At 39.3% G+C, this 144,179-nt stretch overlaps 1 protein-coding gene across 1 annotated transcript; it reads left to right on the top strand.

Annotated features, from left to right (window-relative positions):
• The first annotated feature begins 52,397 nt into the window (after window positions 1–52,397).
• Window positions 52,398–118,029, top strand: LOC119791037 (heparan sulfate glucosamine 3-O-sulfotransferase 3A1-like). Its single transcript, XM_038296872.1, has 2 exons — window positions 52,398–52,974; window positions 116,911–118,029. The coding sequence occupies exons 1-2, from the start codon at window positions 52,523–52,525 to the stop codon at window positions 117,530–117,532; spliced, it is 1,074 nt and encodes a 357-aa protein (XP_038152800.1). The 5' UTR covers window positions 52,398–52,522; the 3' UTR covers window positions 117,533–118,029.
• Window positions 118,030–144,179: the final 26,150 nt, after the last annotated feature.

Below are 144,179 nucleotides of genomic sequence, written 5' to 3'. Positions count from 1 at the left end.
ATATTTGGAAATGTGAACGGGAATGCAAAACAAATTGGATTTCACAAAAAATCGGAATAGAGCTTTAAGGTGTGCAGTGTGAACGTAGCCACAGATCTGACTTTTTCCGATGCAACCAGACCAATTGGCTCTGTGGTCCTGAATCCAATACGAATCTGATCTTTTCAAATACGACCTTTGTCTGAACGGCCAGGTCGCATTTATCCGATCTGAACGCCATTATTACTCAACAAAGGTCACTTTTCTGCATCTTGCTATCCAGAATTGGCAAAAGAAAAACAAGAACCATGGCGGCTGATGATGCGGAGAGCAGATTTATGTTTAACCATCTTGAAAATATTGAGTTCTTAGGGTTTGAAAGATCGCTAGATGAGCTCCAGCACTACTATTCATGTTTACTTCTGTAAACACAGAGAACGCTTGCTTGTGATGTCCTTGCGTCCTCTACTGCGCATGCGGGACACTTGAGATGTATGAATGCAGGTCACACAGGAGAACACATACAAGTCAAATATATCTAGAAATAGAAACGGCAATGCAAAAAAAAAAAAAAATGGACTTCACAAAAAAATCGGAATTGAGCATCAAGGCCACAAACTAATATGAAGGTGATCAACATTTGCTTCTGCTGAGGTGGTTTGGAAGCCGAGCTCCGATAGCTGCTCATGTTGCTCTGCTGTCTCGCTCGTGTTGCTAATCAACCGGGTACGTCCATGCAAGGGTCACTAAGCAATTTCTTTTAAAGTGAGGACAGGTACCAAGTCCTGCTGGAAAAGGAAATCAGCGCCTTCATCAAACTTGTCAGTGAAGCATGGAGGGCTCTGAACCAGATAAAAATCTGTCCCTCTTGGGTGTTGATTGCAAAATGAAATAGAAAACTAAATTTCATCCAAAAAGATTCAATTGAACACTGAGCAACTTTAGTAACTAAACCCTAATATTTTCCTCAGGTTTCCCTGGTTAGTCCTTTACATGAAACACTGCACCCCAGCTGCAGTTCATCACCCTCCAAGGTCTGTGCACAATACTAGACAGCCTTTAATGCTTCTGCTTCACTGTTACAAAGGAAAACTTTGTTAAAAACAAGCTTTTTTTTATGATATAAAAAAATGTAAACACCCGTCAAACTTTAAGAATAAAGCCAAGGTTAGAAATGTAAGCTATACATGGGTCATTCCATGGAAAGTGTAAAGATTAGACCTCTGAATTTAGAGGTTTTGGATCATAATCTTTTTTTCTTTTTTTTAGTGTCATAGCCTGTAGAACATGTAACACTTGCAATAAAACGTATTTTTCAAGCTCAGGCACCATTTTCTGCGAATATTTTAGCACAATATATCCAGGGAACACCCCCGTCACAGGACAAAGGTTAAGAAATTAAAGGGTAATTTTAGATAAAAGTAAGACAAACAAAATATTATTCACTTCAGAAAGCCAGAAAACCAATAGTCTGTTCAAAGTGTTTTTTTTTTTAATGTTTTTATGCAATGTACAGCATTAATTCAATATGAAGAACGTTGCCACCTATCATAATGATTCCACCCCGTCAATCTAAAGCAATATGGCTCAATTTCTGGATATGTTAAAACCTGATGGTGCAGTTAGCATTAAAGTACAATGAATAATGAATGATTAATACAAATATAATTTCAAAATTTGATTAACAAATTGTTTCCCCCACTTTTTGCGTGTGACGGGGGGGATATGCTACGGTTAACAGAAAGGATTTTAAAGGAAAAATGTCCCAAAAATGTTCTTAAAGAAAAACCAGAACTCATCATTGTTTAGACTTCTCTTCTTCAAACTCTTGAATGATGTCCCTTCATGTTAGTGATGTCACTTCTAGGAAGTGTATTGCATTTTGGCGCAAAACAACATTGGTGTAACGGGGGTGGAATATGAAATTGATGGACATAGAAAAATCATGCTATTTCATGACATTTTAATATAATTAACACATTTCCTATTAAGAGGAAAGTATCTCTAACCATAACAACGAAACATTTTTGAGATTTATTTCATATTTCTTAAGTTTTACATTACACGAATGAGAAAAATGGTCAGAGCGGACATGAGAAAATTATTGCAGTTTAACATAAAAAGTTATAAATGTGCAAAATATATATTTATTATTCAATTTTATTTGACCTCATGCTACCAACTAAACTTGAATCAATGGCTTTAGACACTTAAACTATTACTGACAGTTATAATATGCATCCAATTCCTCTTTGAATGTTATGGACCCAAACCTAACAGTTTTCATGGAATGACCCACATATTAACCAAAAAGTAAAATCTTTCACTCTTCTGCCTGAAGAAGATTAACCATATCCACTATTTCAGAGCACCTTTTTCCTTCTGTGTAGTTTTCCACTTATATGCAGCTACAATATGATAACACTCCGCAAACAGTTGAGTTATTCAAAAATAATACCTTTTGTAACTCTCTCTCCTTCTGGAGGCACTAAATGACATCAGCAATCTGCATAATATAGGTCATAACTTCACATTTTTTCAGTTCAAATTCCATTAATGTGCAATTTTTTAATCTGTCGATTATGTCTGTTTATCTGCTGTGAGCCATTTACATTTACAACCACCCAAAACCTTATAACCAAAATAAAACAAATTTTAAACATGCTTTCAGCAGTGATGTAAGACCTGGAGATATTGTATATAGCCCTCAAAAATCCTGTTATCTGTTAGCTTAAGTTGATTATAGCTCATATCCTCGTACAGCTGCAGCATAGCTAACCTCTTCTAAAGCCAGATCTTCATTAATCGTCTCATTGTCAGCCTCACAGGTGGGATTCTTCTCCACCCAAAGTTTACTTTCTGCTAATTTTCTGCAGCTGCAACTGAAAAAACAAATCAAACAGCAGATAGATGGAGCGCCTCCCTGATGCTTGACAGCAACGGATTAGGAAAGCATACAAAATACCCTTTGACTTGTATATTATGAATAATCAAGAAAGTAAAAGTGTTGCCTGACAGTTTTTGGAGAGTAAACCCACTCTGACAGACGTCCATCCATTAAAATCCATGACCTTTCTTTGACTCCTCGCTTTTTACTGCCGCTGCGTCTCCTTCTCTGCAGACAAAGCTGAACATTGTCGGGATACCTGCGTAATCATCAGCTTCTCTGGCGCCTCTTTCCTTTTGACCTTGATCCTGTCATCCTCTCGGCGGAGGGCGGGCTTGGGAAGGGCCGTTAAGTCTGGGAAACATGGCTTGACGAGCTTCTGAAAGTGATCTTGGTAGGGAATCCTTTTGCTAACATTATGATGCACATGATTTAGTATTTTACGGTACATTTTATCTGCTATAATGAATCTGCAGTAGGCCACACAGGGGTTTTAAGGCTTTGTCCTGCTCTTGTCAGGAAGGAATTGCAGTAGTTGGACTACGATTCATGTATACCTCTGAGTGTAATTCAGGCGTCGCCACTGAGTTAATAAGATCTGGGAGGCTTCAGGTAAAGCAGCTTTGATCAAGAACAATGTATCACCACAGCATAATGCTGCCTTTGTTAAGTAGAGGATGAAATATGGAGCATCGTGGATGTGAAGTTACGGCCGGGGCCAGAGCAGCGTTGGCATTCAACATTCATCACTTAGTGTTTCAGTATCAGCTAGAACAGGCGAAAAAGTTCCACTGGGAGCACTTTAACACGATTTAGATTGGGAGCAGTTGTGTGTTTTCTCTTTGCAGCAGCAGATGGCCCGTTGGAATGAACAGCATCACATTCATTTATTTGGCCGGTGTGAAACCACGATGAAAAATCCCCACTTCAATATAAACTCCTGACAGCTTAAAAACTTTCCACTCAGTGTTTAAAAGCTCTGTTTTACAAAAAAGAGATTGTTTTTGTTTTCAGAACCTCCTATATACAATACATGCTGATATAAAAGCCCCGTTCACTTTCAGATTCCTTCTCTTTTCGCTTTCAACTTTAACATCAGACGCATTTTTTTCTCAAATAATGATTCATTTTATTGGAGGAAAAACTATTCAAACCAACTCTGAAGCCAAACGTGATACAATCTTTCCCATTTGGCGAGAAATTAAAGCTTATCCAGTCTGTTTTAACGTCATGTCAGAGCATCTTAATTCTATTTAAAGCTGAACTGTGAGTCGGCCATTAGAACATTTTTTATTTACTTATTTACTTTATATTAGCCATTAAGACATGGACCAGGTTCCGTGCTCCAGTAGATTTTCCTGCTATCCAAGTGTGTTACTAACCTGACTCCGTTAGATGGATTTGGTCCGCATATCCATCTGGAAACCTTCCGTTGAAGTAATTTTGGGAAGGGGCGAAAATACTGGTTAGCTGATTGGTCTATGTTGGTGATAGACGGGCCAAATAAACCAATCAGGTCAACGAAGCATATGACTTACTAACAGAGCGACGACGAAAACACAACCACAAGCCAGGCTACTCTTGCCGAAACCAGTCGGGAGAAGAGCAAAAACATCTTTTCCTCTGAGAAAAGCCTCCAGAGCAGTGTTTTGCTCTTCTTTCAGTGAAGAAATACTCTGTAATTCCGATAAAACTTGCTTGATAGCCAAGCTAACGGTAGTTTAATTGGCTGAAGCCGCCATGTTCTTTAGACTGAACTGTCGCGCTTCTCGTTGCGTCACACCTCAACCCGCCTCAAAGCCAACGCTGATTGGACGTTCGTTTGGTGAACGGCTCCAAATTTTCTTTAACGCAGAGTCTCCAGACTGATCTGCGAGTGAAACCTTGAAAGCTCGCGAGATTAGGATGGTCTCACGAGGCTAGTGTGTTACAGCCAATTTTGTAAATTTGCAGCTGAATATTTATGTTGTTTTAGAGTAGAAGGGATTCGGTGAAGCAGTAAACCAAGCCCTGATCATTACTATACCACTTCCATGTATGGCTGTTTGTGTGATATAGTTTTTTTTTCTGAATTCTTGATGGAACAGAAACTCTCTTTGGCCAAAAACCAAACTTAAAAAAAAATTAAATATTTACAAAAAACTCACAAGGAATAGTCAGAACTAATTTCTGTACTTCAAATCTGTGACAAGCCTTTGGTTGTTTTGTTTTTTATTATTTTTTTATGGTCCATTTGGACAGACATTTTGAACGGCGGCCATTTCAGCCATTTCAAGAGAGTCGTTGATGTGCTCTTGGAAGCCAGTCACTCTCCAGAACATCCATCACTTTTTTTCTCCATTTGTGGTTAATGGCTCCTAAAGTCTTAGAAATGACCTTTTTTTCCTTTCCATTACTAAATCTCTTTGAATAATAATGTCACGATTTGTATGTAGCTTGGTTGAGGACAAAATGCAGAGACCAGGAGGCAGAGGTGAATCTTGTAGATTTAATTAAAAAACAGAGGCTGACAACGAAAAATCCTAAATACTAAGAACCAAAAATCCAGAAAGCATTAGGAAAAACTCACGTGGGAAGCCAGAGGTGAGAGAGCAACCACATAACAACAAGGAACCAGGACTAAGTGGCTGAAGAGGTGGAGAATATAAGGTAAACAGAACAAAGGATGGACTACTTAGCTGAATGTCGATCAGGTGTGAGTGGAACTAACTAGAAGGAAGCCATGGGGAAAGGAAACAAACACAAGAGGGCAACAAAGAGTAACTAAAGACTGCTTGAACATAATGGAAACAAAAGATCAACAAAGCAGACTAACTAATAACTGAAAAAAAAAAAAAAAAAAAAAAAAGTCCCAAAAAGGGAGAACCATGACAAATAAACTTTTTGGGTAACTTTTTTATATTTGTCTTGCATCAAGGAGATTTCTTGATTTTGGAGGCCAGGTTGTGGATAGTGAAACTTAACTCTGTACTTTGGTGATTCTTATCACATATGTTTCACTTTGTCCTGAGTCCTTGCCATCAAATCTCCTATATAGGTAAAATAAGTTAATAAATGAAATGAAGCACAAACCCAATTGCTATTAACCTGACTCCCTCAGATGGATTTGCTCCGCGTATCCATCTGGAAACCTTCCGTTGCAGTAATTTTAGGAAGGGGCGAAAATACTGGTTAGCTGATTGGTCTATGTTGGTGATAGACGGGCCAAATAAACCACTCAGATCAACGAAGCATATGACGTAACAGAGCGATGAAAAAGAGGAGCCAATTGATAGATCAAACTCTTGCCGAAACCAGTTGGGAGAAGAGCAAAAACATCTTTTCCTCTAAGAAAAGCCTCCAGAGCAGCGTTTTGCTCTTCTTTCAGTGAAGAAATACTCTGTAATTCCGATAAAACTTGCTCGATAGCCACGCTAACGCTAGTTTAATCGGCTGAAGCCGCCATGTTCTTTAGACTGAACTGTCGCACTTCTCGTTGCGTCACACCTCAACCCGCCTCAAAGTTAAAGCTGATTGGACGTTCGTTTGGTGAACGGCTCCAAATTTTCTTCAACGGAGAGTCTCCAGACTGATTAACGAGTGAAATCTTGAAAGCTCGCGAGATCAGGATGGTCTCACGAGGCTAAATTGCTGTGGGATCATCCTAACTTATCAAAGCTTTAACCATGCTCAGGATGTTAAGTGTTACTGTAACCATAGAAGCTGTTGTTATACATTTTTGTGTAGGTGGAGCATAAGTTGGAACCCATTTGAACTACTGATTAAAATACATTTTTATTGAATGTAAGCATTCCAGTACACATCCAAGTCTCTGCAGCCAGTCATTGATAACTCATTAGCACATATTTTGCTCATAAAGCAGACAGCCTGTCGACTTTGCAATGGAAAAATGACACGTACTTTTGATTGATTAGCACGAGCAATTACTGTCCGAGATGCATGAAAAATAGCTCCATCGAGCCTCCCAGCCACCACTTTGTGTGACATTTTAATCTACTCTCAGATTAATGGGTCACTAGTGGAATGGACGACATTCCACCATTGATTTCTCGCCCCTGATTAATCAAATATCTTGAATTTAGAAACAGGTCTAGCATACATCCACTCTTGTCTGTCACTTTCTGTGTTTTTCGAGCTTGAGGACGAGAAAGAAAGAGATTGGCTACAGTGGGAATGAATGATTATCAGCGTGAATGTGTGTGCGGTTGTGTGTGCTGGCAATCCAAACAGAGATAGGACACCCAGAGTGGCGTCTCCCCTCTATAAACACTCCAGAGAGCTCTCAGCTTTATTTCTCTTAAAGCAACCCTGTTCTCATATTAGTTCATGACTCACCAGAAGGTGAGGGCTGAACCTTGTCTTGGGGTGCCCACCGAGTAAAAGAAGGCTAAATCTTCTTCAGACACATCAATTTACAGTTCTACTTTAATTGGGTTGTAAAATCTAATCCAGAGATTTATTTTTTATTTTTCATCCGGAACAACAAAATGTGATTCCTTGACTTGTTTACAGGAGAAGTGCAGCAGTCAAGGACAACGAGAGATAATGAGTGAGAGAAAGTAAGATAGCAATGGAGGAAAGGGGGGGGGGGGGGAGTGATAGCGGGAAGCAGTGAAGATAAAGGGTCTTTTAAAAGAGAGTGAGTGAGCAAAGGAAGGAGATAGATGGAGAAGAACAGAGAGGAGTTGAACAAAGTTTCGCCCATCATTTATAAGGGTCGCCCTGTGCTGCTTTGCTCTGATTAAAAGCACTTGTGATTTACTCTTGCCTCATGGAACAAGCAGTGGATGAAATGTGTGAGTGAGAAACGGGAGGCCCACACAGGCACCAGCGAGCAGCGTGAAGCCACTCAGCGGAGTCCAGGCACATGTAACAAAACAGACGCGCAGCCGGCTACAAGACGCCCTGTTGAACTTGGAATTATCTGCACAGAGAAAGGGTTTACAACCCCCACATTGGGGGCCTTCATCACATCCGCAAACACTAACAGAACGTGTTTTCCTCTTGTGCAGTGAAAATAAATTATAATGTTGAGTCCCAGGTTTTCCAGCGGCACTTACTCAAGTCCAAGGGCTGGACGGAGTGATGGAAGCACAGGGAATTTGAGGATTTTATTGGCGACGGGGGACTAATTTGCAGATGATTAAGAAAACACACAGTGCAAAGTGTGTGAGAGGCACGAGCGATTCAGAGGGGAGTAAAAAGCATGGGAAGGATTGGCAGTGGAAATAGATTGGGCAACCGAGAACAGAGGCAGGCATGGAGAGAGCACTGCTACAGCAGAAGTGTATGATGCAGATTCATTAACTGCAGTTCCAGTTAACATGGAGGGGCAGATTAGGCAAAACATTTATCTTTATCCGATTGTGCAATCATTAAAATATCATTACAACAGCACACTGTGTTGGAAAAAAAATCAATAGGTAAACCATTTCTCATGTGGAATGGCAGTTGCAGCGTAAGCATGCAGACATTTTTATTTTCTAAGGCTCCCGGTGAACTCCTGAACTCCCATTATCCATTTCTACTCAGTCCCAAATATTGTTTTTTTCCCTGTCATCTTTTATATTACGCATCAGACTGTTATTATTTCTGTTATGCTTATGAGAGTCGCTCCAAAGAGCATTTAGGGGTAATTAGGTGTAAAGCCTTGCAGAAATAAAATGCCAGACATGAAGTGGTGCCCAATGGACTTCTCTGTCTCAGACATGGTTTCATCATCTGCTGTCTGGGTTTCTTTTAATGTTGCCATGCTTTTGATAAACTGATTTTACCGCAAAAGGCAAGAAGAACGTACTAAACATTTAGCACTGTATAATGGAGCTGTTTTATTCAGTGTTCTTAGGAACTTAGAGTACCAACGTTCTGGGTAATGTTCCCTAAAGAACAGATTCCTCTTTTGGGAAGGTTATAGATTACTCTTTTTTGATTTTCATTGCCACTTCCTCAGAAAGGGGCTCCACATTAGAACAGTGCTTTTATGCTGCTGCCTTGCAGCAAGAAGGTTCTGGGTTTGATTCTTGGCCCAGGGTCTTGCTGCATGGAGTTTGCATGTTCTCCCTGAGCATGTGTGGGTTCTCTCCGGGTACTCCGGCTTCCTCCCACAGTCCAAAAACATGACTGTTAGGTTAATTGGCTTCTCTAAATTGTCCTTAGGTGTGAGTGTGTGCATGAATGGTTGTTTGTCCTTTGTGGCTCTGTGTTGCCCTGCGATGGACTGGAGACCTGTCCAGGGTGGACCCCGCCTCTCGCACATTGACTGCTGGAGATAGGTACCAGCACCCCTTGTGACCCCAATTGGGACAAGCGCATCAGATAATGGATGTATGGAATAATGAAGTGGTGCCCAATCGACTTCTCTGTCTCAGACATGGTTTCATCATCTGCTGTCTGGGTTTCTTTTAATGTGGCCATGCTTTTGATAAACTGATTTTACCGCAAAAGGCAAGAAGAAGGTGCTAAACATTTAGCACTGTTTAATGGAGCTGTTTCATTCAGTGTTCTTAGGAACTTAGAGTACCAATGTTCTGGGTAATTTTCCTAAAGAACAGATTGCTCTTCGATTCCCGGCCCAGGGTCTTTCTGCATGAAGTTTGCATGTTCTCCCTTTGCATGCGTGTGTTCTCTCCAGGTACTCTGGCTTCCTCCCACAGTCCAAAAACATGAATGTTGGGTTAATTAATTGGTTAATTGGGTTTATTAATTGGTTTCTCTACATTGTCTTTAGGTGTGAGTGTGTGTTTGCATGGTTGTGTGTCTTTGTGTGAGGGTACCCTGTGGAATGCCAGAGATAGGCACCGGCCCCAGAACAGATTCCTCTTTTGGGACCTACAGGTTATAGATTACTCTTTTTGGATTTTCAGGCCAATTGATAGATGAAACTCTTGCCAAAACCAGTTGGGAGAAAAGCAAAAACATCTTTTCCTCTGAGAAAAGCCTCCAGAGCAGTGTTTTGCTCTTCTTTCAGTGAAGAAATACTCTGTAATTCCGATAAAACTTGTTCGATAGCCACGCGAACGCTAGTTTCATCGGCTGAAGCCGCCATGTTCTTTAGACTGAACTGTCGCGCTTCTCATTGCGTCACACCTCAACCCGCCTCAAAGCCAACGCTGATTGGACGTTCGTTTGGTGAACGGCTCCAAATTTTCTTTAACGGAAAGTAGCCAGATTGATCTGCTAGTGAAACCTTGAAAGCTCGCGAGATCAGGATGGTCTCACGAGGCTAGTGTTTACAAAGATTGCAATTAAAACATTAACATCTGGGTGTGTGAATAGAAATGGGTGAAATAATTATTTTTCAATAGATTGGGGCTTTAGAGCTTATTTTTCAAGAATGTAAAAGATAGATGGCACTACAGCACCTTCCTAAAAAAGTTCCTGAAAATTACAAGATATATATTGTAAATCCAGAGTAAAAAGTGTAGCAATTGTGTCATTTAGGTTAATACAAATGTGTTAACTGAACTGAAAATTAGTATTTTTGGTCTAAAAGCGCTTATTTCACTTTACCTGAAATAAAAAATCCTTGCCATATTAGATAATACCAATTACACCAACAAAGACAGTCATCCACAAAATGTTTAGCAAAATGAAAAAAACACACAACAAAAGTGTACAGTGATGAATCGATAATTCAAAAACCACTTTTTGTCAACCAAGATTCTGATCATCATTTTACTAAAACATGTGGAGTCCTGTAAGGTAAGAAAGCTTTCTTTAAATGTCTCCCAGGACGGTTTGCTTTGACACTAATAAACAAAAGTGGATTAAAGTGTCCGAGACCACCTCTGAACCTGGCCTGAGCGAATCAGTCCTCTATCATCCTGAAAGTGTTTATATGTGTGCTTGGTGTGATCCGATCGCCCAGGATTGTTTTAGGTTTTGAATTATGAAACACTTAACAGAAAAAAGAAATCAAAGACAGGAAAATGTTGAAGGCTTTTTTAAAAAGAAGAAAAATAAGTACATTCTTCTTGGAAACAAGGACTCTGTTTAATTGAAATCTTAAGATCAACTAAATCTGCTCTTTTCCAATCAGCCTCTGCAACTAAAGTGAAAACTAAAAAGCTTAATCTAGAGCACTGCACACCACTAATCCTAACGGCGGCCAACTCTGAAGAGGCCTGGAATCTAAAGGACAACGGCGTCTCTTAGCCGTAAACTAGGCCAGCTGTGACAGCTCTGAAGTTAAAACATAAAACCACCAGAGCCTGAGCTGACACTGAAGTTTGGTGATGGGCTACAAAATGGTTTACATTAGAAACATGGTGTTTGATTTAGCCTGAAAAGCTCAGTTCAGAGGTCTTTACGATGGGGCTCAGCCTCCCAGTGCTGTCATTACAAAGATGAGCTCAGAGGAAGACACAGACGAGAAGAGCAGGAGAGAGAAAAACGGCTGCTAATTAGCTATGCTAATCCCACACAGTGCCTGGATTGAGTTCTGAAATTAAACTACTTCCTTGGATCTTCTTAACTTCCTTTTTTGTATCTCTTCCATAGAAATGGGTCAATATTTCGTAGCTTGAATTGGAGAACAAAACAGATGAAAAGGTTTCTTTTTCTTTATGTTGAGCCTCCCTAAAACACACAGATGTCTAGACAAGAATCTGAGCTTTAAAACGGTGGCTTATTTCAGCACAAGCAAAAATATGGCGGACAACAACTAGGACAAATCACATATCAAATATGTACAACTTAAGTAAGTCGTTCACATTTTTACATTTCAAGATATAATGATGGATCCCGGAGCTTGGAGAAATTAAGTTGAGGAACATTGACCCATTTTTCATTTACTTTGAATTAGTCTCTTTTTTTTTGCAAATATTACATTATTATTAGTTCTGTAGGATCTGAGAGAATCTATTTTCAAACATCTCGGACCTTTTTTGACAAAGCTTTAGCTTTTGGATACTTTTCAACCAATTTGACAATGTTGTTTCTAAGTTTAGCCTCTTTCCCACTGAAAACAGCGTGTTTTCAAACATGGGTCGACCCGCTAACAGTCGGCATTTGACTACCATTTCAATTGCATAAAAAGCGGCGTCAAATTCCTTTGCTGGAAGTTGTGCGGCCTCTGCCCTCCCGCTGTTATGTGTCTGGTAACATCTTCTCGCTGGGTTAGCATCGAGGATGTCACCAGTGCAACAGAAATCAGGAAAGTAGACAATGGAGAGCAACATGTAAGGAAGCCAGGGTGTAGTCAGCGAACTTTATTGTTTTGCTCTATTATCTATCTTAATCCCTCTCACCAGAGCTTTAAATGTAAACAGAGTTGTTTCGGCTTGTAAAAGCAGACTCTTGGGTTTAAATCGGTTTTTCGGGGTATAGTCGGAAATGTAAAAATAGGCAACACTAGATGAAATATAGCTAAGAAACTTAGTCTCCTATTTTGGCTATAAACTGGTTAGTTTCACTTCTAATGCTGAATTATCCTTTAGGTGTTGGTTGTTTAATTAATGACATCTATAAGAGTTGAAAGATTTAGTTAAAAATCATAATTGGGATTTTTTTCAACTAATATTGCGATTGTGATTTTACCTACAGTTTTTCATTGCAGTAAGCATTTTAAGCATTTTAATGACTTCGAAAGCTTGCTCGTCCAGAGATGATTGTCGGAAGACTTTGCTCTTACTTTTGTGTGGAAAAGCGCTTAATTCTACTTGCATGTATGGATGCGGGTGCTAGCCTCAATCCTTTCTTCCCTTCTTAGTGGCAACAAACAAGTTTTAAAGGTATTACTGCCAGCTAAAGGGCTGGACTGACAAAGTTAGTGTCTTAATAGTTAGAGTGGCTATAGGTTTAGACTTTTGGAGGACATAGGGACCCCCATTTCATCATTCTGCTTCATTCTCTCTCTATTCTCCTATTTTGCAGAATCTGTATGTTCAATCTCTAACGTTATGCTCTATCTGCATTTCCTCAGAGTAGCTTTGCCTCGTCTGTTTCTGTTTTGCTGTGACGCCATCCTGAAGAGAAAAATCAGCTGTGCTGCTTCCATCAACACCCTTGTTTATAGATGCTGGAGATCGGCCTGTTTTCCAGTGTGGTCCTGTTTCTCTGACTGTGACCGGCTGGATGTGCTCTCTTTGTCCTCTGACATGGGAGTTGGCTCGGAGCTCGTCTGCCTGGCTGTGTGTTTCCTGGATGGGGTCGCCTTTTGCAGCTGCTTTTTTGTGTCTCTGCTTCTGTCTCCTTGAACCCCAGTGGGCCTCAACAGATGGCCGCTTACACTGAGCCTGGTTCTGCTGGAGGTTTCTTCCTGTTAAAAGGGAGTTTTTCCTCTCCACTGTCGCTACAAGCATGCTTAGTGTGAGGGATTGTATTTGAGTCAATGAGTCAATGAGTCAATGCAATCAACTGGTTTTCCTTTTTGTTAAATTTCCCATATTTTGCAAATCCAATTCATCGTCTTGCCCAGCCCAGTAAAAATCTAGAAAAGCGTAAAAAAAATAAAAAGTTTTGATTTGTGTCGGTTTATGATTAAATCCCAATAAAAAGCATTGGGATTCTCTGGATCTGTAAAAGAAAGAAAAACAAGTTTAAGTAAAAATGAATACATTCCATTATAGCTGTATTTGTTTATTTCTTATATATTTGTCAAGTTACAATATGACAATAATCCAAAAGTTTTAAAGATTTGGATGCTTTTTTTCAACTTTTAACGTAGACAATAATGGTTTGATTTGATAACTTTTCTGCCAATCATTCTGTTACAGCATGTTTGAAACCTGAGCAGAGGGCTGTGGTTGTCAGGGGCAGTCCTGATTAGATTGATGTCACTTTTTACCTTGTCTTTTCACTTCCTGTTTTATTTTGGTACTCAATTCCTCTCTCGTTTTAGGCAGCTTCACTTCCTGAGTTCCTTCCTGCAATCAGGATCTGCCACTGCCTAATGCAATTCACCTGGTGTATGTGCTCCTCTTTTGTTTGTTAGAGTATTTAGTTCCCACCCTTGCAGCTTCCCTTTGCCAGTTCGTCTTAGTCTTTTGAGCTTAGCGTTCCAGCCTTTTTGCCTGTTAGATTTAGCTTTCTTGTGTTTTTGACCCCTGCTTGGATTTGGACCTGCCTTGCCTCTGCTTTTTGATACTTCTGTTTCTGCTGGATTTTTTGTTGTTCAACCCTGGACTGAATTAAAAGAACTTTGAGTTTTAATCCACTGTGTCAGGTCTTGCATTTGAGTCCTTCATTTCTAAGCCTTGTGACAGTAAGAACTGGCCAAGAAATGGACTCAGCAGACTCTGATTCAGTGCTAAAAGCCCTGGGTGCCCAGGGGAGACGCATCAACCTACAGGAGGAGCAACTGGCTCACTTACAGCAAGGGATTCAGAAGCTAAGTGAGCAACAAGACCGGTTCATGACCTCAGTTGCTGATCAGCTCAGTTTCCTGGTGGATAAGGTGCAGAGGTCTCAGCGTTCTGACCAGCCCCCCACCATAAAGGATCCAGCACCATCTCAGGTTCAGGAAGGGGTTTTTGCCCAGCCCTTTTCACCTTTAGTACCTTCTGCTCATCTTGCCCGTCCGGAGAGGTTTTCTGGTGACTCTGGTGAGTGTCGTGCATTTTTAACACAATGTGGCCTACATTTTGAGTTGCTCCCCCACTCCTACCCAACGGACAGATCCAAGATTGCCTTTATTATCAGCCACCTTTCTGGCAGAGCAGAGGCTTGGGCTACCAGTGAGTGGGAGAGAGATTCAGCCATTTGTGGGTCACTAGATCTTTTCACCAAGAGTTTCACCCAGATTTTTCAGCACACTAGACCCGGACGGGAAGCAGCCAGGGCTTTGAACCGGCTGCAGCAGAACAAGAGACGTGTCTCAGACTATGCTATTGAGTTCCGCACCTTGGCAGCTGGCAGTGATTGGAATCCTGCAGCTCTTTTTGATGCTTTTTTAGATGGCCTTTCTGGTGAACTCAAGGATCAGTTGGCCCCACTGGATTTACCTGAGGATTTGGATTCTCTTATCGCTTTGGCGATAAAGATTGATAAAAGACTGTATGAACGTCGGAGGGAACGAGCCTCTTCCAACAACTTTTCACTGAGAAATAATGCTGCTACAGGGGCTACTTCCTGGCGACCCCTCGCTCCAGAGCCTGCTCCCTCTTTGTCTTTTGATCCACCAGTTTCGTCTGAGGTTCCCATGGAACTTGGCCGGACCCGTCTTCCTCCTGAGGAGCGCCAACGCCGTTTTCAGGAGGGATTGTGCCTGTATTGTGGTCAGTCAGGCCATCGAGTCTCCTCCTGCCCAAATAATAGGAGAAATCCTAAGAAGAAACCAACCCTGGTGAGTTGTTCATCCTCTTCAGTCAGTCCCAAACGTGTCTGTCCTACTATTTTGCTCACCACTTCTGAGCAGAATATTGAACTAAAAGTTCTTATTGACTCTGGTGCTGATGCTAACCTAATGGATTCTCGCTTTGCAGAACAGTTAAACCTAAGGGTTGTTCCCCTTGAGGAACCTCTGAAGGCCACGGCTCTGGATGGACGTCATTTGTGCTCAGTGTCCCACCACACCCAACCTATCAAGATTACTTTCCCTGACCACCATTCTGAGATGATTTCGTTTCTTCTAGCAGACTTCCCGGAGCATCCTGTAATACTAGGCCATCCCTGGCTAGTTCAGCATAACCCTAACATTGATTGGTCCACAGGTTCTATTCTGTCGTGGAACTGCAATTGTGTCCTGAACCAACTTAGTTCTGAAATTTTTTTTTCCCCTGTATTAACCCAATCTACTTCTAAGGACTTAGACCCTGATATTCCTGAGTTATCCAAGGTTCCCACCTGCTACCACGACCTCAAGGAAGTGTTCAGCAAGTCTCTGGCCACTTCGTTGCCCCCTCATCGGCCCTATGACTGCGCTATTGATTTACTTCCTGAAACTGCACCACCCAAGGGACGTCTTTATTCGTTGTCCCTACCAGAACAGCAGGCTATGAAAGATTATGTGGACTCAGCCCTCAAATCTGGAATCATTCGACCATCCTCTTCCCCTGCGGGTGCTGGTTTCTTCTTCGTCGCCAAAAAGGATAAGTCCCTGCGGCCATGTATCGACTATCGAGGACTCAATGACATCACCATAAAGAACAGGTACCCTCTTCCTCTCATCTCTTCAGCTTTTGAAATTTTGCAAGGTGCAAAAATTTTTACTAAGTTGGACTTAAGGAATGCTTATCACCTGGTGAGGATTAGAGAGGGGGATGAGTGGAAGACTGCTTTTAATACCCCTAGTGGACATTATGAGTACCTTGTGATGCCTTTTGGACTCACTAATGCCCCAGCTGTTTTTCAGGCCCTAATTAATGACGTGCTTCGGGACATGCTCAACAAATTTGTTTTCGTTTACTTGGATGATATTCTGATCTTCTCGCCTGATGAGCAGTCCCACACCGCACATGTTCGAAAGGTTCTCCAGCGTCTTCTTCTACACAAGCTCTAGGTAAAAGCAGAGAAGTGTGACTTCCATGTTCCCAGGGTGTCCTTCCTTGGTTTCATCGTGGGTCAGGGGGAGATGCAGATGGATCCAGCTAAGGTGGAGGCCGTTAGGGACTGGCCCGTCCCAACTTCTAGAAAGGAGGTACAGAGGTTTTTGGGGTTTGCAAATTTCTATAGGAAGTTCATAAGAGACTTTAGCACCATCGCAGCACCCCTGCATGCCTTGACCTCTCCTACCTCTAAGTTTCAGTGGTCTCCTCAGGCGGATTATGCCTTCCAGAAACTGAAGAACAGGTTCACCTCTGCCCCGGTTCTCACCATACCTGATCCTCAACTTCCGTTTTTGGTCGAGGTGGATGCCTCAGACTCTGGAGTGGGGGCAGTTCTCTCTCAGCGCTCAGTAGGGGATAACCGGATTCACCCATGTGCCTTCCTCTCTCGAAAACTATCTGCCAGTGAGAAAAACTATGATATTGGGGATCGGGAATTGTTGGCCATTAAGGTGGCACTAGAGGAGTGGCGTCACTGGCTGGAGGGGGCTGAACTCCCATTCATCGTTTGGACAGATCACAAGAACCTGGAATACCTTCGGAGGGCCAAGAGACTGAACCCCCGTCAAGCCAGGTGGGCCTTGTTTTTTAATCGTTTTAATTTCACTGTGTCATATCGACCAGGTTCCAAGAATGCCAAACCAGATGCTCTGTCTCGCCTGCATGGCCTCACCTCCTCCCCTCCTGAGGCCCCATCTCATATAATTCCATCTTCATGTGTTGTGGGAGCACTGATTTGGAGCATGGAGGAGAGGGTCAAGCAGGCAGCAGCTGGGGTTCAGCCTCCAGATGGATGTCCTCCAAACAGACTTTTTGTTTCTCCAGAGCTTAGGTCCCAGGTCATCCATTGGGCACATGCTTCCAGTTTTTCCTGTCACCCAGGGGTCGAACGTATACTGTTTGTCATACGGCAGCGGTTCTGGTGGTCAACAATGAGGAGAGATGTCGCTGAGTATGTCGCGGCCTGTCCGGTCTGCGCCCAGCACAAGCCTTCCAACACCCGCTCTGCTGGGTTATTGCAGCCACTACGAATCCCCACTCGACCTTGGTCTCACATCTCTCTCGATTTCGTTACTGGACTACCAGATTCTGAAGGTAATACCACCATTCTCACTGTGGTCGACAGGTTTTCTAAGATGGCTCACTTCATCCCTCTTGCTAAGTTGCCTACAGCTAAGGAGACTGCTGAGGTTTTGATGTCTGAAGTGTTCAGGATTCATGGTTTTCCATCTGACATTGTGTCTGATAGGGGTCCGCAGTTTATTTCCCAATTTTGGAAGGCATTTTGTTCCCTGTTAGGAGCATCTACCAGTCTCTCATCAGGTTACCATCCTCAAACCAACGGCCAGTCTGAACGGCTAAATCAGGAATTAGAGACTGGCCTGCACATCCTGGCTTCAAGGTGTCCTTCTTCCTGGAGTAAACAGCTTATGTGGGTAGAGTTTTCCCACAACACCCTACCCTGTTCCTCCACTGGTCTGTCTCCGTTTCACTGCGTGCATGGCTACCAACCTCCTCTGTTTCCTGCCCTAGAGAAAGAGGTCAGTGTGCCTTCTGCCCTTGCTCTTATCCGCCGCTGTCGTAGAACTTGGGCCTTGGCGCGTCGTACTCTCCTGAAACAGACTTTGAACTACAAGAGGGCTGCAGATCGACGCAGAGCTCCAGCACCTGTCTACAGGGCGGGCCAAAAAGTCTGGTTGTCCACTCGGAATCTAGCCCTTCGCACGGACTCACGTAAGCTATCTCCAAGATTTGTCGGACCATTTCCTGTCTCTAAGGTTATTAATCCTGTGGCTGTAAGACTTAAACTCCACAGGACCATGAGATGTCATCCCACGTTTCATGTCAGCCATATCAAACCAGCCAGAGAAAGCAAGTTGGTACCTGTCACCAAAGTTCCCCCTGCTCCTCGGATTATTGATGGTGAACCAGTCTAAACAGTTAAGAAGCTGCTGGCTGTGAGGCATCGGGGTCGTGGACGTCAGTTCCTGGTTGACTGGGAGGGTTTTGGCCCTGAAGAGAGATCACGGGAGCCAGCCGGTAACATTCTGGACAAATCCCTCATTCAAGACTTTTATGATCAGCATCCAGACACTCCAGGTCCGTCTGGAGCCGGACTTAGTGGGAGGGGTAATGTCAGGGGCAGTCCTGATTAGATTGATGTCACTTTTTTACCTTGTCTTTTCACTTCCTGTTTTATTTTGGTACTCATTTCCTCTCTCGTTTTAGGCAGCTTCACTTCCTGAGTTCCTTCCTGCAATCAGGATCTGCCACTGCCTAATGCAATTCACCTGGTGTATGTGCTCCTCTTTTGTTTGTTAGAGTATTTAGTTCCCACCCTTGCAGCTTCCCTTTGCCAGTTCGTCTTAGTCTTTTGAGCTTAGCGTTCCAGCCTTTTTGCCTGTTAGATTTAGCTTTCTTGTGTTTTTGACCCCTGCTTGGATTTGGACCTGCCTTGCCTCTGCTTTTTGATACTTCTGTTTCTGCTGGATTTTTTGTTGTTCAACCCTGGACTGAATTAAAAGAACTTTGAGTTTTAATCCACTGTGTCAGGTCTTGCATTTGAGTCCTTCATTTCTAAGCCTTGTGACAGTGGTGTGTTTTTAGGGCCCACAAGGGCCGGAGGGTTAGAATTAAACCCTGTAACAAGCCAAAATGTGTCTGTACATTAAGAAAAACTGAGCGACTCAATTTTCACTTGTAAAGTCTAATCCCTAATACGTTAGCGTGCTGTCTAAAAAAGAAGTATCACATTGTAATACGAAAAGATTAAGTCCGGGTGGTTCTGAAAGAGCACGTTGTTGCCCTCTCATAAAAGTTTCTGTGTAATTGGACCGGTGTGTGTCCCGACCCCAACAGATCAAAGGTTAGCACAGCAGGTACTCATTTAGCATGTCAGGGATTAGTGGGCTCAATATGCCCGCTTGGCATGGAAAGTGTCTCTGGATCAAAGTTATGCTCTGATATGAGACTTGTAATTAGGTTCTTAAGAGGAAAGAGGAGGCGGTTTGGGATGACATTGATGAGTCCGAGCTGTGGATGACACAAGGCTGAGCCTTCAAGTTTGTTTACGGAGGGCTGCCTTCTCCAAAGTCAGTATTTGGGGTGTTTTAGAGGCATTCCATCTGTCAGCACCACTGCACTCTTGTCGAAGTAATAAAGACTAATTTAACTGTGATATAAACTTTTAGATCAGCAGGGAACAATGAAGAGAAAAAGTCAGAAAGAAAAATATTTAGCTGGTTGTCATGTTCTAAAGAACAACTCTTTAGCAAATCTTATTTTAAAGCTAACTATATGAATGCTATGCCTGTTAAAAGACGTCTTTTTTTTTTTGCTCATCTTCACACTACTTTTGTCAATTTTAACCCCTAGAACCCGACGGACCCACCGGTGGGTCCAGCTGCTACGTGACCTCGTAATTTTAACAAACCCCCAGTATTGATGTAAAAAACACATTTGGCACAGTTTGGTGACATTTTTGGATAAATGTGCCAAAATGGCCCCTCCGCCTAAGAAATTTCTCACTAATACCATTCTAAAATAAATATGATTCATCTGATTGAGTCCAAATTTGGTATATTTTAACACAACATTTAGATTTAAAGGTCTGTACTACTTTTTTGTGCTATAAATAATATTTTGGTAGTGTTTTGCAATGTTTATTTCAAAGAAAACTTTGGCGAGGTTCAAAAACTGCAAAATATTTTGTATTTTGTCCCTAATATTTCAGGCAGGGTCAAAGCTACAATGGTGCTGACACCAGAAAACCATTCTATGACATCTTACCTTCACAGAGGTACCAAAAGTTTCTTCTTAAATCTAATAGCTGTGAGGCTATAAGTGATTTACTTTTGTGTGTTTTTGTCAGGCAGAAATTTATTTATACCCCCTGAGGGTGTAAGAGGTTAAGATAAGTTAAATCAACACAAAATAAGGCTTAGAAATATGAAGGGTAGAAATAAATAATCAAACCATATTAAAGTAATGAGCCCCTAAAGCTATAATTTGCTATAATTTAATGGAACAATTTTTTTTTATCAACTTAAAACACAGTCCTGCCGTGTGTCTGAAGAATATGCTGTTTTCGATTAATTATTTTGTTTTTACAACTCCAGTCTGGAATAATTACAGAAATTTACTGACAGAAATGTAATATAATATACATAAGTATGTTATTTATTATCATCAACGAACTGAAAGTCTCAATCTTTATGTTTGCTTTGCTTTCTAAATATCTTTTTAGAATTACACAGAAGTTGGCCTCCCACACTGCAAAAACGACATAGAAATAAGTCAAAATTTCTTAAATTAAGTGTATTCACCCTTAATTTGAGCAGGTAAATGAGAGTTTGCCAATGGAATGAGTATTTTTACTCTTAAAATAAGATAATTGGATAAAATGCACTTGACATTTCTTATTTTAAGTGTGAACTGTCTTGTTCTATTGGCAAAATGTCTCTTTTACCTCCTCAATTCAAGAACAAATTTACTTATTATAAGAAAAAAATGACTTATCTAGATTTAGATTTTTTGCAGTGCAGTTACTGTATGAAGGTAGACATCATTGAACTACGGCAGCTCAGAGCTGAAAAACTAGCGACTCTAGAGATCACCATTAAGCTTGAATGCGACTGTGGCAGGTAAAGAGTGACAACAACAGTGACTTTATTACATGTAGCGCTCACAGCTATAAATAAAACATAGAATCTGGATTATTTAAAATCTCACAGGCCACTTAGGTAGAGTACACCAAAATCATTTTCTGGATACATACTTCAATTACTTCTCGGCTGCATTTCCATGCTAAGCAGCTAGCTGGAACATGTCGATGATGTGGGACATATAACGAGTATATTAACTATCTTAGGCCTATATAAAATCCAATATAAAATAAAATAGCATTTATAAAAGAATGTATGTAAATAAACCTCATCATCATGTCAAAACTTCGGAACTTTGGACCCAATATTTTCAAAAAAGCGTGCGGCTGCTCATCAGATGTGTGGGATAAACCGGATCCTGTGTAGGGACAGAAATTCAGGTCAGTTACTAGAATAATGGGCTGAACAAGACTAAGAGCAAAAGTTACTGACCTGGTTCAGAGTTCAGTCTGATCCCAGAGGAAGGAGATGAATCCGAGATCTGGAGATTTTCCACTGCTTGCAGCCGGTGCCGCTCACAGAGTTCAGAGTACAGGTGCTGGTCATAAAATTAGAATATCATGAAAAAGTAGATTGATTTCAGTAATTCCATTTAAAAAGTGAAACTTGTATATTATATTCATACATTACATACAAACTCATATATTTCAGATGTTTATTTTGTTTAATTTTGATGATTACAAATGACAACAAATGAAAATCTCAAATTCATCATATCAGAAAATTAGAATATTGTGAAAAGGTTCAAAATTGATGGCCCCTGGTGCCACACTCTAATCAGCTAATTAACTCAAACCACCTGCAAAAGCCTTTAAATGGTCTTTCAGTCTAGTTCTATAGGCTACACAATCATGGGGAAGACTGCTGACTTGACAGTTGTCCAAAAGACGACCATCGACACCTTGCACAAGGAGGGCAAGACACAAAAGGTCATCGGTAAAGAGGCTGGCTGTTCACAGAGCTCAGTGTCCAAGCACATTAATAGAGAGGCGAAGGGAAGGAAAAGATGTGGTCGAAAAAAGTGTACAAGCAAGAGAGATAACCGCACCCTGGAGAGGATTGTGAAACAAAACCCCTTCAAAAATGTGGGGGAGATTCACAAAGAGTGGACTGCAGCTGGAGTGAGTGCTTCAAGAACCACCACACACAGACGTATGAAAGACATGGGTTTCTGCTGTCGCATTCCTTGTGTCAAGCCACTCTTGAACCACAGACAGCGTCAGAAGCGTCTTGCCTGGGCTAAAGAGAAACAGGACTGGACTGCTGGTGAGTGGTCCAAAGTCATGTTCTCTGATGAAAGTAAATTTTGCATTTCCTTTGGAAATCAAGGTCCCAGAGTCTGGAGGAAAAGAAGAGAGGCACTTCATCCACGTTGCTTGAAGTCCAGTGTAAAGTTTCCACAGTCAGTGATGGTTTGGGGTGCCATGTCATCTGCTGGTGTTGGTCCATTGTGTTTTCTGAGGTCCAGGGTCAACGCAGCCACATACCAGGAAGTTTTAGAGCACTTCATGCTTCCTGCAGCTGACCAACTTTTTGGAGATGCAGATTTCATTTTCCAACAGGACTTGGCACCTGCACACAGTGCCAAAGCTACCAGTACCTGGTTGAAGGACCATGGTATCCCTGTTCTTAATTGGCCAGCAAACTCTCCTGACCTTAACCCCATAGAAAATCTATGGGGTATTGTGAAGAAGAAGATGCAATACACCAGACCCAACAATTCAGAAGAGCTAAAAGCCACTATTAGAGCAACCTGGGCTATCATAACACCTGAGCAGTGCCACAGACTGATCGACTCCATGCCACGCCGCATTGCTGCAGTAATACAGGCCAAAGGAGGCCCAACTAAATACTGAGTGCTGTACATGCTCATACTTTTCATGTTCATACTTTTCAGTTGGCCAACATTTCTATAAATCCTTTGTTTTTATTGGTCTTCAGTAATATTCTAATTTTCTGATATGATGAATTTGAGATTTTCATTTGTTGTCATTTGTAATCATCAAAATTAAACAAAATAAACATCTGAAATATATGAGTTTGTATGTAATGTATGAATATAATATACAAGTTTCACTTTTTAAATGGAATTACTGAAATCAATCTACTTTTTCATGATATTCTAATTTTATGACCAGCACCTGTAATTTGCGCAGCTGACGCCAGCCGACATTGAGTATGGGAGAATTATCCTGCCATAATGCAAGAGCACATAATTTCAATTCAATCCTACTTGATATGTGATTGGACTCATCTTTCGGACCAATTGTCCACTCATCCAACATTTTAAAACATCCATAACTCACTGACTGGTTAAAACGTAAAGATTTGCCATTATACTAACAAAGTATTTCAAGATAATAATTTAATATATCGGTTCTTTGCTTTTGTACATAACAAACCACTAATTGTTTAAAATTACTTAATTCAGAATTGTTTGGGTTATCCATAAGTACTGAACTTTGCTGAATCGAGCCACAAAACAACTGTAAATAGCAGTTTCAGCTGACGCTCTTATAAGTGGTGTAGTAGCACAGGCATACTCAGTAGGTTTAAGCAAGCGCACCCTTTCCGAGGCTGTCTTTCTATTGGCTGGAAAGGTTGCTAGGCGACAATCCAACTGCAATCAGAGAGAGAGCAAAAAAAATCCGCAAGCAGAGCCTACAGGTTTGCGAGCGTATCTGAGACTCGAGCAGAGCGCGAAGGAGGCAAGCGAGAGGAGAAAATATCTGTGCAAGAAGCATTAAATCTGAGAGAAGAAACAAGGATTTAAGAGAGACGAGAAAATGTTTGAGAGAGAGCGCATGTTTGGAGTGTGAGCATTATAAGTTTTGAGTCCAAGAAGATTAAATTATTTTATCAAATTTAAATTATGTGCTCTTGCATTATGGCAGGATAATTCTCCCATAGTCGAGGAGCAACAATGTCCGTGAGGGAATATCCAGAGCCGAAGTCGAGGCAGAACCAGGTTTACAGACCAGAGGATCAGAGAGCCAAGGTGGTACCGGATGAGAATCCAAGCTGAGATCAGAAGCACATTCCAAGTTCAGTTAACCAGTAGAATTCAGGAATCCGTCCAGAACAAACAATACTGACAAAGTAGACCAGGGCAAAGCAAAACTCGGCTATCCAGAGGCAGAAACAGGTCAGAATCAGATTTACAGAACAAATACTAAGAAGACGGGCGGGTTATATTCCCAAAGAAGTGTCGCAGGGAGCTTGTCGCAAATACTTTTGATTCATGCCCAATTTTGAAGCGCTGTTCTGCACTATGTTATTCCATGACAAAACGTAAGATGCACAATCACGAACTAGCTGTGGGTGTAGACATGGCCGATGTGGTGAGGAAGTGGGGGCAAGTTTGTGCTACAACAGAGGGACCTCGCTCTTCTAGCTGATCCATATTCACGCGTCATTTTCCACAATGGCGGTTATACAAACAAAACAAGTCGGTAAGTTACCAAACAGGAAACATGCATAGTTCAATTTCAATTCAATTCAGTTTATTTCTATTGCGCCAATTCACAACACAAGTCATCTCAAGGCACTTTACAGTTCACCAGATCATCCAGTCAAATTGATTCAAAGTTTTCTATCTAAGGAAAACCAGTTGATTGCATCGACTCATTGACTCAAATGCAATCCCTCACACTAAGCATGCATGTAGCGACAGTGGAGAGGAAAAACTCAATTTTAACAGGAAGAAACCTCCAGTAGAACCAGGCTCAGTGTGAGCGGCCATCTGCTGAGGCTGACTGGGGTTTAAGGAGACAGAAGCAGAGATACAAAAAGCAGCTGTAAAAGGCGGCCCCGTCCAGGAAACACACAGCCAGGCAGACGAGCTCTGAGCCAGCTCCCATGCCAGAGGATGAAGAGAGCACATCCAGCCAGTCACGGTAAGAGAAACAGGACTACACTGGAAAACAGGCCGATCTCCAGCATCTATAAACAAGGGTGTTGATGGCAGCAGCAGAGCTGATATTTCTCTCCAGGATGGCGTCATAGCCAAACAGAAACAGATGAGGCAAAGCTACTAGGAGAGTAGCTCTACTAGTGTAGAGCAGATGTAGATTTGACCAATCAGAGGCCTCCTATCTGCAGTACTGTCTGCGATAACCAAAAATTTTGGCGAGGTGCACCAAAGTATCTGCGGAAGGGGAGGGGGGGATATCTGGGCTAACTGCGACACACACACACACACACAGACGACCTAGTTTCTGAGTATAAATTAGCCTTAACCCACTGTCTGGGAATGTAAAATGCCAAATGAGTGCAGGTAGCAGGTCAGACCACCATTAGCCTAATTATTCAAAAAGTAGGTGACGTTGTGAGTCTCAATTCAGTACAAAGATCTGCCTCCTCCAGTTGAGTGAATCTACATTAATGCAGATAGCAGAACAGATAATTAACATTTTTTATTTGGTTCTTGCTGCATAATGTCACAGTTGCAATAATTTCATGGCTGATGTGCAGTTTACATTACCTATGAGGGCTGCTGTACTTCTGTGGTTGAATAGTTCTATGCTTCATGAACATGACAGCCTTACTTATCTTGTGATCAAACTGTTTGTGATACAGTATCAAATATTTAGTTAAGATATGCCAGATCATGATTTTTTAGATAGCAACTAATCTTCATATACAATTGACAAAAAATGCCGAGACGCCACAGAGAGAGAAAAGCGTTAAAAGGCCAGAGCGTCTGATAAGTGGCGCCGTTTGAGGACTAAAATATAGTGATAATGCAACCACAACTTCAAGTAAAGTGTTTCATTGCCTTCAACTACATAGAAATGAAGATTACACCCTTATAGAATAAGCATTACATCTTTGAAGAATAACAGAGAATTAAGTAATTGGATGTTACAACATATCATCAGCACAATTAATGGTATTTCTACAGCTGCAGGTGACACTTGACCATCCTAAAATAAAAGCCTTTTCCTTCCTTGATGGCGAATCAGCTGTGAGCACGGTGGCAGCTGAGGATATGTGTGTGGCTACAGGTGTGTATATTTATACTCTGTGTCTACTCTAGTCTGTGTTTGAACTGGGCGTGGCATCTGTGGCCTGCAGATGAGATGGGACTTATCCTGTCTGGTGGCAGCTTTCTTACCAGACTTTCTGTCCCCTGATTTGATCAGCAACCTTGCATTTACAACTGCTGTAGAGCTGCACGATCCAGAGTGGCTGTGGACAGAGCATTGATTATTCAAATGACACAGTTTAGGTTCTGACTGTAGTTTTATCTGCTGAACAATACAGTTTCTGTTATGTATCCTGCTGTCTTTTGCTTAACATTTCACATTTTCATCTCCGCTGCTCGCTGAATAAACAGCTAAGACCTATGAAGTTGTTTTCATTTCACTTCTCTCAGCAGGTACGCTAAAAAGTGACAGTGACAGGCAGTTAACACTCAGCAGATAATCCTCATTAGCCTCTATTCTGCTCGTGTCCGTCACCTGTAAAGAGGATGTCAAGGCCTTGATAGATGTGAGGCAAAAGCCGTTAGGTAAACAGGAGGTCCCCAAAATATTTCTAGGGCGCCGACAACTTTTTTTCTGGTTTAAAATAAAGAATAAATCAGAGCTTTGAACCAGTGGCTTACCCGGTCATCCGAAGCGGCATTCTTTCTAAAGATATGAGCTGCAAAAAGTCCTAAAGAATGAAAACACTTAATCAGCGTGGGAAAAAAATGTGAGCGTGTTTTGGGAGTTAATGTTTTTCTAGCCCATCTGGAGTCATTCTTGTCCTCATTTGTTGTGAAACACATGACTGGTGCCCTTCCTGATATCTACAGGAATGGAAGGTGTGCAAAAAAATATAAAGTGCTGTACTTTGGGTTAATGACAAATACATAATTTATTTATTGGTTTAAACTCAGTTTTTTTTAATGTGGCAAACATTTAAATGCACCTTAAAGGAAAAGTCTGGTCAGCAAGGAATAATCAATGTATCATCATATATACCAAAAAGTAATACATTAGATTTTCTTCTAATGAATTAAGCATTAATCAGTAAAAACTTGAAACAATCATTTTCATTAGGATCAATGAGTCTGGGAGCGGCTACTTTTGCCCAAATATAGTAACCCCTCCCTCCTGCCATCTTCCAGCAGTGACGTCACGGTGCGTTAAGCCTAGCGCCATTCTCCCCACTTTACAAGCTAAATCAATGGGAACTACTAGACACATCTGCAATCAACAACAATTATTGAAGATTTCCAGAGGACTTCACCATTGAAATTCACCACAGCTATAGTGAAACTGACAATGCCCACGTGCATGGCAGCTGGATGTTGCAATACATAAAAGTGAAATTTTTTTTGGTTATTTAGTCTTTCCAATTCCTGATCCTCCACGGACGGGTTGGTCGTTGGATTGCCAACTCTAGCCAGAGAAAAAACACGTAATATGTAGCCAGAATTTGGAAGAAGAATGTTTTCAAGATGACTTGGATAATAGCGCGTTGTGACAAACACCAGATACAGCACTGGGACTTGATCAACAGCCGATACCGCACCGTGACGTCACAAACCAGCAGGTGGCAGTAGTGTTCTTTGACAAACATGGATTCCTCCAGTAAAGCACATTCAAATGAAATTACTCTTAATTAAAAATGCTTATAATTTATTAAACAGTAATGCAATAATTTCATATTTAAAGTACTTTCAGAAGTTTGAATTATGAATATGACCGGACTTTTCCTTTAAAATACCAATAGATTAGTATGCTGGTGAAAATTCTCATTCATCCAGGTATTAGCGCTGAATTCGCTATCCTGACCAGGCTAACAATTCCCTTTAATGACCTCTCTTTCAGATACTTAAACGGGTACGGGGCATTGCAGGCTAAAGGTGTCCCAGAAAACGCAAATATGCCCCCTCCCTTTCCGCAGACTCTCTGGTGAACCTCTCCAAAATTGAAGGTGATCGCAGACAGTGCTGCAGAAGAGCGAGGTGCGCTCTTTTTTCCACCTGGATCCCCGCTATTTTCCGCCCTCATTGTCCCTCTGTTGTCGCACAAACTTTCCCCCACTTTCTCACTGCCTTTGCCATATCTAGTAGAGACTGACATTTTTTCGGGAATCCCACGGGTCACCGTGGGAATCCCACGGGTCACCGTGGGATTCCCGTGGGATGGGAGTCAGTATTAGTAACGATCATGTGATTGGAACGGTACAGGATTAAACATTAACGGGAGCAGACCAATAGCAACTAAAAAAAAAAATAGAATTGATGCCAAAAAATGAAATAAAATAGAAAGAAAAAAAAATCCAGTACTGGCGCCACCATTTTGTAGTTTTTTTTCCTTGAAGACTACCTGTACACTATAATGCGAGTCAAAAAAACTACACGACCCAAAAACCAACAGTGCTTCCGCTCTGAGTTTTTCACCCACGCTCAAAAACAACAATGGAGGGACCAACAGTTAGTGGCGAAGTCGACTTTGAAAAGTTTGAATGTTTTGATTGTTTATTCACCTAAGATAAGCATGGTCTGTTTCCTTGTTTGTTACTTTTATTATGTATTTATAATTATTAATCCTTTTACTTTAACTGACCTTTACTACAGCTAGAAACAGGAACTTAACTGACCCTTCATAGAAATTCAGATTCAATGTATTGGCAGAAATCTTATTGAAGACAACAAGAATGGGAGTTGTGCAGGAGCGGGAGTCAATCTGAATGGGAGTGGGAGTAATTTCACCAGGAGTGGGACGGGACAGGAGTGAAAATCCACTCCTGTGTCAGTCTCTAGTATCTAAACCCAAAGCTAGTTCTCGACTGCCACTCTTGCATTGTGGCGTGGAATAACATAGCGCAGACCACGCTTCAAAATAGGGCATTAAATCAAAAATATCTGCGAAAGGCTCACTGCGACACACTGCTGCGGGGAGTATAACCAGCCCTTAACAAAAGAAGCCAAATGACCCCCATTCCAAAGGGGCAGACCCGTCCGTCCGTTTCAGTTTAAATGTTTTCAAAAGAAAAACTACTGTATAAAACATTTTGAATTGAAAAAGGTTCCTGGCTGGATGGGAAGCGAAATGTCTTCAAACTTGGAAACAAAGTCCAGTGGATTGTTTTTAATTTTCTCTCTTTTTTTGTAACTAATAGATTAAATTTACATTGAAAAAATCTGTAAGGTTAGACCTGTTAGCAAAGTACACTCATATATTTAGTAAAGGAGAGGATGGTTTGTCAAATTAAAAGTACTTTTAAAATAAACTACGAGGCATTTGGCATACTTTTCATTAATCCCACGTGTTTATATAATATAATTGATCAAATGTATATTATTATATCAATCTGATGTAAAATTCTACTCATAAATATGTTTTCATTAGCTGTGAGCAGAAAATGGTCATGGCATAAAATAAATAATATGATTCACTTACTGAACTGAGTTACTAAAATAGATGAACTTTTTAATAATGTTCTTCATTATTAAATACCACTGTTGTATGTTTAGCCTCCTAAATCTTTGCTCCAACATCTTAGGGAAGAAGCTTTATTAAATTTGGTATTTCTCTCAGCACTTGGTTAAACATAAGTATCCGTCAGCTCATTTCGGTGGAAAAAAAAAAATAATGCTGAGCTATTATTTGATGTCTATGTGGTACAGGGTAGATAAATGGTGTCCATACTGTTTATGTCATGATTCTGCCCTTTCTGGTCTTTTTGGTTCTAATTATTTTTTTACTCTGGATTTTCTGTTACAATTTTGATTGATGTCATTTATTAGTTTAATATCCATTTTGTTTCATCCAAGTTATTTTATAGCTATGTTTGATCACTGTAGGTTTTGCTCACTCTCTGTTGCCCCCTGGTGGCAGTCTCCTTCCTCTAGCTCCCTTCTAGCTCCCTCTGTCCACACCTGCTCCCAATTAGTTGATCCATTCATTGTTCTGTTTGTTATATATGCTCCTCCTCTGCAGTTACTGCTTGTTGGATTCTCTTCTATCTGTCATACCGTTGGTTTATTCCTCCCTGCGGTCTCCTAGTTTTTGGTTCCTGAGTTTAAAATTAATCAAATTAAATAAAGGAAAATCATATTAAATCATATTAATCATATTAAAATGAGAATCCATAATTTTTAAGAGTTTGCTTGCCATATGTTTTTCTTGGAAAGGAATGTTATCATTTTAGATCACAAAACCATAAGAGGAGTGAAGGTGTGTCCGTTTAAGAAAGAATAATAGATTTAGCTTTTCTTGTTGCATTTAAAAACTACATTTATTCTGTTTATTAGTAACATAACAGCTTTTCAGTCACCACATTCTGTCTTTGTGTGAAAGAAGCTGTTTATATGTAGCACTCTTTACTTAGAAATTGTAGATAATTTGAAAGAAATATTATTAGAAGAACAGTACTTTGTGTTTGAGCTAACATTGTTCATTACCAGAAGGTTTTTATTTATTGGAAGTAATTGTAACCCTAATGTAAAACGTCATGATTCACATCAAACACTGCTGCTGGTTGGCCATTTTAGTGTCACATTTGAACAGTGTTGGGCATGTTACTTTGAAAAGTGAAAAAGTTACTAGTTACTTCTCCCAAAAAGTAACTGAGTTACTAACTGAGTTACTCCACAATAAAAGTAACTAGTTACTAGTAAAAGTAACTATTGCGTTACTTTTGCGTTTCTCGCCAGCCCCCACCTTCTCGCCGTGTGTTTCCAAAGCCAGCTGAATAGAGCGGACGACAAAGACAAGAACCTGCAGAGAGTTTAGCATTTATTGCAACTCAACGTAAATGACATCGGGGGGGAACAAGATGTGAAGTTTTTTAACAGGGCCTTCAGATCTGGTGAGTGTATGAAATTAATAACTGGGGATGTCTATTCTGAAATCCTGTGTGTTTGGGTTGTTATAGATACTGCAACATCTATCTATCCATCTATCTAGATCTATACTCTGTGTGTGACATAAAATATGGATCTCCATCCCTGCCACAAAGGCCATCAAATAATGATTAAAATAAAAAATACAGTAGGTTGAAAAGGCAGAGTATCCATCCATCCATCCATCCATCCATCCATCCATCCATCCATCCATCCATCCATCCATCCATCCATCCATCCATCCATCCATCCAGATTTCTCCCTTTCTCCATCTAGGCTATCATTTGATTGTTTACGCTCTCCATAGTTCCCCTGTGTTACGAGCACAGGGCGGCTGTTGCGCGCCTTTAGCGAGCATGCATGTTTCCTGTCGCTTGCGCGGTGAATCGTGTCGCCTGCGCTGTGCCGAGATGCAGGGGAAACCGTATCTGATGGGGAAACGCAGCTCGACGTAACACCAGTATTTCCATCAGGAAAACGCTGTTTTGCTGCTGGAGTCCTCCTGACTCTCCATCTCTCTGTGTATGCTGTACGTTAACACCCGCCAGCAGAAACACCCACCTACCCAACTGACAGACGGAATCTCACTATACATCAGCCAATCTCATCCTCCCCTCTCTCATGACAAGGCGCGCACGAGTCCTATCATGAAAAAAGGTTAATTGTGCGACCTGAGTAACACGCAGTAACGGGGTGTCTGCAATGGTAACTGCGTTATAGTTACAGTCAAAGTAATTAGTTAGATTACTCGTTACTAAAACAAGGTAACGGCGTTAGTAACTCCGTTACTTTCAACGCCATTATTCCCATCACTGCATTTGAACCACAGTTGGGGGCCCCTTTTAAATCAGTTTAGGGTGTACATACTGCCCCCAGTCTCTTTGGACACCCCTGCTATAAATGAATTGAAAGGACCATGAATTTCTAAGGTCTAGGCTGGACATTGCAGCATAAGTCTGAAATCTAAAACATATTAAACATTTTTTAGGCCAAACAACCCTTTTTTGTCACCCCCTTGCCCTCTTTCAAGTTCTTGTTCTTTTTAGAATCATATACTTGCACAAAAAACTATTGCAGTCAGGTACAAGAAACACAGTTAGAAACTAAAAAAAAAGATTGCATTAAAGTTTTCAAAGTTCAAACAGTGTTATCAATCATGGATGCCTCAAGTTGGATCATCATCACAATTAATTACGACTGAAAAAAGTGTTCAGCTACCCCAAAGGTACCGGATATGTAAGCCACCCTTGAAAAGCTTGATCCAAACACACTCTGGCGTAAACCTCAGAAATTCCCAGGTGTCTGGGAAACATGACATCACATTGCCTCACCCTCGACACAATGAGGACTTTGAGAGGTGCCGGCGAGGGCGGCCACAGAAACGACTTCAGAGCCATACATCAACACTAAAGGCCCCTTCTAAATAACATGGAAAGTGGAGATGAGGGCCAAAATGGCTCACAGGCAGCTGAATCCAGTTAACGCCTGGAAAAAATTATTGAAACAGTTGAAGGGGGCGAGGTGGGCATCGAAGTCTGACAATTTGGAGGTGTGTGCTGACAGCTCAGGGGGGTATACAGACTCAAAAGAACAAGATTCTTTCTAACAATGTGACTCTGTGCAGATACAGAACCTTAGATTGTCTATTTTTTATCATTCAGGGCGCTGAAAACAACAGGGTGTTTGTGTGTGAGCCATAACCTGTCAGCTTTACCTTATTAAAATGTCATTGACTCCTAAACTGCATATTTATGCAGTGTTAACCAGCGACTGGTGGCACAGCTCACACATAGTTTCATTCTGGCTGGCAGGCTGAGTCAGACAGACTGTGTCACCCAGAGATAAGCTTTATTACACAACGTATGCACCGGGCCAGTTTGATTGATGCTTTCCCATTATTATTGTTTTCTGGTGAGGTAATGTATTCCAGGCTTCCATAAAAGACCAGTTCTAAATTAGTTGTGTCAAATTGTGGCGGCAGAGGTGTTGGCCCTATCTCTACGATCAGGGCTTGGAAATTAGGTGGTGCTGACATTGTTGTGGGGAGCAGGCGTGAGGTGAACTGCAGCTGCAGAGACTTGGGTTTCTTCTCAATCTAATAATAGAGTTTTTCTATCTGTCCTTCATTTCTCACAGTTATAAGGCAATATTTTTTTTTTTCCTGAAAGATGCAAATGAATCATATGAAAAAAGAGTTAATTGGTCCTCGGTTGCTCTTTAGCTTTTTTCTTGTTTTCTCGTCTTGTGGTAGAGTCTATACTGTGAATGTATATAAACACAGTATGAGATAAAATCCAGTGGATCCAATTGACACCTGACAGGTTAACACACTCCATCTTTATGACGGCTGATCTGGTGCTCCGAAGACGTTTGTTTATTGAGCAAAGACCATCGAAGAACAGGGAAAACGGATTAGTATACAAAAAATATGTCATTTCTGAGTTATGAAACAATATCCCAAGCTTTAAACGTTTCACAGAGCAATATTTAATCCATCATCTTAACCTAGAATGAGTAAAAAAAAAAATTGGTCATCCGCCTAAACTGACGGGGAGAACAATAGGAAAGAACCCAAGAGGCCTGTGGTGAGAATGGAGGGGCTGCAGAGGAACACAGCTCTGGTGGGGGAATCTGGTCAAATAAAAACTGTTATTTTAGCATTTTATTGAAAAATAATAAGAAAAATTCCAGCTTATAGTTTGACAAAGACAGCATAAACACTGTATAAAACATGTTTACATTCAGTGTCGTTAGACTGAGAAGTTAAAACTCATGGGTTTGTCAAATTGCTGCTAATTAAAATGTTTTGAGTTGGTTTAACACACTTTGAACTCTTTTGGAATAAAATCAATTATTGGTGTAATTAATTACAGAATTATTTATCCTTAATTTAAAATTAATTAAAGAATAAGTTAGTGTCACACTTTAGTAAGGATGATTTCAGATGCTTAGTAAAAAAAATCTAATTTATACAGATAATGTATATATCAGTTAGTGTCTTGGACTCTACAGTATATTAATCAGTTTTGGTTTTTCAGTATAGCCATATGAAATTAATCAGACTTTGATTTAATCAACATTTATAACACTATCATTAAATCCAGTTTTATTTTAAACAAAAACTTAATTAGTTTGTGCTTAATAGTTTTATTAAATTTACTTAAGGGAATCAATAGTTTTTAGTTTAAGTTGAGGCTCTACTTGATTATATTAAAGTGTCACTTTATAGCCGAGTTCTTTCTTCAAGGAGACTATGTACATTTACATTACCCATCAAAATGCATGAATCTTAATTATGAAAATAAATATGCTAAATGGAAACACTGCAATTTTAAAAAAGTTTTTCACATTTTTTTGCTGTGGTATCAAAATTCTTATATTTCACCAAACTGCTATAGCTACCCTTTTTTTGGTATCAAACAAGCCATAAGATCTGCACCTTACTGCCATTTAAAAAAAGAGGAAGACGACTTTTAGTACTTGGAGGATGATGGCGCCATGTTGATGGCGCCATGTTGTTTTCAGAGTAATGGCATGAACAAGTCTATTTGCAGGTGCATTCACAAGCGTATTCAAATTGTATTTGTTATTAATGGAAATACCAGAATTGTGAAACTTTGCATTTTCAAAATTGAAAATCAACATAGTTTTGCACACATTTATAATGGAGACGCAGCCAGTAATCAAAGTTTTGAATGCAGAAACCATACAATAAGAAGGAAGATGCTCTGGTCAGATGACACAGAAGTTCTCTATTTGTTAGCACCAAGAATCAACAGCTTATTGTGTCTTAAATTAAATTAAATTTACTTGCTTTCTGATTATCCATTGTACATCTTCTTCTGCAGGTTGATCTTTTGTCTTTATATAGATATTATCTCAGTCCTACGGCGTTACTGAACCAAAAAACATAACATGCATTATATTTAGTTTCCCTATCCAAATCATCTAACCAAACATAACATCTTTAATTCTCTAAGCCTGCGTTTTCCATCAGGAATCTATATATTCTCATGTATTCTCAATAAAACTCCCTGATTGTTGCTTCATTTGTCTTCTGTGTGAGTCTTTCCGGTTTGAGTTGATTTTAATGGTGTTTTTCAAAAAATTAATTACTGTTCAAAACAAACAAACTGGCCATTGTTCTTTTGTGTGTCATTTTTTTTTTTTGCGTTTTGCTTTTTAAAAACCAAAAAGCCTTTTTGCTATAATGAAAGAATCTAAATAAACAGAGAAAACTGACAGAGATACAAAGAGACTTTTTTCTATAAGGCTCTAAAAAATGGACCAAATAAAATGTGAACATGTGGTAAAACTATAGCCTGATAAATCAGACTAAATGTGAGATTAAATGTGTAATTTAGTCTGACTCCCATGAATGAGACTTCGGAAGATAGTTGATGAGAACAACCTGTTGTTTTTCAAACCATGTCTGCGCCTATTGGCCAACGCTCTGACCAATGAGCGCAACTGACTGAGTCTGTGACGTAGGAAGCGCAACAGAAAGCTGGTGGGGGAGTGGAAACAAACAGCCTGTCGGTAAAACGGCAAATACATCCCTCTTAAAAATGAATGAGCGTAGAGCCTCTTCCTGCTGATGTTTCAACGAATACCCAAAATCTAATCCTTCCAAAACTGATTTCAAAGCTGAGTCAAACAAGAGCTGTTCAATAGTTGTCGTCATCTTCCTTGTTGTGCAGCTTTGTCGCCATGCCCCCAAAACCCTGTCATCTTTGCATCCAGAAATTCAAAACACATCTCTGCGTTGTGATTGGCTGCCAGTTCTAGGGCGCTGGGGCATTGATCTAGCCTGACGTAGTCCTACTCAATTCTAGTCAGAATATGAGTCTGATACTGCTCCATAGAGCTGTGATTATGGGGCGTGTTTTGAACGAACCAGGAAATAAAATGCCTCTGCACTCAATTGGATAGACCTACAACCAATAAGAGCAACGGAGGGCGTGACGTATGTTAAGCGACGCATAGTTGTTGTCAATAAAAATCAAAGTGTGCAGTTGCACGCCTAGAATAAGAAGATGAGCCTTGATCGCGTTTCTCTGTTCCTCTTTTAAAATTAATTTGCTGTCGATATCTTCTAGAACAGACCTAATAGCAGAATCTACACACCTCAACTCTCCAGCGGCAGCCATCACCCAAGCGCGCTTTGGTCACATGGTTGATTACGTTACTGTTGATCATCTGTCCATCATCGTATAAAGCCCGCCCTGACAATTTGATTGGATCGCCAGAGGGTGGGCGATCATACTCGCGCTACTATGGAGCAGAGCCAGACCGAACTTCCCGACCTCAAACCTTGTGGGCGGGACTAAGTTCGGAATGGCACCCAGGCTAGCATTGATCAAGGCTAGCATGCAAAAATTATTTTGGCCACTGGCGGGTGGGGCTAGTTCACTAGGATAGTAAAACTAGGCAACTCTTAAAAAATGTACACCTCATGATTTTCAACGTAACCATTTCAAAAGTTGAAAATGTTTTATACACCGATTAAAAATATATATTTGTGTATGTATCTAATGTTTTTTTTATTGCTTTTTGAAAATTAACTTCATTTTAAGTCATATTGCTAAAGGTCTTGATTTGAGCCACAGAAATGGGGATACTTAAATTAGATAATGGACGAGAGAAACTTTTATTACTAAACCAAAGCAATCATTAAGAAACCTTAACACCTAAAGGTGAGAAAAAGGCAAATACAGGCTTGTCAGGGCTTTTTGATTATGTGTTGCTGTTCACATTTAATGCCTCAGCTCCCTTTTAAAGAGTCATCTGAGACTGGAAGTTAATTAGACTTCTGTCATGTTCAGGGCAAAGAACCTGAGCAAATGTCCAAGGGTTAAGGTTATTGGAAAAGGCATTATTGCACCAGTTGCTAACATAAAAACCTTCATAGCAGTTGAGAGGAAATCTTTTTTCATAAGAAGAGGCAACATTTGTTTTGATTTCCAAAGGTTGACTCCTGATCGGTGAATGAAAGGTCAAAGCCACACACCTAATGTATCTGTGCTGGCAAGTTGATGCTTCAAGAAAAGATGATATCATTGTAATCGAACAAACACTTAGGCAGGGATTGGCATGACAAAGACGAAAAAGTGGACAGAACTACTGTATCAGTGCCAACTAATTTAACATATTGATGATTATGACTTTTATATGTTAACAGAGATCCGTGTTTGAAGAAAACAATTAATATATTCTCGCAAAAAATTAGCAGAGCTCAGGAAATTAACACATTATCAGTTGCTTGATTTAAATGTCAGGATCAGCAGCATCTTAGCTCAGAAATGTAGGCAGTAGGATCTCTAAAAACAATCTCTTTCAATATATCTTGCAGTAAATTGAACGTTTTCCTGGCTCTAAAAGCAACCCGCCTTTGCTCTCACAGTAATTTACTCCCAACGATGCACCGTAAGCGTACAAACTGACAGCCTTGTTTGTCTTGGACGGTGTCCAAAAGTCTCTCCTGTCCATCAGCGTTAGAGCCGAGGGAGGGATCGCGCCTTAGAGGAGGGTGAAGACCACACAACACTCAAACACAGACAAGCACAACATAATGTGTGCAATACCTGGTGTGCAGCTCCACACTTTGACAAGCTATTTTATCCAGATCTGAAGAGAATAAACTCCCAGTGGTGATTGTGCCACATATCTTGAAAGCAGATTATCACACATTCAGTGCTAGCTAACGTGATTTCCATTTGGTCTTTGGTGCTGTATTTTCTGTTATTTGACAGGAAACATATGGAAGTAAATCTGTGTCGTTGGGATTTGAATTAAAAATGCCACTGAAATTTAAATGTTGTATGTTTTTTCTTACTGTTTCAGTGTTAAAATATTTACGGAACACATTTTTGGCCTAAAAAAAAATTCATTGTCATTATTTCTACACAGTTGAAATCTCATTTATTTTCTCTAAAAGCTAAAAATTCACTATTACTATTTCAAAGTGATTACATTTTCAATACTTATTTTTCAGTTTAATTTTTCAGAGTTAAAAAAATCTGCATTTAAAAAAATTCAACCTTTCAATATTCAAACTTAATATTTTCAGCCTCCTGAGATTCAACTGGCTCTATTTCACTGTCTTAAATTCGGCTTCTAAATTCAGTGTAAAAAGGGAAGGGTTACTTCAGGTCACAGACATTAGCAACGGATTGTGCCGTGCAACACCCAGCCAATCCCGTTACGTTTTCTTAGTCATGTGACGTGACGCTTGCGGCGCTCATAAGGAAGGAAAACAAGCATCATGGAGCCAGCAGAGATGGCAAAAGTACTCACTTTCCATACTTGAGTAAAAGTACAGATACTTGTGTTAAAAAACACTCTGGTAAAAGTGGAAGTACTGATTAAACTTCTTTACTCAAGTAAAAGTAACAAAGTACAGGCTTGTAAATTTACTTAAAGTATAAAAGTAAAAGTAGAAACCACTTTTTTCATGCCGTTGCCTACATTTTAAATGGATGTCTGCCAATACGACTAGATCTCCGTTGTGTTCATTTTCAATCATCTCGTCGTCCATGCTACTATGCTAACGCCACCGCCACCAAGCTGCAATGATTTGCCGCAAATGAATACAGCCGAATCTGTCGATTCATCTTCTAGTGGTGCGTCAAATGCAACGTAGATTCCCATCCAATTAGATTGAATTTGGTATTAATGACGTGAAAAATAATAACGGTAACTCCATTGAAATGATTCAAAACTAAAGTAACGAGTCAATTTTTTAAAATGTAAGGAGTAGAAAGTACAGATATTTGTGTAAAAATGTAAGGAGTAGAAGTAAAAAGTCGCAATAAAAATAAGTAGTAAAGTAAAGTAAAAATATCAGAAAAATCTACTTGAGTACAGTAACGAAGTATTTGCACTTCGTTACTTCCCACCCCTGGGAGCCGCTCATGCAAGCTAACGCTAACTCAACTACAGAAAAATGAAAGTAATAAACTCACCGTTGAGTTAGCGTTAGCTTGCATGACCAGTTCCGTCATGCTGGTTTTCCTTCAGTATGAGCGCCGCAAGCGTCACGTCACATGACTAAGAAAACGTAACGGGATTGGCTGGGTGTTGAACGCCACAATCCATTGCTAACGTCTGTGACCTGAAGTAACCCTTCCCTTTTTACACTGAATTTAGACGCCGAATTTAAGACAGTGAAATAGAGCCAGTTGAATCTCAGGAGGCTGAAAATATTAAGTTTGAATTTTGAAAGGTTGAATTTTTTTATATGCAGATTTTTTTAACACTGAAAAATTTAACTGAAAAATAAGTATTGAAAATGTAATCACTTTGAAATAGTAATGTGAATTTTTAGCTTGAAGAGAAAATAACAAATGAAATTTCAACTGTGTAGAAATAATGACAATTAATTTTTTTTAGGTCAAAAATGTGTTCTGAATATATTTTAACACTGAAACAGTAAGTACAAACATACAACATTTAAATTTCAGTGCCATTTTTAATTCAAGTCCCAGCGACACAGATTTAGTTCCATAGAAATATGGCCTTTGACGAATACAAAGAGTTGGAGCCCCACATGTACTATAATACTTTAAGTTTGGGATATCCAGAGCAATGAAGGCACTAAATAGAATAATTATTATTGGAATAAGAAAAAAACACACCCAATCTAATCTTTATTGTCTAGACATTATCATTACTTTAAGATAGTGGGAAGATTTTCTTCCCATAATGCCTTCCTTTACCCTCCCATCCTTGCAAATTTGCGTTGTTTCAAACATCGATAATTCATACCAACACTTGGCAAAGCATTAGCTGCCGATTACCCTGCCCTGTGGTGGATAAAACAACCCACCATCTTGCTGTCGTCCTTGCATGTATGAGCAGATACTTAGCCAGAGGAAATGGCAGATCAGACCTCCACATATTGCTTTTTAATGAACAACAGCGTGCTGCTGACTAATGGAGCTCTAATGGGTTCACTTCTGAGACATCATCTGTGCTGGTCGTTTGGACCCCAATCAATCGTTTTTCATCCCACACCATTTCCACATTTTAAGCCCAAAATTGCTGCTGGGTCTGGGGGTGAAAACTGTGCAGCTTCATCTCTGTAGTTTGTGAATGGTTTGACATTTTGGACATTTATTCTTACACATGCAGGCCATTGCTGAGGATATATAAAAAACAAGTCTTGATGGAGATTGCATGGTATAACCAAAGGGCCTTTTCAAACCAAAAAAAAAAAAAAAAGCCTATATGTTGAGTGACTTTTAATCCAATATTTCAAAATAAAACTTAACCCATTTTTTTTAAGCCCAGGGTGCAAACTGGGGAGCAGAGTCGTAGTTTAAAGTCTCCTGCTGTAGCTTCTCTACTGTTACCCACCCATTACCTCATACAATGATATAAGTAATGATAATGTAATAAAAACTAACATCCTTTCAATAGAGAAAAAGAGTTGTGTATTGAAGATACCTTTTTTCTCTTTAAAAAGATTGTTACTTAATGATTTTAACTGTGATAATAAGATTACTTTATGTTGTCTCACAGAAACCTGGCTGCAATAGCAGGATATGCCAAGGCAGGCATACACTGCAGAATATTTTCCCTCTGTGTTCTCATCAACAGCTCAAACTACATGAAAATAATCACAGCTCTTTAGAGATCAATTTCTGTTCTTACCCTGTAGGATCCGTTACTTAAGAAACCTGTTGATCCAAATAACTTGTTTAATTATAGACCTACATCTAATCTTCTTTCAAAACAGCAGTTATCGTCTTTGCACCAGAGGCTTTTAACTTCATCTGGATGTGATTAAAATGGTCCCAGATGATATTTTTTAAAGCCTTAGTATTATTTTTTTTAATTGGTTTATTTGGCCCGTCTATCACCAACATAGGCCAATCAGCTAACCAGTATTTTCGCCCCTTCCCAAAATTACTTCAACGGAAGGTTTCCAGATGGATATGCGGAGCAAATCCAGCAAATTCATCTGGTGGAGTCAGGTTAGCAGTTTACTTACTCTTTTAAAATACTATTTCGGTAAGTTTAATGGTTTATCTAAGTTTACTGGCCAGCCTAACATCCATTACCACAGATACCACAGCTGATGAATCCTTCAAATAAATCCAAAGGCAGAATGCAAATCACTGAATGTATTTGCATTCTGCCATAGAAGAAAGTGTGCATATTGTAATATAGGCTAAACTTTCCCATGTGTGGCATTTGAAGGCTGCAACTGCCAAGATGCCGTGCTCAGAAGTCAGCCGACAAGCGTATTAGGTGATTAATTTGGATGATTGTTCTCATCATAGCCACCCATATGTGTAATTAACCTCACTGTACCCACAGCAGCTTGTGCTTTAATCTAATAACCGGCCTGTAGAGACGGGAGACGGACAACTGCAGAATCTAAGCAGAGCATTTCCTCCCCTTTCTGCCTGCCTCTCATATAATCAGCTGCATCCTGCTGCCTCTTGGAGGAAGGAATGTGACTTGAAATGTAACAGCACCCATAAGCTGCTCATGCTTATAATGAAAATTTTGTTGACACTTGACAATATAGGATATGAAAAATACTAAATAAATCTTATCTGATTTATAACTATCTTTGCCTCATAAAAAGATTAAATCCGGGGGGTTGGGGGTTGGTTAAAGGACGGGAGGAAATGGCTGAACGCTTCATTCAAACAGAATGTTTGTTGACATTTCAAGACAATTCAGACAAAACTGCCCACTTCAGATGTACATTAATCAGATTAAGAGGACAATTTATTTGGCTTTCCGTGCTCAATAGAAGCCCTTCCTGTTCAGCCCGCGGCCTGCCAATGAGGGAGACGTATCCAACCTTTATGAATTGCCAACAGCTGTGTATATAGATCAAGTATATTTCCCTTTGCACACCAGGAAAAAAGATCAAACTGTTTGACTTACACATTTAGTCAGTACTCTGACAGAAAACACATACTGTGGGAGGAGGAAAATTAGGCTGCTTAAAAGAGCAAACATTATAGAGCACATAAAAAACTTCTACAAAGGCTTTAAAAAGGTTTTAGAAAATAAAAATTCACATTGTGTTCACGTCTTTTTATCAAGGTTGTACACTGCAAAAACTATCTAGAAATAAGTAATAATTTCTTAATTTAAGTGTATTCACCCTTAATTTGAGGTAAATGAGATAGTTTGCCAATGGAATGAGTATTTTTACTCTTAAAATAAGATAATTAGATAATATGCACTTGAAATAAGACAATGCAATTGTGTTTTCCTATTTTAAGTGTAAATTGTCTTGTTCCATTGGCAAAATGTCTCTTTTACCTCCTCAATTCAAGAACAAATTAAATTCTTTTAAGAAAAAATGACTTATCTAGATTTAGATTTTTTGCAGTGTATCTGACCAAAAAGACATTTTTTTTATTTCTTGACTTGCAATTATTAAAACTAACCTGGCTCCATGTGAAAAAGTGTTCAACACTGTTTTGAAATCATAAGTTAACAAGAATATCTCTCATACACTGCAAAAAATCTAAATGAACTTAAAAAGAAAACTTAGACGGAACCAAAATGTCCAGAAAGGGCAGCGTTATGACAGACCAACGTTCAGCTGTATTTTCCTTTTTTTGGAGAATAATCAGCTTATTTATCAGCTCTTTTTTATGGAGCAATGAGGATTTGTAACCAACAACCTCCGTCTGTTGTGACATCAACCTCCTATTCCTATTGGTGCAGAGTCCTTTCATTTAGATAGTGACATCATAACCACAAGTGAATATAAACATAAAACAGCTAATAATATACCAGATAAGATTATTTCAGTAAATTTCATACATATTCTAGATGTTTTGTGGATGTATTATTTAAGAGAAGTTAGCTGTTTTGATGAAAAAGTTGCAGCTTTGGCCTTTAAATCAAATTTTAGGGAAAATAAGATTTTTATTTTCTATTATGGTTTTGGGAACTTTACCCTGAGGTAGATTGATGTGCTCCTAATTTAGTTTAATTTAAAGGTAAAGTCCGGTCACATTCAGAATACAAACTTCTGAAAGTACTTTAAGTATGAAATTATTCCATCCTGTTCAATGAATGATCACTGTTTTTAATTAAGAGTAATTTTCATTTGAATGTGCTTTACTGGAGGCATCCATGTTTGTCAAAGAACACTACTGCCACCTACTGGTTAGTGACGTCACGGTGCGGTATCGGCTGTTGATCAAGTCCCAGTGCTGTATCTGGTGTTTGTCACAACGCGCTATTATCCAAGTCATCTTGAAAACATTCTTCTTCCAAATGTTGGCTACATATTACGTGTTTTTTCTCTGGCCAGAAGTCCGATGGCAAATCCTCCCTCTTCAAGTTGGCGATCCAACGACCAACCCGTCCGTGGAGGATCAGGAATCAGAAAGGTGAAATAAGTCTTTTTTTTTCACTTTTACCCGATTTATTCCACCATCCAGCTGCCATGCACGTGGGCATTGTCAGTTTCACTATAGCTCTGGTGAATTTCAATGGTGAAGTCCTCTGGAAATCTTCAACAATTGTTGTTGATTGCAGATGTGTCTAGTAGTTCCCATTGATTTAGCTTGTAAAGCGGGGAGAATGGCGCTAGGCTTACCGCACCGTGACATCACGTCAAGATGGCAGGAGGGAGGGGTTACTATATTTGGGGTAAAATGGCCGCTCCCAGACTCAGTGATTGCAATGAAAATTATTGTTTTTATTTTTTTACTGATAAACACTAAATTAATTAAATCACAGTATTAGTTTTAGGTATAAATTAATGATGCATTGATTAATCCTTACTGACCGGACTTTTCCTTTAAATGCATTGCTTTCAGGAGTTTACCCTTTGGAACCAAAGCATTATGCACTGCAAAAAATCTAAATCTAGACTAGTCAGTTTTTTCTTAAAATAAGTGCATTTGTTTTTGAATTGAGGAGGTAAAAGAGACATTCTGCCAATGGAACAAGACAATTTACACTTAAAATAAGAAAACACAATTGCATTGTCTTATTTCAAGTGCATATTATCTAATTATCTTATTTTAAGAGTAAAATTACTCATTCCATTGGCAAACTATCTGATTAACCTTCTCAAATTAAGGGTGAATACACTTAATTTAGGAAATTTTTACTTATTTCTAGATCGTTTTTGCAGTGTGTTTGTGTGCAAATTTGGAAAGCCACCTCTAGGCCAGCAGTTTAAGCAGTTTCTGCAGGTAAAAACTTTTTACACCTACTGTCTTCATATAACCAGCATTTCTTTCTTAATTGTTAAGTTCAAAATGCTATCCAGTAGTTTTGCCTCTAAAACAAGGTGTCAGTCTGAACAGACAAAAAAGGAATCCTCAAAAATGATGTGAAAAACAGAATTTTACTGCTACAGGTTTCAAGTTGGGAAAACGTTGAGCTGTAATGTCGGTTGTAAAGATGTCTCCTCCGAACTGACAGGTCCCAAACCTCAGTTCATAAACCTGTCTGGAGATTATGTGCATGACTGAGACACTGAGTCGAACAGCTTGGCCGGCTCAGGAATGGAAACAGTTTCTCTCACTCTTGATGGGGCATTCAAGGGATAGCTGATTCACCATTTTTACGTCTTTTTTTCTAAGGGATGGCTTAAACATTTCTGTAAAACAACAGTTACACACAGATAACTTAGTTGTTCCTTATTTGGCTTTGTCTTGGAAGCCCTCTCACTTTCCCATGACATTCCAGCAGAATTTGCTCATTATGCAAAGTAAAAATGCAACAATATTGTCAAAGGATAACAAACAGTTTGTGTTTAGAATCCCATTTAGACCTAAAACCCAAGCTAGGCATCCAAGATTCCAAAATGGCTGCGTCAGTGTAACCATAGTGCTGCAATTTGGATAAATGGCAAAGATGAAAGCTGAATTAAGTTTTTACATGCCCTCTAGACTGCTTGCACATTTTTCTTAAAGCACCGATGTCTGGGTGTGTAATTACACACTAAACGCTGTTTTTGTTTTGCTTTTTTTTATTTTTTTTTTCAAGGAAATGTGTGTCACTGCACAAACATTGCCTTAGTTACACCCTGGCTTTACAGACCCAGCTCAGACGCCACTAATGGAGACTGTGGCATTAAAATAATCAAAGCGTTTATCAGGGATTACAAACCTTTCATTTCTTTATGATAACCTTTCTATGAATATATAATTGTAAAGTTTAAAGTGAAGCTTTTTATTGGCTTGAACATTTCTCTGGAGTTTATGCTACATAATCTAGGACGGGATCTGCAACCTTTTAGAGCCATTTAGCCCCAAATCTGACCAAGTAAAAGTTGTTTAGAGCCTGAAAATATAACCTGACTTTTTTTTTTTAAAGCCTTTTTTTTATATATCATATGGGAACTTAGTTGCCAACAAATTATGTATTTTTAGCTTTTAAAATAATATTGAACACATAAATTCCAAGCTAATTCAAAGAAAAATGCTTCTAAAAACATACTTCTGGTTCTTTTCATGTCATTCTTTTCCATCTTGTGTTTATTTCCATCTTGTGTTTAAGAAAACATTTAAGACTAGTACATTATTTACATTTTAGCCACTATTAAGAGCCGCTGTAGGGGTTCCAAAGAGCCGTATGTGGCTCTGGAGCCGCAGGTTGCAGACCCCTAATCTAAGAGAATTGATCGTTAAATTGCTTTTTTTTTGCAGGAAATCAATTAACTATATTGTTGACTGTTAAAATCAAAACCACAATATCAAAGCACCTGCAATGTTGGATTTGGTTCAAGACTACAAATAGCACAAAGTATGTAAATTAATAGTACAATTAAGTCATGGATCCAGAGCCGGATGTGCCGTAAAAGTTAACTACCTCTACATTTCTGAGTTTTCTTAGTATATAGGTTTACAACCTGTGGCTCCAGAGCTGCGTGCAGCTTTTCAGTTGATGCAAATTTACTCTCTGCAACTGTGACCAAAATAGTTTAAAAATAAATGTCTGTTTTTAATTATAAAGGCAAAGTAATGCATGATCACAGCATTTAGTTCTGGTTTTTAGACGATAACATTTCCAAAACAGAAAGTTTCTACATGACATAGTTCCTTCCTCCCCTATTTTCTGTCATCAGCTTGCAAACTTGGTTGTAAGTATAAAAATAAAATGAATAAAATAAAATTATATATATATATATATATATATATATATATATATATATATATATATATATATGAATATATATTGTTCCTCAAAAAATTCTAACCAGTTTCAATATAAGATAGCTTTAAATAATTAATGCTAACAGCTCCATATTTGATTAAAAACAGCAGGAAAAAATCCGAAAGTCAAAAATCCAGATCCAGATATGCAGTAAAAGTTTAGCACCTCTCAGCTGAGCTCAGTCGAGTTCCTCCAGGAAAAAGGTCTGCAACCTTTGGCTCCAGCACCACATGTGGCTCTTCAGTCCCTCCATGTGTTACTCAGTAACTTTGACCAAAACAAAAGCGGAAAAAAAAAGAGAAACAAACTCCACAGAACTTAGTGTGTTTTTTTCTGTGTCGTAAACCTTGGCTGCTTTTCTTGCTCTTTTTTTTTTTTTTTACAATGAAATCATGAATTGAATTATATCCTTAAAGCAGATCTAACGTGTTTTCCAAATAGCAGGAACAGAGAATTATGAATTAGTTGTGGAAAGGGAAGTGTTGCTCTTAGGGTCATAAAATGTGCTGATAATAAATCCTCCGAGTTAAAACCCAATGGAACAAACACCTGTAAGATGTAAAAGGCTGCTTAGGTTTATAATACTGCAAGTGTGTTAGAATATTTTACTTTAGTAAATAGATTTAGCATTTTGTTTTTTATAAAACCCCAAAGTAAAACTGATCTGAGGACCAGAATCTCTTGGTTGTACCAATGACTCGGCTGGAACGGTCTGCTTCCTTCTGTGAGGTTTATTAGAACTTAAAATTATTTTAAATCTCAGTTTAATAAACACATGTTCAATTGAAGAGTTTAAAATCATCAGGACAGTCCTAGATCATTCAAATATTTAGTTGTTTTATTTAATTATTTATGTAATTTGCCCCTAGAAGCATTTTATGCAACTCTGTTTGTATTTAAATACAGTTTAATATTTGTTTTAATGAGTTTTTCATCATCATCATCATCAACATCATCATTTAGTTATTTATGATACACTTTACAAACCAAAAGGCAGCCAAAGTGCTTCACTGGAGAACAGAAATGGAAACTTGGTGAAAACTTGGAAACTTTGGTGAAAATCTGGTTTGATGTGTGAGTTTCAAGGAGTGCGCATGTTATCAGTATGCTGTTTGTGTTAGTATGAACTGAGCTGTTCGTCTTTGCACCAATGTTTTGTATTTCCCTACTCAAAAAGAAAAAAAAACAATAGTGGCAATAAGGAAAAATTTGGCACTGAGTTGGAAAACCAGAACAAGATGTCAGCTGTTCTATTTATGTTACGTTGTTTAGTATGTTTAATCTTGTTAACGGTGCATAACGGCATCTTTTTCACTGTCATAAAATATACCAGATTACCAATTAAGATATATCAGAAGATGTTTTACAAACCAGTAAAATGTGCATGATTTTAATAAATAAAAACCTTCTTTCTTTCTCTTACTTTCTTTCTTTCTTTCTTTCTTTCTTTCTTTCTTTCTTTCTTTCTTTCTTTCTTTCTTTCTTTCTTATGAAAACAAATAGCATACAAGATGAATAAAAATAAAAATAATAATTATAACATTATATATAAATAAATTGTTTGTTATCGTTATAAATTGTTTTCCATTTCTGTTCTCCAGTGAAGCACTTTGGCTGCCTTTTGGTTTGTAAAGTGTATCATAAATAACTAAATGATGATGATGATGGTGATGATGAAACACTCATGAAAACAAATATTAATGTGTATTTAAAGGTATACTGTGCAACCGGTGTTGATTTTCCAGCGAGGCTCCCCCCAGAGGCCGAAAGTAAAAGTGCATTGTCGTAAAATATGCTCAGCTGTTCTCCTGATTTCTGGTTTGAGCTTAGCAGACAGGCGAACGCAACGAATGACTAACACAGTGAAAGTATGAAAATGCACACAGAGAGAGAGAAACCATTCCAATGTTGCTTACAACTGCATCAGCAGAAACGCGAGGTCCGTGTCAGCCTTGCAGCCTTCTTTTTATTTTAGCTCTCGCCATTCAGAAAAAGCTTGCCCGATGTTCACCCGTGTACGACTCCTCTCTCTGTCCGGAGTCCTTTTCCTCTTTCTTGCCTGCTCCGACATGGGCTTTCGCTGTTTTCACGCTGGTTCCGCCATGATAACTGCACAAAGATCGCCACTGTGCTAGCAACGAGCACGCTTTTAACTGGGGGCGTGTAGCAGTTCTCGCCGTAAAGCAAGACCGACTCTCGCGAGACTTCTGAGCCTGTGGGTGCGGGCCGAGGGCTCCTGCAATTGCAAGTGCGGTATTTCCCCCACAGACCACCAGGGCGGCCGAGAAAACCTTTGTTCAACCTGAAATGACTCATTTAATCATCCAAAACGTTATGGAACACATTAATTAACTGAAAAATGTTGCATAGTGTGCCTTTAAATACTTCCGCAACTGACAGCAAAGTCAGCAGCCAGTGAGCTCTTCCATAACCACTACTCCAATTCTAATGCACCCAAGAAATACTTCATGCATTAATTCTAGCATTTCACTCTATCATGTGCATGTGACTTCTGTTACAGCTTATCCTCCCCAGAATCATACACCTCCTTACTTTGATTGTGACTCCAGTTTTGATTTGCTAACATCTATCATGCCATTAAGATTCTGTCCCGTTTGCATGTAGGAAACCAGCTTCTCTGTATGCATGAAATGCAAAGACCGGACACCTGGAGTCATTTTGGAGCAATAACTTTTATGTTTTGCATTCTTTTTATGAGGTTGTGTTAAAGCTCTTTCTACTGTATCACTGTTTCAGATCTGACTCATTCCTACCGTAAACTACAGACTTCCTCCCATGGAAAGTAAAGCTGCAGATGGTAGATTCAACGTGTTTGTCTCTTGTGGAAATGCATTTTGCGTTCTGTGTCCGTCTCCCATAGATCATGACTGAACCATCAATTTCACTGAATGACCTCTGGGTCTAACCAAATGGAAACAGACCCAAAAGTTTAGTTTTAAATTTGAAATTAAAGTATATTACCAATGCATAAGAAAAATTAAGCTTTGGATTTGGTATAAATATAGAAATTTTGTCTATTAAAAAGGACATGAGGCCATTTGACCTCTGTGAGGGAATGTTAAATGTCATCATGGTTCACTTAAGGGGGCTGAACATGTTTCTAGTGTCGAGCACATGCAGAAAAGACACGGCGGGTGATTTGTTAAATGCAGGACATCCTCTTGCATTGTCCCGACAACACGAGGGGACATCTGGCACTGGCAATGCGGCCCACGGTTGAGGTCTCCATCGGCTTTCTCGAGCAGTGAGCTGTGCAGCATTGAAGCACTCCCTGCACATTCTCATGCTAATACTCGGATGGAAGGAGCAGATGTGAACCATTTGGTTCTGTTCTTGTTCCCTTGTGAAGGAATTATGTGCTCCGTTGTCATTATTTCACTTTTTTTTGTTCCTCCTTCTTCTTTGGTGGCCTTAATCATGCTGAGTCAGCGCTGGTGATCATATTGAGAGTTATTCCAATGAAGTTTGATGCTAGAGTTAGAAACTTTGGTGAAAATCTGGTTTGATGTGTGAGTTTCAAGGAGTGTGCATGTTATCAGTATGCTGTTTGTGTTAGTATGAGCTGTTTGTCTTTGCACCAATGTTTTTTAATTCCCTTCTCAAAAAAAAAATAAGGAAACATTTGGCACTGAGTTGGAATTATGATCAAATGCCCGACAAAACCCAAAACCTGAACAAGATGTCAGCTGTTCAATTTATGTTACGCTGTTTACACTGGAAAAAAACAAAATCTAGATAAGTAATTTTTTATTAAAATAGGTGCATTTGTTCTTGGATTGAGGAGGTAAAAGTGACATTTTGCCAATGCAACATGACAATTTATGTTTAAAATAAGAAAACACACTTGCATTGTCTCATTTCAAGTGCATTTTATCTAATTATCTTATTTTAAGAGTAAAAATATTAATTCCATTGACAAACCACCTCATTTATCTACTCAAATTAAGGGTAAATACACTCAATTTAAGACACTTTTACTTATTTTTAGATCATTTTTCCAGTGTAGTATGTTTAATCCTGTTAACAGTACATAATGGCATCTTTTTCACTGTCATAAAATATACCAGAAATTAAGATATATCAGCAGTTGTTTTACAAACCAGTAAAATGTGCATTATTTTAATAAATAAAAACTCTCTTTCTTTTTTTATTTCATTTTTTATGAAAACAAATAGCATACAAGATGAATATACATAAAAATAATATTAATGTACTGCAAAAAATCTAAATCCAGATAGGTCATTTTTTCTTCAAATAAGTGCATTTGTTCTTGAATTGAGGAGGTAAAAGGGACATTTTGCCAATGGAACAAGACAATGTACACTTAAAATAAGAAAACACAATTCCATTGTCTTATTTCAAGTGCATATTATCTAATTATTCCGTAAAAATTCAAAAAAAATATCCACTGGACTTGGTTTCCAAGATTTGAAGATGTTTCTCCACCTCTCCAGGAAGCTTTCTCAATTCAAATGTCTGGATCCGCAGTGAGTTTGAGTCTTATATAGACAAAGCCTTGTATCGCTTGGAAACATGCAAATGGTAACCGATGAATGGGGCGTTTGGTTCCATCGTTAGCCTGTAATATCTGAAACCTGTCTATTTCCCATTCATCTGTGACTGGATGACTGAGAATCTTCATCAGCATTATCTAATTATCTTATTCTAAGACTAAAACTACTCATTCCATTGGCAAACTATCTCATTTACCTTTTTACTTATTTACGACATTTTTACTTATTTCTAGATCATTTTTGCAGTGTGTTACCTCTTATTTTAGCATCTTTTCTCTTTTGTAAACATCATACTTGCACGACATGGCAAATCTTCAAATCCCTTTGTTTTGTACAATATGATCCCTTTTTTGAAGTATGATCCCTTTGCATCATATTTATCTACTTATATTGCACAGCCCTGAACCACATCAGCGACTTTTGCACCGCGTCACTCCAACACTGTTTACATTTTGATTACTGCTGCACTTTATAAATGAAAATGTCCATTTCACAGCTAAGCTGCTGCTTATTCACTGTTGAAAAGCTGTATGTACTGAAATTTCATTTTGAATACACTGTGTGAACAAAATGACAATAAAGTTTCGTCTAAGTGTATCTAAATAATGCATAAAGAAAATCATACACATTTTTTGTTCATGATTTTGAGTTTATCTGTATGAACTCAGTGTATGAACTCAGACAGAAATGCTAAATATCGACCCTCAAGATGTTTTTTCCCAGCTTACATAATGAATGTCTTCACCTTTACCATCACTAATAAAGACTGAACAAGAGTAGCTTTCATGGGATGATAAGAAAACCTAACTTTAATAAAGGCTTTAAACAAAATATAGCCTTCCAGGAGAATTCAATTCAGTTTATTTATATAGCGCAACACAGGTCATCTTAAGGCACTTTACAGTTCACCAGATCGTCCAGTCAGATTGATTCAAAGTGTTCTATTTAAGGAAAACCAGTTGATTGCATCGACTTATTGACTCTTCAGCAATCCCTCACACTAAGCATGCTTGTAGCGACAGTGGAGAGGAAAACTCCCTTTTAACAGGAAGAAACTTCCAGCAGAACCAGGCTCAGTGTGAGCGACCATCTGCGGAGGCCGACTGGGGTTCAAGGAGACAGAAGCAGACATAGAAAAAGAAGCATAGATACAAAAGGCAGCTGTAAAAGGCGGCCCGGTCCAGGAAACACACAGCCAGGCAGACGAGCTCTGAACCAGCTCCCATGTCAGAGAATGAAGAGAGCACATCCAGTTAGTCACAGTCAGAGAAACAGGACTGCACTGAAAAAACAGGTTGATCTCTAACATCTATAAACAAAGGTGTTGGTGGCAGCAGCACAGCTGATATTTCTCTCCAGGATGGAGTCACAGCCTAACAAACCAAATGAAGCTGCTATGAGAAAAAGGATCAAATAAAGATGGAAGCTTAATGTTTTACTGTATGAAAAACAAATAAGAAACGTGTTTTTTCCCCCCTAAATATCTCTTCATTATTTCTCAATAATTATTTTTTTTACTATTTAGAAAATGTTTCCTTTTATCTATGGACATTTCAACTTTACAGTATTGTACTTAAATAAATGAGTCAGAATTTCGACCCACCTGGAAGCTTATTGGTTGTTTGCTTCTCTGCTCTCCCTCTCATTGGTCGGATGGGGTGTCACTCATGAAAATTGACGTTCGAGACAAGTTTACAACTCTCTGCACGTGCAGCTGGTGAATCAGGAGCATCATGCATCCACGCAGTGAAGCGGACAGTAACCTGAGGGCTTATTAACTTTATCACCTGGGTTTATTTCACCTTTACCTGACTGACATCTTTAAAACTTATGTGTTTTTTGTGTTGTTGTTTATGTTTTTTTATGTTTCACATCACAGCTCATATATTAGATTATTTTCCTACTTTTCTTCATGGCAAGTGGACTGGGAGATGATCGCTTAGTATGGCTGAGGCTCCTTCACCGGAGCCGGGATGGCTTTTAGCCGCATCCGCAAACTGGACGCCCCTTCCCGAGGCATCCTCCCCAGGAAAGCGGTGGTCATGCTCTGCTCCCTCCTCGCTCCTCTCCTCCTCCTGCACCTCCTCTCCTCCGCGCGCTGCGCCTCGCCGCTCAGAGGCTCCCTGCGAACCAAGCGGCTGACGCGCGACCGGAGCGGCGCCGGACCGGAGCCGGACGGCCACCGGATTGCGGATGAGTCTCCCGCTTTGCCCCCGGATCTGGTGGTTAATCCGAGGTTCGCAGGGAAGGTCAGTCCGCTCGGGGAGGGCAGCAAGAAGCTCCCCCAGGCTCTCATCATCGGGGTGAAGAAAGGAGGGACCCGGGCTCTGCTGGAGTTTCTGCGGGTTCATCCGGACATCAGGGCGGTGGGAGCGGAGCCGCACTTCTTTGACCGCAACTATGACAACGGCCTGGAGTGGTACAGGTAAATATTTACTAATAAAACCATAATATGCACAAGCAGATAACCTGGAATAAATTATACATAAACTATTTCGGGATACATTGATTAAAATGTACTAATCTGTTTTTCATCCTATTATTTTGCAAGTAAAACTTAAAATTAATGCATGAATGACATTATTTGGGGCAATGAGTGCTCCTAATTTAAAAAGAAACGGTTAATTTGATTTAATTAATTTATTTTTCATGCGACACCAAATTATATTTCATTTGCAGACAGGAATAAAAACGTAAAGTCATCTTAAATTGCAACAAAACATTGTAAATAGAAGAAAGATTCATGCTTTTAAAGAGCTGCTAACAGCCATAAGGACATTAATGACATTAATGGGGTAATCAGTGCTCTTAATTTAAAGAGAAATAGTTAATTTGAATTAATTAATTTATTTTTCATGCAACACCAAATTATATTTCATTTGCAGACAGGAATAAAAACGTAAAGTCTTCTTAAATGGCAACAAAACATTGTAAAATCAAGGTGGTAGAAGACAGATTCATGCTTTTAATGAGCTGCTTACAGCCATAAGGACAATAATGACATTAATGGGGTAATCAGTGCTCTTAATTTAAAGAGAAACAGTTAATTTGATTTAATTCATTTATTTTTCATGTAACATCAAGATGATGTTTCATTTGCAGGCAGGAATAAAAATGTAAAGTTCTCTTAAATTGCAACAAAACATTGTAAAATCAACCTGGATAAAGGTTGTAGCAGACAGATTCATGCCTTTAAAGCTGCTTAAAGCCATAAGAAGTCATTTAAGGTTGCAGTTTCCAATGAAATAAATTTTTGTTTTTCCCCAAATCAAGTATTGTTATTTAAAAAATGTTAAAAATGAAACTTTAGATTTCATTTAAGTGACCTAAAACATGATCAGTTTGTATAATTTCAGCAGCGCATTACTGGAATAATCCAAATTAGGGTTAATTTAACTAAAAAACTTTAATCTGACCGTGATCAGATTCAGTTCGCTGACATGCTGAGCTAATATAAGCCTGTATCTTCTTTATTGTGATATGACTCTTTGATTACTCTTTTTCTATCTATCATGTCTGCATCTATAGAAGCTCAGCCATATTAATGTTTCTTAGATATTCTGGTATGTTATGCTGTGTTCAGCTCCCCTCCTTAAAGTGTGGATTAGGTCTGGGCCAGCTTACCGTTGGGTCAGGATCTTTGAAAATCTTTGAGAAGAGCTGATTTAGGCTGTTCTGACTCATTAAATTGCCACAGTGATAGATCGTGTTTTTCTTGTGTTTTATTTAGCCTCTCATCCATCACTGATAAAGGCACGTCACAGTCCACAAATCTTTATTTTGAATCTCAACTCTCAGAAGTAGCCTAATTGCCGCTGAAATCAGCACGGCCTGTTGATTTATTGAAGCTACGTTTGGTCTGGTTTTATTAGATGTTATCAGGCGTCTCATTATGTTTCACATTTGAGGCTCGACCGCCTTGGGCGTCTTCAGCCAAACCCAGTTGGAACAAAGTTTGAAGCCTGTTTTGGAATAAAAAACAACAAAAGTCTGAAAATCAGGAGCTTAAAATTTGAGATAATTTCTGGCTCATATCTTCTCTGCTGAGTTTATGAGGAAATTTAAACCACAGTTTGTTTTAAACCAGCAGATCAGACAAAGAGATCTTAAATGATGGTTGTATTAAATGAAACATTCTGTTAAACTACAAGCAACTTTAATATATAACGTTCTCTGCCTTTTTTTAAAGCAGAAACATTTATAGCTTTAAATTAGGGATGCATGATATAATCTGCCCCCTATCGGTATCGGCCTTAAAACTGAATATCGGACATCGGCCACCCCACTGATATTGAACCCGATATTTGATCAGCTTCTGAGTTTCTAAAAAAAAAAAAATAAATACTTCTTCTTCTTCCTCAAAAACTTCTTTTTTACAGACTTGAAAACTTTTAAAGACGAGGGAAAAAATATTGATACATTAAAATATCACAATATCTTCATATGCTGATATATTGCCATTAAAAACACCATATCAATCTCTTTTACTAATAAAATATTGCTATATGTCATCGTTATGCTACGAAATCCCCCGAAAATTCACAAAATTTTGCCATATTTTTATATATTGATATATTGACGCGGTATCGTTCTATTTTACTAACAAAATCTCACAAGAATTTGCAAAATATCACGAGAGTTTGTAACAGGACGATGAAATTTCACGAGATTTTGAAAGTAAAATAGATCGATACCGCGTTTTTAAAAATCAATTTGATATCAGCATATGAAAATATATTTGAGTATATTATTTTTCAGTCTCAGAAATGGATAACAAAACTGCTGTTTGCAATGACTACTTATTTTTGTCCAGCTTTAACATCGGTATCGATATCGGTTATCGGCTACATGAGTTTTTAAATATCGGCATATCGGATATCGGCAAAAATCCCAATATTGTGCATCCCTAACTAATTCCCTTCGATTGCATTTAAAGTAGGGATGCACGATATTGGGATTTTGGCCGATATCGGATATGCCGATATTTTAAAACTCATGTAGCCGATAACCGATATCGATACCGATGTTAAAGCTGGTCAAAAATAAGTAGTCATTGAAAATAGCAGTTTTGTTATCCATTTCTGACACTTAAAAATAATAAACTCAAATATATTTTCATATGCTGATATCAAATTGATTTTTAAAAACGCGGTATCGATCTATTTTACTTTCAAAATCTCGTGAAATTTCATCGTTCTGTTACAAACTCTCGTGATATTTTGCAAATTCTTGTGAGATTTTGTTAGTAAAATAGTTGATACCGCGTCAATATATCAACATATAAAAATATGGCAAAATTTCGTGAATTTTCGGGGGATTTCGTAGCATAACGATGACATATAGCAATATTTCATTAGTAAAAGAGATTGATATGGTGTTTTTAAATGGCAATATATCAGCATATGAAGATATTGTGATATTTTAATGTATCAATATTTTTTCCCTCGTCTTTAGAAGTTTTTAAGTCTGTAAAAAAGAAGTTTTTGAGGAAGAAGAAGAAGTAGAATTTTTTTTGTTTTTTTAGACTTTAGAAATTCAGAAGCTGATCAAATATCGGTTAAATATCGGTGGGGTGGCCGATGTCCGATATTCAGTTTTAAGGCCGATACAGGCCGATACCGATAGGGGGCCGATTATATCGTGCATCCCTAGAATTAGTTGTAAGTTATTTCAGCCCGCTGAGCAGCAGTGTGCAGCAATATGTAGGGGAGGGACAGTGCTTTTCTGTGAAACTGAGTAAATTTAAGAGCAAAATGTTTGCAGTTCTGAAACAGTAGCTTCTTTAAACCCGTTTTGGTGTCACTATGTAAAGGAAGTGAGCATTTAGTGATGGCGTTTTTGTTTCCCTGGAAGGTTAAAAACATTATTTCTCCCACAGTTTGTTTACAGAGAATCCGTGTCTGATTCCCTCTGCCTTAATGTCTCCTTTTCCTGGTGGAGGAGCTTCCGTAGCTCATGTCAAACGTGTGATTGATTTCATCTGTCACTGCCCAGAATCTGTGAGTGTTGGTGTGTGTTCACATTTCTGCAGGCCTGTGGGGAATAATGGCTCTTCCTCTCAGTGGCTCTCTGTCTAATGGGCCATTGCCGCCATTGCGGCTCTGTTATTAAGAAGGATTAGGGCCATAATGAAAGGTTACCTGAGTGTCTCAGGAGGTATAATTCACCCTTTGATTGAGTTAACACTATGCAGAGCACCACCTAAAAGCCCAAAGACCAAACTTTTTGCACTAACCAACCAAGAACTCCCCTTAGAGCCCCCCCCTCCTTAAACATTTTTGGCTTTCTCCCATCTCCCACTCACACACCACCCTCTTTGTGCCTCGCTGAGAGTGAACATTCTCTTTTTGCCATCACTCTTTCACACTCCTCTGTTTACCTATTCATCCATTGTGGGGTTTATATCCATGAGGGTCCCATCTATCCCGAGAAGTTGCCAAGATTCTCAGGAATTTGGATCGCGGCTCCAAGGACAGACCTCAGTGCCGGTCCACCTTAATGCTGCCTATTAAAGCCGAAAAACAAAACAAAAAGACCCTTGAATTAGAAAGAAGAATAAATAACTAGAAGAGCAAGGTCTACTCTGCAGGAGTTCATCTTGTCAGAGTCCTCCTGCTGATGGCTCTTACTGTGCCTAAACGGAGCTCTTTCAGAGATGTTGGTTTGAGGGCATAGAGAGGTGTTTTCTGCTGCTTCACTCATGCTTATCCAAACCAAGAACTTGCTCTGATTGCGTTGCTTAAACCAACAAAGTCCTTTAGAAAGTTCCTTTTAACCTCTGTGCTGCTCGCCTGCAGTCGTTTTAGGGATGTTTTTTCTTTAGGTTTTATTGCTGTGGTTCGTTTATGAAATATCTGTTGTTTAGAAGCGCGACTTATGGACTTGATTGCAAGAAAACATCACTGAAAAAACTATCTAGAAATAAGTAAAAATGTCTTAAATTAAGGCCCCATCCACACAAAGCCAAACCCTGGCCTAAACGCACAAATTTTTCACCAAACCAGCCTCTCATCCATACGAAGCCGGCGTTTCGGGGGTCTGTAAACGATCTTTTTTTTATTCAGCCTTCAGAGTGGGAAGATTTTGAAACGCCGTTTTCGCGTTTCCATCTTTAAGCTCTAACCACATTTTTTTTCTTACACGCATGCGTCATAGCGCCGCCTCTAAACACGCATGCAGTATCACAGTATCACAACAACAATGGCGCCGTACTGTGTTGAATGGTTGCTGCTCATGTTACTCACCCTGCTGTCGGGCTTACAACAGAATCTTCTTCTTCAGGAATATCTCCAGGAAGAACAGAGCAATATCGACGACATAGTTCAGCACCTGAATTTGACTGAACCACGAAAATGGACCCGCAGGGCAACCATGTATAAATATTAGTGCGCATGCCCAACATTTCGTCGCCTATTTTTGCTTTGGCACCACAGCGCCACTTACAGGCCTGGCATACATTTTGCAGCGTTTTTATGCATTCGTTTGGACGATCACATTTATTTTACGTCTCCGTCTTTACGACAAACGTTCCGGAAAATATTAGCGTTTCGTGTTCGTTTTGACTTCGCGTGAACGGGGCTTAACTGTATTTATCCTTATTCTAAGTAGGTAGTTTGCCAATGGAAAGAGCATTTTTACTCTTAAAATAAGATAATTCGAGAATATGCACTTGAAATAAGACAATGCAATTGTGTTTTCTTATTTTAAGTGTAAATTGTCTTGTTCAATTGGCAAAATGTCTCTTTTATCTCCTCAATTCAAGAACAAATGCACTTATTTTAAGAAAAAATTTACTTATCTAGATTTTGTTTTTTGCAGCGCAAACACAAAGCACAAACAAATCAATATTCAATACTTTGTAAAAGTATTATTGCCCCTTTTATTTATTCACTTATTTTTTTTACTTAAAACCACTAAGTGAAATGGAGACACATGTTCGAAGATTAGCTGATCAACCAAAAAATGGTTCATTATTGTGATTTATTTCATAGCAGAAGAAGCTGTACAGCTTTAAAAGGTTTCATAATCTTTTTTAGAGTTTCTCTATTTGTAATCAAATCAATTTTGCATCTCTGATTTCTTACTTTTCTAGGGTTGTTAAGCTTATGCAGAAAAGTTAATTTGATCACTATATTATTATTTACTGAAATGACTTTAGCATATTTAGATGAAATTAAATGGTATTCAACATCTGGACTTATTTGATCACAAGTGATTTAAATCCATAAAATTTGAGCTATTTGTTTTTTTTTTTTTTGTGTTTGGATTGATATTGCTGAGAAGGTGCGTATCATGACTGACAATCAATTATTACGTTTTGGTGATAATCCAAATCACCGTCCGGATACAGGTAACGATAATTTTGCAAATTGATTAAACTTTGGATTATTTTCTCAATGAATCGGTTAATAATAAGATAGCAAAAGGTTCATTAAAGAAGATTGTTTAAAGATTTAAACCAAGTGGAACTAAAACTTTCTACTTGAGGAGTTCTGGATAGAGCATATTGACAGACAAGAGCGTTTTTTTTTTTATCTTAAATACAAAGTGTTTACCGGTATATATTTTTTTACAATTGTGTTTTAATTGCTGCTCTAAGTGGGTCGCTCTGTCATCAGAGGCATGTTTTAGAGTCTCTATAATCCTGTTAACAATTAATCAATTACTAAATTAGTTGCAGATAATTAAAATATTCAATTAATTCGATTAATTATTTCAGATATATTGTGAATTCCACTTAAAGTGAAAGTCACAATATATATTGAGGAAAATTAGCTACCACCAAAGACCATAAAACGTAATGGTTTCCCTATTAGTTCCAGTTTTAAGCCTTCTGCTTGACTGTTTTTGTTTTGTTTTTTTTAAGCATATGCACTGATCGATGGCACTTTTTAAAATTTCATTATTCTTGTGACAATGACAATAAAGATAAATTGAATTGAAATTAATAAATAAATTTAAAACAAATTGTGTCTACATTTGTTTGATGGAACTACACTGCAAAAACGATCTAGAAATAAGTAAAAATGTCTTAAATTAAGTGTATTCACCCTTAATTTGAGCAGGTAAATGAGATAGTTTGCCAATGGAATGAGTAATTTTACTCTTAAAATAAGATAATTAGATAAAATGAACTTGAAATAAGACAATGCAATTGTGTTTTCTTATTTTAAGTGTAAATTGTCTTGTTCCACTGGCAAAATGTCTCTTTTACCTCTTCAGTCCAAGAATAAATGCACTTATTTTAAGAAAAAATGACTTATCTAGATTTAGATTTTTTGCAGTGTAGTGAGGAGTTATTTTAATTATCTCAAAAGAAGAGTTTGATTTTACTTATATACAGTTAAAATATTGATTTAAGAGTTTTTACACTCTTTCATTAGGACCGTCAATATATTGCTGAATTTCCAACAAACTTTTGGGAGGTTTGACCTAAAGCATATTTCAGACGTTGGGTTCCTTCACACAGGAAGCCAGCTAAGTACCCTGTCGTTGGGTGTTACATTTCACCTCGCGTTACGCTGCTAACCACACGCAACCTGTTCTTGTTCCGGCTCTTGTTGTGGAAAATGGACACTCCGAGTGAACAAGCAGGTCAAGCACAGGCGCTGTGAAGTAAGGCGGCGGTCCGCACTACAGAGTAAGAACTATTATGTTTTTGGTCGACTTGGGTTACTGAACACCCAGGTTTTCACCTGTCCTTCAGACGTCTAAAGACCACATGGATTAGGCCTCACCTGATCCCTTAGTGGGCTGATTACGCTCCATTAAAACACGCCTGACCACACAAAGACCAAACACAGCTACATGTGGACGGGCTTAGAAGGGAGGATAGATAAACAGGTGCTGTGTGGCTTGAGTTGCTACAAAATAGTTTTACATGTGAATTTTTTTTTCTTTATTGGTGTAAAAACGGGAGAAAAGCGACAAAATGTGTATATTTTTTACAGAAAACCCCCAAAAATCCCATTAAACTCAGCGTTCACGCAGGTATTTAAAGGTGGTTAAGCTCTTGATTATAAATGCCTTGACCCCATGTTGACTGCTTGTGTGTTTTTACTCAGATCTGATTAACACAGGCAGACAGTTGCAGATGTGGAGAAACTCGCAGCAAATTCAACCTTTTTTAAGTACGCCGCACAATCTAAATGGAAAGTTTTAAGCTAGTACAATTACAGAAAACAATATTATTTGTTTTCAAATGCAGTTAAGGTTTGATTCAAGGAAATGTAACTTAATAGTCCGGTTAAAAAGGTTTAGTTTGACCAATTCTGTCGGTAGAAAGCTCGTAAATAAGCAGCTTTGGCAAATCAAATTTCATATATTTTATCTCTGTTCTCGTTCTCATCACCCATAGCTCTGTTAAATTTTACAATCTGATGGAAACATTGATAATCCAAGTGGGAGAAAGGTTAAACAGATTCGATAAGATAAGAAAATATAAGAAGTTTCCTGAAATGGGGAAATTTGGATGTGACGGTGGCATACACAGAATTGTGCACAATTATTAGCAATGTACAAAAGAAAATAAAGAACAAAATAGTCTAATCTAAAAGAGTAAATTATACGATAGGTACAAATAAATATTGCACATTTAAAAAAGTCAACAGTGGGTCAATAGACTGTCGTCTATTTATTAAAGACTGAACCCCTCTGGTGCTGGTTGTATGACAGGAATGTTCTGCTCATATTTTATGAAGCTTTCTGTAATTTAATCAGCTCACGAACCCTTTAGAAAATTTTACAACATTTAAACAGGTCAGGGGAGTAAAAATACCTTTATTTTTTGTCTTTTTTGTACCGCGTATAAACGTTGGATCGGATTTCCGCTGTCCCTTTTTAAAGCCTTTAGTGTTGAGCATACTGGTAATAGGTTTTAGGGATTTTATTAATTCAACTTTTAAAATCTAAGTTTAAAAAATATGAGTTTAGGTCTTGAAAACATGAAATAAATTAGGCAACAAGTTTTAGAACATTTACGGAAGAGGATTAGGGCCACTGAAAAAAAAAGTTAACTGATTTTTAAATTTTAACATGGGAAAAAAGTCAGAATTCTGACTTTAATGTCAGAATTCTGACTTTAATGTCAGAATTCAGACTTTTTTCTCAGAATTCTGACTTTTTTCTCAGAATTCTGACTTTTTTCCCATACTAAACTGAAACGAAATTTAAAAATCAGTTCACTTTTTTTTTCCACTGGCCCTAATCCTCTTCCTTAAACATGACTGTAATAAAAATAAAGGTTTACATAAATTTGCTGGATGTTACTCTATGCATGTTTGTTTGAAAGATTTCCTGTTGTGGCTTTATCTTTGTATCAGAAATATCAACAACAAACAAAAGTCAGTCAGATACTTTTTCTTCCATAGGAATTTGATTATATTATGCATTAAAAGTAGTTCCATAATCTTCTGTATGTTATAGCATCAATTAACAGTAGCATTTAAAGGAGAACCTACAGCAGGTTTTAAAAAAATCTTGCAGATCTTGGCTTAAAGCAGCAGCGCTAGCAAGATTGGTCTGGGAACCACTTCTCCCAGCTGATTGATGTCCTCAGTTCTGAAAAGCTTTTAGTTTTTTACAGCCCTGAGATCCCAAGGAGCATCCTGAAAAAACAACAACATTTGTATATTTTTGAAACGTATCTCCATGGCAGTGAAAGGGATAAATCCTCTGGAGCGTCGTCAAAATGTTTTTCCATCAGAAGTTCAAATAAGTCTTTAAAAAGTTAAAAACAACCAGATTCAAAAAATTCTGATCGACTGTGACAGAAATACAGCCATCAAGGTCGGCAACAATTATTTGACGAATTTTGCTCAAGAAGTCGATTAACAATTTTTTACTTATTTATTTTATTATTTATTTTATTTCAATTAGGACAATTCACATTAATCAATGTTCTGCAAATTTTTCAGTATAAATATGACGGAGTTAAATTTAATCTGTTATCCTAAGGCAGGTAAAAACATAAAAAAAAAATTTAACAACACAGACGTTTCTACAGGAAGGCAAACACAGACACAAAACACGTCAACAGACTATAAAGAGTAAAAGAGCCTAATTAGAAATGATCTATGGTTCCTCGACCGGTTAGTTTTCATGCAAATTTTCAGAATGTGTCCACAGTTTTGGATCTGCTCCATAGTTGTGCTCCTCTGACTGACTGGCTGAATTTAGTCCCTCGTCTTCGAACATTGTCTTTGTTTGTCTTTGTTTTTTTTTCTAACTTTATCCATCATCTAATTCTTTATAATGGAAGATCATTTGCTGCCAGTAACTTAGATGAGTCTTTATGCTTTCTGTGGAAAAGTCAAAGCCACAGGATCACATGCTAAAAGAAAGTAGCGCCTGTCCGTCCGTCAGTCCATCCATTTGTTTTCATGAAACTGTAGCTGGTCCAAAACTGGATATCAAGCAGGCTTCAACTTTGACCTTTTTTAAATTTCTTTTGAAGTCTCATCTTTTGGTTTTGAGCACTTAAAAAGGATGTTGGTAGTTTTTTTGGTTAGTTTTTTTATTTCTAAATTGTTTTTACTTATTTTTTATATCGATTTTATTTGTTTTTAGTTAATTTAAACTGTGTTTATATTTCTGCTTTTGTGCAGCAGTTTGGTTCTGTTATTGCTTTTTAAATGCTATATAAATAAAGGAGGAATTTAAAAGAAGAAACAAAAGTAGATTATTAAGTACATTCCCTTGGAAAACCTCTTAAAAAATCACTGCCTAATACATTTCTTTTTACTTCAATAGAAAGATAACTTTTTTCCTTTAACTGTCTAGTAAGTTTCTATTAGTTCTATACGTTAAAGTTGTTTTTAAAGTGAATTTCTCCTTTAATGTTTGTAGAAAATGTAACAAAACTGTATTTTAAACCCCCCAAATCTGAAGGATTTGGTGCACTAATAAATGTGTGTCATCCAGGAAAGGCTTGGAGTGGAGCCACATTGAAGCACCTATTTGCAGCTTCTCTACTGCTACCAACACATTACTCCATGCAGACTTGGCCACAATCAAAATCAAATAAGTTAGAAAAGAATCCTAATGGTGTAAATCATGATAACCTAATTAAAAAAGTTTAAACTATTAAATTTGGTTTAGTTAATGACTTAATTTTTGGTAATTAAAATGATTTATGTTTCCGTACAAAAACTTGGATGCAGAAACAGAATAAGAAGAGCATAAATGAGGAAACTACTTCCAGTTGTTTACATTTTTACATAGCCAGAAATTCTGGGTGAAGAGGAGCGGTAGCAACAATCTTTTAGTCTGACTTAATGATTACTCCGAAGGCAGTTAATAATTACAACTTATTTAAATGTTTGACCCCCAGTTTCCCTCATCCAAATTGCAAAGCAACAAAACCTCTTCTTTTTGTAACTTTGTATCATCTACCAGGTACCAGGTCCTTACTGTTAATTTTTAGATGAGGTTCAGAGTTCATATCTGATTTAGTGTTAAATACTGATAAGGTCATTATACTGGTGGATTTTAACATCCATGTCTACATTGAAGGCGATAGCTTAATTGCAGCCTTTAATGCTATCTTACGCTTTATTGGCTTCGTTCAAAATGTGAATAGTCGCACTCATTCTCATCTTCATACTTTGGACCTTGTGCTGACATATGGCAATAAATGCAAAGAAATAACATTATTTCCTCGCAATCGTGTCCTCTCTGACCACTTTTTAATAACCTTTAAAATTACTGTAATATAGATCTCCTCCTCCAAAAGAAGGTTTCACGTAAGCAGATAATTATCAGATAATGCATTTATGAAATATATATCACTGAACAATACTGCAGCGGGTAGCCATTTTATTAATTGCCGTTTACAAATTGATGATTTTGTTGATGGGGTTTCTATTTCTGCCTTGGACACTGTGGCCCCCTTGAAAAAACGAAACTTTAAAATAGAAAGCTGGCTCCCTGGTTTAATGCAGAGTTGCACACTGTTAACCTCTTACACCCTAAGGGGGTATAAATAAATTTCTGCCTGACAAAAACACACAAAAGTAAATCACTTATAGCCTCACAGCTATTAGATTTAAGAAGAAACTTTTGGTACCTCTGTAAAGGTAAGATGTCATGAATGGTTTTCTGGTGTCAGCACCATTGTAGCTTTGACCCTGCCTGAAATATTAGGGGCAAAATACAAAATATTTTTTGAATCTCGCCAAAATTTTCTTTGAAATAAACATTGCTAAACACTACCAAAATATTATTTATAGCACAAAAAAGTAGTACAGACTTTTAAATCTAAATGTTGTGTAAAAATATACCAAATTTGGACTCAATCAGATGAATCATATTTATTTTAGAATGGTATTAGTGAGAAATTTCTTAGGCGGAGAGGCCATTTTGGCACATTTATCCAAAAATGTCACCAAACTGTGCCAAATGTGTTTTTTACATCAATACCGGGGCTTTGTTAAAATTACGAGGTCACGTAGCAGCTGGTCCCACCGGTGGGTTCGTAGGGTTCTAGGGGTTAAGCAAAATGCTGGGAAACTGCAGAGAAAATGGTATTCTACGTGCATACGGCAATCCTACCTGGTTTGTAAAAACAGTTTACTGCTGTTTTTAAATACCCTTAATGAAGCAAGAGCAGCATATTTCTCCTCAAAATGTGAAATAGTTTGTTCAGTTTATCTTTAGTTATTGGCAAAAAAATATATAAAATCTTCCTGGTCAAGTGAAGAAAACTGAGACAAGTGAATGAAATATTTGCTTAAAAGAAGCAGACTTATCAAGGAGTGGAGGGACGGTCCAGGCAGAGTTGAAGGGGGTTGTGTCAGCGGTGGCAAAGGGCACACACTCAGGGGACAGGATGTCACGTGAGCACCAAAAGACCTCTTGAGCATGAGCCCTGAGCTGGCTTTGGATTGTAAAAGTGATTATCGAGGGGTATAATTGTACAGCTGGGACGCTCACCTCTTGCTGAAGGCATGCAGGCCACAACCACAGTGCTCAACCTAGTCATCGCGCCAACTCCTTGACCCCCACCGCCCTCCGCAGACATCTCTGCAGCTGACCCTTGGAGGCCCCATGTTGGGGAGGTAGAGAGAAGCAAGGGAAATATCTAAAGTAGCGCCTGTCAGCAGCTGCCCTGTGGCATCCCGGGAATCTGCCCTCCAATGGGTGGGTGAGGACAGGCAGCAGGTGCAGACCCCATCTGGATCCCCACCGCTCACACCTGATGCGTTCACCTGACGCACCTTATATAAGACCAATCGCTGTCCTGCTTTGGTGCAGGTATTTCAGGTGTAACGGATCAGCACCTCCTGGGGGGGGGGGGGGGGGGGGTGCTTTGATTAACATGTGAAGAAAGGAAGCGTGATTGATCAGAGTCATGAGGGTTGTCCGGAGGCCGTCGATGGACCACTGTGGTCTCAGAGCTCACAGCTTCAACAGATGGCAGCGCTAACACTGGGATCAGGTTGCATTGTTTCTAGGATTCAGTTGTTTATTCACTATTCACTTTTAAGTTTATGTGGACACAAGTCAACAACCTGCCTGACCCGGTTGTGTCTCAGCTTAGCAGCTGTCGGCCGTTTTATGAGCTTTCAGTCCCAACTTTATGAGCCATTTATTCTGGGATTCGTATTTCCAAATGAGAAGTTGTGGTCAGGTTGTTTTTTTTGTATCGCACTGTGGTTGGCTGTACAGAAACACAAAGCTGCGTAAAGCTATGATGGAGGGCGATCTTTTATTTCATTGTGTTATGTCTGACATTCCAGATGTGTGACCTTTTGAAAACCATTCCTTTCACATCTGAAGCCCAGGAAGCTATTTTCAGGCATCATACTGTACCTAAAACCATCACTGTTTGAACAACCCTCTGAATGCCATTGATGTTTTTTTTTTTTTTTATCAATCTAAATCGTCCAATTGATGTTTTCCGACATCACAGCACCTTTAGCCTTCGGCTCTACAGGGAAAAGCTAAACAAAAAAAACATCACAGCAGTTTTCTACACTTTATATAAAGTCAGAGGTTGATGGCAGTTTAGTATTATCCTCCCTAAGACGACCCCTAGTATTCATACATATTAAGACTTTTACAGGATTAGCCAGAGAGCATCAGGATTTCAGAACGGTGAGGCCAAACCACACTATTTGGGCACAGAGGGGCCCCGGTAAATGATGCATGGACGGAGCATGTATGTTTTACGAGTCTATGTGGTGTGGACTGGCGGGCTAAGCCTATGCCTTAGCATGATGGATCTCTCTTTCCCATCTCTCAGGCTGCAGCTTTATCACAGGAAAGGGAGCTCTCCATATTTTCCACTATAGAAGAGAACACTGAGTTACAGAGTGAGAGGAAGACGCATCGCCATGGAAAGCATGGGAACCGAGGAAACCTTCATCTCATGTGACCCTTATTTTACCGTCTCGCTGCAGGATCTTTGTCAGAATGTTTTCATAATTGTAAATAATTTAAAGGTGTTTTTTATTTAGTTTGTTCAAAGGTTAGCTAGATGTTGCAAAAAATGAGATAAATTAGTGGGGGGCAAATATTTATTTACAAAAAAAATTTTTGAACTACACAATTAAGCTAAATTACTCAAAAAGCAGTCAGTCTTATAACATGAAATACATTCTGAAGGAACAATTATTGACTTCCTCATTACTATTGTTAAAAAAGCCAATATTTTTCTGTATAATTGTCATATTTTATATCTATTTAGGGTCAACGCTTTAATAACAGATTCAATGTAGTCAAGAATTTCCATCCATCCATTTTCTCCCGCTTAGCGATCGTTAGCATCAGGCCTTGCCGGGGTACACCCTCAACACATTGCCAGTCTGTTGCAGGGCAACAAAGAAGCACACACACACACACTATTTAGAGAAGCCAATTAACCTAACAGTCATGTTTTTAGAGGTTTGGAGAAAGCTGGAGTACCCGGAGAGAACCCACGCATGCAAGGGGTGAACATGTAGCCTCGTGAGACCATCCTGATCTAGCGAGCTTTCAAGGTTTCACTCGCAGATCAGTCTGGCTACTTTCCGTTAAAGAAAATTTGGAGCCGTTCACCAAACGAACGTCCAATCAGCGTCGGCTTTGAGGCGGGTTGAGGTGTGACGCAACGAGAAGCGCGACAGTTCAGTCTAAAGAACATGGCGGCTTCAGCCGATGAAACTAGCGTTAGCGTGGCTATCGAGCAAGTTTTGTCGGAATTACAGATTATTTCTTCACTGAAAGAAGAGCAAAACACTGCTCTGGAGGCTTTTCTCAGAGGAAAAGATGTTTTTGCTCTTCTCCCGACTGGTTTCGGCAAGAGTAGCCTGACTTGTGGTTGTGTTTTCGTCGTCGCTCTGTTAGTACGTCATATGCTTCGTTGATCGCTGATTGTTTTATTTGGCCCGTCTATCACTAACATAGGCCAATCAGCTAACCAGTATTTTCGCCCCTTCCCAAAATTACTTAAACAGAAGGTTTCCAGATGGATATGCGGAGCAAATCCATCTGGCGGAGTCAGGTTAGTGAACGTGCAAACTCCATGCAGAAAGACCCCAGTCCGGGAATCGAACCCTGAACTTTCTTGCTGCAAGGCAGCAGTGCTACCCACTATTTCACCTCAAGTCAAGAATTTATTTAATCTAGAGCAAGTGGTTTCCATGTTAGAACTGAGTGGTTAAGTATTTAATAAAAATCCCAACTGAGGATGGAATTGAGCTCCTTAGTGTCTAAAACTGCTGTAGGGTTTTTAGCCCACAGGACCGACTGGATTTCTGTTCCTGGGTGGATCCACACATCCATCTCCTGGCTTGGCTGATGGTAAAAACATCTCTCTACCAAACATGTTGTTTCTGCCATTAGGGCTTTCCAGCTGCAAGGCGGTTAGCTTCGGGCCACACCTTTCTAATGTCCTGACCATTCCCTTCTTTGGATATTGATTATTAAAGTGACAGTAGCTGCAATATAAATGAAAATACAAAAAATGGGGAACTTGTAGTCCTTGTCAGAAATTGACACACATCATGTAAATAAAAACTTTTATCACAGCTAAATCTGCAGATTGGTCAGGCCTTTCTAACTGAGGCTTTGTGGACTCAGCTGCCCATTCAGTGGTTTCCAAGAGAACTGTGCTGCAGGAGCACACTGCCACCATTTTTACAGTCAATGGTGAAAGTGCACATTAATATAAAAATGTGAAGTTAATGAAGCCATATTAAATATAAAAAATTTTGAGGTGTTACATATTGAAGCTACAGGCCTAAACTGGCCAGAGAGCCGTTTCACAGCAGTTTGAGCGTCGCTTTTCTTTAAGTGACCAAATAGATCTGACCCTTACTTTATCAGACATATTTCTGGTTCGCTGATTAAATCTAGAAGGAGGTTTCCTTGTCTTTACCAGGAACTCCATGAATCCTCCATCTGCTGGTCCAAAGGGGTCTGCTGTCAGGTATCCAAGCATTGACGGCATTGGCGTACACAGAAATCAGAACAAAGGGCACATATAGCACATGCTTGCCACTGTAGATGGCACTTTAGCATGGTTTTTGGGATGGTTTTGCGATTATTTTTAAAGGCAGTATGCAACATTTTTCAGTTAATTAATGTGTTCCATATCGTTTTGGATGATTAAATGAGTCATTTCAGGTTGAACAAAGGTATTCTCGGCCGCCCTGGTGGTCTGTGGGGGAAATACTGCACTTGCAACTGCAGGAGCACCGACCCGCACCCACAGGCTCAGAAGTCTCGTGAGAGTCAGTCTTGCTTTACGGCGAGAACTGCTACACGCCCCCAGTTAAAGCATTCTCGTTGCTAGCACAGTGGCAATATTTGTGCAGTTATGCTACGTTCACGCAGCAAAAGCAGCAAAATCGCGTCTGCTGCTTCATTTTTACTGCTTGTACCAGTTAGTTCTGACGCGCGGCTGAAGCAGCTTTGCTACTCTGGCTGCGCGGTGCAAAAGTGTGTCTGACGCGCGTTGGGCGGAGCTTCACTATCCTTTCTCTGCCTTGCAGCTATATTTGCTGTGATCAGTGGGAATAAAGTAGTTTTAATATGTGTTTAAGTGAGAAAATATACCTGAAAACGTAATCAGTGCAGTCAGTTCATTCAGATTATTATCCTGCCTTCAATATTTTTTCTGTCGGAGCCGCTCAGACCCCCACATACCAGCGGGGCGCCGACAGTATGGATCCCTTCATCAGCAGCCTCTGGCCGGGTTGCCTCCTCGCTGTTCACCGCGGCAGCTGGTAGGTGTTTTTCATCTAAATAATCCAAACTGCATATTCTGCCGGCAGTTTTCTGCATTTTAAGTTAATTTAGGCGTCAATAAACTGTTTAAGAGGAGTGATCATCAGCGCTGTGTCTCTCTCCCTGCGTCAGATGCTTAAACGCACCTGACGCGCTGCTTCAGCTGCTCAGACGTGCTGCGCCTGCTGCTCAAAACGCGCCGCTGGACCTTTTGCTGCGCCTTGACGTGCGTCAACCATTGACTTTGCATGTAAACTCGCTGCTTCTGTCGCGCCAGCTACGTCCAGTGTGAACGCAGCATTAGTCATTCGCTGCTAAGCTCAAAACAACCGCGCCTGGCTTGACGGAGAAACCAGGAGAGCAGCTGTGCATATTTACGACAGTGCACTTTTACTTTCGCCCTCTGGGGGGAGCCTCGCTGGAAAATCAACACCGGTTGCATAGTGTACCTTTAACCAAAACTGTGATTTTGTTTCGCTTTTCTTTTGCGCTAACCTCAAGCTTGTAAATGTTTCAAGTTCTCTTTAAAAGCTTGCTTGCCTAGAATCCATTTTTGCAGGATTTTACTGTAACCGTTGAGTGAAAATGTGTTTGCTTCTATTTGCATTGGGGTGGAACGGTTAACAGAATCCACAGTTCGGTTCGGTTAACGGTTTCATGGTCACGGTTTTCGGTTCGGTATATGTTTATTGTTACACCAAAAAATAAAAAAATCCCAAAAAATTAATTAATTGTAATTATTTTAAATGATCCGCAGAAACCCTGGATCATTTCCGCATGTTTTGCTGCTTTGAATTTAACCATCTGGCGCATGCCCTCTACGATCTCCAAGGAACTCAGAGCGGAGCGGACGGGAGTCACAGTGGAGGCTGTAGGCTTTGCTTTGTGCAGGCGGTCTGGTGCGCAGCGGGGCGGAGCGCTGAGCGCTGACGGAGTATGTGGGATTTCGGGGTTAGCATGACATGTTGGTCATGTTGCTGTTAGCATAAACAACAACTGCTGCATAAATGTTGCACACTGTTTCACTTTTATCCACCACTTTCTTTCCGCCGTCATCGTAGGTCACTCTAAATGCAAAGTGGTCCCATACAGCAGACCTATAAAGTGCTGCTGGCGCGTCTTCCAACTACTGTTCTTTCCCACTCGCCATACCCACACAATTCTCCACAACAACTGATTTTTTTCTGCTACACCCGGCTACGCTGCTTCGCTTCTTCTTCTTCTTGTTTACTACTGGTGGTTCTCTTTGGTCGCAGTACCGCCACCTTCTGCTCTGGAGTGTAAACGCTTCGCCTATGAGAAAAAGGAGCAGCGCATGAACCGAACGCAACACACGCAAACCGAACCGAGACAGTCGAACCGAACGGTTCGGACGGTTTTCATAAACCGTTCCATCCCTAATTTGCATGCGTGGATCTATGTGCTAGCTGTAACTCTCTCTACCTTTCTGTGTGGTAACAAACCCACTTTAAATGTTTAACCACAACTTAAATGGCTGATGGAAGAAATGTAGTGTCTTACTCTTGTTAAATATAGCTTAATTAATAATCAGTGCCTCTGCAATTTTTTTCGTTAAATTTCAACTATATTGCAAAATTAATTGCCCAGTCCTGCTCCCTTCCTTCTGTCAGTCGGGGGTAGTTTCTAACCTGATGGATCTGATTGGGACGATCTTCAGCTTGGAAAGCTCTTGTCTTAAATGTTCATGTAAACTAAAAAGCTTTGTGTGTAATTGCTGCTTAGAAAGGTTCCTCTCTCCAGCTCCTGACGTGTGTTCGGCGAGCAGGGGAGCCTTTTCAAGTGTTTTTCATGAGCTTATTGGCTTACATGGATTTGTTTTTCCTCTCGTGTCTGTGCTTAAAGGCATGGATGCTGTCATGCCATCCTCAGTGTGCGTTATCAGCAGCTGCCTGTGTGGCGATAGGATGGAAGAGAGCGCCGCTTTGAGTCTGCTCCATCGGGGACTCCGGCCGTGCCAGTCGCTTTGGCAGAGTCTATGCAGCAGACATGGGCAAAGGCTGCGGCAGACGGCACCTCAGGCACAACCTTAGTTTGACTGCTGAACCTTCATCTACATGCGGCACACTGCAGGAGAGCTCGGGGCGCGTGTGTGTGGCTCTCCTGAGTCCATTCGAGGGGGATTGGCACTTTTTTGGTACCGTCGCCAAAAAGGCCAACATCCTTTCTTTTAGATGTTATTTTCAAGCTTTCAGCACCTCTACATTCTGTGTTTCTCTTCAATATTTAAGCTACACGATGAACAAAGACTCTCACAGTAGCGATGAGTGAAATAAAACATGCTGAGGATTAGGGTTTGGCAAAAAGTAAAGACCTCAACTAGAAATCCTGCATTTTTTTTTTTTAAATATCTAATAATGGAGGTGGTGAATGGAGGGAGAATGACAGAGTGCCATTTAATCTGCTGTGAGAGCTTTTCTATTCAAACAGAAGCACCGGGGATCTGTTGCACGTGCGGTTTTTAAAAAGCTACCTGACTCTTCAAGTAGAAATCCAGCTGTTCAAACAAAGTCTTTTGTATTTTAAACATGAGTGGTTGCATTTCATAAAAGAGCCATTCAATGCATGAAATAAGATGTCCCTTAACAAATGATCAAATAAGATTCATTACAGGTGGAGGTTTAGTAATATTTTCCTCCAGACCTCAGGTCAAACAAGGTTTTTAAAAACCCCTGCTTTCGTTTTTCAGCTTTTTAACATTCTGCTCGTCTTAAGAGAAAATAGCAGCAGACGCTACTTACTGCCGCCGAACATCAGGCGGCTTGATTTAGGGGAGGAATCTGTTGGAAATTGAGTTTGCCACCCTGGACCTGCTCGTTGATAGATGGCGTGCAACTGCGCAACCTCGGCCTTTTTTACATAAAGATGGAAAAGGGTGATAAAGGGGCCGTGTAACTGCAGAGCGTGTGATTGATGGGCCCACAGGGGAGTGCAGAGAAGCCACACAGTAATTCAATTAATCTTAACCTGAACGCTAGTAATTGCTACTGTAACTAGGTCTGACTGTATATTAGACAGGAAGGAGATTGCTGTCAGAGGAACATGTCCAACTAATAGCAGAAGGAAGAAACATGCGTGGACTTCTGCTTTCTTCTGTCATCATTCTTTAGCCCTGAATTAGGTTTTGCATGCAGAGGAGACAATTGGGAAACATATTTCCTCAGTGGCGAACAATAATTGGGAGACAAAGATATAAAATCTGTAAGAAGTGCAGCAGTTCATTTCTTTAATAAAATTTCTAAAATTTTCTCAGACTAAAATGTTCCTTTAAGAATTTTTCTCTCTAAATATGTTCATTTAGCTCCCCGTCATCTAACCGTAAGCAATGTCTAGCTAAAGTGTTCAGTGTTCATCCTCTTCACTCTTTTTTACAATAAAACGAAAGACATCAGTGTACAATAATAGAATTTCTTATTATAACCAAAGCAAAAGTAATAGATAAACAACCTGAAAATGTGCCGCATTCAGCCCCCTTTATTCTGTTACCCTGAATAAACTCAAGCTCAAACCAACGGCCTTCAGAGCTCATCTAATAGGGATCACTTGTGACTGATCTTATTTTGGTTTAAAAGCAGCTGTTCTGTAGAGTCTGAGAGATGTCTAATGCTACGTTCACACCGGACGCAGCAAGAGCAGCAAAAACAAGTCGGCTGCTTCCTTTTTGCTGCTTGTACCAGTTAGTTCTGACGCGCGGCTGATGCAGCTTTGCTACTCTGGCTGCGCGGTGCAAAAGTGTGTCTGACGCACGTTGGGCGGAGCTACTCCATCCTTTCTTTCCCTTGCAGCTATATTTGCTGTGATCAGTGGGAATAAAGTCGTTTTAATATGTTTTTAAGTGAGAAAATACAGCTGAAAACTTAATCAGTGCAGTCAGTTCATCCAGATTACCATCCCACCTTCCAATATTATTTCTGTCGGAGCCTCTCAGACCTCCACATACCAGCGGTGCACTGTCAGTAGGAATCCCATTCAACAGCAGCCTCTGTCCGGGTTGCCTCCTCGCGGTTCACCGCGGCAGCTGGTAGGTGTTTTTCATCAAAATAATCCAAACTGCAGGCAGCAGGATAATAAAAGCGAACATATTCTGTCGGCAGGTTTCAGCATTTTAAGTTAATTTAGGCGTTAATAAACTGTTTCAGAGGAGTGATCACAGCGCTCTGTATCATCAGCGATGTGTCTCTCTCCCTGCCAGCTCCCAGATCAGCTTCTCTGATTGGTCGTTTGCGGCGCGTCATGGTGCGTCAGATGCTTAAATGTTCCCGACGCGCTGCTTCAGCTGCTCAGACGCGCTGCGCCTGCTGCTCAAAACGCGCCGCGGGACCTTTTGCTGTGCCTTGACGCGCCTCAACCATTGACTTTGCATGTAAACTCGCTGCTTCTGCTGCGCCTGCTGCGTCCGGTGTGAACGCAGCATTAGAAAACATCATTAATTAACAGCCAAACATTATCCTAAACTTCCACTGAAGGGCAGGTTATCCTCCCACTGCAGTGTTCCAGTGAGCTTGTTGCAGATATTTTTGATTTATGCCCAATATTGAAGCGTGGAGAAAAAAAAGGGGAACGTTTGTGAGACAACAGAGGGACATGAGGGTGAAAAAGAGCGGGGATTCAGGTGGAAAAAGGGTCCACCTCGCTCTTCTAGCTGGTCCAACTTCACGAGTCGTTTTCCACAATGGCGGTCATACAAACAAAACAAATAAACTGTCTGCCAACCTGAACAATTGAAAGGATTTGGCACAACTTAAAATCTATGTTTTTGTTTCTATGTGCTCTTTGCACAACTCGACTATTTCCTGAACTTAAGGCAGTTTTTTCTCCTTTCTTTCATTACTGGATGAACTGATTAATCCAGGTGTGTGTTGCCATGGTTACTGAGATCAGGCACACCTGGATTAATCGGTTCATGCAGTAGAAACAGACAGGGAACTAGAGAGCTGTTTAAGTTCTGGAAGCAGTAGAGTTGTGCATAGTACTCATTGTGTGTGTAGTGTGTGTGTGGGGGGGATTTAGCTTTGAACCAAAAAAAAAAGAATATAGTCCTTAATTGGCTTCAGTCTTCAAACTAGCTTCCTATTTCTGTTTTTCTCAAGTCCATAGATCCAATAAAAAAAAAAAACACAAACGTGTCTAGATTGTCAGAAATCCTTTGAACAAACCCTGAAGTATTGATTGTTTCCCAACAGTTTGGAGGTGTTTACGACGAGACAGAGAGACAACACTTTGATTTTATTCACCCCCTGGAAATGAGACACCTTAGACATAGCCTGTAAATCAACATTACTGTAAAATCCATTTTTCTTGCCCTATGAAATCTTTCACCAGGCATATGTCTGTTCTCTACCTCGACTCCCTTTCTTCTCTTAAAAACGAATTCCCGTAACCAGATTCAACAGATGTAGAGTGAGGCTTGAGGTCCACAGCGAGGGAATTGTAAATTATACTATTCTGGTGATGTTTTTAATCCGTGCAGCTGGCTGGTTCTGACTCAGCCTCGGTCCGGGGGAACGACTAGCGTGACAACACGGCGTTGAGATCTAGTGGGACTTGACGTGAGGCCGATACAATTTAAGCATCAAATTAGTGGCGAGGTCGAGGTTAATACGTAATTATGTTGTCAGACTGATTGTTTACTTTGACATCTTTGTCCCACATAGACACATCCTCTCCTGCCATCGATGCATCAATAAGGAGGAGGAAGCTTGTTTTTTAGCCACCAGCGTAGACGGATGTGCAAGATAAAGCATCCAAAGTCCTTCAGATAAGATGATAGCGACGCTTCACCCACTGCAGCTTCTGCACCTCGTTCAGACAGGCGAGCATCAATTATTAATTGAGTCAATTAGCCGAGCTACACTGTTCACCCAAAAGCTGTGATCAGATCCATTAATGTTGCTGTCATCTTGTGTGAGATCCCTGCTAACTGTTGGAGATATTTGGCTCACCGCCTACATATCCTGCTCTACTTTACTGAAACCTTTTTTTTTCTTCAACTGGCTTTAATGAGCACATCTCAAAGGGAAGTGACCAATGATTATTTGCTTCCGATGTACCCAGAGGATGATGGCTTTCATCCGGGCCAACATTTCCTGTTTAGTTCTAGTTTTAAACATACATACATGAAAAAGGGGATGGAAGAAAAGCACATTTTAGAAGATAAAAAAGCATATTTGTTTAAGCTTTTGTTTGAATCCCTGCTTCATTCAACTTGACTTTAGCGTTAATAAACAACTGACACCTCATAATGAGAGTAACATCGGCAAAGACTACCGGTACATGTCAGAAAGCCCAGGTATTACAGTGGCTTGCATGAGATGTTTACAATGGAAAAACCTTTATATTTATTTATCTTGTTTTTTCACTTTATGATTGAATCATATTATATTGCATTGCAATAATTTGTATTTCAAATGCTGATGATTAAAGTCTATTTTTATACACATGACTCAGGGTGTCGATAACCTGTTAAAAAGTGTAAATCTAAATAATTTTTTTCTTAAAATAACTCCACTTTTTCTTGAATTGAGGAGGTAAGTGAGACACTGTCAATCAGACAAGATATTTTACATTTGAAATAAGAAAAAAACACTATTAAAATGTCTTATATCAAGTGCATATTATATAATTATCTTATTTTAAAAGTAAAAAGAATCATTCCATTGGCAAATCATTTTATTTACCTACTCAAATTAAAGGTCAATACACTTAATTTAAGAATTTCTTTTACTTATTTCTAGATATATTCTACAGTTTTTCCAGTGCAGTTGCTTTTTATCATTGTAATATTGATAAAAATCAAGAATCTAATCATACTTATCCCAAAGTAGAGAAAACAATTGAAATATTATTTAATTTTAAAACATTTTCTCACACAGTTTGAAGACTCGAGCAAAATTTGGGGCTTTTTATTGTTTAGATTGAAATCAGAATTATAATGCATCAACCAAATTAAGAGTCGTATCGTCTAAAAAAAACTGCATTGTAAACCCAACGATTTTTTTTTTGCCTTTTATATAGATTTAAGGATTGCTGCTTTCTTTTTTTGTGGCAAACTAAATTGTAGGAACGCTGACATACAGAGTTAGGAATTGAACCATTGACCCTCCGGTTAAGGACAAACTTCTGCATCCTACTCCGCTCTTGGCCAATCAAAACTTTTTTCTCATTTTTAGAAAGAACGTTTTATGATAATCATTGTTTACCAGAGGACGTCCATTCATCCACCTTCTTCTGCCTATGAGGAGGGAAACCATGAGTTTCTAATCCTCAAAGTCTCCAGCTCATTGATGGTGAACCCGAGGCCTTGATCCAAACGCTCCTTATCAGAACCTCAATATCACTACTGTTGCTTTGGTTAACAAAAATTATGATTATCATTAAATAATCATATCATTAAATGATGTCGTCTATTCAGCCATGCCAAAAATCCTCTTTAACAACCGACCTCTTAGACACTTAGATGGGTATGGGGCATTGCAGGCTAACAAAAGCTGCCAAATGACCCCCCATTCAAATCGGTGGATCCCTTTGTCTGTTCCAATTCGCATGTTTGCTAAACAAAAACAAGACTTTGTTGGGCTACTGTATAAAACCTCGAACTCAACGCTATTCCTGACATTTTGAATTGAAAAGCTTCCTGGATGGGAAGCAACATGTCTTCAAACTTGGAAACAAAGTCCAGTGGATTTTTTTTTTATCTTATTTTTTGGAAAATTATGATGAAATCTCATTATTAACAAACCTTTATCATGTGATGAAAAAAGACGAAACATTAATGGTGGTTTTATGATGAGAACTAGTGTTGCGCCGATGCCATTTTTTGGCCCCGATACCCGATAATTGGCTGTGCAGTATCGGCCGGTACCGATACCATCTGTTCGAAATTGATGTGTGTGTATTAGGGATGCACGATATAATCGGCCCCCTATCGGTATCGGCCTGTATCAGCCTTAAAACTGAAAATCGGACATCGGCCACCCCACCGATATTTAACCCGATATTTGATCAGCTTCTGAGTTTCTAAAGTCTAAAAAAAAATTAAATAAAATACTACTTCTTCTTCCTCAAAAACTTATTTTTTACAGACTTAAAAACTTCTAAAGACGAGGGAAAAAATATTGATACATTAAAATATCACAATATCTTCATATGCTGATATATTGCCATTTAAAAACACCATATCAATCTCTTTTACTAATGAAGTATTGCTATATGTCATCGTTATGCTACAAAATCCACAGAAAATTCGCCATATTTTTATATGTTGATATATTGACGCGGTATCGATCTATTTTACTAACAAAATCTCACAAGAATTTGCAAAATATCGCGAGAGTTTGTAACAGAACGATGAAATTTCACAAGATTTTGAAAGTAAAATAGATCGATACCACGTTTTTAAAAATCACTTTGATATCAGCATATGAAAATATATTTGAGTATATTATTTTTCAAAGTGTCAGAAATGGATAACAAAACTGCTATTTTCAATGACTACTTATTTTTGTCCAGCTTTAAAATCAATATCGATATCGGCTACATGAGTTTTAAAATATCGGCATATCGGATATCGGCCAAAATCCCAATATCGTGCATCCCTAGAAATAATATTGCATTATTATATATATCAGTTTCCTCAGCTGTGCGTTGCATTGCTCCGAATGCAGACAACATGTCTCCCTGAATCCCCTCTCTGATAGCTGTCCTGTTGAGACTTTTTGTTCTTTTAAGGTAGTTTTTATGATGCAAAATTCAGTTTACAAGCAGGTCACAGACACACATTTAATTTAAAAAAATGTTTATGATGTTACTGAAGCTTGTTTTTCTGTATGTCAAACCTGAATGTATTTTTTTTGTTGCATTTCCTGTCGTGATGCTACAGATATATGTTGTTTAATTTGAATTATATGTGTGTACCTATGTTTGGTCGGTAAAATAAACTGAGCAGTGTGCTCAGAGTAGAACAGCCTCCACATCTGGAATGGATATTTGTTCTGGTCTATAAGGTTATAATATGATAACCTTATCTGATTGGGGAAATGGATTTGAATAAAACAAGAATTAATTTCATATATAATATAGTAGGTAACCATAATATATTAATTGTGTTAAACAGAATAGCAAATAATAAAAAGAGATTAAAATCATTGACAAAAATAGACTTAAATTTTCATGAGTTATTCTGACTGAAGTTAGACTAAAATTATTTTTAGTCGACTAAAGCTTGACTAGAAAAAAAAAAGAGTTTGGAGGCGACTAAAAGTAATCAAAACTAAAATGACAGTTTGACACAAAGACTGCACTAAAACTAGAAATAAAACAGCCAGCCGAACACACCGCTGTTGAGGGACAAGAGTCAATCTGGGCAGGGTCCCACCTGCCTTGGAGGCGAGGCTCACTCCAGATTCACCCACCATGTTGACTGGAAACCTAAATCCTCTCTCCAAGGCCAGGGAGAAATCCCTTAGACAGCCCACCCACCCCCACTTTTAAAAACATACAGTAAGCCTTCCAAAGGGGAGTGAGGAGTTTAACTCATCCATCCATCTTCCGTCATGCTTATCCTGAGCGGGGTCGTGAGGGGTGCTGGTGCCTATCTCCAGCTGTCTACGGACGAGAGCTGGACAGGTCGCCAGTCCATCGCAGGGCAATACAGAGAGGGACAGGACAAACAACCATTCATGCACATCTAAGGAGAATTTAGAGAAACCAATTAACCTGACAGTCATTTTTTCAGACTGTGTGAGGAGCGAACTCAGTCATTTACAGGGACAACATACAAACGTGCAAGAAGACCCAAGACAGGAATCGAACCCGGAACCTTCTTGCTGCATAGCAGCAGTTCTACCCACTGCAACACTGACTAGTTTAAACTCCCCAGGCCTTGTTTCTTTGAGATTCTCACCACCATCCCAGTCTGTTGTTTTGCAGGTGTTGTCCAGATACTCTATTTGGCGTATGTTCGGTTCAGAAAATGTAGGTTTGTAAAAGAGAAACTGAGTCTACACAGTAAAGAGATTCAAGCAACTCCTGCAGGAGCGGAAAGAAAAAGCCCAACCCAACTTCAAGCTTTCTTTCTCCGAATCCTCTCCTGCAGCCGTCTTTTATTAACAGAACATAACCCATGGTTACAAAACAGTATTTGTTCTGACAGAACAATTGATCAGTACATAAAGACAGGATGCTCCACCAGAATGACAAGGCAGGATGGTCTCCTGACTGAATCACAAGACGCAGTGGAGCATCCCCTTGCTCAAATGTTTCATAAGCACACATTTATTTTATAATCATCATTGAATAAACCTAACAGCTTACATGAATGTCAGCAACATCAGACCCACCACCTCCAAAGCCCTCAGCATCATCCTGTCCCTCCACCCTTCCTCCACAGAAGGATTCTGGACGCCTCAAATATTTCCTCTTCCTGAGGCGAGAAACAAACCGGAACTCCCCGACCCTACAATAGGCTGTACATAAGTAAATATACCCCCCCACCAAAATACAAAAACAAACAGCGGTTTGTGTCCGTCGTAATCTGAATCTATCATGAATCCATCAGTCATTCTCTATCTGCAGCTGCAGGGTCTTCACTGTAATCTCTCTGGGAAACAGGAAATCAGGAAAACTTCAATTACTTAAACCAAACTCTTTCATAGGAATAAATCATCTAAAGTAACAACTAGTCAAAAAATGAAGCATTAATGTTTGTCACTGTGATCCTTTATATTTATCTTTAATCTGGCTTTAGATTTATTGTTTCCCACCGCTCTATGAATGAAAAAACAACAACATGGATTTATGGATGTGCAAAACGCTGAACAGAAACTTTTCCCATGTTTACCAGACAGTCAGGCACTCAATAATTCGACAAAAAGTGATTAATTTTCATTTGTTTATCTGGCTAATTGATCACCCACCCCCCACCACACAGGTCTGCCTGTCAGCAGTAATTTCATTACACAAGCAGCTTAGCTTTGATTAACACAAATGAGAGTACATAGATCGCTCTAGTTTACATGTTAACCTACATATTTGGATTTTTGTTGTTTTTTATTTTTTACCTCGAGGTAACCATCATCCTGCTGTGAGGATTTTAATAAGTCAGTAGCATAAATTTAGATGCATAGGATGGTCTGGTTGCACAGATTTTGAGATTTTTGCACATTTTTTTAATAGGACGATGAATCTTTACGAGTAGTTCATATTCATGTACAAAATACATAGATAACAAGGTTAAACCCTAAATGTGCATTAAAGTATACATGCATAATTTATTTTCTTATATTCAGTGTTTGTTTTCAATCAAACAGCAGGAAAACTTTTAAAAGTATTTTCCCTCCAAGTCCAATCAGAGTGACTTAAGGGGGTACATATAAACAAAGTAAATCTGTTGACTACAATTTTGTCTAAAATTGTAAGTTTAGTAAATATTTACGTTTATATAAAACTGAAAGCATCTGGATGTGCTTGTTGTTGCTGGAAAGTATGAGTCTTGCTGATTTTTTTTCCCATTTACTTTACTAAATATATATAAAACTCCGCCTCATGCTGCATCCTGAAGGCTTGGAGTCATTGCACAACCTGGACAGCCGGATGTTTAGCTGCAGTTTTGATGGACCTACAAGTTATTTCCATTTAAAACTTGCTTTTTATGATTTTTTCTTTCGGTGCGCTGCTTAAGAAATCTTTAGAAATAAAAATTATAGATACTCATGTTTCTCTATATTAGATATAACATCAACGCTATAAAACTCTATTTATCCTTATTGCTGGAAAGAGGCTGTAGAAATGGCTGATGTGATGAAATGGTTTTTCAATTTCAATTTAGTTCAGTTTATTTCTATAGCGCCATGTCAGAACAAGTCATCTCAAAGCACTTTACAGTTCACCAGATCATACAGTCAAATTAATTGAAAGGTTTCTATCTAAGGAAAACCAGTTGATTGCATCGACTCATTGATTCGAACGCAATCCATCACACTACGCATGCTTGTAGTGACAGTGGAGAGGAAAAACTCCCTTCAACAGGAAGAAACCTCCAGCAGAACCTGTTAGGAAGGATCTGCATGTGGGTCAGATCTCTTAAAGACATCATGACAGAACCAGGCTCAGTGTGAGCGGCTATCTGCGGAGGCCGACTGGGGTTCAAGGAGACAGAAGCAGACATAGAAAAAGAAGCATAGATACAAAAGGCAACTGTATAAGGCGGCCCCATCCAGGAAACACACAGCCAGGCAGACGAGCTCTTAGCCAGCTCCCATGTCAGAGGATGAAGAGAGCACATCCAGCCAGTAACTGTCAGAGAAACAGGACTAGACTGGAAAAACAGGTCAATCTCAAACATCTTTAAACAAATGTGTTGACGGCAGCAGCACGGCTCATATTTATCTCCAGGATGCAGTCACTGCCAAACAGGAACAGACCAGATGAAGCTACTATGAGAAAAAGCAGAGAGAGCAGAACGTTAGAGATTGAACTAACAGATTCTGCAGAGTGGGAGAATAGAGATAGAATGATGAAAAAGGGGTCCCTATGTCCTCCAGCAGTCTAAGCTAATAGTAGCATAACTATACAGATAGCTCAGGATAACCTGAGCCAATCCAACTATAAGCTTTATAATTGAATTATATGCAACATTTATTTATCAACATTCTGATAAATACGACTGCTAAAATTAGAAGTGATATTCAAGTGTGTGTGAATGTCAGATTTGAGGCCTTTCCATTTCTTAAAGGGATAGACATGCTCTCAAACAAGCTGATATTAGAAATGTTAGACAGTTTCAATTTGCATGTAATCTAAACAAAAACAAGGCTTTGTTGGGCTACTGTATAAAGCCTCGGACTCAACGCTATTTTTGAGATTTTTAATTGAAAAAGCTTCCTGGATTGGAAGCGAAACGGCTTCAAAGTTGGAAACAAAGTCCAGTGAATTTATTTTTAAGCCCTATTTGTAATGAATAGGACCTGGATGACAGACTCTTCACCAGCATGTTAGACAGCTTTCTATCTAAGCAGTGAGTCCTGGATATTGCTGCTTTAAGGGCTTAGACTGTATGAGATTTTGCCCTTTTCTGGCCGATTCTCCAGTCGTGCTATGATTTTTTGGATCAGGCCAAGTTTCAGCCTGATTGTGTTTCTTGAATCGTGTAGTATACAGGCAGTAAGAAGGGGTGATCAGCCTCCCACTACCACCTCCAGATCAGGAACCTTAAGGTCGGGAGAAAATCAAACATATCAGAAATTCAGTCCACCCTGGTGAGGTGTTCGTGGGCAAATCCTGCTGTTGAAGCAGAGCTGTGAGCTGATTTACCAGAACCTCGAGCACTGCGCATGTGCAAACAAAGGAGTTCTTCTTCTTCCTCCAGTTTGATGAGTCCCACCAGCGCCGCCTCTGGGCGCTGATTCCAAAGTGTGGCTTTTAGCCTACAGTGTGAGCAGGTAGATCGCATCAGTGCGTCGGGCCGTACAATGGAAGAACGGACATCGTGAGCTGTGAACTTTTAAACCCTGCGGTTTTGTTGTACAGTTTGAGCTGTAGCTGCGTGCAATGATTGAAAATATCGCACAGTGTACAGTCAGAGCTTACCAAGCATGCTTTCTAAACAGTCTGAATCTTTCATCTGTGTGTCCAGAAATGCACAGCAACAGGTGGGGAAGGGTCAGGGGTGCATGTGTAGAAAACTAAAGTTCCTTTTGCCACTCATTTAAAAAGGACTTTAATATGGTTTAAAGTAGGGATGCACGATATTGGGATTTTGGCCGATATCCGATATGCCGATATTTTAAAACTCATGTAGCCGATAACCGATATCGATACTGATGTTAAAGCTGGACAAAAATAAGTAGTCATTGAAAATAGCAGTTTTGTTATCCATTTCTGACACTTTGAAAAATAATATACTCAAATATATTTTCATATGCTGATATCAAATAGATTTTTAAAACGCGGTATCGATCTATTTTACTTTCAAAATCTCGTGAAATTTCATCGTTCTGTTAGAAACTCTCGTGATATTTTGCAAATTCTTGTGAGATTTTGTTAGTAAAATAGATCGATACCGCGTCAATATATCAACATATGAAAATATGGCAACATTTCGTGAATTTTCGGGGGATTTCGTAGCATAACGATGACATATAGCAATATTTCATTAGTAAAAGAGATTGATATGGTGTTTTTAAATGGCAATATATCAGCATATGAAGATATTGGGATATTTTAATGTATCAATATTTTTGCCCTCGTCTTTAGAAGTTTTTAAGTCTGTAAAAAAGAAGTTTTTGTGGAAGAAGAAGTAGTATTTTTTTTTTTTTTTTTTTTAGACTTTAGAAACTCAGAAGCTGATCAAATATCGGGTTAAATATCGGTGGGGTGGCCGATGTCCGATATTCAGTTTTAAGGCCGATACAGGCCGATACCGATAGGGGGCCGATTATATCGTGCATCCCTAGTTTAAAGTCTAATGTTTACCTTTTTTTTAGTAGCTATGTTCTAGAACAGGGGTCACCAACCTTTTTAAGGCTGAGGGCTACTTCATGGCTACCGAGTCATAGGAAGGGCTACCAATACTGACCTATGAACTGGAGGGATCAGTGTTCACCTACAGTAAATCTCATCCATAAAAACTCAGTTTTATTCTTATTTTATTCTTTCATTCATTTCTAATTTTCTTTTTAATATTGTCATTTTGAAACCACAGAAATATGATGAAATAGTTAACATGATGAAATAATACATAAATGATTAAAAAGAAGAGCAACAGAATAAAAAAAATTCAACTTAACCCACTGAGTGAGTTCTTCTGTTTTCAGAAGACGAAGAGGGCCCCCCATGTGGTCCTTGAGGGCCCCTTGGTGCCCGCAGGCACCGCGTTGGTGACCCCTGTTCTAAAAGCTTGAGAACTAACTTTAGAGCAACTGTATTTCAAATGCAGCCTAAACTTCAGGTTTGACCTAATGTTGAGCACCGGCGATGACATTGAATATGTAGCTGTGCTGCTGTTATTTTTAATAACATCCTCCTGGCCCATGAGATACACTTTTATTAGTTAGCATTTAGAGGTCAGCACTCAGGCTTATTGACCTCCAGAGACACATGTATAACAGGGTTTATGTCGTGAAAAGTTCACAGTATTTTCCAGGGTGTCGCCGCTGATGGTCTTATTTGTTTCAGCCATCTTAAGATCTGCAAATGGAAAATCTTCAAACATTCATACACAGACTCACTGGCTGTTTCTGACATCAAATTTATTACGTCGTGATTTTTTCCATTCAGCCCAGCAGCAGTGAATATTATTCTTCACCCGCCAGCTTTTATTTTTATTTTTTTGCTTCTGCTCCCGTGTTTCTTTCACTCTCTTTGTTTTAGCCAGCCTGCTGTAAAACAGGGTTGGATTGGGTAGGGCGTAAATCCAGCGGGCGGGATTCCCCCCTCATCCACAAAGCTGTAGACTTTTTGGCAGCTGAACCGCTGGGATACCATCCAACCTTTCATGTATGGAGGACCAGCTGTACCGTATTTAAAAATAAATACAGAACTAGATAAATGCTCAATGAATAAATAAACATAACATTTATTGCACCCAAAATTACAATAAAGAAATAAATGTAGGTGGAAATTAAACTATATAGTGAGACATAAATGTTAATATCACTTTTAATTAGCTTCTTTGATTATTTGCTTTTGTATTATCTAAAACTTTATTTATTAATTACTTGTTTTAAAAAAAATATTTATGTGTATGTAATAATATCTTTGTCTGTTTTATTTTTTCTTTGCATTTTTTTAACCCTTTTTATTTCTGCCTGTTGTTTTTACATTATTTATGCATTTCTGCCAATTAAGCGATATATATACATTTATGTCCCAGTGTCTAATTTCATTTCTACCTACATTTATTTGTTTATTGTGTTTTTGGGAGCAATTAATGATATGCTTATTTATATATTGAGCATTTATTTATTTCTGTATTTATTTTTAAATAGGGATGCACGATATAATCGGCCCCCTATCGGTATCGGCCTTAAAACTGAATATCGGACATCGGCCACCCCACCGATATTTAACCCGATATTTGATCAGCTTATTCTTCTTCCTCAAAAACATCTTTTTTACAGACTTAAAAACTTCTAAAGACGAGGGCAAAAATATTGATACATTAAAATATCCCAATATCTTCATATGCTGATATATTGCCATTTAAAAACACCATATCAATCTCTTTTACTAATGAAATATTGCTATATGTCATCGTTATGCTACGAAATCCCCCGAAAAGTCACAAAATTTTGCCATATTTTTATATGTTGATATATTGACGCGGTATTGATCTATTTTACTAACAAAATCTCACAAGAATTTGCAAAATATCTCGAGAGTTTGTAACAGAACGATGAAATTTCACGAGATTTTGAAAGTAAAATAGATCGATACCACGTTTTAAAAAATCTATTTGATATCAGCATATGAAAATATATTTGAGTATATTATTTTTCAAAGTGTCAGAAATGGATAACAAAACTGCTATTTTCAATGACTACTTATTTTTGTCCAGCTTTAACATCGGTATCGATATCGGTTATCGGCTACATGAGTTTTCAAATATCGGCATATCGGATATCGGCCAAAATCCCAATATCGTGCATCCCTACTTTTAAATATGGTAGAGCTGGTTCTCCATATTCATGTAGCCCTCTTCAATATTTATACATTTTTCATGGGGGTCTGGAATTGAACTTTTTAAATATCAGGGTTAATTTACTGAAATGAAGCGACGGTTTTTGCTAACCAGACGATATGCATCATTATCTCGGCTACTTTTGTGAAGGATTAGCTTGTAAAGTAAAACCACATTTGCTGTTAGGAACAGAATTAACAATGACTGTATTTATTTTCTAGGTTTACATTTGAACTGCAGGCTTCTAATGTAAATGCAAATGTGATTGAAAGTGGCTCATAATAGCCTCTATTCCGCTGTCATGAATATGAATTGTATTAATCTGAATTTCGTTTTGGTTTGCTGATGCTATTTGGGAACGTCTGTAGCCTACATGTGAATAATCACGCACTCCCAGCCCGTCCTCATTATTGTCTTTATGCTGTATTTATATTTTTCTAATTGTGGCTTAGAGCGGCCGCAGCCTTTTTTTTTGTATTTAAAGCACATCTGTCATTCAAGGATGGAGGAGTTTGACTCTGTAACAGTGCAAACATGCAGCCATTATCCCTCTGCAGAGCACTCTCTCAATGTTAATGTGTTTTGAGACGATTACATAACCGTCTGATTGATAGCATGCATCATCAGGGTTGTGTCCCCCCCTCCCCCTTGAACCCCTCATTTACCATCGCTGTGGATAATATTCCAGGGTGTAGCCTACAAGCAATCACTTGCTCACAGAGGCTGGGTTTATGGTGCTGGCTGTGTAATCAGGTGGGCCTTGGTGAGAATTGGACCATTCGTTATTGACTGTTACAGGAAAGCAGCTGCATGGGCTTTACCTCGGTAATGCAACACAAATACATCACAAGCTCAGGTTTAAAAAATGGAAGGCAACATTCCTACTGTGTCGTTAATCTGCAGCTGTTCATGTGTAAAAGGCTTTCAGCTGCTTTATCATTTGACACTGCAGGTAAAATATTAATATGATGCACTTTTAAACTCTTAACTCATAAATTGATTTATAGCATTACTGGTTTGTCCTGTAACTTTTTTTCCGGACTGGTTCAGAGTTAATTGTCGAAATCAGTTACGTCGTACTGCAGGAACATTGAAGCTGCCTTAATGTTATCTTTATCAGTTTCAAAGATAATGTTACATTTTTATTTTTACTAAAATATTTATTAGAAGGATTTACTGAGCCCTAAAAAGTTTTTAATTACTAGTTTTTGTTTGTTATTGATGGAGTAAAGAAGCTCATAGCCTCTTTTCCATTGAAGCTTCTTGGATTTAAATCCCTGAAATCTCTGTTTTCTCTGTTTTTATTTGCTCTAAAGGCCCCAAAAAATGTGTTTAAGGTAGAATAATAAAATATGAGAAATGTTTTTAGAAAACTGCGTTCACCTGGATTCCAACAGAAGAAACCAAAGACATCAGCAGCTGTCTCCGCTTTAACCACAGTGTAACTTATGGGTGAAGCACGAGGGCTGCAAAGCCAAAATAAACTCAACATGGATGGCAGGATATCATCTGACAAAATAATCTGATCTGTTTTTCTGTTCCAAACGTCGCTAAAAGTCAGCAGAAGACCTTTGCAATTAGTTTGCCGCTTCGTTGTAGCATGAAAAAAATTGCACACTAGAAAAACGATCTACAAGTAAGTAAAAATGTCTTAAATTAAATGTATTTACCCTTAATTTGAGTAGGTAAATGAGATAGTTTGCCAATGTAATGAGTATTTTTACTCTTAGAATAAGATAATTAGATAAAATGCACTTAAAATAAGACAATGCAATTGTGTTTTCTTATTTTAAATGTAAATTCTCTTGTTCCATTGGCAAAATGTGTCTTTTAGCTCCTCAATCCAAGAACAAATACACTTATTTTAAGAAAAAATGACTTATTTAGACGTCGATTTTTTCTAGTTCATGAGTTTGTTTTGAGCCACAGAAACACATTTGTTTTTTTTTAACCTTTAAACCACCTTGAACCAACCGACACGTTCATGCTTATCAGTGCAAGTACACACGTTAAATACTTCAACAAAAGGAATTTATTACTACTAGAGAAATGTCCACTGCTCTATCACACTTATAATGCTTTGTGCAGCATTAATTTTACTGGGTGTGTCTGTGTGTTTAGAAAAGGGAATGGCACGAAAAATGAGAAATTAGTTTAGAAATGAAAAATGGGTATTTTTATCAGGGTTTCCGCGGGTCATTATCATCATTAAATCATTAGATAGTTATTATTTTTTTTAAATTAAGGCCTAAGTTGGCATTATAATTCATTAAATGTGATGATTTCCACATTTAAAATGCTTTATTTGGAAAAAATGCTTTTAAAAAAGCAATTTATGAAACAATATATATATTTGCAAATATATCTCCATATATTTGCGCAGATTTGCTTCTGGTTGATCGTAAAGCCGTATGTTCGGAAAAGACAGACGCCACACTTCTCCATTGCACTTTATATCAACTTCCTTTAACTCAGCTTCCCAGATAGAGTTACTGCTCTGGAGCCAGGGGAGAAAGAGAAGGTGTTTTCATGTTGCGTGGCCAGTTTAGCAGAGTCGTAATGGGGCCTCTTGGAATCTCACTGGAGGTGTGTTGGATTCTGGGTCACAGCCCTGCCTCGGGCAACTGCTGGCTGCACTTTAGCCATTCTGTGTCATTTTAGCTGCTGTGACATTCCACATCGGGTCGTTTTTCACCTTTTCTTCCAGCTGCAACCTGTTCTACATCCCACTCCACCTTGCTGGCTATGCAAACAGCCACGGCGAGCTCGAGGCAACCGTTACTGATAGCGGAGCAGACGCGACACCTCTGCATCACCTGTTCGTTATGCATTGCAATGCTGCCTCAACAGAAACGAGCTGCGTGAAGTCCCATTTTCCCCAGGCTATTTATTTAATGGCCAAAAATTGAAATAAAAAACATGCCAACGTGTCTTTAACCCCAGCGTGCCGTGCTGAACTGCATTCGGTCTCAAAAAAAATCATTTGGAGAACTTATCATCACCACACTGATTATCTTTTCTCCAAAGAAGTTTGTGGAGAAGCAAAACATTTCTATTAAACATTAAAAGCTACCAGGGTGTGTAATCTGTATCTGTTCCTGCCCGTGTCTTTGAAGGAGGAATCTCAATGAAAGCTTGCTGAGAGTGTTCAACCGTGTTCACATTAGAAGAAGAGATAAGTTGGGGAGCATTTATACATGCTAATCTGGGCCCCACTTGGCTCCGTCCGTGATGCAGGGATGGCAGAAAGGGGTTCAAGCTTCCCTGGTGTGCTTTGGCCACGGATCGGCTGTGAGATGAGAAAATCTCTGCGATGTGCCTGCCGCTCTGTATTCTGAGGCTGAGAGCTGAAGGATGCAGGCAGCAACAAAGAAGAGAGCTAAGTAATCACTTTCACACTCTGTGGTATTGGTGTACAGCTAACCCCCAACTATATCTATGATTCCCTATCATTGCCCCAGTTGAAACAGAAACACTGTCGCAGCCTTCTGTTACAAAAAACTTTTGGTTTTGTACACACTTCTGACTTTCTGACATTTTGAATTGAAAAAGCTTCTTGGATGGGAAGAGAAACATTTTCAAACTTGGAAACAAAGTCCAGTAGATTGTTTTTAATTTTCTTTTTTTTGGAACGACTATGACCTGGATGACTGAGAATCTTCACCATCATACAAAAAATGTCTTGCAACTTAGTCTAAACAAAAAATAATGTCAATTTAATGTTTAAAGCTCTAAAAAAAGTGGTCAAAAAACCATTTTACAAAACCTCCCGTCCACACCAGACATTTACAGAACAATCCATTCAGCCCCCGGTGTGTTCTTAATTACTCAAATTAATGGGAGGGTCTAACAGTTAACTAGGGGTGTAAATCACATCCATCATGGTGATTCGATTCACGATACGATTCGATTAATTGGTAAAGATTTTTTTTTCACACCTTACAGGCTAGACAATGTTTCAAATTTGAAATAAATCAATGAAAGCTGTAATATCGTTGTGCTTTTTTTGTTAGAAACAACAGCAAATAACAGAAGTAGAAAAGTTGCACTCCACCTATTACTATTAAAACCTCATTCACTGAAAAATAATAATACCCCTGCGTTATAGATTCTGCAAGGCCTTGCATCAAAAAATACTGCACAAAATCAGTGCAATGAGTGCAATGCAATACCTCGGCTCCAGACGTCCCGCCCCCTCCACAGACGCTCCGCTGCTCCTCTCCCAAATTGTAGCTGACCGGAGACAGGAGGCCGGCTTGTTTTGTTTTTATGACCGAAAATGCGGAAACAAACTTGTAAAGTGTGACCCGCTAGAAGAGCGAGGTGCGCAAGAACGCTGGGACCCTTTTTCCACCTGGATCTCCTCTCTTTTTTGGCCCCCATGTCCCTCCGCCGTCGTACTAAACTCGCCCCCCACTTCCTCGCCGCCTCGGCCGTATCTAGACCCACAGTGTGTAGCGCAGACCACGCTTCCATATTTAGCATAAATCAAAAATGTCTGTGTCAAGCTTACTGCAACACACTGCTGTAAGAGTATAACCAGGAAGCGAGGTAGGAGGGCAAAATAGGTTTAGCGCCACCGCAGCACGGGAGGAGAATTACGCCCAGAAGCAAATGAATAAAGATAGACCGGAGAAAAAAAAAGGTAATTCTATCCATGGAATCCATGTTCTGCTAACTGGCGCGTGGTCGGCTACTGCTCGAAGACCGCATTGTTTAATTTCATGAATGAGTGTCTGAGAAGCAGTTATTACAGGCCAGTTGCCCTGTCGCCTACTCTGGTTGTTTTAAATATATTACAATTACTATCATTAATACTATCACTACAGTTATAGGCGTATATATAAAAGGCCAAGTATACAGGCCTATTGACATTTTCGACTGCATCAATTACTTTCAGCTTGAATTCAGCAGTATATGAATTTCTTTTGGGTGACATATTTCTATTCAGTCGACATTGTTGTAATGCTAATTTGTTTTGTTGCGGTAAGCTGTAAAATTTTTTCTTTCAGCATTAATTACCTTTGCGCCGATGCCATTTTTTGGCCCCGATACCGATACCTTACCGATGCCATGCTGCGTACTACTGCATACTACTTGGATGTAAAATAATTGCCATGTTGGCTTTGTCAAGCTGCTGCCTACCTTTGTGCAGCACGGAAAAGACTAAAACAAAGTGAATCCAGTAGAACTTTTTATTGCCTACCTGGAATGGGTGACAATAGTTGAAGAAACTTTTGGCTCTCAAAATGGTATCGGTGCCCTATTTGTTAGTAAACCCCCATTTTAGTGCTGTATCTGGACCCTGCCCGATGCTGGTATCGGTATCGGTTAGGGGTGGAACGGTTCACAAAATCCACGGTTCGGTTCAGTTCGGTTCACGGTTTCGTGGTCACGGTTTTCGGTTCGGTATATGTTTATTGTTACACCGAAAAAATGAATAAAAATTTTAAAAATTTATGAAAATTTATGAAATTAATGAAAAAATCCAAAAAAATTAATGAATTGTAATTATTTTTAATGATCCGTGGAAACCCTGGATCATTTCCGCATGTTTTGCTGCTTTGAATTTAATCTCGCGCATGCCCTCTACGATCTCCAAGGAACTCAGAGCGGAGCGGACGGGAGCCACAGCGGAGGCTGTAGGCTTTGCTTTGTGCAGGCGGTCTGGAGCGCAGTGAGTATGTGGGATTTCGGGGTTAGCATGACATGTTGGTCATGTTGCTGTTAGCAAAAACAAAACGTGTTGCACAATGCTTGCACACTGTTGCACTTTTATCCACAACTTTCTTTCCGCCGTCATCGTAGGTCACTCTAAATGCAAAGTGGTCCCATACAGCAGACCTATAAAGTGCTGCTGGCGCGTCTTCCAACTCCTGTTCTTTCCCACTCGCCATACCCACACAATTCTCCACAACAACTGATTTTTTTCTGCTACACCCGGCTACGCTGCTTCGCTTCTTCTTCTTGCTTACTACTGGTGGTTGGCTTTGGTCGCAGTACCGCCACCTACTGCTCTGGAGTGGAAACGCTTCGCCTATGAGAAAAAGGAGCAGCGCATGAACCGAACGCAACACACGCGAACCGAACCGAGACAGTCGAACCGAACGGTTCCATCCCTAATATCGGTGCAACATTGGTATTAATAAAATACATGTTATTGCGGGCAAAGCTACATAGCGCCCTCTGGTGGTGAAAAAAAACGTATATAAGTCGCACCAGACTATAAGTCGCATGGCCATTCAAACCATGAAAAACTGTGACTTCAAGTCCGAAAAATATGGTAGGTAGAAATGACAAATTACAAAAATTTAGCATAAATGGCCACAACAAACACTTCAGGTTTTTAGGTTGTCCTGCTGGAGTGCAAGGCTGTTTTGTTGTCTTTCAAATTTTTTAGCTAAGCTTTCCCACCTGTCTCCATGTGTACCAAAAAATGTTTAAGTAAAACTGTCAAATGTTTGGGCTTCATTATCCTCCAACTATCGGATTTCATGTTTAAACTCTGTTCTGCTGCCTTTCTGCTTCCTCTGCCTCTAGATCAAGGAACACTGTACTGTAGGGGAGCATTAACTGTAATGAAATTCAGCAGGATGGCAGCTGAAACCTAAAGCAGCTCTCTGCTGAGAGGCAGACAGCGGCGTCTGAGAGGAATGATGCTGTGAGTTCATAGCTAACCGATCTGGCAGCCCGTCTAAATCCCAGTTCTCTTGGCTAAGAAGTTACCTGACTAATTTTGGCTTCTATATGCCAACATCTGAGCAGAACAATGAAGCCCTCTTAGAAGTGGTTCTATTTTAGAAAGTCCCGGGCGGTTTGCATCTCTCAGAAGTAAGCCATCGAGACTCAACCTGTCAAGTTTTTCTCTTTAATTATGTGTCGTACCGGACATTGATTTTGAGCATAGATACGCCACTGTATTATCACCAATGCATTGATATTCTTATCTGCGCTGCTGGATGTGAGATGAAGATACTGGAAGATGAAAGCAGATGCTGTGAAGCTGAGGGTTTGGAGAATTGAAGATGACATAATCTCCACAAGCTTTTCTTCTCAAATGCATTGTGTGGTAAAATAAGGAGACAAATTGTCTGATGTTGCATCAAACAAACAGATGGAAACAGACGACCACACCCAGCTCCTCCTCCTCCTCTTTCCCTCTGTTTATTCATCATTATATTATCTATGATTATAAAACAATACAGACTCCAGTGTCGTTTTTAAAAAGATTATGGACAGCGTCGGTCAAATTAAGGAAACATGTTGGTGATGTCAGTTTATAAATTAACTAATACTTAGCTAAACATGTTAGATTTCTATTGTAGATTCATTAGCTACGTTTACATGGACACAACTAATCGGATTGAAGGCCTGATCAGATCAAAAATGTTTCATGTAAACATGTCAGACTGAAGATTCTAATCCGATTCGGTCCGATCGGAAATAAATTTAATTCCGAAAGAGAGAGGTGGTTTTTGCCGATCGCCATTCTGATTGGAGTCCATGTAAACACCCATTTGGATCTAAAGAGTAAAATAATCTTCACTGCGCATGTGTGCGACGTCAGCGTGACGTTTTTCCGCCTTGTCAACAACAGGAAACCACCGGTCGCTCTCGCTCTCGCTGTAAACAACATGGCGGGAGGAGTCTAGGAACCCCGACTTATACACTCAAGTTCATTTAAAGCTGCAGGAAGCAGGAATTTATCCTCCTCCTCTTCCTCTTTTCTCTCTCCACAGCCCACTCGCTCTCCCACGCCGGTTCAATCGCTCATTCTCTACATTTTCTCTCGGACATTTCGCTGCCAAGCGCTTTTTTCCTCCTCTCTCCGTTTTTCTTTCCGCTCGCTCCGAGCGCATCGTTTGTCAGGCCTCCCAAAAACCAGACGCAGACAGAACTGCCAAGTTTGGCAGGAAGTTCTGCGCATGCTTAAAAGATTTAATCTGATCCAACGCTTGGTACATGTATACACACGTCATGATCGGATCATTTCATTTAGTGTCCATGTAAACGGAGATTTTGAATTTCCGATCAACCAAGGTTTGGATCGGATCGGGGAAATTTTGCGCATGTAAACGTAGCTAATGTAAAAGTAGACAGAATAATCCATCTAGCTTTTGAAAAGAAAATTGTTTGTGGACCTCTCTGAAACCATGGTTTTAGATATTAACATTTATTTATGTTTCGTTGAATCTAATGTTTTGTTTTATTTCAGGACTGCAACTAGCTAATATTTTGCAAATTTGTAATCCATCCATTTTCCTTCATGCTTATCCCAAAGCGGGGTGGTGAGGGGTGCTGGTGCCTATCTCCAGCTGTCTACTGGAGAGAGGCGGGGTCCACCCTGGACAGGTCACCTGTCCATCACAGGGCAACACAGAGACAAACAACCATTCACACACACTCACACCTATTAACCAACCTAATCAATTAACTTACAGTCATGTTTTTGGACTGTGGGAGGAAGCTGGAGTACCCGGAGAGAACCCACGCATGCTCAAGGAGAAAATGCAAACTCTCTGCAGAAAGACCCCAGGACGGGAATCAAACCCGGAACCTTCTTGCTGCAAGGCGGCAGTCCTACCCACTGCATCACTGAGCAGCCGCAAATCGATTAATCTGTTAATAATTTTATTCGACTAATCAATAAATAATCGGATAGCCAAAAATTCTTTAAGGAAGACTTTTTAAGAAATTAAACCAGGTGAAACTCAAACTTTTCCTCTTGAGGAGTTCTGGATACAGCATATTCACAAACAAATGTTTTTTTTTGTTTTTTTTGTTTTTTTATCTTAAATGCAAAATGTTAATATATTTTTTATAATCTTGCTGTAATTATTTCCCTGTTGGCATAAGGCATATTTTATAGTCTCTATACTCCAGTTAACGATTAATGACTTACTAAATTAATTGCTGATTATTTCAGTTATGGATTAATTACGATTAATCTGATGAATTATTTCAGCCCTAGTTATAATAACAATTGATGTATTCATTTAGAAAAATCTGCAATCATAGTGTTGAACAGAGCAGAACATTTGACATGAAAATTAGTATTTATAATCCACAGTAGTTAGAAAATATGCCGATTAACAGTGTGGTCCAATTAAACGCTGGTAAGACTGAGTCTCATTCCAAATATAATAATTTATTAATAAAAATTCGACTCCAAGTCAAACATATTTCTTAGACTTAGATTTTATTTGTCATTTTGTTTACACAAGTGTAAAACAAAAAGAAATTTAGTTTGAAGCAGCTCTCTGGACAATTGAATCTTTTTAAAAGTGCAGCCTTGCACTTATATATATATATATGTATAAACAGCATTTCTGTTAAAAACTCTTGACTAAACTTGTAAAACTAGAAAAAAATTAATAAGCTACTATATACAGATGAAAATGAAAATGATTGAAAACCGTAATTAGTAAAATGGTGCAATGGTTTCACCATTCAGCGTGGATTTTATGTTTGAGAACTGAAGTTTATCTGGAAGATATTGGAATTAGGCCAAAATTGTCTTTTAGCAAATTTAGAGCAACTCTAATGTGTTCTTTCTAAACCACAATGCAAATCCAAGAAGTACATAAAAGATTTTTCCGTCAAAATATATTGTATAGTTTTGAGTATTGGCATGGGTGTTGTAATACGATATTATCTACATATTGCAATATCACTATATATTACGATATTTTTCCCATCAAAATGACATTTATAGATAAAAAAGTGAGTGCTGTTCATCAGACAATTATTGATCATTTAGTTATTTTGGTATCCATGTTGTTTGGGATGAGTCAGTCTTCCACTTTTATTGCCTCAACTACAGATATGGTGCTGCGCCTCACAGCAAAAGGACTCCGTGGTTCTAGTAGCGCTTGTTTGGACCCCCTACTTTCTGGATTTCATGTAATTAGGAGATCTCCTGTCTGGTAGACATAGTTTTTACTAAACGGCCTTTCAGAAGTTGCACGAATAGCAGGATTTTCTCCGCGTTAAACGGCTGTGTCAAAGAACACTACTGCCACCTACTGGTTTGTGACGTCACAGTGCGGTATCGGCTGTTGATCAAGTCCCAGTGCTGTATCTGGTGTTTGTCAAAAGCGCTACTATCCAAGTCATCTTGAAAACATTCTTCTTCCAAATGTTGGCTACATATTACGTGTTTTTTCTCTGGCCAGAAGTTCGATGGCAAATCCTCCCTCTTCAAGTTGGCGATCCAACGACCAACCCGTCCGTGGAGGATCAGGAATCAGAAAGGTGGAATAACTCTTTTTTTTTCACTTCTCCCCGATGTATTCCAACATCCAGCTGCCATGCACGTGGGCATTGTCAGTTTAACTATAGCTCTGGTGAATTTCAATGGTGAAGTCCTCTGGAAATCTTCAATAATTGTTGTTGATTGCAGATGTGTCTAGTAGTTCCCAAGGAGAATGGCGCTAGGCTTACCGCACCGTGACATCACTGCTGGAAGATGGCAAGAGTGAGGTGTTACTATATTTGAGCAAAAATGGCCGCTCCTAGACTCAGTGATTGCGACGAAAATTGTAATTTTTTTTCACCGCAAGCGTATTCGTTTTGGGTATAGATATGATTCGATTAGTTATTCCTTGCTGACCGGACTTCTCTGTTAATACAACACACTTTTAGTTCACTTTTCAAGATTGGATTTAACTATAATAATTGAACAACTGAACTCAAAAGTTTATTCTGGTCTTCTTTCAGTGTCTGTTTATATAAGAAATGATCTCCAGACTGCTTATGCTTCATGTCTGGTTAAAAAATAACGAAACCATAACATTTTGTTTCATAAAGCTCTTTAATAAGCTACATCTGGAAAGAGTTATACTGAGCAGGACTTTTCTCCTGGAGATTCTTCCTAATTAAAGAGGAGCTTCTGCTAAACGTAATGAGAAACTGTGTAGTTGTAAAGTGTGAGTAAGCTGTCACCTGAATGTCCAGGATGGTTTCATCCGCTGTTTCTGATCCTTTAAAAAAAACAACATCAACAGATTGTCTGAGTGATGCAAAAACTTGACTAAAGTTATAAGTTTTTTCTGTTATATCGCCCATATAATCCCCCATTTTCTTTGTCTTTCAACAGGAGCTGCTGCAGCTGCAGCAGTGGTGCTAAGACGAGATTTGGGTAGAAAGATAAATGTGGCTCACAGCAGATTCCTTCACTGTGTGTCACATTTAAAAAGACAAATGTTTTATATTTAAAGTTTTACCTGTTGAAAAAACACTGTTGCAATGGTCCAAGAGACAAAGCCCCACCCTTTTGTCTAGCTTTATTATCGCAGTCGACCCCGTAAAGCCTTCCATTTGGCACTGAACAAATTCACAGAAATTTGACACAGAGCTTTAAAATTTCCCATTCATATTAGGCTTAAATAAAGAATTTAAATACCCATTGAAATAGGTCCCATTTGAGTTCATTTTGCAGATTGTTTCAACGCTGAAAGCCAAAGAAAATGATAAGAAGAGCTACAGGCTTTCTAATGAAGCCACCTTTAGTGTTAAAGAGAACATTCCAAACCACAATACCTGGAAAATTAGCTTTGGCATTAAAGCCAAGTTTAGGTGTCTTATCTCTTATAAGCTGCTGAGTTCCGAAAAAACTGACTTGGCAGAATGAAGAAATAGCAGAGAGCTTTTATCCAAAGCAATCCCACTGAATTGTCATTTCCACAGGCTCTGTCTCGAGCTGCTTGTAGCTCTGAAGTGGGTCAGAGAAATATGAAAAAGTAATACCAGCGCTTTCTGAGAAAAGCCTTCTACCACCGATGTGATGACAGTCCATGTTACACAGAGCTGCTTCAGGTTTATACTACTGCTGAACTTTTAGAGCTTTTTAGCTTAATGCTGAATTAATCCACATTTCTGGGTTTATAGATGCTTTGCTTCCTTTTTATCAGTCAATTACTAATTGGGCTATTAAATAACTTTAGTGATTATTCATTTCTGGAACTTTTTATTTTTATTTTATTTACATTTCAATGTTTAGTGGCATTATATATGCCATGCAGCAAACATTTGGGGTACTCTTCTGATGGATACTTACACTAGTGGGCTAAAATGTATCATTTAGAGGAGAAACCATGAAAAAAGGTCTTAAATGTGAAATAGTTAATGTTAATGTGTGCTTGTAGTACTTAGCATTGCTGGTATTTGTCCATATGTCTCTCTACTAATGTTTATATAGTGTAAAGTATTAATATTTTTTGGAATTTAACATTGCTGGTGTGCTTGAAAACAAAAAAATACAATGCAATTAATTAACAGCTTGGGTAACAAAACTATTTATGGGATTTAATAACTTTTCTTCTTCCAACTCCTTGTCAGGCCTGTTTTTTTGTTTCTATTTATAATATGACTAAAAAGTTTAAATTGATTAACTTGTCATCATTTTACAAAGGTTCAGACCCAAATGCAGAAAACTGAACAGGGAGACCAGGGAAAAGGTTTAATGGGTTTAATTTAAGAGGTAAAACAGAAGGAGAAGTGTTGCTCTGAACAATCCTCAACCAGAACTGAAAGGTGAGGGGAAGACACAGGGGTTAGTTCAGGCCCAGTGGGGAATTTGACTCGTGAACTTGGAGTAGAGGATTTGGTTGCCGACTTACGTTTCCAGAGAAGTTGTTGAATCCTTGACTCCAGTCTGTATGCTGTAGTTCCAGTGTTTGTCTGATTCGGTGGAGGGCGGAACAGGGTTTACCCAGAATGCGGTTGTTAGTTGATGAACGGAGAAACTGACTGCCACTCAGATTTCCTGCGGTACTTGAACGGGTCGTAGTGGAGAATAAACCCTTTCTCAGTGCGAAGCTCAAACGATCTCTTGGGGAAAGTTGACTAGAGTACCCAAAACTGGCAAACACTCTGGCGTCGAAGTAGTGGTAGTCAGCAGCTTAGGAACACTCCATTTAACAAGGAAACCATCAGCAGGTGTGTGATCAGAACCAGGCGCCTCCTGGTGGAGGAAGGGAGACAAACATAGAAATACAGACACAAAAATAGGAGTCCTGACAGAACTGGCAATTTACTTGTATGCTTCAATGCATGTAACTGCCTTAAATGAATAAATAAAAAACTAAATTAATTAATTAAAAAAAAGAATATTCAGCTCACTTAAAGGTATAGTGGAGGATTTTCGCGATTTTTAAAAAGACCCACCCTCTCCACCTTAAAACAAAGTTGCACATGCAACATGCTCCTCTGTTTAGAAGGTACTGTTTGCTGTTTTCATACAAGCTTACTTTCCAAAAGAAGATTTGCACTTTTCCCACCATGTCAGAGTCGCCACAGGTGAGTGAGTGGGTCATCTAAAGAAGTGGTCCTCCTAATTGCTAATCAATCTGGTGATATGTTTACGTAAGGCCATCCTACGTGCTCGTCCCCGATTAGCTTATTTTTTTCTGCGCATGCGCACTTTCAGGCGTATACGTGCGGCGAGCTACAGTTTCAGCCAGCCATGGAAGCTAACCTTTCTCACCGCAATTCTTTGAAAATGGCCGAGGTTACTAAGAGAAAAAGTGTCTACGAAGTGTATGAGAAGAAAAGAGAGGCCTCACAGGGCTCGATGTTAACCATTGCTCGATCGCCCGGGGCAAGTATTTTTTATTGTCGGGAGAGTACAAATTTCATTGCATTTGCCCGCCGGGCAAGTGCAATGATCGCAAAAAAAAAAAGTATCACTCAGAATTACTTTAAAATCACCGACATTCGGTGAAAGCGACTTACAAGCGTTGCCGGCGCCATTTTTGTTGTTTTGTACACATTCTCGCGTGATTTAAAAAGGCACGTTACTTTCCCCTAGATGGCGTCATTCAGCTCTTTGGGAGAGAATTCTGCAGAGCAGCAGCTGGATGAGGAATTTAATCTATACTATAATACACGCAAGATTAAAAATGATCAGTCAGGGATTAGGAAAATAATAATAATTGTATGGCAGTCTTCTGTACAGCGGTCATACATTAAAAAACTTTCATTCATTTTTTTTTCTCTTAGACATTGGAGTGGTGCATTTAAATGTTATAGAGCTAAACATGTTAAATTGGTGAGTAGTAGTAGTGTAAGTTTTTAACCTGTCAAGTTTTTTTTTTAGATTTTTAACATTACAATTTATATTTTTCCAAGCACACAACAGTTTAAAGCAAAGTTTAGTTTGAAAAGAACGTGCAGGAAGGATTGAAAAGCATGTTAACACGGTAATGTAGGCTTGAGTTCATTATCTGACGCATGCATATACACACCAGGAACCTGGAAACTTACTGAATTACAAAAAACATTTAAGAAACAAACATGTTTCATTGATATATATACAAAAATTAATATTAGGAACTATATTTATCAAACTTACTGGGCAAGTAAAAATTGTTTCTGGGCTATTGAAATGTGAAAGCCACTTGCCCTTAAAAAAGTGGTAAAAATCCTTAACGTCAACCCCTGCCTCAAAAGAGAGAAAACAGAGCGTGCACGAGCAGAAATGGGCTCGCTTAATAGGCGTCTCTTTTCAGAACAGGGTTGTGCATTTTCTCTAAAATGTGAAAAGGGCGGGTCTTTTCAAAAATTCGCGAAAATCCTCCACTATACCTTTAAATCAAGACTTCAAACTGACTTCAACTTGTCCCTCCTAGCACTCTGTATCCTTCAATCACTCTTCCACACTAGAAGAGTGAATAATTCAACACGTTGCTGGAAAGATAAAGGTTTCTTTCCCCCCCTTATGCAATATACTGGAGGGCACTTTAAAAAAAAGCAGACTGCTTCTGTAAAAATACTGCTGACAAATTTATAAGAACACAGCAAAGCTAACTATAAATGTTTTATGAAATAACATAGCGGCTCCTCCATAGAAGGAAAAAAGAAAAGAAGACGGAAACCTCAAAGCTCAATGGAAAGGAATCTTTCTAACCTTATAGGGTTTAACATAATGTTTTATCACAGCGCATTAAAGAATATCATTACATCAACAAATGCACAATGCCAAGTAATAACTCCTGTTAGGCTATTATTATCTTCAAGTGATTTAACTGTATATAAAAACTAAATTGAAACTCTCCAAGTGGACCATTACTGAAAGTGAATTCAATTGTAATAGGATGACATTTTTTTTACTTTTAATCATAAATGTTAGAAAAAAAAAATCTTTTCCTTGCTCTAAATCTTTTTCTCAACATAGGAAGGAATATTTTAGCAGTTTTATCTTTCAATAACGCTGAGAAATGATTAATACAGGGTTTTTTGGGGGGTTTTTTGTCATTGTTTTTTTTTATTTTTTTTTTCAGTTTAATTTCCTGCTCTGTCCTCAATCAGAACGCCTCAATAAAACCAAGTAATTTCTTTTTTTATCCTAATTTGAAACATAAAAACTCATCAGTCTGAAAATACATTTCCTGTAGTTAAAAAGAGGCAATTTTTCTTGATTCTCTTCAACTTTCCTATCTGAAAGCGTCCTCTGTGTTCATCTTGGTTTCCATTTCTTAGAGGAAAACAGTTCACCATGTCCTCCCACTTAAATCTCTTATCTACAGATTTCTTCTCAACTCCCTACATTTCCCACAAGCAATGTTTTATTTCTGTTGGAGCCTAATAAATAATTTTTCAAGACTAATTTTTCAGAAATGTTGTGCTTGAGTGATCAAAGATATATTTTTTAAGTTGAGGATGTTGTTAAAATCAAGCTAAGCTTTGCACCAGCATGTAATGAGATTCTAATCAGTAGTGATTTTATTTTTTAGATATATAGTTTTACACATAACCTCACAATCTATGATAAAGACGGTTAAGAATATCCAGACTGTTTAAAATTGATAGGAAGTTGTTCAAAGTGAATACCATTCACTAAACAGATTTTTTTCCATGCTTTCCTATACTCCAACTATTTATGCTACATCATTTTTAAAGTCTTTTTTATAATTTCACAACCAAATGTCTTGTTTCAACTCTACTTATAATCCCAGTTTGGTCAGATACAGTTTAGCCTTTAACTGATATTGGCAGCGATGCTGTGCTAAAGGGGATTATAAAGAGGTTGTTTTAGAGTTTTTACTTGTGTTGCGCAGGTTCTTTTTTCTTTTTTGTTAATTGCACCTCAAGTTAGAATCTGTATTCACAGAATCTTAAACAAGAAATCTTGGATCCACCCAAATCGAATCATTTCTTTTCAGTCACAATATGCACCTTCTCTTAAAATTCCAGTAAAATCCGTCCAGAACTTTTCTTTATCAAAAAGAGACAGACAGTCAAACCAACCCTGATGAAAACAACATTACGTTGCATAACCTAACAGCACACCAAAAGGTATTTTGTATAACCTAAATATTGTTGTAAAAAGGTAAAAAACGAACATAGATATAAACTCTCACTAGCTGCTTTGCACAAAAGCGTAATCAGCGTTGCAATCACTAAGTTACAGTCTTTAGATTGTTGTAATTGTATTGCTGTGTATGATATCAGACGAATAGAAATGAATGAATCGGAATGCTTGATCGGCGTCTCCACCTCTGACCGTCTACCAAAAAGTTTTGAAGTAGGTTGGAAAAAGTAAGGACTTAATTCTGACTGCATTGGAGTTACGTACATGTTTTTATTAGGTATGCACGATATAATCGGCCCCCTATCGGTATCGGCCTGTATCGGCCTTAAAACCGATATTTAACCGATATTTAACCCGATATTTGATCAGCTTCTGAGTTTCTAAAGTCTAAAAAAAAAAATTTAAAAATACTACTTCTTCTTCCTCAAAAACTTTTTTTTACAGACTTAAAAACTTCTAAAGACGAGGGAAAAAATGATGATACATTAAAATATCCCAATATCTTCATATGCTGATATATTGCCATTTAAAAACACCATATCAATCTCTTTTACTAATGAAATATTGCTATATGTCATCTAGGGCTGCAACTAACGATTATTTTAAAAATCGATGAATCGGACGATTATTTTTTCGATTAATCGATGAATCGGACAAAAAATATTTTTTATATTAACCTCTTTATTCCAAAATAAACATTTTAGACAGAACAAACAAGCACACAAGTACAGGTTGCTCATTAACTGTACTGGTGCAATATGAAAAATAAATGTTTGTGTTAAAACTACGCAAACTTACATGAGAAATGTAGCTGTACATCCACAAAATATAGGGTACTTTGTTTCATAAAGCGCAAAAAAAGACATTTTTGTTTTTAAAAGCCTCTAAGGGGTTCAAACAATAGGCCCCCCATTTCAACAAATGAGTTTTTTTTAGACTAGAAGAGTTCTGCCTTTTAAGACAGGAAAGTACAGCAGTTAAAGTTGCTACTTGAGAAAATACTGAACCATAGAGATAAAAATAGCCCTGTGATTCAAATTATAAATTGTATTTGGAATAAAATGAGAGAACTAGGGGTGCTAAAAAACACATCCTCCAAAGACAGATATTTACATGGGAATGTGGCATATAATTAATTGACATATTACTGATCTTGCTGGATTTTATTCTGCTTTACTTCTATAAATTGCAGGATCATCTTTACTTTATCTTTGCCAGAAGATTTAAACTTTAAAAGTCTTGCCCTCATAATTTGCAAGTTAATTTATTTATAAAGTAAATGTAAACGCTGCTTAAGCTAATTCAAATGAAATTAAAAGTAAAATAAGTAGCCAACCTTATCACTGTCTGTAACCTACTAACACGGTAAGGAAAGCATCAGATGAGCTACCTGAGAAACTAACGTTACGTTTCCCCACTTTAAAACCAAACAAACATGGTGGTTCCGTGCCATGTTCATTTGTTTTGAAAAAAGTTGCATGTTATCACTTTTTTCGCTTTACAAAGCGCAGGCTATTTTAATTATTGTGATCAATTTGCGCCGTCAATCCCGGTGCATGCGCGCTTCATTTGCAGTCTGGACGCTGAGGCTCTGACTGAGAGGGACTCCTGCGGGAAAACGCGGTTGGGGTGGGGGAGGCGCCCCACGGCAGAGTAGGAACATGCATGCTTTCACGTAAGAGTCTCCAAAAGCCGCCAGTGACACCGAAAAAAGTCGCCAGATTTGTCGCTAGTCGCTTTTTTGAAAAATAGTCGCTGGAGGGGTCTGAAAAGTCGCTGAGTTGGCAACACTGCACCTGCGGCGCTGACTCGCTCTGCCGTATTTTTTTTTCTTCCTCTTTCAGTCAAGAGGCAGTGATGACGGCGCGGCGGATGACGCAATAATCGCGAGACACAACTAATCGATGATGAAATTCGTTGCCAACGCTTTTAAAAGTCGATTTTTATCGATTTTATCGATTTGTTGTTGCAGCCCTAATGTCATCGTTATGCTACGAAATCCCCCGAAAATATTTTTATATGTTGATATATTGACGCGGTATCGATCTATTTTACTAACAAAATCTCACAAGAATTTGCAAAATATCACGAGAGTTTGTAACAGAATGATGAAATTTCACGAGATTTTGAAAGTAAAATAGATCGATACCGCGTTTTTAAAAATCTATTTGATATCAGCATATGAAAATATATTTGAGTATATTATTTTTCAAAGTGTCAGAAATGGATAACAAAACTGCTATTTTCAATGACTACTTATTTTTGTCCAGCTTTAACATCGGTATTGATATCGGTTATCGGCTACATGAGTTTTAAAATATCGGATATCGGCCAAAATCCCAATATCGTGCATCCCTAGTTTTTATACAGGCATTCAGGCATTAAAAACCTGCAGTGCTGCTGACATGAAACAAGTGATGTGAATGAATTATTGCTGCTGTTACACGGTAGTCATGGGCTCTGGGATGACACAACCTGCTATTAGGTTTAGGGGGAAATTTATTCACAAAGGGGCCAGTCTGGTTTCTTTTTTGCCCTAGTGAATGAAATAGTGACTTTTTTTCTCTGGTTTGATAAGATTTAGGGGATCTGAAGCATTTAACTGTGCCAAAAAAAGAAAAAAAAAACTAAATATGAAGTCTAAGAAGTGTTTACAGCCCCCACAGCAGGAGAAGTACCGTGTTTTCACGCCTGGTTGAGAAAGCTCCAGGGCTCCAAGCTGAAAGGAGTGGGTTTCCCCCCACTACCGTACATTGGTCATTACTCTAAATCACCCCCCTACTTCCTCCTCCTCCTTTCCCCGTTGACCTCCGCTTGCATCCGCTGACCTGGAAAATATCTGGCAAGTCCGAGCCGGCGCGTATGGTGCCGGAGCTTTCCGTCTCCCCCAAAAAAACCAGCAGAAATATTGAGCCAATTACAAGATTATTATCTGGTGGCGATGGCAGGGCCACGCCGTGGGAGTGTTTTTATGCCTGCCAGGGCTCCCCGCTGGAAGAAGAAAAATGAAGTAAAGGTCGGTGGGGGGAGAAGCGGTCAGCCCTCATGCCCGCTTGCCTCTATGTTGTTAAAACTCTTTCACTTGACAGACGTTGGCTAAGGTCCAAACCGTTCGCTAAAAGGTCAAAACCGACAGGAAAGGAGCCCAGTTTGAGCCGATTCTATTCTACTCGGTGCTAATTCATTAAATATTGCCTCTTTATGCACGCACATGAGTTCCAGTTTAAAAAATGTCATCATGCACTGTTTTGTTCTGCTGTGGTGAGACATGAGTCACAGGGCCGTCACTAGGTTTGAGAGACATGGGTGGCTTAGCCCCTAGGTAAGATATTTACCTAAGAAATTTTTTCAGTGCACTTTCTAAGGCGCTGTCTATGAATTCATTATTTTAAGAGCAACATACCTGGGAAACACTTCCCTCACTAATGCTACTTCACCAACTAAACTACACCAGTTAAAATGTGCTAAATTACAAAGAGTAAATGGTAGGTGCCATGCATTACTGCATAAATGGAAGAAGGCAAGTGGTTCGCCACTCATCATAATGGAAACCTTCTACAGAAGACAGTTGTCTAACCAACAGACTCCCAACATCTTCATAAACCCTTAACCTGGCCATTCATCTTTCCCCATCTCCCCTGCACCCACAACCTGTCAGGAACCCCTGTCTGCTTTGCAATAACCCTGTTTCTGTGTGTGTGCTTGGTGTGTGTGTGTGACCTGGACTTTGGCATGTCTTTCTCTACACCTGGCACAGAGAGAAACACATATATGTGAGGAACTTAACAATAAATGCAGCATTATCTTTGATAGATTTCTGCTTAATCTAAAGTTTAACCACAAAATACAAGTTGCATAAATGGACAGTAGGCAATAGGCAATAGCATCATTGCAAAGAAGGATATCCTTGAGACTTTTTCACATCAGTCTGACAAAGTTTTAATGCAAATAAAGGAAGTATTTTTAAGTACAATGTATTAATGAAAACACAAAATCAACAGTATATGAAACGTACAACTTAGAACTATAGTCAACCCAAGGAAGCACTACCATATCACACAGTGTCGCCCTATCAGACTGGTGGCACATAGATATGGGAGAATTATCCTGCCATAATGCAAGAGCACATAACTTCAATTAGAGAAAAGAATTTCATCTTCTTGCACTCAAAACTTATAATGCTCACACTCAAAACATGCGCTCTCTCTCAAATATTTTCTCTTCTCTCAAAAATCTTTGTTTCTTCTCTCAGATTTAAACAGATATTTTCTATATTATCACAGATATTTTTTCCTCTCGCTTGCCTCCATCTCCGCTCTGCACGGGTCTCAGTTACGCTCTGCTTGCGGATTTGTTTTGCTCTCTCAGACTGCAGTTGGATCGTTGCCTAGCAACCTTTCCAGCCAATAGAACGACAGCCTCGGAAAAGGTGCGCTTGTTTAACCCTACGGAGTGTGCCTGTGCTACTACGCCACTTATAAAGCGTCAGCTGAAACTGCTATTTACAGTAGTTTTGTGGCTGATTGTTGTTTAGAAATAGAAAACCTGGTTTCATTTCTTAGTTTTGCCCTGGATTTTGTAGCGTTTGTGGACGCTACGTCGCTACTTGATCAAAACAATAACGTCCCTACAGGAAAGTTACTTGATAAATAAAGCAGCGACGCTACGGTCAAGCTACTTGAAAATGTAGTTAAACTAATAGCTTCGCTACATGTAGCGGCGCTACTGCCCATCACTGCTCCTGTGACAAAACTATTATAATGATGCTACTATGCTAGTAGGCTACAACAACATCGTGTTTTCCCACACCACTGACTTTGTTCACCATGGTAACGTAATTCCTACTGAATCAGACAAGCTATTAGGCCTATATTGTCTCTTTCCTCACTCCAGGTAAAGTGAAGAAAATGTAAACCGCTGACATCAAATGGCAAACTCACCGTATGTATCTGCACGCAACCATAACTTTCCTAATCAAGCTCGATGACTGTGTGGAGATTCAAAGGGCGCGCTGTTGCTGCACTGCACAGCTGCTATGGTCCAGTTGATGGCCGTGTACCACGTGACGTGACGCTGGACGCGGAGCCAATGAAGGAAATGAATATCCTAACGATATTAATAATTGTATAAATAATTGTGTTTGTAAATAAACTAACAGGAACTTATCTTCAGATTAACTTGCCTTCTTGGTGGCTCGTTTTCAGTGCTTTACTGCAATTGTTTGGGGTTATATGGGAAAAAAAATCAATAAATAAAAAAATAACAATAAAAATCGCAAAATAATTATGGGGTGGCTAATACCAACGAAGGGATGACTTCAGCCACCCTAAAATAGGTCTAGCCACGTCCCTGATGAGTCACATGAGTACATGGCTGCAGAGGGAGTTCGTTTTGCAAGAAAACGTAATCGCTGTGAAAAGCAATGATGCATCAGAGCCTTTATTTCAAGGTGGTTACTTTATAGACCAACTTACAAAGGGTGCATTGAGTGACGTAGTGCCTGATGTTATTTTGGTAATAAGGAACAGAGATCATGTAGAAGGCCTCAGCATCATAGGAGGAAAAATGCAAATTATAGTTTGTAATGTTCTGTCATGTTCACGAATAATTACTTAATATTTGTTGTTGTTGTTTTTTTTACTGTAGCACTTATGGCCAAAGCAGCGACCCTGATTCAAAGCAAAAACTCCTCCGTTTCATTTCAGGGATTTGGACGAACCCTGCTGCCTATGTTTCCTGCGTCAGCTGGCTTTGGGAGTTGTATTTTAGCAGCGCTGTAAAGACATCAAAAGCAGACTTGGGAGCTGCAGTAAATTTTGGGCGCTTGGACATTTTGTCATCCGTTACATCATCTACAGTACTAATAGCCCTGCTTTTCTTTAGAAAGAGCTGCTGGCTGCTGCTGCCTTGCATTGGAAAGAAAAACTCGAGTTAAATTCACTTAGAAAAAAAACAATAAAACACAAGTGTTCATTGCTCCTCCTTGATAGTGTGCAACGGAATCGTTGTCAGAGATGGGAAGTAACAAAGTACAAATACATCGTTACTGATATTTTTACTTTACTTTACTACTTATTTTTATGGCGACATTTTACTTCTACTCCTTACATTTTTACACAAATATCTGTACTTTCTACTCCTCACATTTTAAAAAATTGGCTCGTTACTTTAGTTTTGAATCATTTCAATGGAGTTACCGTTATTATTTTTCACGTCATCAATACCAAATTCAGTCTAATTGGATGGGAATCTACGTTGCATTCGACGCACCACTACAAGATGAATCGACAGATTCGGCGGTATTCATTGGCGGCAAATCATTGCAGCTTGGTGGCGGTGGCGTTAGCATAGTAGTATGGACGACGAGATGATTTAAAATGAACACAACAGAGATCTAGTCCTATTGGCAGACATCCATTTAAAATGTAGGCAACGGCATGAAAAAAGTGGTTTCTACTTTTACTTTTATACTTTAAGTAAATTTACAAGCCTGTACTTTGTTACTTTTACTTGAGTAAAGAAGTTTAATCAGTACTTCCACTTTTACCAGAGTATTTTTTAACACAAGTATCTGTACTTTTACTCAAGTACGGAAAGTGAGTACTTTTGCCATCTCTGATCGTTGTACATGCACAGATGCAATCTTTTATATATATATATATATATATTAGGGGTGGAACGGTTCACAAAATCCACGGTTCGGTTCGGTTCATGGTTTTCGGTTCGGTTCGGTATAAGTTGATTGTTAGGAAAATCTATTATGTCTTGTATAGTATAACACGTGTTGCACAATGCTTTTTTTTGTTTTGTTTTTTTATTAAGTCAACAAACATTTACATGAAAAAATACTCTCAGAGAGGACAGCAAAGGTGAACATGAACAGATAAAGATCAATTACAATAAAAGACAGAGCCATAGAAATAATAAAAACAAACAGGTGAATACACTTAAAATAGCAGATGTTTGGAGAAATCAAGTCTCAATTTTTTGGCATATTTGTCATTTTTTTATCTTCTTAAGAGAAGAAAAATAGATTTTAAAGTCATTCATAAACCAATGAAAGAAGGGTTTAGAATTTCTCCATTTAGCACAGTGGATACGATTAATTAATAGTATAAGAAACAGGCTGGGGGAGATGGTCCACATCCATAAAAAATGACATCATTTAGTGCAAAACGCGTGTTGCACAATGCTTGCACACTGTTGCACTTTTATCCACTACTTTTTTTCGCCGTAATCGTAGGTCACTCTAAATGCAAAGTGGTCCCATACAGCAGACCTATAAAGTGCTGCTGGCGCGTCTTCCAACTCCTGTTCTTTCCCACTCGCCATACCCACACAATTCTCCACAACAACTGATTTTTTTCTGCTACACCCGGCTACGCTGCTTCGCTTCTTCTTCTTCTTGTTTACTAGTGGCGGTTGGCTTTGGTCGCAGTACCGCCATCTTCTGCTCTGGAGTGTAAACGCTTCGCCTATGAGAAAAAGGAGCAGCGCATGAACCGAACGCAACACACGCGAACCGAACCGAGACGGTCGAACCGAACGGTTCAGACGGTTTTCATAAACCGTTCCATCCCTAATATATATTAAATATAGGGATTTTTTTTAGAAGACATGCTGCAACATTACTACTTTAATTCAATTCAGAATTGCTATATTAATCCTAAAGGGAAAAGTTCAGTGAGTTGTAGGAAGAATCACTTCTCTGTAAGAGAGGCCTTTTAAACAATCTAATTAAGAAGATTTTTAGGAATCGTTTTAGGCCCCGTCCACACGAAGTCAAACCCTGGCCTAAATTCACAAATTTTTCACCAAACCAGCCTCTCATCCATACGAAGCCGGCGTTTCGGGGGTCTGTAAACGATCTTTTTTTATTAAGCCTTCAGAGTGGGAAGATTTTGAAACGCCGTTTTCGCGGTTCCATCTTTAAGCTCTGACCACATTTTTTTTTTTTACACGCATGCGTCATAGCGCCACCTCTAAACACGCATGCGCGACACAGTATCACAACAACAATGGCGCCGTACTGTGTTGAATGGTTGCTGCTAGGGTTGTCAAAAGTATCGATACTCAAAAAAGTATCTACTGAAACGTATCCGGATACAATACTCATTTTCAAAAGTATCGATACAGCCATCGAAAGTGCAGAATAGTGGAAAATGCACTTTCTGAACACTGTGATTGAATAATTCTGTGCATTTTTCAGTTTTAGACTTCTTTTGTAACAGGTGCAGCTGCTGAGAATTATGTTTGTGTAACAGGTTTGGCTAGTGTCATTGTTATGTCCGCAAAACATAGTCAAGGAAGGAGCACTTAATTTAAATTTTTTTTTGTATCAAGCTTGCTTAATATTGTGCACAGCATACAACCTCAAATATTATTCTTATTGTTTTTTTTATTTATTTCTTGTATTTTTTTTTAGTAATGAAAATATTTCTGTTGAATTTTAGAGTCTTTGTTTCTATGCTTGTGGTATCGAAAAGGGTATCGAGTATCGAATATTTTACTTAGTATCGGTATCGAGTTGAAAAGTTTAGTATCGTGACAACCTTAGTTGCTGCTCATGCTACTCAGCCTGCTGTCGGGCTTACAACAGAATCTTCTTCTTCTGGAATATCTCCAGGAAGAACAGAGCAATATCGACGACATAGTTCAGCACCTAAATTTGACTGAACCACGAAAATGGACCCGCAGGGCCATTTTCCTGAGCATGCCCAACATTTTGTTGCCTGTTTTCGCCTATTTTTGCTTTGGCACCACAGTGCCACTTACAGGCCTGGCAAACATTTTGCAGCGTTTTCATGCATTCGTGTGGTCGATCACATTTATTTTACGTCTCCGTCTTTAAGACAAACGTTCTGGAAAATATTAGCGTTTCGTGTTCGTTTTGACTTCGTATGGACGGGGACTTAACCTTTTTTATTTTATGAAGAATTCCTCTTTGTGAAAGGTCTTTATCAGCTTTTTTAAGTTATTTGCTCCGATGTTGCTGCCGCAGCAGATGATGGCGGAACAGATCATATTCTGCATAACTGAAATAGTCATTAGATGAGATAGTAGAGGCATGTCTGAGATATAGATAAATCTCATGTGTTAGGTCGCCCTGCTGCCATGTTGCCAAAGGTTAATGCATGACTAAGCGTATTCACATGTGATTTAATTATTTAATGGAAACACATCAATTGCAAAGCTTTACATCTTCAATTTTAGCAGGAAATTTTGACATAGTTGAGCACCGTAGTAATTGAAATGCAGCTAATGTCATGAGAACAATGAAACCAGGAGTGAATCATCTACTTTATGGTTGTTGGTACAAAGGAAAAGCAAAATCAAATCACAATTTTGGTTGAAAAGCTTTACAGTTTTCAATTTTTGGCTGCATTGTTCCGCCCTAGCCTTATTATGTGTTGTCTGACAAACTGCAAATGGGATTTCCTTATGAATTTCTTTCCATAATGGCTTTCTACTCACTTTTCCTCAGATTCTTGTCTTTTGACATGTTACTAATTGTAACAAATTGGAAAGAGGATTTTAGGGATGTGATACTTTTTAACGGCACTCTCTTGAAGGCTGCAAGTAATCCATCAGTAGATTTTTTCCCCATGACTGTTCCGCACAACTGCACAGCTTTTCCCAAATCTATTAAACTTACATCAAGCTGAATACATGAGTAGTTTACGACTTTCAAACTTGGACGTCCAAACAAGGCTGCTCTCATGTTGTCTTGATCACAACATACCACATACCTCCTGATCCTGAGAATCCCTCCAGAGTTTCCCAGCTCCACACCACTGATGAGAGAGCATCAACCACAGGGCAAGCTGGACACAAACCATTAAATATGGATGCATCCTTTTGGACAGACTCATATCTTTTTTACTACACAATAATGTTCTCTTTTGTTGCAGAGTTATGCTTTAACAGGATATTTTGGAACTCAGGTTGCTCCCAGATCAGCATGATTACAATATAAACAGGAAGAACTCAAGACATGCTGGCGTCTGCCAGTCCCAGTTTATCAATAATTAGTCTCTCTGCTCTTTATCATTGGCTTTGGAGCTTAGTAGCCATTCGGGTCCCAGATGACCTTGTTTTTGTTTTAAAGCACCATCATACTGGCTCGCTGTGCACTGCTGGTGCCATGAGGCAGAGCTAATGTGAGAGGGAAGGAGCCTTGTCCTTGCTGCTCTTTACACAGCTGTAAAAACCCGTCCCAGATACTGAGAGGACCCTGGAGGTCGGGTGACGGTCAGTGTTCCAGGAAGATGTTCGAGACATTGTTGCACCCTTGCAAAAGCTATTGCTCGTATCGACCACTTCCTTCCTGTTCCTCTTCTGCTGACCTCATGAATGGACCCTTAAAGAGAAGACTCACTCAGCATGCTGAGGCACTAGAACTGGTTGGATTTTGATATATTAACTTCTGGCTTTAAGATGCTTCACTTCAAAAACAGCTGTCCTTTCTTTAGCACTTCTGACAACATATCAAGACTGGTTAAAGCAGCTGTTTTATAACTTTATCCTGTAATATTTTATTAGGTTTCCTGTGACACTTTTAGTATGATTTTCATTGCAAAATTCAGCAAATTTATAAAAGAAATAACACCTTAGGTGCCCCTTCCCTGCACATTGCATCACTGCTGCATCATTTTGAAGCTGTGGATCATTAATGATAAACGAATAAGAATCCCCAAAATATGTAACTCAATCTATAACTTTTTTTTAAGCATTTAAATCAATTTTATCATCCGCGATTCTTTCATATATTTTGTCATGGTGCAAATTATAAAACATAAATAAATATAAAATACACTTATTTCAATAAATCAGGTAGCTTTTTATGAAAAAAATTATCAAAAACTTAACAATCAACAATATATAATTTATTCCAAAATTTGTTCTAGTGAGAATATGGGCAGCACTGGAAAAACCATCTAGAAATAAGTAAAAACAAATCTTAAATTAAGCGTATTTACTCTTAATTTGAGTAGGTAAATGAGATAGTTTGCCACTGGAATTAGTGTTTTTACTCTTAAAATACGATAATTAGAACATATGCACTTGAAATAAGACAATGCAATTGTGTTTTCTTATTTTAAGTGTGAATTGTCTTGTTCCATTGGCAAAATGTCTCCTTTACCTCCTTAATTCAAGAACAAATGCACTTATTTTAAGAAAAAATAACGTATCTAGATTTCGATTTTTTCCAGAGCATTTTAGATCAGTTGCAGCTGTCTTGACAGACTTTTAAGCAAACCTATGAAGACACTGTTGCAATCATGAATTCTACTAAAGATAAATGCAAGGATGAGTTTTTCTAGATCCTGTTTGGTCATCCGTCCTTTAATCCTGGAGATGTTCTTCAAGTGATAAAAAGCTGACCTGCTAACTGCCTTTATGTGCCTCTGAAGGTTCAGGCCTGACACCCAAGATTTCAGCCATAATTAGTGGTTTCCAGCTGTAGTAGTTGAAGCTGTGAGCTAACTCTGGATCTCTCCTCTTTGGTATGAAAATGATTACCTTAGTTTGGTTTTATTAAACTGTAGTTTTTGTCGCATCCACATATTGATCTGTTCTAAGCATCTAAGCAACGTCTGATGGGCTCATGGTCACCTGGTGACATTGTGATGTAAAGCTGTGAGTCATCTGCAAATTTATGGTAACTGTTGTTTTGTGCTATAATATAAGCTAAAGGTAGCATGTAGATATTGAATAGGAGGGGGTTAAGAATGGAGCCTTGAGGAATCCCAAATATGATTTTACTGGTCTCTGATTTAAAGTTCCCTACTGATACATAGAAGTCTCTGTTCTTCAGGTAGGATTTAAACAAGTCCGTTACAGTACCAGAACTTGATTTTATCAGGAGTAACGCCCTGATGAATCAAGTGATCAACACTATCAAACGCTGCACTGATACAAGCTCTGTGGTTCCTCTACAGTCTGAATTTACACGGATGTGATTGGACACCTTAAAGAAGGAAGTTTAAGTACTTTGGTTAGCATGGGAACCTGATTGGAAGACATCAAAGCAACTGGTCATTGTTATCGAAGGCATTTTACTGTTTAAACACAACTTTTTCAATAATCTTACCGATGAAGTGGAAGTGGAGCTTCGATATGGGCCTGTAGTTCTGCAGGATTCATTTTTCCAAGCTATTCTTATTCAACAATGGTTTGATAATTGCTGTTTTTAATGTTAGATCAATTCAGAGTTGAGAAATTGAGTCTCTGTATGTTTTTAACATGCTTTGTGAAATGGATATCTGACACTGTTATGATAAATACATAAAGGTATATAACACTATAGAGTAAAATAAAGGTGTAAAACTCATAAATGAAATATAATTAGCCAACAGGCTGTGATAATTAGACTGGAACGGTATTTGTTGCAACCATAGTGAGCTACTGGCCTCTTAAAAGAGGAGGACCCAAATGTTCGAAAAATATTTATGATTTTGAAGTAGCAACTTTTTTAACCTTATGAAGCCTGGGTGCCTGAAGTGACGAAACAAAAACGGCTGAAACAAGCTTATTGTACTTTTGGATTATTATAATTTTTTCGTCTTGAATTCAAGTTTACAGTTTAAATCCTAACCCACTCCAGTCGGATGGGAAAGATTTTTTTTAAAACCATCCCGCTGAGCATGTCAGATGAAGAGAAGTGTGTTTGCATCAGCCTGGGGGTGGATGTAATTACAAACATTGTTTGAGCAGAGCCTTAACCAGATCCAGGCATCACATTCATCATGACAGTTAACGTCTTTGTTTGTGCAAAGCTCAGCCGCAGCAAACATCTCAGAGGCCTCTGCCTCATTTTCTTCCATGTATGTTAAACGGAGCATGATTGTACAGCAGCGTCGGAACAACAACAAAGAGCTGCGCCTGTCATCCTGACTGGCAGGCACAAGCTGTCTTTGATAATTTGTCCTTGGGTTATCTATTGGATGATCCTACAAAGAGCATGCTGCAGAATTCTGAGAGGTCCCCCGTCTTCTTTGTGGTCTCTGCAGTTCTTCACAGGTGTGCAAACTTTTACATTTACCCCAGGAACGAGCCACTTAGCCGCTGCACGTCCTCACTTCAAGCAACACCAGGCAAGCAGATGAATAATTGACGTTTGCAGTCTGTACTTGGGTGAATTTTAAAGCTGTATTCTGCAGAGACTCTAAATGGTGGGGGGTGGGGGGGTGCGTTAATCATTCATGGGATGCTTTTACTCACTTTGCTTAAGGTCACTGTCCTTACGACCGACCGCTGAACAGAGGGAAAGTGGCAAAAGGAAAAGAGTGAAGATCAGGTGCATAGAGAAATACTTTAAATAACTTAAGCTTTAGAAATGCTGTTTTTTTTCTTAATTGTATTGCATTTAAGCTCATTTAGAGCACCATTGTTGAATTAATCAGTGTTTAAAGTGAAGAGTATTTAACCAGATTACTGAGCACAGGCCAATGACTTCTAACCTGACTCCGCCAGATGGATTTGCTCCGCATATCCATCTGGAAACCTTCCGTTGAAGTAATTTTGGGAAGGGGAGAAAATACTGGTTAGCTGATTGGTCTATGTTGGTGATAGACGGGCCAAATAAACCAATCAGATCGACGAAGCATATGACGTACTAACGAGCAACGACGAAAACACAACCACAAGCCAGTCGGGAGAAGAGCCAAAACATCTTTTCCTCTGAGAAAAGCCTCCAGAGCAGTGTTTTGCTCTTCTTTCAGTGAAGAATACTCTGTAATTCCGATAAAACTTGCTCGATAGCCACGCTAACGCTAGTTTCATCGGCTGAAGCCGCCATGTTCTTTGGACTGAACTGTCGCGCTTCTCGTTGCGTCACACCTCAACCCGCCTCAAAGCCAACGCTGATTGGACGTTCGTTTGGTGAACGGCTCCAAATTTTCTTTAACGGAGAGTCTCCAGACTGATTAGCGAGTGAAATCTTGAAAGCTCGCGAGATCAGGATGGTCTCACGAGGCTAAATAACTTCTTCCACAAGCTGCGAAACTTGATTTTTATTGGAAAATAGACAAAAACTGGTTATGGTGATTTATTTATTGATTTTTTTTTAAGTGAAACTTCTGAGAATTCTGTTGTCAAATGTGCAGTTCAAGTAAATATATTATTTCCTCTTTATCTTCTCTTAGGGATCTGATGCCGAAAACCCTGGAGGGCCAGATCACCATGGAGAAAACTCCCAGCTACTTTGTGACCAGAGAGGCACCGGCGAGGATATCCGCCATGTCCAGGGACACCAAACTGATCGTGGTAGTGAGGGACCCTGTCACCAGAGCCATCTCAGACTACACGCAGACTCTGTCTAAGAAGCCCGATATTCCCTCCTTTGAGAGTCTGACCTTCAAAAACAGGACTACGGGGCTCATTGACACCTCGTGGAGCGCCATCCAGATCGGCATCTACGCCAAGCACCTGGATAACTGGCTGCAGTACTTCCCCATGGACCAGATCCTCTTTGTTAGCGGCGAGCGTCTGATCACCGACCCGGCCGGAGAGCTGGGCCGCGTGCAGGACTTCTTGGGCCTCAAGAGGATCATCACAGACAAACACTTTTACTTTAACCAGACCAAGGGATTCCCGTGTCTCAAGAAGGCAGAGGGCAGCAGCAAGCCTCACTGCCTGGGAAAAACCAAAGGGAGAACCCATCCGAACATTGATCCCGAGGTGGTGCAGAGGCTACGGGACTTCTACAGACCCTTCAACATGAAGTTCTACCAGATGACCGGGCGTTTCTTTGGCTGGGATGACTGAATGTCTTCGTGCCGGACTCAAACTGAATATGGTGCTGCTGCTGTGCAGCTGTGGTGCGGGCAAGCTGCAAAAAGTCTCACATTGAACTGCAGAGTTTAAAACATCCCTAATATGTGCTGCTAATTTTTTGGGGGAAATTTTGCTTTTTCTTCCTTCATTTACATGATAAAAATTACACAGTGAAAACAGATATTACACAAAATCAAACATTAACAGAAAAATGTTACATCTATTAACAAATCTAACAAAAGCTTCACAAGATTTCAAAGCATTACTGCCAGAATCACATGTGTTATGGTAAAACACATGCTTGTAATGACCAGTCATTCTATCTCTACTGAACCCTGCAACCAGGCTGGATCTGCTGAGACCCCTGCTGCAGAAAAGGCGTTCAAGAGCTAAGAAGTTCACATAGATTTCCACTGTTTTGAATTTCTAGAGCCGCATTAGCAGTAGCCATTCAAAATTCTCCCACTTTCCTTAATGGGTACTTGGCTGATCCCTGGCTGATCCCCTACAATTCCTTTTTAAAATCAATGTTTGTCCTTAAATATTCTTTCTTTGATTTGTGGACATTAAGATCTAGGGCTGGGTAAAAAAAAAAAAAAAGAATTGATTCCTTTACATTTTTGCAAAATCGATGTCTAGGGAATGAGATCGATTAGTTTTATAGTGATGTGCGTGACGTTCACATTCAAATGAGTAGGAAAGATGCAGTCAAGATGACTTCAAGGCAAACAGCTGCAGATAAAGACTAACTAAAGACATTAACAAATGGGGGCTAACCAGCAAACACCCTGTAGTTGTTACAGACAATGCTGCAAATATGGTTTGTGCAGCAGAGACAATGCAGCTCATGCATGTCTGCCGTGTCACGTCTGCTGCTCGAGTGAGGCTTCACTTTTTTAACTTTTCACAAACAACTTTGCACTTTTGAGACAGTTTTATTCACATCTCAAGTTTAAACTGTCTGATTTACAAGTTTGCACTTTGTGTTTTATGTGACAGGAAAAAATTAAAATACATGAGCATTTTGAAACACAGTTTAACCGCTTTCATTATTGTAAAAACAGATTGGATCGAAATTAATCGATTTAGAACCGTATGAATCAAAATCCAATCAATTCAAGACTTTGGCAAAAATACCCAGCCCTATTAAGATCTAAAGAGAAATTGTATCTCCTGGTCAGACTCTTTAATTCAGTGAAAGGGTGGAGTCAGAGTAGAAAAATATGCACGCCCAGGAGAAGGCCTGTGGCTGGAAGTTGGAGGGGATTTTACTGGAAGCTGCAGGGAAGTGGGCTGCCATTCGGCCATTTTGAATGGCTGCTGTATCATCCATGGCCATAAATATAAATTTTCATCCTCCAGTAGCCCCTCTATTTCCTCTTGTATTTTTTTTTGCCTTTAAGATTTTGCTTATGTGGGTTTGTTGATTTTATTTTGAAATTTAACTGGACTTTTTTCTTGTTCGGTTCTTGACTTTTCCTGTTTGACTAGTAACGGCCAAACTTCCTGTTTTTGGATTCACTTTACTGATCTGCACGGCCTTGACGTGAGTTAACAGATCAATGTAAACGATTTGGGGTTTCTGGCGGCGCCCGCATTGCAGCCGCACCGCATTCAGTGTGAGATCGGCATTGGCGTTTCCAGATTGGGAGTGACAGAAATACAGTGAGGTTCTACAGAGAAACTTAATGGTATGAGAATTTGACACTTTGGGTAGGAAGTTCAATTGCAGTAAAAAAAAAAAAAAGATTTTAAAAATTTTATTATTTATGTTTTATTAAAAACATTGATATATAAAAACACTTAATAGTCCCATTTTCTGTTTTTAAACAAGGGGAGCTGTGTGCAGAACATTACGGCTTTTCTGCTCCAATTTTATGAAAGATCATGAAATGTTATGAATTTAATCAAATTTAACGAAAGTATATCACAACCGTTTCCAAGATCCTGATGGAAAAAAGCATCTTTTGCTCAGCCATAAATTAACTGTAACATTTTTTTACCGGTGGAGGTTATTGTTTGTTGTTAGATGTTTCGCTATCAGAGGCCGCACCTTTCTCGCCTCTCTGCTCTCACAGCTTCCTAAAGCAGGGTTTTCTGAGGGTCGCTCCTGGATGTCAGGTCTCCTGCACCGTTTAGATGTGTCTCCGCTTCAACACACCTCAGTCAAATAATCAGGTCCAGCATGGCTCTGGAGAACTTGACTGGGTGCTGACAAAAAAAATCAATCAAACAATTAATTCAGGTGTGGAAACAGAGACACGTCTAAAAGGTGGGACGGTAATTAAGCTACTCTTTCCTAAAGCATAAATGGGTCAACAAAGAGACCCTTTTTTTTATTTGACTGGGTTGCTTTTTTATTTAAAAATCTACATGCATTTCTTTATTATTTTGTAATATGACCCCTTAAGGTGTATGAAACCTGTCAAACATTTTTCCACCAGCTTTTAATAGCTTGCTGGAATTTCTTCTGACAAAACTGCTGTGATCGAATCAGGGTTGTACTGTAGGTCTTCTTACAAACGTCGTATTGGAATAAGAGCAGGGCCCTGTAAGGGCATCTCCCCTAACAGGCCCTTTGTGGCTGATTTAGCCTTATGCTTGCAGACGGCGTTACTGTAAGGGACAAATTTGAACCATAGATTTTGCTTCCAGACTGTCTTAAAATGATCCTTCAGTATTTTGTTCTTAAAGTTCTTCATAATGAAGCTTTTCTTTTTGAGAAGTTCATCAATTCCTCCTTACAGGCATAACGGCCACAAAACCTCATGCTTCTTCCCCGCTCTTCTGTTGGGGTTCTATTCTCAGGTTTGCAAACATCATACTGTTTCGTCCAAATATAACCACAGTCCTCATGGCCAAATCATATTTTTTTGACTAACATTTGGAAGACCTTTACAATTTTAGCGTTGCACAGTTACCAGTATTGGGGCCCCGTCTAAATGGTGGTATCGGTATTGGCGAGTACTGATAAATAGGGCACCGATACCATTTTCAGATCCAAAGGTTTATTCAACTATTGTCACCGATTCCAGGTAGGCATAAAAGTTCTCCTGGATTCACTTTGTATTAGAGTTTTTCCTGCTTCACAAAGGTAGGCAGCAGCTTGAGAAAGCCATGATGACAATTATTTTACATCTAGGGTATCGGTATGGTATCGGTATCGGCCAATACTGCACAGCCAGTTATCGGGTATCGGTATCAGGGACAGAGCAATAGAGAATCTGATGCTACGTTCAGACCGGACGCAGCAAAATCGCGTCTGCTGCTTCATTTTTGCTGCGTGTACCAGTTAGTTCTGACGCGCGGCTGAAGCAGCTTTGCTGCTCTGCCTGCGTGGTACAAAAGTGTGTCTGACGCGCGTTGGGCGGAGCTACTCTATCCTTTCTCTGCCTTGCAGCTATATTTGCTGTGATCAGTGGGAATAAAGTAGTTTTAATATGTTTTTAAGTGGGAAAATCCACCTGAAAACTTCATCAGTGCAGTCAGTTCATCCAGATTACCATCCCGCCTTCCAATATTATTTCTGTCGGAGCCGCTCAGACCCCCACATACCGGCGGTGGGCTGTCAGTAGGAATCCCATTCAACAGCAGCCTCTGGCCGGGTCGCCTCCTCGCGGTTCACTGCGGCGGCTGGTAGGTGTTTTTCATCTAAATAATCTAAACTGCAGGCACCAGGATAATAAAAGCGAACATATTCTGCCGGCAGATTTCTGCATTTTAAGTTAATTTAGGCGTCAATAAACTGTTTCAGAGGAGTGATCACAGCGCTCTGTGTCATCAGCGATGTGTCTGTCTCACAGCCAGCTCCCAGATCAGCTTCTCTGATTGGTTGATGCGGCGCGTCAAGCAGCAAAAGTTAAATTTTTCCATCTCGAGCAGCAGCGCGTTTACGGCTGCTTCAGCTGCTCAAACGCGTTGCGCCTGCTGCTCAAAACGCGCTGCGGGACATTTTGCTGCGCCTTGACGCGCGTCAACCATTGACTTTGCATGTAAACTCGCTGCTTCTGCTGCGTCCGGTGTGAATGTAGCATTAGAATTTATCTGTTGGGGAGATTTATAGGTTTTTATTTTGAACACATTTGAACACTTGAGAAATATTGGATAAATCATATATTTGCTTTCCCTGTAGTTTCCATATTCTTTGAAATAATACCGTCTGTTTCGAGGATTCTTCAGTCATACTCTTGCTTTTAGATGACAGTAGAATCCAGATGTTATTCATCAAAGTTCACAAATATTTGTAATGGAAGCTCCAAATTAAAGCCCTTGAAAATGTGAGTTTTTCTTTTGACTAAAATGCAGTAAATGTCCATTTGAAGTGTTCCTCTCTCATTCTGAAGTGGAAATATTCACTGGAAGCAGTTAAGTAGCAACACTGGCAGCATCTTAGATAAAAGGGCTTATAAAAATATAGATTTTGGAGGGCTTTTCATTTTCAAATTGCATATCAGATGTTGATTAACTTTAATAAGAAAAATTTGGAGGGATTCTGCTCTATAAGGGAGAGGAGTCATTGGAAACAGACGGTTATGTTTTTAATGATTGTGGAAAAGAAGGGAAAATAAATTGACATTCTCAAATAAGGAGAAAATACCGCATAGAAAACCACCCTAATGCTTATATTTCTTTATTCACAGGCAGATTTTGCTTTTGTGTTGAAAGGTCCAAGCCAGCGCTACTGCCGTAATTTATTGTGTTTGCGTGACCTGAAGAAAACCCAGCGAGGGCTTGATTCCCTGTCTTTTTAGAACGGGAGTCTGACTTGACTGCCGTTATGAAGGCATCTTCTGCCAAATCCTGATTTTAAGTCCAAACTTGAAATCTAGATCTATAAATCAATCCCTTATTTGAGTGCCTTTCATTGCTGCGGTGGTTTAGAGATTCTCAGAATCGAACCTTTTTTACAATATCAAAGATTTTCAATGATCTCCTCAAGGATTCATTTATTTTTCCCCTTTTACGGCTCAGTACCAACAGACAGGTCTCCAAAATTCGACATTTTTTTCTCAGAATGCATTTAGAAAACCGGAATCTAGCCTTCAGCCACACATTTCTGACCAAAACACATTCATGCCTGGGACACAGAACCCGTTTTTTTCTTGAGTTCTATGCAGCATCATACTATTTATCTGATAAATTGAAGAGGAGGAGCTATCTTCTTAAAAATGACCGCCAGGAGCCGCCTGGAGGGCAGCAGTTCTTCCTAAAATATACATATTCACCTATTTTTCTCAAGAAAGGGGCATTAAATGTTTCCAATAAAGCAGAGGTCACGGATTAGCGGGATCCAGACCCCGGTCCGGTCAATAAGTGCAAAAGTAGCAAGTGCAGGATAAATAATGGTTCCATAAATACAGGACGTGGGTATTTCTACTGAATGAGTGTAGAGATGAATACCATTATAAACAGAGATGGCAAAAGTACTCACTTTCCGTACTTGAGTAAAAGTACAGATACTTGTGTTAAAAAATACTCAAGTAAAATACTGGTAAAAGTGGAAGTACTGATTAAACTTCTTTACTCAAGTAAAAGTAACAAAGTACAGGCTTGTAAATTTACTTAAAGTATAAAAATAAAAGTAGAAACCACTTTTTTCATGCCGTTGCCTACATTTTAAATGGATGTCTGCCAATAGGACTAGATCTCCGTTGTGTTCATTTTCAATCATCTCGTCGTCCATGCTACTATGCTAACGCCACCGCCACCAAGCTGCAATGATTTGCCGCCAATGAATACCGCCGAATCTGTCGATTCATCTTGTAGTGGTGCGTCAAATGCAACGTAGATTCCCATCCAATTAGATTAAATTTGGTATTGATGACGTGAAAAATAATAACGGTAACTCCATTGAAATGATTCAAAACTAAAGTAACGAGCCAGTTTTTTAAAATGTAAGGAGTAGAAAGTACAGATATTTGTGTAAAAATGTAAGGAGTAGAAGTAAAAAGTCGCCATAGAAATAAGTAGTAAAGTAAAGTAAAAATATCAGAAAAATCTACTTGAGTACAGTAACGAAGTATTTGTACTTCGTTACTTCCCATCTCTGCCTATAAATAATGAATATGATATATAGATCACTAGTGTTATGAACTAAATTTACAGCTGGATATGTACCGAATATAATATACAGATGGATATTACTATAAAAAAAAAAGGTTTGTACAGTTATGGAAAATAGCATAATATACAGATGGGTTTTACTATAAAATGAATAAATAGAGTTTGGCCAGAAGCTATCTAAATTAAAGTGCAGTGGAATGTAATTGCATATTACAGTAAGTACGTTATTGCAGATGTAAATGTAAACAATTGGTGCTGTGAAAAAACAGTCGGCAGTGCAAATATAAGCAGCCAACCTGATTTAAAACTTTTATAAATTACTGCATGTTGTCCGATGACATTGTCTTAATGTTATTTGCGCCGCTTCTCCTGTTTGTACGGTAAAGCCATTCGTAGCGTCTGGCTCCAGGCTGCACGTGATCCAAATGAGCCAATGAGCTGTCAGTCTGGGTTGCTGCTGCTACTACTTCTAGACACAGCAGGCAAACCTGTGGCAAGCCGGGCGATGGGAAAGAAGGAGAAGACGATGAGATAAAGAGAGCAGAGAAAGTGTGGACTGCTGGAAGAACTGCGGTGAACTGATGAAAGAAAAGTGAAATGGCGTACTCAAAGATGACCCTGAACATTTAGAGGATGTTTGGCTCAACCTGCTGCTGTGAAGCAGGATTCTCCACCATGAACAGAATCAACAATAAATCTGGATCCAGGCTCAAAATGAGCACCTTGATATGTGCTTGAGAATGGCTTAGTCTCCATTCAAACCCAGATTTAAAGCCTTGCAGGGCAGCCTAAAGCCCACTGCCAACATTAAGACAGAAAAACGAAAGAAAGGAAAAAAAAAAGGTCAGTTCAAGTGTTTTATTTAAAAAAAAACTGAGTCAGGATATTGTCTATATACCAAACTGGAAGACTGTTGTTCTCTACTACAAAAAAATAGATTTTAAAATAGAAAAACGTTCTATTTTTATAAAAAAAATAAATGTATAACATGGATGCATAAAAACCTGCATTTTATTTCAGTGTTAAATGCTGTTTAAAGTAAAGGATTATAAGTAAAAATGTGTCCAGACCTTTACTGGTTGTTCATTTTATTCATTCGGACCATGCTGATTTTAATTGGTTACCCCTGATCTAAGGGTATGACTCCATTGAAGTTTTTGGCGATAAGCGTACAGCACGCTTTCTGTGAGTGTTCTTTCTCCTACCATCAAGGTTCCTGTTAACCTGACTCCGCCACATGGATTTGCTCCGCATATCCATCTGGAAACCTTCCGTTGAAGAAATTTTGGGAAGGGGCGAAAATACTGGTTAGCTGATTGATCTATGTTGGTGATAGACGGGCCAAATAAACCAATCTGATCAAGCTCGCGAGATCAGGATGGTCTCACGAGGCTAGGTTCCTGTCAATCCTTAATATTGAGCAATTTGCAGTGGCTAAAAGTTAAAAGAAAAATATGCAATCTTCCATCAACAGAAATTGTTATGGGTTTTTTTTGTCACATCTCAGCACTTTGGACTCCCTGCTTAGCTGAGACCAAGATAATGACTTTGTTATATGCAGTTTTTGGTTTTATTTGAAACCAAACATTTGCTAAAAATAAACATTTACTGCTAAACATTTGTTAAGGCTTTTAAAGTTTGCTTTGTTTTTTGCAGAAATAATACAGAAAAATAGAGATTTGTATTTTTCAAATGTATTTATTTAAAAAAAATTGTATAAGCAGTATGTATGTGTTTGAATAATTCAGCGATCTTTTTCTCTGCTTGTTAGGTTGAAGTTTTACATGATTTTTTTTCTCTCTCACTTCCAAGTTTTCCACTTCTGTATGTTTTGATATACGGAGATGAATGTGTTGTGGGAACACCTCGCTTTGCGCTCGGTTCCAGAGCTCTGACTTTGTTATTTCAAGGGTCGTTTCCCATCTTCAGTTAATGAAGCCAAAGGCAAAGAGAGCACTCAGTGTTATTTAAGCAACATCAACTCCAACGGAGGGAAAAGGACCCTCTAAAAGGGCCTTTCAAAACTGTGACTCACATTTCTTCAACATGGCCCCTGGTGAACACGCTCCATGCCGCCAGTTCTCCTTTAAACTGGTTTCACATGGAGGTGTGTTTTTAAACCTTTTGACAGAAAAATGGCTCGTTTGTGTTCCTAATTTGTAACTACTTGCAGTGTGAGACATGCAATCAGAGTGTATTTGGGTGTGCATCAGAAAATAGTCAAGCGAAGGTCAAAAAGGTTTGTATCTAACTGAGCTGCTTGGGTTGTCACCTTCTAAAACAGCATTTGGTTACTAAGGCACTCCTTGAATAAAATATGCGATATGAACGCCGTGTCTCCGTCTACTCTGTTTCCTGTCCACCTCAGAAAGCACTGGATTTAACAGGACACCAAATCGCCAACATTAAAGACCAAACATTAAAGCTATTGCAGTGCTGCTCACGCATCTAACCGGCTCAGCTGCCGGCAGCATCATGACACTGCTTGGCTGCTCCTCTCATATCTCCTCTCATACACCTTGACATATTGTCTCTGCTTATCTTCGTCCAGCCTCTGAGGCAGAGCGTCAAAGGAGGAAAGAAGGGATTTTGGTATTATTCTGGGTCTGCAGGAAGCCTTTTTTTGCATCTTGGAAACTAATCAAGACTTTTTACAGGGAACTAGTATCAAGGAATTTAGAGTGGCAATAGATTAAATTATGTTTTGGGTTTGGGTTACTTTTTTTTAATATGAAATACAAAATAACATCATTTTAGGGAGATATCATCTAGACACATAAAGCTGATTTCAGTTTGATGTTGAATTCTTTTCCTTTCTTTTATATATATATAAAAAAGTTCATAGTAGTTCATAAAAAAATAATGATATAGAATCGTAATGTGTTTAAACACTGAAATGTTTACTTCTCTTGGGGAAAAAGGGAACCTTATATTTATCAGCGCCACATTTCGTTCCATAAATTATTATGATTCTGTTACAAAAGAAAGACTCCAAGTTATTTTAAAAAGTACGCACAGACAAGTGAAATTCAATTCCCCCAAAATTCCTCACCTTTACTGCATGGAGTGAAATTTTTCCCATTTATTTTAAGCAAAATAAGATTTTGTAAAAACACTCTACACAAAAACAAGGTTTTGAGAGTAACTTTACTGTTTTCTCAGATTGCAGCTTTTCAAATTATTAAATAACATTTTTAATTTTCAGATTTTATATTTTTTTACAATGTTTTTTATTTAAATCTGCAACAGATTGGCGACGTGACAAGACTAAACTGGAGAGGATGGATGGATGGATGGATGGATGGATGGATGGATGGATGGATGGATGGATGGATGGATGGATGGATGGATGGATGGATGGATGGATGGATGGATGGATGGACTTTATTTAAATTTCTCTTTTTCAAATGAAGGTTTAAAAATAAATTTTTTTTTGTTGTGTTTCATAAATCAGGCCCAATACAAACCCTCGCTCTTTATGCGTATTGATGTCCATTCAGATCAATATAAATGTGTCTTTACTCCTCATTCCAGCAGGACAGGGTATTATGGCCAGAATAACATAAAAAAATAAAAAATAATAATAGAAGAAAAAAGTCATAATGTTTCGAGAATAAAGTTATGATAGAATAAAGTCGTCAGCTAATGAGTTCCTTCAGAAAATAAATCTTTGAACAATATCTGACCAGCACAGCCAGACAACCAAACAGCAATCTGACCTCCGTTTGTAAACATGATAATAAATAGATGCTGATGGGCTAAAAGGTTTAAAATTTCCTTATTTGTAAAATCGATACGAAAGTATAACTTCACAAGACTTTGAACAGTCATTATTTTAATTTAGGGGATGACAGTGCAAGAGTTCTCATTAAATACTAACGTCTTTATTCTCGTAATATAAAGATATATTATTCTAAGACTTTAGACTTAGACAACTTTATTGTCATTTTGTATATACAGAGTGTATCTAGGCGTATGATTCTCGCTTCAGTGTGAGAGGTCCCGGGTTCAAATCCCGGACAAGCCCCCACATGTTAATACCCTAGCTCAGGGAGAAGGAACAATGATGGGGAGACCACACAAAAGAAAGGTTTAACCATTTATTAAAGTAAATAAATGTGTTAGTGTAGGTCAGTGGTGTATGTAATGTTGGGGTGCATGAGAGTCCATGGAGCGCAGAGAGAGCAAGCCATGTGCTCTGGTCCAATTTATAGGAGGCCACTGCAGGTGTGATACTCTCAGGTCCGCCGCCCACTTCATTGAAGCACAAACCAGAGAAGCAGTCTCTCCACAATAAAGGCGGCCTTGGCCGTCACAATAAAAACAATTTTTTTTTTTTACAGATTAAAGACAGTGAATGAGCTGCATCTTAGCAGTGAAAAGGAACATTTCCATTTCATAAAGTGCAGCAGTGATCAAATGGAAACAGTGTAGGAGAAAAAAAACATGGTGCAAAAAGCATTGATGTAGGAGTTGAGAGAAGTACAAAAACAAAAAATATATATATGGTGCAAAAATGCAGTAGAAAAAACATTTTTGAGTTGAGTTCTATTTGGTATGATGTTATCAGTGTGATGCAGAGTCTCTATTTATGACTTGATGTCGTTTTTTTGTTTTTTTTAATCTGGTTATATTATGTCTTCTTTTCATAATATGACTTAATTCTCATAACAATGTTTCTTTATAAAATTATGTCTTTATTTTTGGAATTTTATTACTTTATTTTCATAATTCTACTTTATTCTCATAATATTACAGTCTGTCACAAGCAAAACTCTCTTTAGTTTGGTCCTAACACTCCATCGTACTCAAGAGGAAAGCCCGCCCACAAAAGTGAAAAAATGAAAATGTTCTTTTTTACAAGTTTTTTTTTGTAGCATTTTAATTTACAAAATATGCTATTTATTATATTGTATACACGCATTGTATATAATTTTTGCAATACGTGTTCTTTGCTTGCTACGATCATGGAAATAATTTGCTCCTTATACCTAAATCGGGTGATGCTTGGTAGCTGACCAGAAAGAAAAAACGACACTGTAAGACACCTGAAATGATCCATCCAGTCGCAAAAAAAAAAGAAATATTGCAGTTTATAGATAAAACCTTTTGATGAAAAGGCCCAAATTCATTTGATCGATTCATCTGCCACAAAAAAATGGTATATGGATACCAAATAAAGTTCTGTAAAGAGCTAAAAGTTTCTACACTCCTTCAGAAATTCTAAGAAAAAGAAAAAACGTCATGAAAGAGCTGAATCACAGTGACTCAAAAGCTTCCAGACAGTTACAGCTGCTGAACTGCTGACAAACATGTAAATTATACACTATGTTGATGTGCAGCTTGACAACTACTGGTAGTTTGGTCTTTTCAAAGCTCTGATGCTTGTGCATGCTGACAATGTGCTGAAATGATCTGGAGACACGCATGGAGCCCAGGGAACATTGAGGAAGCCCAGGTTGATGTCCATTTGTTGACTTGTTCAATTTGCTTGTTATTCCTCCCTGAGTGGGTCAGGGCGGTATCCTCTCTGACGGTTCTACACGGTAATAAACACAGACAGTTTTCCTCCAGTTTGAAACCTCTGAGGGGCAGCTCGGTGTTAAACAGAAAATGGAATGGCAGCATGTGCTGGGTGAGGATGTGCAGACCACCCCTGTCAGAGGGAATTCAGCTCAGTGTCAACGGCACAGTCCTGGGAGAGCCTCGAGTTTAAGGGAAACTGACCACACATTCATATTGGGGGGGTTTAGTGAGACAGACCTTTCTTTGAGAGCTGAAGCTATTTAATCCAGTTTTTCTTTATCCCTCCCATAACATTTAATTTTTCTGTCTCTCTTTTTACCATTACAGTGTAATGGTAAAAACAATGTAATTATCAAAACCTGAGCAGGCCACTGGTTACAGCAATACAGTGGGTTTAAACTAGTATTGCTTTCTAGAGAGCTGTCACCTTGCTAGCGGTGTCAGCTGTAAGAGTTGAGGTTCTTGGTTCAAAACTGAAAGTTTGGCTTTGAAAGTTTTGATAAAACACAACAATTTCTATTGGTTTGCCCTTTTACCAATATAGATTGTGTAAAACCACGGCCAAATTAAATTGGTTGGTTTAAGCAAAACACATAACTTCCAACCCGATTAAAACTAAAAACTGTGGAAAAACTATATGTTGGAATAAAAGACCTTTCATTTTGCTCATCATTGCCCAATTTACGCAGGCACTTTCACTGTCTGCTTGAGCTTATTTCGTTAAAATGGTTTAAAAAAAACAGTATACCTTAAATGATTTTTTTCTCTTCTTAGACATTTTACACACAAAAAACTACAGATTTTATTATAAAAACCAATTATTAAAGATTTCAAAAGAAGTTAAATGGAAGAAAAACAAGAAAAACGATTGCAAAAAATCACAGATTTTATTGCTAACCGTAGTTCTGCACTCCACCAGTAGTTGGAGATGAACTGTGGGGATCGTTGAAGCAATTTGGCCAAACGGTTCAATGCCTCATGAGGCTTCATCTCCCCATCACTACCAAAAATATAAAATACTGAAAAACAAAAATCAAGTTAACTTCAAGAAAAACTCTCATGGGGTGCAAAGAGACAACGAAGCAACAAAACAACAACAAGTAACAAGCAAACAGTGACTGAACATAAGGTGTATATATGGGAGACTGAACAAAGACCAGGCTAACCAGCAGATTGGGAGCAGGTGTGGACAGAGGAGTCTAGAAGGCAGCTTGGAAAAAAAGACTGACACAACAGAGGGCAACAATACCTAAGAACTCAAATACAATAAGAAAATAACTAACACAAAATTCAAAATTGCAATAAAAAATTAAACAGAACCAAAAAATGCAGAGTCATGACATCCTCAGTGTTATGCATTCTTTAATCATTGTCTCTATTGTTGGTATTGACATCTCTCATCATTTTCTTCATCATTCTGTGGCCAATCAAACACAGTGATAGCATGGTCTATCAGCAGTGATGGGAGTAACGGCGTTACTAACGCCGCTACCTTTTTTTAGTAACGAGTAATCAAAATTATTACTCTTACTGTAACTATAACGCAGTTACAATTGCCGACACCCCCCGTTACTGCACGTTACTCAGGTCGCACAATGAACCTTGTTTCATGATAGGACTCGTGCGCGCGTCATGAGAGAGGGGAGGATGGAGAGTGAGGAGGACTCCAGCGGCAAAACAGCGCTTTCCAGATGGAAATACTGGTGTTACCTCGAGCTGCGTTTCCCCATCAGATACGGTTTCCCCTGCATCTCCGCACAGCGTGGCGGCACGATTCACCGCGCAAACGACAGAAAACGCGCATGCTCGCTAAAGGCGTGTAACAGCCGCCCTGTGCTCGCACCACAGGGGAACTATGGAGAGCGTGAACGATCAGTAGCCTATATGGATGGATGGATGGATGGATGGATGGATGGATGGATGGATGGATGGATGGATGGATGGATGGATGGATGGATGGATGGATGGATGGATGAATGGAATAGATAGATAGAGCTACATGTTGCAGTATCTATAACAACCCAAACACAGGATTTCAGAATTAGACATCCCCAGTTATTAATTTCATACACTCGCAAAAGTAACGCAATAGTTACTTTTACTACTAACTAGTTACTTTTATTGTGGAGTAACTCAGTTACTACACTGCAAAAAATTTAAATCTAAATAAGTAATTTTTTTCTTAAAACCTGCACGTGTGTTCTTTGATTAAGGAGGTGAGACACTTTGCCAGTGGAACAAGACATTTTACATTTGAAATAAGAAAAAACAACTGCATTGCCTTATTTCAAGTGCATATTATCTAAATATCTTATTTTAAGAGTAAAAATTCTCATTCCATTGGCAAATCATATTATTTATCTACTCAAATTAAGCGTAAATAATCTTAATTTAATACATTTTTTCCGTTATTTCTAGATTGTTTTTGCAGTGTAACTAGAGAAGTAACTAGTAACTATAACTAATTACTTTTTCAAAGTAACGTGCCCAACACTTTCTATTAGGCATATTCATAGCTATGAATAAAAGTTTAGATAAATAAATATCTGACTCTACAACTTAAAGCTTTGATCTGGCCTCAGTCTGTACCCAGCGATTCTCTTTCAAACTCTAAAATTACCTTTGGTTTTTGCTTTTGCTTTGTGTCCCTCTTCTTCCTTCCACTCAGCTTTCCCTCCATACATTTGGGTACAGAGCCTTGAGAAGAGCTAGCAGTCTTCTCTATGATTGTGTTTTCTATTAAATAAAATATCTGCATCAAAAATCGTATAATATTATTCTTCTAGCTTTATTCTAACTTTTAGTAGCTCTAAGTCAAATTGAAATATAACCCTCAGTGTGTTTGATGAATATAATGTGTGATTTTTCTGTGTTTCTAATGAATATTAATACATTTTTGATGATTTTAACATCAATCAAAGGCCGCTTTGGATAGTGGCTGCAATCAGGCATGCCTGAGTGCATGTGTGTGGTTTTGAGCATGTGACATGGCCTCATGGTCCATGCAAAATGATAAAGTAAAGGGATTAAAGAGAAATTGCTTTGAGGCGGAGAGCAGTGGTGAATATTGGTGCTCACATCCAGAATAATATGGGCAGTTACTCTAACACAAACCCGGTTTCATGTGCTGCAGATGTGGATTCATACGGTATCACGAGGAACGCTCACACACACTCACAGTTTGGTTTGGAGTATGGCTGCGAGACTTACCACCCACTTATGCCCTGCAGAGCGACATACAGGGGATCAGACCTCTGCTTTCTCTGGTTCCTGTGAGAGAAACTCTAATCCTCTCCTAGCCTGAACAAGCAGCAACTGAAACTCAACAGAGTCCAGATCAAGAAGACCTAAGAGATGGGGGTGGGGGCAGAGTCATCCTTAGGTTCAAGGAAATCTTATTTCTCCATCTTAAATAACATTTCATTTTGATGTCCTTTTTTTACTGAGTTGGGCTTTTTGCTCAAGATGGTTCATATTTCCAACCTGAATTTGAGAAGATGTGAAAAAAAGATATGAAGAAGACAGAGGAGCCGCTGAGAACACAGTGGAAAGATGGCAGAGGGTGGTAATGTTTACACTGCTGAGCTAAGGCATCAATCAAAAGTAGCAATAACCCAGTCTGTAGCTTGAATTCATAAAATAAAGAAATATATGAGAAAGAGAGGGAAGACATTTTAAACAGAGGCAGAAAGGTAATAGACCGGCACCCTTTAGAGAAATGTAAGAGCCCTGTGCTGAGGTCAGTTCCCCCTTTTGTAGAACTAAATCGTTTGTGACACAAACTGTTGTTCACCAACCTCCATTAAACAAGTGGAGGAGGAAGTCCTGCCCAGAGCATCATGTTCTGGTGTGCAGTCCTCTGATATGGACCTAAAGTTTTGTTAGGTTTATTCTTTTATACATCATGTGCATTGTTACTTTGATAGCCAGATATAGAGAGTAGATGGCCTTCCTTCACATTGTGGATGTCACTTTGTGTAAGTGGGTCATCTAAATAGGACAGGTTTCTTGTCTTTTAAAGATACACAGACTATGGGCACATCTTGAAGCCGGACTGATAGAGGAGAGCTATCTGTAATCGTTACAGCTAAGCATCCACCTGGTGCAACACATAGACTCATGAGCTATAAGAAGCAGGAGATTGTTCGGGGCTCAATCTTTGCCGGACGCTCGCGGACGTGATTTTTGAGCCCACAGCTGTGCAAGCTCCAAGTATTTTCTCTGTCCTGTAACCACCTGGTCTGGAATAAACTCTGTTACTTTTTTACTCCTGTTTTATAGTCCTTTTTTATATGTTTTTACCCAGTTTGAGTTAAGAGTGGTAAATAACTTGCTCCCAGGAAAAGAACCGGAAGGGGAGTCCCGAGGCGCAACTGCCTTCAAGGGGACATAACTTCTTCATTTAACAGTTTCCTTACAAACCACATTTACCAAAGAGATGGTGATCGACTTCAGGGGAAGACCCCCACCTCACTCCCCCACTAACATCCAGGGGCAGGACATAGACACTGTGGAGAGTTTCACATCAATAACAAACTGGACTGGACTCATAACATCTATGTCCTGTATAAGAAGGGCCAGAGCCACCCTTGAAGTGAGGAGGCCCCTGCTTCAAACCTTCTATGACTCTGTGGAAGCATCAGCCCTCCTCTATGATGTTGTCTGCTGGGCCCCTGGTAGCGCAGAACGGGACAGAAAGAGACCCAACAAACTGGTGAGAAAGGCTGCTTCTGTCCTGGGCTGCACTCTGGACTCAGTGGAGGGAGTGGCTGAGAGGAGGATGCTCCAAGCCTCCATCCATCATGGACAACACCTTCCACCCTCTGCACCAGACTGTAGAGGAGCTGAGCAGCTCCTTTAGTAAAATGCTTTTACATCCTGTTTGTAAAAAGGAGCGCAAACGCAGGTCATTCATCCCTTCTGCAACCAGACTCTACATGGGCAATAATTTGTGTAATGTACTGTGATTACTATTTGATACCCAGTGCAATAACTATATATATATAAATAGAAATATCCATCTATATAAATACCCATGTAAACCCATGTGCAATAACTCTGTATAATGATCCTACTATTAAAAAATAAAAAATCATATGTGGACGCACTGTATATATGATATATATCCCAGGCACATTTTTCTTCCTTTGACTATTTGAGCTGATGTAACTAATACATTTCTCCACTGTGAGATCAATAAAGTTAATCACTCATCAATCAATATGAGAAATCAACAAAAAGAAAAACATCTACTGAACATCTTTACTGAACATAGTAGCTTTGCCTCGTCTGTTCCTGTTTGGCTGTGACTCCATCCTGGAGAGAAATATCAGCTGTGCTGCTGCCATCAACACCTTTGTTTATGGATGGTGGAGATCAGCCTGTTTTCCAGTGAAGTCCTGTTTCTCTGACTGTGACTGGCTGGATGTGCTCTCTTCATCCTCTGACCTGGGAGCTGGCTCAGAGCTCGTCTGCCTGGCTGTGTGTTTCCTGGACGGGGCCTGTGGAGCTCCTGTCTGATGTGGTGGTCAGCGATACAGGAGCTCCACAGGGAACTGTGCTCTCTCCCTTCCTCTTCACCGTATACACCACTGACTTTCAGTACAACTCTGAGTCATGTCAGCTGCAGAAGTTTTCTGATGACTCAGCTGTTGTAGGGTGTATAAGAGAGGGAGAGGAGGGGGTATACAGGACACTGGTGGACAGCTTTGTGGAGTGGTCCGAACAGAACCACCTGAGGCTGAATGTCAACAAGACCAGAGAGATGGTGATTGACTTCAGGAGAGAGAAGAGGTCTACACAGCCACTACGGATTAGGGGGGAGGTGGTGGAGGAGGTGGAGGACTATAGATACTTGGGAGTGATGATTGACAATAGACTGGACTGGAGGTCTAACTCTGAGGCTGTGTACAAGAAGGGGATGAGCAGACTCTATTTCTTGAGGAAGCTGAGATCCTTCAATGTGTGCAGCAGGATGTTGGAGATCTTTTACCGGTCTGTTGTTGCCAGCACCATTTTCTTTGCTGCTGTGTGTTGGGGCAGCAGTATTAGAGCCAGCGATACCAACAGACTTGATAAAATCATCAGGAGGGCTGGCTCTGTACTTGGACTCAGGCTGGAGTCTTTTGAGACTGTGGTGGAGAGGAGAACGCTGAATAAACTCTTATCCATCATTGACAATGATCAGCACCCTCTCCACCACACAGTGGTCAGACAGCAGAGCACCTTTTCTCACAGGCTGCTCCAGCTCCGCTGTCGAAGGGACAGATACAGGAAATCTTTCCTGCCATATGCCATCACATTGTACAATAAAAAATAAACTCTTGTTTCAGCATATAGTAACCAGCACTGTACTGTACTGCAGTGGTTCTTAACCATAGGGCCGCGACCCAAAGTTGGGCCTCCAGCGCCCCCTTGTGGGCCGCAAAAATCTTTCAGTTTTGCACCTGTGGGCCGCAAGGGCCGTGGGACTGCGTGCAGCTTCCGACCATGTGGTGGCGGTAATGCATCACTCGGTTGTTTAAAAAGCGCCAATACACAGAGAATTAGACTGTGGATAAGCAAAAATGGATAAGTTTTTAAAAAGAAAAAATGAAGACGAACGCCCTGCCGACACCCACACCCAAAAGACAAAGTTTGTGCGTAAATACAATCTCGACTTCATTAAATACGGTTTCGTAAATGGAGGAACAGAGGCAGTGCCAAAAGCCCAGTGTGTGGAGTGTGGGCTAATGCTGTCCAACGAAGCTCTCAAGCCCTCAAAACTACAGCGGCATCTAGAGACCAAGCACCCGATGCTCGTGGGAAAGCCGGTGGAATATTTTAGGAGGAAGGAAATTGGGCTGCAGATGCAGAAAAGGTCTGTCGTGTCACTGACAAGCAACTCTAAATGTGCATTGAAAGCCAGCTACCTCGTAGCCAGACGTGTGGCACAGAGTAAGAAAGCATTCACCATAGCGGAAGAGTTGGTTCTGCCTGCCGCTGTTGATATGTGCCGTGAGCTAATCGGAGAGGCCGCCGCAAAAAAGCTGCTGACCATCCCACTCTCTAACGACACTGTGAGTCATCGTATCGCGGACATGGCCTCAGACATACAGCATCAACTAACAGAAAGAATAAAAAGTAGCCCATTTTTTTCTTTGCAATTAGACGAGTCCACGGATCTCACGAATGCTGCGCTGCTGCTAGTTTTTGTTCGCTATCGCTGGGACAGTAGTTTGCACGAAGACATACTGTTTTGTGGAGAGCTACCAACACGAACTACGGCTCAGGAATGTTTCCGCTGCATGGATAACTACTTCACTGAGAATGGCCTGGACTGGCAGAACTGTGTCGGGGTGTGCAGTGATGGTGCAGCATTGATGACTGGCAAGCATCATTGGTCATTACACAGATACTTAATCGTGCACCAGAAGCTAAATGGACACACTGTTTTCTCCACCGTGAAAGCCTTGCAGCAAAACAGATGTCACCAGATCTCCACCAGGTGATGGATGTAAGTGTGAAAACCATAAACTTTATTAAAAGCAATGCTGTGAACTCCAGATGTTTTGCTAAGCTTTGTGAGGACATAGAAGCAGATCATGTCCAGCTGCTATATCACAGTGAAGTGAGATGGCTCTCAAGAGGACTGGTCCTCAATCGTTTGTTTGAGCTGAGGAACGAGGTGTTCTCTTTTCTCACTGAGAAAAAATCTCATCTTGCACATTACTATGCTGACACAATGTTCACAGCAAAACTTGCCTACCTCTGTGACATTTTTTCACTACTGAACCAACTGAACACCTCACTTCAAGGAAGAAACAGCAACATATTTTGTGTTGCAGACAAAGTTGAAGCTTTCAAGAGGAAACTTGCTTTGTGGACCAAGAGGGCCCAGGAAAAGAGGATGGACATGTTTCCACTTTTGTCTGACATTTTGGAAAACTCCCCTCAGGTGAAGATCGGTGACTCAGTCTCCCAGCACCTCTCCCAACTGGCAGAGAAATTTGGTGACTACTTTCCTGAGGATCCCAGAGAGGGAAACATGTGGATTTTGGACCCATTTTCAGTGGATTTCACTGTAAATGATGTTGCTTTGCCCTCACACCTGGAATCCCAGCTTCTGGAAATTTCTACTGACAGCACTTTAAAGCTGCAGTGGGGCAAACTGGACCTGGGCTCCTTCTGGATTGCTGTCTCAAAGGAGTACCCATGTCTTGCACTGAGGGCTGTGAAACTCCTTCTCCCATTCACAACAACGTACCTGTGTGAATCAGGATTCTCCATTGTGGCCACAACTAAGACCAAAGCCCGAAACAGACTCAGAGCAACTCTGGAGGCTACTCTGAGAGTGAGCCTTTCTCCAATTCCACCCAGACTGGATCTGATTATGTCTCAGAGGCAGGCCCAAGTGTCTCATTAAGAGGTGAAGATAAAAGGGAGTTGTATTATTGTTGTTTATTGTTGTTATTATTTGTGTCATTGTTCATTTGTCACAGATATAAAGATTCTTCTGGTTCTGCCATGCAAAAATGGAGACTGCTGAAGCAGTTTTACAATGGCTTTGCAGATTATAAGGCTATAGTTTCATTTGCACTTTTATTTAATTTAGTTTATTTATATTTATAGATTTATATTATTTGAATGCATTTATTTATCACCCCCTTTTTATTGATTTCATGATTTATTTATACTTGAGATATATATATATATATATATATATATATATATATATATATATATATATATATATATATATATATATATATATATCATTTATTTTATTAATTTAAAGTAAAAATCCTATTATTGGTCTTTTTTTATTATGATTAAAAAGCCTGAATTAATCCTTGAATTTTTTTCTTATCACAGCTTGATTTGGTCCATGAATTATCAGCCTGTTCGGTGTCTTGATGTATGTGTGCAGGTTTATGTAAACGTTTAATAAAAGTTTTTGTGATGATCCCCTTTTATCATGTCATTTTATTAGACAATTTTTTTGCTTGTTAAGCAATAAGTGGATTTGGTTTATTATTGACTACAAATCAAACTGTACAGTGTTAATATATAATGGGCCCCGGGCCACTTTGTACTATAAAAATTGGGCCTCAAGGTCGAAAAGGTTAAGAACCCCTGCTGTACTGCACTTCCTGTTTTTAATACATTATTTATAATCTGTTCACTGCACCTTAGGACTATTCACTGTACTTTTATAATGTAAATACGTGTGGATGTTATGTGGTTTTTTACTTTTTCTTTATCTTATTGTGTTGTGACTGTCACTATGTGTAAAGCTGCTGCTACACTGCAATTTCCCAGCTTGGGATAAATAAAGTAATCTATCTATCTATCTTTTACAGCTGCTTTTTGAATCTCTGCTTCTGTCTCCTTAAACTCCAGTCGGCCTCAGCAAACGGTCGCTCACTCTGAGCCTGGTTCTGTTGGAGGTTTCTTCCTGTTAAAGGGGAGTTTTTCCTCTCCACTGTCGCTACAAGCATGCTTAGTGTGAGGGATTGCTGAAGAGTCAATGAGTCGCTGCAATCAACTGGTTTTTCTTAGATAAAAAAGTGGTTGACCTGTAAAGTGCCTTGAGATGACATGTGTTGTGAATTGGCGCTATGGAAATAAACTGAATTGAATTGAATCTTATCTTTGATTAAATGTTGTGTGCAATATAACACTCAGTTAATGGTTCTGTTTCACTCCCAGGCGCATTACCGCCACCAACTGATGAGGAGTGCAACAGCTTCATCCAGGTTTTTGGTTTGTGCTTTATGTACTTTTATTGTAACTCAGCAACTTGTAATCGTATCTTATAAACTTGTGTTCCTACAAATAAAATATCTGATGTCATTTGCATTAATAAGTTTACAACAAGGTATATACAAAAATTTAGCATGCATTGACTTTTTTAATAAACATTTATAAATTCAGACACTATGGGTATGTTCTTATTGACAGTTATCTTACTCCATGAAAGTAGTCTACTTTGTATGGAAAGACTTGTCTATACATAAACAGTCTCCTGCTTTACTTACTGTATAAAACTACACTGAATTTGTCTAAATCAGTGTTTTCAACCCTGGTCCTTGAGGCACACTGCTCTGCATGTTTTGGATGTTTCTGAGCTTCAGCACACCTGTTTCAGATGATTGCAGTTCAGCAAAGCCTGATAATCTGCTATCAATTGATAACAGGTGTGTGGAAGCTGGGAAACATCTAAAACATGCAGAGCAGTGTGCCTTGAGGACCAGGGTTGAAAAACACTGGTCTAAGGCCCCGTCCACACGAAGTCAAAACCAACACGAAACGCTAATATTTTCCAGAACGTTTGTCGTAAAGACGGAGACGTAAAATAAATGTGATCGTCCACACGAATGCATGAAAACGCTGCAAAATGTATGCCAGGCCTGTAAGTGGCGCGAAAGCAAAAATAGGCGAAAACAGGCAATGAAATGTTGGGCATGCGCACTAATATTTATACATGGTTGCCCTGCGGGTCCATTTTCGTGGTTCAGTCAAATTCAGGTGCTGAACTATGTGGTCGATATTGCTCTGTTCTTCCTGGAGATATTCCAGAAGAAGAAGATTCTCCTAGATATGGATGAGAGGCTGGTTTGGTGAAAAATTTGTGCGTTTAGGCCAGGGTTTGACTTCGTGTGGACGGGGCCTAAATGTTGATCATAGTAAACTGCCACAGCCCTTAAATGCTGGAAAGCCCATCATTGTTTTTCTTACTACATGCCATTAAACACTGACATTTTCTTTAAAGCAAAAACTAAACTTTCAGTAGATGGCAGGTATAATATTGATAAAATATGACAGCACCTGCTTTGGAAAACTCTTCCTTCCTCATTTGGCTCAAACACTGACTAAAAATGTAAAAGAAAGTACTCGCTACATCCAAAATGTATTCACACATCATCATATTAGTGTTAAAAATGTATTTTTTTGTCAATAAAGTAGTTTTTTACTGTTTACAAGATGGGGTCATTACAGACGCTACGTCATTACCCATATTTAGAAGTGCAAAGTCTGTCAGACAAGTTGATCTTAAAGTCACTTGTCCACTTTAAAAGGCAGTGCAAATATAATGTTGGATTTATTTTGTTTCTTTTTCTTTAAGTTTTATGTTTTTGGATCTAAATTTATGACCTTTGGTCTTTAAAGAAGAATCATTTAAACCTATAAATCAAATTCTTACAAAAAAATTACATTCTAACCTCCCAGACCTCATATTTGTGTACTCTCTAATGAACCATCTTTTCTCTGTAACTGAATAATTGACTGTGGTTTGCTGAAAACAAGCAGAAGTAAATCTTACGGTAGAGTTGTTGGTTTTAACTTTAAAAACCTTCTCATGAAAATGGCTGGTTGTTTATTCATGACTGAAAGAAATATTGGTAGCTTTTTAGTTGTAAACCACAGAGCTTCTCTTTGAACTGTCACTTGTGGGCACAGAGTAGACCAGAGAGCACAAAAAGAACAAAACCGTTTTCCAGAAGAGTTTTCTGTCCTACAGTTTTCACAAAGTCCTAAAACAGATCCGCAGCTCTTCAAAGGTTGATAATAATCCTTGATATATGACTAGAGATGCGTTGAACCTAACTCAAATGTTCAATCGCAAGAAAAGGAGGCTGACAGAAATTAAAGACACTAGTCTGTGAATTGTTGGAGAAAGAGTGTATTTTTATGATAACTAAAATTCTTATCATTATTTCAAGCTGTTATGGCAGACCGTCTATAATTGTACCTTAGTTTAACTGACTCCAAAATCGATTTTTTTATTCATTAAAACTGTATAAATTGTAAATTCTATGGGGTGCTATTTGAATGTTATTATAAATTTGTTTACATTTTCATATGATTTTTCAATTCTGCAGTTTTTGTCTTAAAGCTGTCTTAGTGCCGCCCTAAGTGTTTTGAACAGTGGCTGCTCGAGCCTAATTTTTCCCACCGGTTTAAATGGTGGATGCCATTACGCACCTACATTACTCCTATAGACGTTCCATCATTGTCAGATCATGCAGTCTCATGACTGACTCCTATTTTTTTTACGAGGAAAGTTCATATATATCCAAACTGTGTAGTAGAAATGCACAGCTAATAACGAACTACCTGAAAATATAAACTAAAGGTCCCCAATGTCATGATGCGATGGTTTTACTAGCCCAAATGCAGACTCACAGACACAGAGGGAGGATTAAAAGTCCAGTATTTTATTGGAACCGGTTGACAGACTTAAAAGATGCAGGTTCAGACAGGCATGGTGGCACAGGTAAGACACACAATCCAGCACAGAGGGAGGTTCACACTCAGCCTATATAGGGAGCTTCCTTAATCAGAAGATAGTAAACAGCTGATCAAGCTGAGTCCAAGCTCCCCAGGCTTGGATCCACGGCGCCCTCTGGTGGGCAAAGCCCCGGATCCTGACAGTACCCCCCCCTCAAGGGCGGATTCCAGACGCCCCAAAGAAAAAACAACAACTCGCCCATGGAGGGCGAAGGGCCATGAAACCGGCAGCAGAGCAGAGTCTCAGAAGCTGCAGGGGCCTTGGAGGAGGGCGTCACCTCCGCTTCAGCAGGAAGCACCGGGAGAAACTCTGTCTCCGCTTAAGCAAGAAGCCCCGGGAAGGACGCCGTCTCCGCTCCCGCTGCTCTGCAACAGGTCCGCCCACTTCGGCTCCACATCCAGAGCAGAGGAAGCCGCCGACTGCGGCTCCGCATCCGGAACAGAGAAAGCCACCGACTGTGGCTCCCCCTCAGGAACAGAGGAAGCCACCGACTGTGGCTCCACCTCAGGAACAGAGGGAACGACCGATTGTGGCTCCACATCCGGAGTCTCTGGAAGGCGCAGAGCAGGCTCAGGGGTCTCCAGACGGCACAGAGCGGGCTCCCCAGGAGCGCGTAGAAAGAGTCTGCTGGGCTAGTCTGTTGGCTGGATCGTTCTGTCATGATACGATGGTTTTACTAGCCCAAATGCAGACTCACAGACACAGAGGGAGGATTAAAAGTCCAGTATTTTATTGGAACTGCTTGACAGACTTACAAGATGCAGGTTCAGACAGGCATGGTGGCACAGGTAAGACACACAATCCAGCACAGAGGGAGGTTCACACTCAGCTTATATAGGGAGCTTCCTTAATCAGCAGATAGTAAACAGCTGATCAAGCTGAGTCCAAGCTCCCCAGGCTTGGATCCACGGCGCCCTCTGGTGGCCCCGGATCCTGACACCCAATCAGTTCTAAAGCATCTTTAGACTAACCCTTCTTGATCCCTGGAGAAAAACCGTACCAGATAAGAGCCTTAAAGGTAGTTTTCAATGATTCTGTTTGATTTTATCCAACTCTCTTTTACTCGTACCAGCATTGTTCTACTTTTTATTGATCAGCTTGGTTTATGTTAAATTTTGGGCCTTCAAATATATTAAAACTGTCATGATTTTATCAAGAGCTCGGACCCACATGCAGAGAAACCAATACAGAGAGATCAGGGGAAAACTTTAACAGGTTTATTGAGAAGCTTGTGGAGAGTCCAGTGTTGCTCTGAACACTGCTCAACCGGAACTGAAAGGGGAGGGGAAGACACTGCGGTTAGTTCAGGTTCAGTGGGAAAATTTATTCTCGAACTTGAAGAGGAGAAAAGGTTTGCAGACTCTTTGACTCCAGTCGGTGTGGGGTGTTCCAGTGTTTATCTTATTCGGTGGAGGGCAGACAGGGTTTACCCAGAATGCGGTTGTTTGTAGGAGAACAGAGAAACTGACTGCCTCTCAGATTTCCTGCGGTACTTGAACGGACTGTGGTGCAGATGAATCCCTTGCTTAGTGTGAAACTCAAACTATCCCTTGGAGGAAAGTAGATCCAAACCTCCAGTTTGAATCCCCAGCTCAGTTTGAGGCTCAGTTGATCCTTCCAGGGAGAGAAGGTCCGAAACGTCCAGTTTGCAGGATGACTTCCTGCCGAGAGGCAAAGACAAAAAAAGCAAGATTAAAACTCAGGTTGACAAAAACTCAGTTATACTCAGCAAAACTCAGCTTGGCTAGAGTACCCAAAACTGGCAAACACTCTGGCGTTGAGGTAGTGGCAGTCAGCAGCTTAAGAGCACTCCGTTAATGAGGTAAACCTTTGCAGGTGTGTGAGGAGGTGAATCAGGACCAGGTGCCGCCTGGTGGAGGAAGGAAGACAAACACACAAAACACAAACCACACAGACAGGAGTCCTAACAAAAACGCATCAGAGCAATTTTTCTTTCTTACCTGGGAGCCTACTTAAGGAGCTGGGACCAGGAGGAGGGCGTCAGTTCTTTCTCACTACCAGCGTGGTATATAACCTTCGAGTTTGCCTCAAGATTTTTCTTAAGCCAGCTCTAATTCCGTGTCTCTGTCTTTTCCTACCTAGTTCACCAACCAAGCCAAATGAACCTCCAAGCCTGGACCTTTCTCGTCTGTTGGATCTCTCAGGTCACAGGTCACAGCTAGCCTGCCTGTCCACCCTCCTACACACCATCACCAGAAAGAGTCTCAATTTGCACCTGGACCCAAGACACCATCCTTCCAAGCCAAAGACAACCTCAAACCCCGTGACTTCAGCATTCTCCACCTTCCCACCTCCTCTGACCAGTTATTCACTATCACCCTAATCTTTTCACCAAGCAGAACCCAGGAAGATCCTGCCAGACACCGTTTCCTGTTCAATATTAAATAAAGCTTTTCCTTAACCTAACTGACTGTCTCCGTGGTTGCCTTGATTCAGAGACGTTCTTCTATGACACAAACAGGGTTAACCGATCAATTTAAACATCCACAATTCCTTAAAGGTACTTTGCAGCCCCTTTAATGTAGTTTTTTTGGCCAATATCAACCCAAGCTAAAGCTCAGCCTTCCACCATACATTTGTTAGTTCCATCTAATCTGTGAGCTGTTGAACTCAACAGTTGTGTACTAAGCACAAGGGTATGTACGAAGCAGTCAAGCATTTAAAATTGTTTAAAAAAAGTATAAAAATGTAACTTGGTTAAAATCATAATAAAAAAGTAAAAAGATATTAAAAAACATATTATTCCTATATTGT

Source organism: Cyprinodon tularosa, unplaced genomic scaffold (genome assembly GCF_016077235.1).
Source record: "Cyprinodon tularosa strain WSP-4 unplaced genomic scaffold, ASM1607723v1 ctg38, whole genome shotgun sequence".
Lineage (NCBI taxonomy): Eukaryota > Metazoa > Chordata > Actinopteri > Cyprinodontiformes > Cyprinodontidae > Cyprinodon > Cyprinodon tularosa.
Note: the sequence above shows the minus strand (reverse complement) of the source record. Positions and strands in the feature narration are given on the sequence as shown.

Coding starts and splice junctions, on each gene's coding strand:
- LOC119791037 (XM_038296872.1), top strand. CDS start 52,523: ATGGCTTTTAGCCGCATCCGCAAACTGGACGCCCCTTCCCGAGGCATC. Junction 52,975..116,910: donor AACGGCCTGGAGTGGTACAG/GTAAATATTTAC, acceptor ATCTTCTCTTAG/GGATCTGATGCCGAAAACCC.